Source organism: Pelodiscus sinensis, chromosome 21 (genome assembly GCF_049634645.1).
Source record: "Pelodiscus sinensis isolate JC-2024 chromosome 21, ASM4963464v1, whole genome shotgun sequence".
NCBI classification, from domain to species: Eukaryota; Metazoa; Chordata; order Testudines; family Trionychidae; genus Pelodiscus; species Pelodiscus sinensis.
This window is the reverse complement of record NC_134731.1, coordinates 5,826,587-5,970,765: the sequence shown is the minus strand read 5'-3', so window position 1 is coordinate 5,970,765 and position 144,179 is coordinate 5,826,587. Positions and strand designations below refer to the sequence as shown.

Below are 144,179 nucleotides of genomic sequence, written 5' to 3'. Positions count from 1 at the left end.
TGTTCCAATATAACTCCAATTACGCCTGGTATCGTTGCGCCTCTCAAGGCCCAGGCCACGCACCAACCTACCCGGCTGGTTGGGGGAAAGGAGGTCCGGGCCCGCCCTTGCTCTGGACCCCGACCCAGGGCCCTAGAGTCAGGACACCTGTCCTCACTCAAAACGGGGGGGGTCTGGGAACCCTAAACTCCCCCGCTCACGGGTTCCGCGGCCCCACCCTGGGCCGCTTCTTCCCCCTCAGCCAGAGTCTACTTCTAGCCCTGGCCCCCCGGGTTAAACTGCACCCAGGGCCGCCAGTACCTGGTTCCATCCGCCTCCGCCTGGGCCGCTCCTCCCTTCCCCAGGCCTCCCCCATTTCCTGGCCCGGAGTCCATTTTTAATGTCCCCGCCGGGTGCAGGGAGATAACGGGCCGCCCCACGTCATCGGCCGGTGTCCTGCCCCCGGGGCACACTGGTGACGCCATCCCCAATGGGCGCCCGCCCCCCCCGGAGTCCCCGCGTCCGGGTCCAGGTGCCGCTATAGCCCGTCCTGGCTCGGCCGGGGCTTCCTGCCCTGGTACGGCTCCGGCTCTGCACCCGGGTTGCCGCGGGCCCGCGGCGGTTTCTGGGGGTGGTGGGGCTACCCTGCCACACACACCCACTGAATTACCTGCAATTTTCACTAACTTACCCATCTCTAAATTTCATCCTTTTTTTTTTTACCATCTTTTTTAATGAAAATTCTTCCAATACTTTTGGGGCACACGCAAATGACTATCTAAATAACACAATGCATTCTGCTCACAAGCCAAGTAGCCAAAGCTATAGCAGTACAATTATTATAATAGTTCATCTGAAGCATATATCCGGTCATATAAATTGTTGATCGATTTATTCCAACAGTTCCCCTGCCTCCTTGATACAGCCAGGGAATGCTATCATTGCTACAGAATAAATAAGGTGACATCAAGAGGTCACAACACTAGAAACAATGGAAAAGAACTAGTAACAGTACAGATTAAAATTGTAGCAGATTAAAGTTTCCTTTAACATTTTATTAAATATACCCAATGGAAGATTGAGATAAAAGACAACTGTCCAACACAAATAATTGTGCTCAGAAGTATCCTGATGCAGGCTTTGTTCCTAGTGGAATGATAACATGGAAAGTGGCTATGGGACAGCCCCAGTCCCTAGTCCCTCCTCCCTAATTTGTTTTTCTATTAAGTGACTTAAATATTTTCTCGGTAAAACGTATCTTTTGCAGAGTAATAAAAATGCTGTCCTTCTGGAAGAGTTAAGGTTCCGGTAAGAAATGTAAAAGACAACTGAAAAGTAACAATGGTTTAATGAAAAGTATATCATCCCTCTTTATACAGATTGTTTTCTGATTTAGTTTTACTATCTTAAAATATGTTTTGAAATATAAGGGAGAAATTCTACCAATCTAGAGACATTTATAATTGCTGATTGCAGGACTGGGGCCAAACTTTGTAACTTTCTAGTAATCTACAGTTTGCATTATGAATGCCATCACTATTGGCTGGTATTTAATTTCACTTCCAGCTCTCTTCTCATTTTTCTAAGTATTTTATTTTACATTCATTGTATTTGAAACATTGAGCATTTGTAGGATTGGATATACTGCCAGCTAGCTGAGGTACGAGGTGCAGACTGAGCACTAAAATCCCAGCCACAGAGCTGATAATTATTGTAATTGGTCCATTTGAAGCACAATATATCAAGTGGTACAGAGAGTTCAGATTCATGCCAGTCAGTCTCCAGTTGGCACAGGCAGTACTATCTGGAGGACAGAGAGGTCTCAAAAGGATTTGTTATTGGCATCTGCTCAACTGTTCTCTTTTCCAAATAGTTCCAAAGGGGGTTGGTGGGAGGAAAGCTAATTTTTAACAATTTAAGGTACCTAAAATGGATAGATGGCAAAGCCACAAAGTGTACAATAATAATTTCTATCAAGCAATTTACTCAAGAGGGATTAAAATATTATTGATGTAAAGAAATGGCTATCAGGGTTTAACAAATATACCCTACCTACTATAATGTTACCAAACCATTTTCTACGAACAGTACTATAAGTATGTGCAGCACTTCAGAGGACAAGGTACAGGAGAGTGTTTACATAATGTGTGTTCCTCTGTAAACAATTCAATCAAGTTACTTGAATCCTGGCATACTTACTGTATGTACAGTACCAAGAGCCCAGTAAATAGGCTGTGGGAATGAGAGAACAATAATTTACTTAATCATGAAAAAAATAAATGTACAGGAGGTAGGACTGGGGAAGCTGTTTAGGCCCAACTCAATATCTATTCTAAAGCATTTATAGAGCAGTATTTCTCAACCTTTTTTTATAAAGTACCCCTTTAAAAAAAACTGTAAGGCTGCGTCTACACTGGCATGATTTTGCGCAAATACTTTTAATGGAAAAGTTTTTCCGTTAAAAGTATTTGCGCAAGAGAGCGTATATACTGGCATGTGCCTTTGCGCAAAAGATTTGCTTTTTCACAAAAGCATCCATGCCAGTGTAGACGCTCTCTTGCGCAAGAAAGCTCCGATGACCATTTTAGCCATCGGGCTTTCTTGCGCAATAAATTAACGTTGCTTTCTACACTGGCCCTCTTGCGCAAGAATACTTGCGCAAGAGGGCTTATCCCTGAGCGGGAGCGTCAGAGTATTTGTGCAAGAACCACTGATTTTGTACATTACAAAGTCAGTGTTCTTGCGCAAATACTCGCAGCCAGTGTAGACAGGGGGCAAGATTTTGCGCAAAAGCAACTGCTTTTGCGCAAAATCTTGCCAATGTAGACACAGCCTAAGTACCCCCACTACCTACAGTTTTTAGTCACACAAAAAAATTTTCTACCATTGCAACACATTTGTTTAAACAACTTAATCGTAGTCGGGCAGGCGATTAAAATTTTGGGTGTAACAAATACAAAAATAATAAAACGCTGTAAAACTTAAAAACAAAAATTCAGTTTTCTCCAAAGTTCAGTTGTGTCGATGTACCCCCCAGACTTCTCTTGAATATCCCTAGGGTACTCGTGCCACTGGTTGAGAAATATTGTTCTAGAGGACCTACACTGGTATGTGAAGTCATTATACACAGTAATTAATATTTTAATTGAGCCTTTTCCACAATGGACTCTGCTCTTCACCTCACCTATCTTACACTGCTTTTTCATTAATACTTCCTCAGGTTTGGGTATTTATAGGACTACTTTCACAAGATAGTGAAGTTTGTATTGTGATCTAATTTCAATTGGTGGGTCAGCTTTTAGTAGAAGACCCTAATAGACCATGTGGGTACAGTATACTGCAGTGAAAAAGGGAAATCTGAATTCCTGTACAGTTAGGCCCTGATCCTGCAAAGATTTAAATATGCATGTGAGTAGTCCTTTGAAATCCATGGGACTACACTTGTATATAAAGTTACACATGTGCATCAGGGTCTCAATTAGTTCTTTATTGTTTAATGGAAAAAATAAGGAGACCACTCCCGATTTAGGCACAAGTCTTTCGAGCCTCTTTGGTAAGGAATTTCACAATTGGACATTTCTGCACGTCTCAAAAAAGCATTTGTGTTTTCATAGGTCAAAGTATTAAAGGGAAAGAAATGCAAGATCTCAGATTATTGAGGGGGTGAGGATGTTCTGTGAATCTACAGCCAGGAAGAGGAAGTAATGGCTTTGCAAATAATAATACAATTTATCATTATAGGCCTACCCCTGCAGCCTTTACTCACATTAAGATCACAATGACTCCATATGCTGCAGGAATGGGTCCCATATTGCATGTTCTACAGCCCTACCTGCTTATCAGAAGAACCCTTCTGGTAACCACCCAACAGTGCAACTTGAAATATCTTTATTTGCTGCAATGTGACACAGCAAGATTTGTTAGGTTAGGTGTTTCAGCTACAAATCATCTAATTAAAGGAACAATAAATCAAGTTAAAATAAGGCCATTTTAATTCAGAATTGCCTTCATACACAAGACCTGCAGAGTATTACAAGAAAGATTTGGTTTACCAAAAGAAAAAGCTTATGCGGTAACAACACTCGAGTGAGAGAAAAAGCATTGAGGATTTTTTTAAATATTCATACATGTTATCATGTAAATTAAAATTCTCTCAGTAGGCCTGATTTCAGAAATTTACTGTGATGAGTCAGGAGAAAACATTTATATGGCAACAACGGACAGAAGATCCTGTGCTTTGAATAGTAACAAACTACCTTCTGGGCCACATTCACAAGTTACTGAATGTCAGACAAAAAAATTGATTTGTTTGGTGCAATAAATGATGGCAGACCTTTAGATATTTGAGGTGTAACAGATGGTTCTCGAGGAAGAGCACACAGAGTGGCAGACAGTACGCTTCTTTAGAATGGCTTGGACTGTCTTCAGCAATTACACACTGAATGCTTTAGGGGAAAAGAGAACTGTCGTCTCTATGATTCTCTCTGCACAAATAGGGTTCCTTTCCCTGCTCTGATTCTAAAGAATGATATCTTCTCATACAAGCTACTGGCAAAATGAATCAGTAAGCAGGGGGAGCAGGACTAGGGGGCACCTTCAGCCCTTCAATGATTATAGGAAGCAAGGCTCCAGGCTGATGCTCTCCAAAGATAGAGTTATCTGTGGAAGGAGGAACAAAAAGGAAAAATCTTAACATTCAAAAGAAAACAAGTTTTGGCATGTAACTGACAGCTTGCTTTATCTATAGCTTTCTATACTATGGAAATGTTGGAAGTGGGCCACATTCACCCCGACTGAATTGGACTAGTTAACACTGGTCCTCTGCATAGTAATGTAACACTCCCTTCTTTGTATGCCTGTATGTATAGATCCCTGCCAAACTGAAGTTTCCACTTCATGCCTCTGACAAAGTGGGCTCCAGCCCACGAAACATGATACCCAAATAAATTTGTTAGTCTTTAAGGTGCCACAGGACTCCTTGTGTTTTTTTGTTTTATAATGGAAATATAATTTTTGGAAGAGAGAGACATTTAAAAGCAAGCCTTTGGCCTCTTAGGAGCTGGGAACGCTGCTGAGGCAGTGTGCTGAGCCCCTAGGGCAAGCAGTGGAAGGGAAAAGGGAGTAAGTTACTCAACACTAACCCCCCTCTGGTATATTAAGAGGCATCACTGCTGGGCTCTGAAGAGTCCTATTAATCTGGAAGATTACGGCTACAAACCTTGAGGGCATTGTACAGAAAAAAGGAGTCCTTGAGGGGTATAACAGGGATTTCCCATACATACAATAGCTCATTTTATCATGAGGTGTGTATCATTAACACTTCAAAGCCACAGACAAAATAAGAAATAAAATAATAAGAGAAATACTAATATTTGTATTAATTTTTTTTGCCTCTAAAATAGTCGTTTCTGGAATCAAACTGTAACAATCAAATTTCACATTGGATAACATTTTATGCAGCAGAGTACATACTTAACCAAAATATGTCCATTTAACCGATTGTAATTTAAATGTTGAGAAATCATAACTGCATTATTCCCTCTCCAATTAGCAGCAGCTTTCTTTATGTTTACTTATGAAGCATAAACTGTTCACTTGTCATTACAAAGACCTTCTGTAGAGGACTTAAAAAAACAGCAACAGCAATTAAGATGACGACAGCAGAGGTGGATTAGGCACATTATGTCAGAAAATACCCAGCTGTTTCCTTTTCAGCAAAAGACACACCAGGCATATGAAATGCTGTGGCCAAATTTTGTGAGTCCACATAGCAACAGTGTTTATATATTAGGTAAGGTAGGGACTCCCAAGATGGGGATATGCATAAGAGAAACTAAAGAGAATATCACAGAGTTCTTTTTAAAATCATCAACAATCCCTTCTGTCCATACAGAGGTTTTTTGTTTTTTGGTTTTTTTTGTATGTGCCAGGAGTACAGATATCCTGTGTTATAAAATGTATTCTTTGCATGTGAAATTGACTAAATGCAAGGCAAAATGGACTGATCTTTTCATTACCAAACTGAAAAATCCAAAATGTACTGACAGCAGAAAGAGTGAGCAGTAAAATCAGATAATCCAATTCTTTCACTTGGGTATGCTGGAAGGCATTTAAAGGGTTAATTATGACTATAGGACTCAGTACATCTAACCTCTGTTGCAACCATATATGCCTCCCTGTGCTGCTTGCACTTCATCATGTCATTAATAATCTAAGGAATAATTTGTAATACAAGTAAGGAATTCGTTAACTGAATTTTTAAGCAGATATTGTCTGTTTAAGAAAAAAGAAGTCTGAAATATAAATGCTTCAGTTAGGCTGCTTTCAGCTGGATTGAAGGGGCTCAGAACATCTGAAGAAATAAGATAAATTTGATTATTGGTACAGTAAAGGACAATGGCAAATCCTACAAACATGTTGAAGCAAACACTCAGATGAAAAAAACCTCTCTCTTTACAGTCCTCCTAAAAACACATCATTGGAGGAACTGTATGATAACATCAAGAAGATTCCCTTTACCTGTAAGTTATTGTTTCTGATAAAAGGGCAAATATGGCAAGTGGAAATATATATGGAAATTTGTCTCAGAATTAGAGATGTAAAATCCCATTTAATCAATCAACTGTTTAAACATTAAGTTTAACCGGTTAACCAATTAACCGCTCCAGCCCAACCAAGAGGCCTGCTCCAGCTTGGCTGGAGCGCCCCTACCCACAGCGGGCCCTGTGGGGCTGGAGCAGCCTCCTGCCCAGGGTGGGCCATTAAGGGTGATGCTTGTCGGTTAACCGGTTTACCATTCACATTCCTAGTCACAATAATGTAATTATCTATGGCCTCTTATGCAAACCCAGGAATGCAGAAAACATGCCAGCTGTTAAAGGCACATGATGTGGTTACTTAACTCTGCTTTACTTTTAGAAAGAGCTGCAGATGCACATGCTCAATCATTAGATCCTTATCAAATTAATTTTTATTTTTAAGCACAGGATCATCCTATAGCCTTAGGTTTCCTTTCACATCTGGTTTGGGGGAGCAAAGGACCTTCCTAGTGTAGCCACATACACACATACAGCTAACACAGCTATGCAACTCCTCCTATCCCAAAGGGTAGTCAGACTTCACCAAATTCTGTCGTATACTGAACTCAGGATTTTGGGGCAGATTTCAGATGAGATTCTGAACAAGAATAGCACTATCACCACCTCATCTTCACATCCCTGTCAGTTCTAGCTGGCTGCCAGCTGTGGGAAATGGAAAAAAAAAAAGGTTGTGCATCATATAGGCCTCTTATGGCTATATGTTGAGCTGAGAATTTGGCCCTACCCGAAAAAATAATTAAGTATCACTGAATCGTTCACAGGTTTGCAATGTGGCAAAGGATTGAAGAGGTGGCCATTCTGTATTTAACACCTACAGAGTTGCAACAGATAGGAGACCTATGCATCATCCAGCAACTATTCAGGAGGCTACATGACACAGGGAAGCTTAGCTGCAACAATGCTGTCCTAGGTAATTTAATTTTGTTAATATTTCCTAATGGATAAAACAATACAGTACAAAGAGATATTCCTCAGCTGTTGTTGCTGACAGAATAATAGCTGTTGAAAATTAAAGTGCCACATTTATAATCTGGAAAACAATAAAAGTACATTTTGAATCAGCGGTAAATGGAGCAACTTTAATGTAAAAATATAAACAATTTATGCCCCATAGAAGCAGGTAGAAATGCTTTTTGTACAAAAGATTCTTAATTCTATTATTTAAAAAAAATCAGTACGATATCAAATGGAGGCAAAATACACGTCATGTATACTTAGTTTTAGGTAGAGCTTGAAAATATCTTTGATCCAGTTTAAGAATTTGATATTTTTTATGTCAAATATTCTTCACCTTTGATGGGAGAGCTCAAGAAGACCATTCACAGAGGACCATAACCTTCACTTAAGAGGAAATTTTCAGACATGAGTGATTTTCATATTGATTTTGTCCCTTTAATTTTACAAATATGACATCTAATAAATGTCAGTTTTTCTACAACTTTATCACAAAGATTATGAAAGCATCACTGTGTTTATGTCTGAAATATAAAATTGCATTTCTGAAATAGCATGACCAAATTCCAGCTTGACTGTCACATATTAAATACTTTCAAATTAGGCATTGTCCTTCCGTACTAGCATACCCTGGGCAAACACAACTGGAAGAGGTTTCTGGTGGTAACTGAAAAAGCTTCTTTATATGCTAATGTTGCCCTAGTTTAATTAAAGGTGTGATTTTTATTAGGTATGTTAAGAAGCGTGTAATTTATTAATTGTGTAGTTGACAAATTTTGTCTACTACACAATTGATCACTAAGAGTCAGCACTACAAGCACTCAGTCCCAGCTCATGCCACTCCAGGGAGCTACTCCCACTGCAGCTCTTCATAAAAAGTAATTTAGGAGCTGGCGGACTGGTAGCCCAGTTCAGTCCCAGCTCATGTCGGTCTTGAAACTATCCTCTGCTGCAGGTCTTCTTGAAAAGTAATTTAGGAGCCAGGGGGAAGCTCCCAAACCCAGTGTGAGCCAGGATTAAGCCAAGATGCCTGTCTACCTGGCTCCTAAATTACTTTGCATGCAGAGCCACAGCGGAGGTAGCTTCCAGGACCCGGGCTGCTGGCCATCCCTCTAAACAAAAAAAGTACTGCTGGAGCCACGGGGGGGAATGGGGAGAGAATGAGTGTAGTTGGTAGCATTAACTGATAAGTTTTCACTTATCAGTTAATCGTTTAACCAACTACACTATTACATCCCTAATTTTTACACTGATTTAGTTAAACCAATACAAAAGTCATTTTGAATACTCTTATTTTGTTTTAGAAACAGGCTTATTTTTGTCCAGCTTAGGTTGACTGGGAATAGATTTAAGATGAATCAAAACAAAACACACTCAAACCAAAAGAAGTTTCTATGCATGGGCTTGCATCAATTAAAAAAGCATTTTAAATTAAACTGGTGCAATTTTCTTATAAAGCTCAGACCATACACCAAGGACAGGTGTCTAATATTGTTTCTTTCAATCCCCATGTTCGCAGACTGAAAGGACAAAGGCGGCGAGTTATATGGGCTCATGGTGCCCATGCTCCAGGAATATTCAGAGCCGGGGGCCCTGCTCCACCAATATTTGGAGCTGGGTCTCTCCCCCGGCCTTGCCTGGAGTGGGCCCTGGCCCCCACCTGCTGCCCTCCCTCTGCGCCCCCAGCCCCGGAGCGACATGCTGAAATGCTGCGCAACAGCTGAGAGGGGAGATGCCCGGGCATGGTGTGACATCACAGCCCAGGACTCTAAAACTGCTCGACCCAGCTCCAGGCCTGGCAAGCGGTCTGGAGCCCCAGAAGCAGCTGGGGCCTGATCACAGCCTCCAACGCTGCAAACTGGAAGGAAGAAGATGGGGTGGAGGAGGAAGAGGACAAGTCAGGAGAAGAAAGGAGAAGGTACTAAGGGACAGAGTGGAGGAGAGACAAAGGCCAAGCATAGGGTTGCCAGGTAACCCGAGCCCCCTGCCCAAACATGATACCCAAGGGTTTTTGCTTCAGTCCCGGGCTATGGGGCTTGGGTCCTGGACCCCAGGAAGTCTAAGCCAACCTTGGACACTCCATTAAAAAAAAGGGTTGTGATCCTCTCTGGGGTCCCAACCCACAGTTTGAGGGGAAACCCCTCCCCCATCTAGGATATTAAAAGTTATAAAGCTAGTAAGAAGAACCTCCAAGTTATTATTATTATGCTTAGATATCTATTGACAATACTTGAGACATATTGGTAAGGGAGGTTTCAGTTTAACTAGATGAAATGAGAAATCCAGACACCCATGGTTATTGTGGGCAAGTGAGTGGTGAGAGTAAAAATTAGTTTTAAACATCAGTAAAAGCTACTGCACTGTAGGAAGTCAGAAACTGCACAGTTATCTGCTCTTGGCTGTGACCATTCAATTTCAGATGATGGTATTAAGAAGTTTAAGTACTAAAATCAATAACTTTGGAGTTCCAAGGTCACTTTCTCTGGCCTTGGGTAAGTAGCTTTACTCCTCATCTTGTTTCCCTCATCTGTTAAATGGGGGCAATATTTCACATAGATGCCATGTGGGTGGATTAGAAAAGTTTGTAAAGAGCTTTAAACATGACCTGTGACATATAATATGAAGAAAATAAGTAATATTGTTATTCTATGTAATTCTTGATTCTTGCCTTTGAACACTACAATTAAGAGTCAGGAAGAGTATGTTTTTGAGTAACCTAGTCAGAATTTCAAGTGGCTTCCATTCTGATGATTATTCTGTTCTAGATTTTGAGGATTTTCCTCTAAAGAAATTATGGAATTCATGTATGCAACATACAACTCAGCTTCATTACTTTAAGATTAACAGCATAAATAAATGAAGCAAAATGCAGGACAATGTAGCACTTTAAAGACTAACAAGATGGTTTATTAGATGATGAGCTTTCGTGGGCCAGACCCACTTCCTCAGATCAAATAGTGGAAGAAAGTAGTCACAACCATATATACCAAAGGATACAATTTAAAAAAATGAACAAATATGAAAAGGACAAATCACATTGCAGAACAGAAGGGGGATGCGGGGGGGTGGGAAGGGGGAGGAAGGAAGGTAAGTGTCTGTGAATTGCTGATATTAAAGGTAGGGAGAGTGGGATGTTTGTGAGTTAATGGTATTACAGGTGATAATTGGGGAAACTGTCTTGGTAATGGGTGAGAAAGTTCAAAGACTTCATAGAATCATAGAATCATAGAATAATAGGACTGGAAGGGACCTCGAGAGGTCATCGAGTCCAGCCCCCCGCCCTCAAGGCAGGATCAAGCTCCGTCTACACCATCCCTGACAGATGTCTATCTAACCTGTTCTTAAATATCTCCAGAGAGGGAGATTCCACCACCTCCCTTGGCAATTTATTCCAATATTTGACCACCCTGACAGTTAGGAATTTTTTCCTAATGTCCAATCTAAACCTCCCCTGCTGCACTTTAAGCCCATTACTCCTTGTCCTGTCCTCAGAAACCAAGAGGAACAAATTTTCTCCTTGTGACACCCTTTTAGATATTTGAAAACCGCTATCATGTCCCCCCTTAATCTTCTTTTTTCCAAACTAAACAAGCCCAGTTCATGAAGCCTGGCTTCATAGGTCATGTTCTCTAAACCTTTAATCATTCTTGTCGCTCTTCTCTGTACCCTTTCCAATTTCTCCACATCTTTCTTGAAATGTGGTGCCCAGAACTGGACACAGTACTCCAGCTGAGGCCTAACTAGTGCAGAATAGAGCGGCAGAATGACTTCACGAGTTTTGCTTACAACACACCTATTGATACAACCTAGAATCATATTTGCTTTTTTTGCAACAGCATCACACTGTTGACTCATATTCAACTTGTGGTCCACTATGACCCCTAGATCCCTTTCCGCCATGCTCCTTCCTAGACAGTCGCTTCCCATCTTGTATGTATGGAACTGATTGTTCCTTCCTAAGTGGAGCACTTTGCATTTCTCTTTATTAAACCTCATCCTGTTTACCTCTGACCATTTCTCTAACTTGCTAAGGTCATTTTGAATTATGTCCCTTGTTAAGTCCTTGTTGGTAAGTGTCGAATTTTAACATGAATGACAGTTCAGAGGATTCCCTTCCAAGTGCAGATGTAAAAGGTCTTTGTAGCAGAATGCAGGTGGCTAAGTCATTTAGAGAGTGTCCTTTCTGGTTAAAGTGGCAAGAAACTGTTTTCTCTTTGTGATCTTGTCTGATATCTGTTTTGTGGGCATTAATCCTTTGGCGAAGTGTCTGAGATGTTTGTCCAATGTACATAGCAGACGGACACTTTCGGCACATGATAGCGTAGATTATATTTCTGGATGCGCAGGAATATGTGTTCTTGATCTTATAACTCACTTGGTTAGGTCCAATAATGGTATCAGCAGAATGAATATGTGGACAAAGCTGGCAACGGGGTTTGTTGCAAGGGAAGGTACCAGGGTTGGTATTAGTGTGGTATGTCCTGTGGTGGTTGGTAAGAATCATCTTGAGGTTAGGTGGTTGTCTATAGGAGACTATGGGTCTGTCTCCCAGAGCCTCTTTGAGTATGGTATCCTGTTCCAATATAGGCTGTAGTTTATTGATAATGTGTTGGACAGGTTTAAGTTGGGGGTTGTAGGTGATGACAAGTGGTGTTCTATTGTTGGTTTTCTTGGGTCTGTCTTGAAGTAGATGGTTTCTAGGTATTCGTCTGGCTCTTTCGATTTGCTTTTTTGTTTCTCTGGGTGGGTAGTTGAGATTTATAAATGCTTGGTAGAGATCCTGAAGCTTCTGGTCTCTGTCAGTGGGGTTAGAGCAGATGCGGTTGTATCGAAGGGCTTGGCTATAGACGATGGATCGTGTGGTGTGTTCTGGATGGGAGCTGGATGCATGTAGGTAACTGTATGAGTCAGTGGGTTTTCTGTAGAGAGTGGTGTCTAATTTTCCATTGTTGATTTGTACGGTGGTGTCCAGGAAGTGGATCTCTCGTGTAGAATGGTCCAGGATAAATAAATGTGCTTGTAACTGAAACTGACCACAAAATAGATTTTCCACTTCAGTGTAGAACTGCAAAATCTTCCCTCCCTCACAAAAAATTCTGTTTGATGCAATAAACAGAATATAATTGTTTATTATTGAATATAATTATTGAATATAATAGTTTTATCATTTTTAATCAATTGAAACATTTGAATCCAAATATTTTTTTTATTTTGATTCCACCAATTTCAAGTGAATGGATTCTTCAATTACAGACAACTAACCTCAACCCTGAATGTTCAGTTCTCCCCTAGCTTCCCCTGCTTCTGGGCCCATCTGCAATACTAAATATCATTTTGATGAGATAAAGAGCCTGCTTTTATTTTTATATTTGTTGTTAACGGTTCTAAATCCTGCTGGAAAGGGATAACAAGTGGAGTTCCTCAAGGGTCTGTTTTGGGACCCATACTGTTCAATATCTTCATCAATGATGTAGATATTGGGATAGAGAGTACTCTTATTAAGTTTGCAGATGATACCAAACTGGGTGGGGTTGCAACTTCTTTGGAGGATAGGGACATAATTCAAAATGACCTTAGCAAGTTAGAGAAATGGTCAGAGGTAAACAGGATGAGGTTTAATAAAGAGAAATGCAAAGTGCTCCTCTTAGGAAGGAACAATCAGTTCCATACATACAAGATGGGAAGCGACTGTCTAGGAAGGAGCATGGCGGAAAGGGATCTAGGGGTCATAGTGGACCACAAGTTGAATATGAGTCAACAGTGTGATGCTGTTGCAAAAAAAGCAAATATGATTCTAGGTTGTATCAACAGGTGTGTTGTAAGCAAAACTCGTGAAGTCATTCTGCCGCTCTACTCTGCACTAGTTAGGCCTCAGCTGGAGTACTGTGTCCAGTTCTGGGCGCCACATTTCAAGAAAGATGTGGAGAAATTGGAAAGGGTACAGAGAAGAGCGACAAGAATGATTAAAGGTCTAGAGAACATGACCTATGAAGCCAGGCTTCATGAACTGGGCTTGTTTAGTTTGGAAAAAAGAAGATTAAGGGGGGACATGATAGCGGTTTTCAAATATCTAAAAGGGTGTCACAAGGAGGAAGGCGAAAATTTGTTCCTCTTGGTTTCTGAGGACAGGACAAGGAGTAATGGGCTTAAAGTGCAGCAGGGGAGGTTTAGATTGGACATTAGGAAAAAATTCCTAACTGTCAGGGTGGTCAAATATTGGAATAAATTGCCAAGGGAGGTGGTGGAATCTCCCTCTCTGGAGATATTTAAGAACAGTTTAGATAGACATCTGTCAGGGATGGTGTAGACGGAGCTTGATCCTGCCTTGAGGGCGGGGGGCTGGACTCGATGACCTCTCGAGGTCCCTTCCAGTCCTATTATTCTATGATTCTATGATTTTTACACACACACACACACACACACAGAGAGAGAGAAAGAGAGAGAGAGAGTAGATTTTTCTTTCCTTAACTACTCCAAAGACTTTTTGCCTACTACAGCATATCAAGGATTTAAAATTCATTGCTGTTAGGATTTATATGCCAGACAGCAAGAATTCACAGGAATCAAGCTGCAATTCCATGAGCAGCATAATCTCTTAACTTGTCCTCGGGTTTTACAATTACACAACTTCACAAACTGCAATACAGTCCACTCCGTTTAATCTGCGCTTCTCTGTTATTTTAGATGTGTCAGTTTCCCAGGTACATGAGAATCAAAAACAAATTCAACTCTGGTGTAAATGAGCACAACTAAGTGATCAAGATATCACTTCTGTCAAGACTAAATTTGATCCTGAAAGGTTTTCCAAAATAAGAAAAAGAAAAGGGGAAAAGAAAAAAAGGGGCGGTGTGAGAGAGGAAAAAAGGAAGAGTACAGTACTTAGAATCGCTCAACAGTACCCCCTCTAGGTAATTAAGCAGCAGTGATAGAGAAAGATGAGGGATGCTGTGATATTAACTAACAACAATGGGAGGATTCCAAGTACTTCAAAACAGTTTCAGAAGACAAATGCTGGGGGGAGGAGGAGGCAAGTATTACATGATAGAACTCTGTGAAAGATAAAGCCCCACATCTCCACACCAGCCTGAGTTATACTATGGCAGTAAAATAAATAGTTATATACTTTTTTAAAATATAAGTAATACAATATTATGTAAATTAATTTCAGTGATCCACTTATGGCTCTGGGTTTAGAGGGTTCTTAATCAGGCTCTAAGAGGCTAAGAGCAAAGACCTCAGCACTTAGTCTTGTAAAGGCTTTCTACATAATTAATAGATGCCATGGCAAAGTTAGGGCAGTGGTTGGCCACCTTTAGGTTGTAAATGTTGTTCCTTTTCAAGCCAATAGGTATAATTGACCTATCACTGCTTCCTTGCCTCCACTACTGTTCAAAACTTGGCTTTGCTACTGATTGGGGGAACAACAGAATCATAAAAATGTAGGCTGGGAAAGGAAGTTGAGATGTGATCAAGTCCAATCCTCTGCACTGAGGCAGGACTAAGTGTTATCTATTCCGTCCTTTCCAGGTGTTTGTCCCACCTGTTCTTAAAAATCTCCATTGATGGGGATTCCACAACCTCCCTTGGAAACCTATTGCAAGGTGTTAAGTACCCTTATAGTAAGAACATTTTTCCAAATGTCTAACCTACATCTCCCTTGCTGCAATTTAAGCCCATTGCTTTTTGTCCTGTGTTCACTGGCTAATGAATACAATTTATTACCCTCCTCTTTATAACCACCTTTTATGTACTTGAAGACTGTTATCATATGACCATAAGTCTTCTCCTAGTGTGAACAAGCCCAATGTTTTCAGTCTTTCCTCATAGGTCATGTTTTCTGGATCTTTAGTCACTTTTGTTGCTTTCCTCTTGACTTTCTCTAATTTGTCCACATCTCTCCCAAAGCATGGTACCCAGAACTGGACATAAACACTCAATTTGAGGCCTTATCAGTGCTAAGTGGAATGGAAGAATTACTTCTCATGTCTTGCTAACATGTCTGCCAATACATTCCAGATGGTGTCTACTTTTTGCTTAAGTATTACACTGATGATTCATATTTAGTTTGTGATCCACTATAACACTCAGATGCTTTCCTGCAGTATTTTTTCCTAGGCACTCATTGCCAATTTTGTATTTGTGCTATTGATTATTTATTGCTAAGGATAGTAGTTTGCATTTGTCCTTACTGAATGACATCCTATTTATTTCAGATCACTTCTCCAATGTTCCAGGATCATTCTGAATTGTACTCCAATCCTTGAAAGTGTATGGAATCCCTCTGAGATTGGTATCGTTTGCAAACTTTATAAGTGCAATCTCTCTGCCATTAGCCAAATAACTGAAGATATTGACTAGAACTAGGGACAAGACAGATCTCTGCAGGACCCCCCACTTGATAATCCCTTTCAGCTAAGTAGAGAGTTATTGATAATCACTCTGAGTATGGTTTTCACTCACCTTAGAAGATTCATCCAGGCTACATTTCTCCAGTTTGTTTATGAGAAGGTCATGTGGGACAGTATCAAAAGCTTTACTAAATTCAAAATATATCAAAAACTGTCACAGAAGGCTATTAAGTTGGTTTGACAGGATTTTTTTTTCTTGACAAATCTATGTTAACTCTCTTTATTATCTTCTAGGTGCTTACAAATTGATTACTTGATTATTTGCTCTATTACCTTTCTGGGTACTGAAGTGACACTGACTATTCTATCATTCCTTGGGTTGTCCTTATTTCCTTGTTATAGATAGGTATTATATTTTCCTCTTTCCAGTCCTCTGGGATCTTTCTGGTCCTCCACAAGTTCTCAACGATAATTGCTAATGCCTCAAAGATCTCTTCAGAAAGTCCTTTAAGTATTCTAGGAGGTATTTCATTAGGCCCTGACAACTTGAAGATATCTAACCTGTGATTCTTAACTTATTTCCCTGTTTTAGCTGTTCAGATCCTACTCCACTTACACTGATGTACATTAGTTCTCTGATCACTGCCAACCTTTTTTGGGAAAACTATAACAAAAACCAGAGGCATTTAACACTTTGACCACTGCTGAATGATGACAGCCATTTCCTAAGCTCCTGCTTTTTAATTCCCAGGCTTTTATATTCTCTCCAAATGAAACAAGAAACTGATTTAACTTTATAATATTAAATCTCCAGGCAGCATTCTATTCATACAGTTACCCAGATGTCTTTACCCTCTGGAAAACCAAAGTTTAAGAAAAATTGCTTTAACTTTGGGGAACACTTTAAGTCTCAAGCTAACTACATTAAGAAATATAACTTTATTACTTTGTATTTGACATTTTGCTACTATATTGGTAATAGGAAATTACCAAATAATATTGGTATTTTACTTGGTAATTTTTCCTGTGGTTCTTGGCTAATATGAAAGACGGTGATCATCAAATTTATTCAAGTTTTCCTGTCAACAACATCATTAACCAAATCCCTCAATTTCAAAGTAAATAAAAGCATCTGGGTTTCTAGCACAGCAAGACTGACTTGCATATTTAAGCCTCATATATAGATGAATTTCCACTGGACCAGATTTGCATATTAATGAAGGACTAATTGCTCTTTGCAGTCAATTTTATGCAAATTAATTTACTACTCTTTGTACATGTTTCATAATGTTTGAAAAGATCCAAAAAATCCAAAACTTAAAAAAAACCCACACATTTTAAAGAAATAAAGTCACAATTACAGCAGACAGCCTTATAAAAGAGTTATTTTATAATCAATCTTTTATGGTGTTGTTTATTTTAAACTTTATCCTGCAAAGAGACAAACAATTCAGAGAATAACTTCGGCTTTCTACCTGCCTTTGTTTTCAGTCCCTCAAAATGTAACAGCTTGTTACTATCCATTACAACATCTTGTTTCAAGCTGGAATGATGATGAACCAACTCTAATGTGGAATATTTAAAAAATATTTTTAGGTTGTTCTTTTAACCTGCTAAACAGAAATTTACTTCTTTTTCGCCACAGGGCAGTACAAGAATCCAGTCTATGACCTTGAAGAATTCAACAGTATATTTTAGATGCAGCTTTCTCTCCAAGAAAAGTGAAAATAAATACTGAACAAACAGAAAAGGAATAAAGCTAAGCCCTGAAGCATTATACATTATCAAGATGAAGACCTAGCTTCATATATCCCCCATTCAGTTTCTCACTCTTGAAGCTGAAATGCAATACATTGGGAGCCACATGGGGAAAAAGAAAATAGCTGAATAGGGAAAGCTAAAATGGTGAAAGATAGTGGAATATGCAGCAAAAGGGAAAGAAGGAACAAAGACTGGAATAGAAGAGGAATGGAAATGGAGACTGAGGTTGAGGGAGAGGAACATTCAGTGTATACATAGGGTTGCCAGGTGTCCAGTATTGACCTGGACAGTCCAATATTTTCACTTCCTGTCCGGTAAAAAAAATTCAGAAAATACAGGACACCTAAAATGTCCAGTATTTTCTGATTTTTTTCCCTGCCAGGAGGCAAAAATACCAGACACCTGGCAACCCTATGACACACTCAGCAGCTGGTCCCAGCCCCCAGACCCTCCCGAACCTCCGCACCTCCACCTCCGGACCCCCTGCTTACCTGGATCCACAGGGAAACTCCCTTCTGGCTTGACCAAGAAAAAAAGATGGCCACCAGTAAAAAGCCTAAAGACCTGAGAAAGGAGAAGTAATGCCTTCCCTGGGTCTTAGTGCTCAACCTCTCCTCTTCCTATCCCTAGTCTGACTCTGCACGCACTTAAAGGGGCTATGCTGTTTTAATGTTGTTTTATTTTATTTATTTATTTGCTTAATTACTCTTGGGGTCCCTTTTTTTATTATTATTCAACAATTTTGTTCCTCCCCCTTTCCCCCCCCCCCCCCCAACAGAATTTTTTTCCTGGTGGGTTTTTTTTTGGGGGGTGGGGGAAGCGGGGTTGGTATTTTTGGTTAAACCATCTGGCAACCCTATGTGTATGCAGAGCTAGATAAAAGTGAAAAGCTAGAAGTAGAATTTAAGGTGAGAACAGAAATTAAAAAAGGACAAAAAAAATATATAGAACCCCCTGAAAAATTAGAACGAAAAAAGCAAGAAATAAAGTGGGAATGGGATACAGTGTACTTTAAAATGACAGTGATAAGAAAATAAAGGTTGTACATATGTTGTTTTTAATTCTGAAAATGGGTAGAACAGTAGGGAGGGAATGAGGGGAGAGTAACATGCTCTTCTATTCATACATATCCTCCCTCCAGTTATGATGTCCCTATCTTAGTTGTAAAGACGAATTGCCTTAACATTTGTACACATCATAAAAATCACATAAAATGCTTAGTTCTAATCTGCAGAGGATCAAAACTAAAACTTCACTTGACTACAGTCTTTCATTTGCACTAACAGCACAATTCTCATACACACAACTTTCCTTTCTGCATTCTTAATAAATACTGAAGAAGAACAAAAAAGCACCTTCCAAAACTACCATGCCACACATGTGGCTAGTTCTCAACACCATGTTTTGTATTATCAGATGAAATCATCCAGGCTATTTGTCACTTTAAATTTCCAATTAGACAGTGAAAAATTACTAATTCTTGATAACCAAAAGAGCTAAAAATGCCTCCTCACCACTTCATGAAATCACCATTGCTTAGCTAACTCCTGTGAGGCAACTGATTGAGATTTTGACTCTTCTACTTGACAGTTCTCAGCAGTTAAGTGTATGTTAATAGCTATTTCTCTGCAGAACAGATGTTTTTAAATTTCATGGGTATCATAAATATTAAGATCTGTGCAGTGTATTTTAGAAAAGAGTTCTCATTAATTGTTAACATTCAATGAGGGGGATTTGGTCCTCTAGGGAGATTTAGAATATATAGAGAGTTGGAGTTTTCATGTTAGGATTTATCTAACTTCATAGTAAAACACAGTATTGTTCTAATTCTGCTAATTATGATGTGAAAGTTTATCACTATAGCCATAAAATCCTTTTCTGAAGGCCAGTTATTTTTCCCCTCTGTACATTGAAATTTCAAATGCCTTTTCAAATAAGCAATTCAGTGCAAACCAATGTATCCACTACTGATTTATTTTATTCATAAGTAACAATTCACTGGTAAAATTCAATTTAATTAGAAGTTTAATGAACTTAAATAAATCAAGAGGACAATGAAAGCTAACATACCATGATTAAACAATAATAATGTATGTGAAAAAGGCACACAACTTTCAATTCCATTATAGTCCAAATCACAAACTGAACAAAAACAGACTTTTGAATTGTTTTTTAACAAGCTGTATCAATTTTGCTCTTTGTGCTGTCTGAAAGTCCATAAGAGGCGTCAAATTTAACATTTAACTTAACTCTATTTGCAAGCAAAGTTTTTGATTCACATCTGCACTTTTGAGCCTTCTCTTGGCAAATGCCAGGATTGATGACATAGGGCAAGAGCTGGGATGCTAGCAGTCTCAGAATGCCATTGCAGAGATTTTAACTCAGTTTTATTCTAGTTTAGTTTCAGTTTAAAAACCGTTGCTGTTTAATATATTTAAGTTGTATAATTAATCCTTTAAGACCAAGTTGTTAAGAGCCCATTGTAAGCACACAATGCCCAGTGACAACAACGAGTTTCAGCTGGACTGGTTGGTCTAGAATTGTAGAGAAGCTTCACAGGAGCACATCACAACTACTGCGTGCTGTGGAAGCAATTTTCACAGCAGCTCTCTAAAGGGAGAAAATGTATCTCTCTCCTACAAACATGAGTAAGGCCAGTGGATCCATGTAGCTCAAATTCCATAAAATGGGAGCACCACAAACTATCCATTATTCCTGCTCCGTACCTAACAGCAGCTTCTGACCTGGCTCCAAGCTACTGCCATACGAGAGGGCTAGGTAGTCCCCTCTTCCCAGGGAAGCCTAAATGCCTCACCCCCAGCCTAGAGCAATGATTTAAATGAAGAAAAATAAACACGGTTAAGGACCTGAGCAACACCGGGTAAATCTTCTAGTAATATATATTTAGTAAAAGTTACCATAGGGATAATTACTCCAGCCAGGATAAGTTAGGCATTTGAGAACTCACTACTCAAAGAATTAAATGTAAGTGTAAAATAAAAATTATGAAATGTGTAGACCAGTCAAAACTAAGGCTATGTCTACACTGTGGAGCTATTTCAGGATACCGAAAAAGCTATCCTGCATCTTAATGGTGTGCCCGTTATTTTGAAATATAAGAGGCTTGCTATTCCGATGTCCCCCTAAACCTCATTCCACCAGGAGTAAGGGACATTTTGGAATAGCAAGTTATTTTGAAATTATGAAATAAGCTATTTTGAAATGGACTTTACATGAACTATGCAATTTTCTTAGCTCAAATTGTGTAGTTTATTTGGAGCTACGGGTGCAGTGTAGACGCACCCTAAAAGAGCACACTTTGAATGGAAAGAGAGAATCCTTAGACAGCAAGGGCAGGTTTTTCTCTGAGCTCAGACCGGCTTCCGCTCACAGTGTGTCTGTTTCAGGCCCTATCTACACACTGAAAAAAGGTCAAATTTGTTAAGTTCAACTTTTTAGCACCTGATTTTGTAAAGTAATGTAAAGTCGAAGGGCAGCGGGAACTGTGGGATAGCTATCCACAGTGCATTACTATCAAAGTCAACAATAGTGCATCCCCAGTAGGGTGGCTCTCAAACTCATGCTCACACCATGGGGAAATGCACCTTTAACTTTATAAAAAAATCAGATGCTTAAAAAAAAACGACTTCATAAATGCAACCTAATCTTGTAGTGTAGACTGGCCTGAGTGTTCGACTTGAGACTAGGGCTGGAATGACAGAGAAAGTCCCTCTTTGCCCTTTTAGCCCAGGAATGGCACATGTACAGTACAGTCATATGGAAGAGCTGTGAGGGGATGGAATATGCACGATCTGGTCAGCAACAGGAGATAGTAAGGGCTCTACCATGCTCAATGAGGATGGAATCTTCTGAGATTTTAGCTGTTGATCCATTGAGCATTTGCACACTGAAAAAAATCAGACTCTTAAAACAGAAAGGCTACGTCTAGACTGGCATGATTTTCTGCAAATGCTTTTAACGGAAAAGTTTTTCCGTTAGAAGCATTTGCGGAAAAGAGCATCTAGATTGGCATGGACGCTTTTGCGCAAAAGCACTTTTTGTGGAAAAGCGTCCGTGCCAATCTAGATGCGGTTTTGCGCAAGAAAGCCCCGATCGCCATTTTCACCATCGGGGCTTTTTTTGCGCAAAACAGTCCTGAGCTGTCTACACTGGCCCTCTTGCACAAATACATTTGCGCAAGATGGCTTTTTCCCAAACGGGAGCATCATAGTATTTGCGGAAGAACACTGACAATCTTACATCAGATCATCAGTGTTCTTGCGCAAATTCAAGTGGCCAGTGTAGACAGCTGGCAAGTTTTTCCACAAGAGCGGCCGCTTTTGCGGAAAAACTTGCCAGTCTAGACGCAGCCAAAGTGTTTGGCAACCTTAATGACAAGCCAGCCAGAGCATGGGGGAGGGAGGTTTGGTCAGCACACTTCCTTTGGCCAGCTAGAGCATGCTTACTTGGGAGACGAGGGGGGGAGGGTGAGCAGGGGTTTGCACCCTTGCAATCCACATTTATATCCCTCCCCCTCCCCACCCACACACAGAAATTCCTGCGTATGGGCCTGTACAGAGTACTGGAAAGCAGCGTTCAGTTTTAGTGATAAGTGCAGCCCTTACTTAGAGAATACAATTTATTTTAACTAGAAGACTTATCTGGCACTGCCCAGGTCCTTCGGGACAGAGAGCTGGCAGTGTGGGGGAGGATGTTGAGGGGGGCTCAGGATAGGGAATTTGGGGTGTGAAAGTGAGGATTGGGGCTGAGGAGGGGCTCAGAGGAGGCTCACCCCATCCAGCAGGACTTTTTCTCCCCTGGCTGGGGAGACCTTTTCTCCCCAACCTCCCAAACCCCATGGTTAGCAGAGGCCTTCCCCTGTCCTGGCACTGTGGCCAAGGGCCAGAAGGAGAAAGGTTTGGGGCAGGGGGGCTCCTTACTTGGTCAGGTGGCAGGTAGAGAGAGAGAGAGAGAGAGAGAGAGAGTGAGAGAGTGTGTGTGTGGGGGGGGGGGGGTCAGAGGGAGCCCCACCCCCAGGGGGCTGCCCCCATTGGTCACTCTGCATGTATCTCTCCCCTGTGCTCACTGCCTCCAGTGGCCACTCTCAGTACTGCATCCCTCTTCTGATCCCAAAGTACTGCATCCCACTCTCAGTACTGCCCCTCCCTTTCTGTTAGTCCCAAGCTCACATGCATTCAAACTAGGAGACAGGTACATGCTGCAGTGAGTAAATAGCCTGAGTTCCTAATTTAAGTCTCCTGGGCTGTGTCTATACTATGGACATATGGAGGCACAGTTGTACTGCTGCAGCTGGGCCGCTGTACGGAGCAACTATGCCAGCAGAAGATTGCTCTGGCATAATGAATCTACGTCTCAAGTATCAGAGGGGTAGCCGTGTTAGTCTGAATCTGCAAAAGCGGCGAGGAGTCCTGTGGCACCTTATAGACTAACCGAAGTGTTGGAGCATAAGCTTTCGTGGGCAAAGACCCACTTTGTCAGATGCATGCAGGACTCCTCACCGTTTTACCTCTCAAGAGCAGTGATAGCTACATTGGCAGGAGAATGTCTCCTGCTGACAAATTACTGTCCACACTGGCACTTTTGTCAGAGTACCTTAGGTCAGTCAGAGGAGTGTTCTTTTCTCCCCATTTAACCGACAAAAAATTTGCAACAAAAATGCTAGTGCAGGAAAAGCCTTATGGTTTTAATTAGTGTGACATTAATCAAAGCAGGGTTATTTTAAATTCTATCTTGCCCATGAGTCCTTTGGGTAGAGCCCATGAATAATAATACTTCCACATGAAACTACTACTGTGGAGTGCTTCCTAATCAATTAGGAACAATAAGCTGATTAGCTACAAATACGCATATTACTCAATAAAAACAGTATGCCAAATCTGCTCTCAGACACCCATGTGCATATTCCTTTATTACTGGATTCATGGGAGCTGCATGTGAGGGTTTGAAGATAGATTTGGCTCAGTGTTAATAAATGATTAAGGGAGCTTAGGTATATAAAGCAATCCTACTGCATTATGGTTTATAAAACAAATAATAGCAGGAAGAGCATTTGTGAACTAGGTGCCCAATCATTTGTTTTCAGACCTTTCCTTTGTTCTTTGTCAATTAAAAGCATTGCCAACTCTTGTACAAGTTTTGGGAAGCTGTTTTCCTTTTGAAAGTTAGATATCATCTTTAGCTCTGATTTACTGGGCTTAGCATTATTTAAGAAGTTATATCCCATCATGTAACTTGGTGCAGCACTGAAAACTGTAAAAACCACTTGCAAACTACAGGATTCTAGTGTAAACTAATGGGAAGATGAAGGAAAAATTAAAAAGCTGCAATCAGCAAGGATCAACAGGAGCAAATCTTTGTCTGTATTAGGGTGTGGATGGTTAACCACTAAGCATCACTCTCACTGGGTGATTCTTACCAGTTATGGTTAACCAACAGTCCAGCTTGGTTGGGCCTGCTGTGCCACAGACAGGGGGCACTCCAGCCTGGCTGGAGGAACCCCTGCCCATGGCAGGCTTGGCCTGGCTGAAGCAGATTCCTATGCCGCAGACTACTCTAGTCAAGCCTGTCGTGCCACCCCATGGACGGGGGGGCCGCTCCAACTTGGCCAGGCTAGAGTGGCATATAGCCTGCATCCATTTAAGTGGTTATCCTAGTTAAAGATTAGAGCACTTCTAAGGTTCCCACTTCTGATTTAACTCAACTAATTTACCTTACCTTAGTCCTTCCTGTGCTTCTCAGCACATTGGTCTACCCACCTTCTCCTTGCTTGCTTGTCAGCTGCCATGTGACTTAAGCCTCCCATTCAACTTACATTTTTCTATTTCATTGATAATTGTATGCTTCCAAGTCATCCTAGATCTACCCCTCTTTCTTGTTGGATTTTCTGGCTTCCAACTGATAGCCATAAACAGTAGTTGGTTACGATCCATTTGTAACACATGCCTTAGCCATTGATGTCCACACTTACAAATTACTTGTGATAGAGATCTCACTTTAGCCATTTTTCTGATCTCATTGTTCATTTTTCCTTCCTCGTAGCTTACTCCTAGTATTCTCCACGAGCACTTGTGAGGAAATGCATCTAACTTCTGAGCATCTGTTTTCTTAAGTTGCCAGGTTTCACTGCTGTAGGTTGCTATGGCTACGACGATGGCTGAGTAAACACTTCGTTTTGTATGTAAAGATATGGTATTAATTTTCCACATGTTCCTAAGTTTACTGAAGGCTGTGTTCACTTTACCAATCCTTAGTCTTATTTCCTCAGAGCACCCACCATCTTGGCTTATTGTACTTCCAAGATATTTAAATCGATCTACCCTCTTTAGTTCATCATCGATTTTGATGTTTAAATCCATATCTCCAATTACCATGGTTTTATACTGACTCTCAAAGAGGATGGAGAAAGGCTGTTCTCAGTAGCGACAGATGACAGAATGAGGAGCAAATGGTCTCAAGTTTCAGTGAGGGAAGTCTAGCTTGAATATTGGGAAAAACTGTTTAAGTAGGATGGTGGTGAAGCACTAGAATGGGTTTCCTAGGGACGTGGTGGAATCTCTATCCCTAGAGGTTTTTAAGTTCCAGCTTGGCAAAGCCCTGGCTGGGATGATTTAGTTACGGTTGGTCCTGCTTTGGGCAGGGGGTTGGACTCAATGATCTCCTGAGGTCTCTTTCAACCCTATGATTCTAATCGTAGACCTATGTTCTCCATTGTTTAACTTCATATTTTCATGTTTGAAGTCCTTCCACATGAAAAGTTGAAGAGCATTGTCATCAGTGAAGTTAAATCAAAGAATCTCAAATGATTCCACCTTAAGTCATATTGATTATTCTTAGCAAAATGCAGGACAATGTAGCACTTTAAAGACTAACAAGATGGTTTATTAGATGATGAGCTTTCGTGGGCCAGACCCACTTCCTCAGATCAAATAGTGGAAGAAAGTAGTCACAACCATATATACCAAAGGATACAATTAAAAAAAATGAACAAATATGAAAAGGACAAATCACATTGCAGAACAGAAGGGGGATGCGGGGGGGTGGGAAGGGGGAGGAAGGAAGGTAAGTGTCTGTGAATTGCTGATATTAAAGGTAGGGAGAGTGGGATGTTTGTGAGTTAATGGTATTACAGGTGATAATTGGGGAAACTGTCTTGGTAATGGGTGAGAAAGTTCAAAGTCTTGTTAAGTCCTTGGTGATAAGTGTCGAATTTTAACATGAATGACATGTTAAATGACATGCCTCAGCATTTCAAAGCAGCATCGCACAGAGCTGAATCCGGGCTCCATGCGGTGCTGCCCCTTTGAAACGCCACTGTGGCATTTGAATGGGGCAGCGGCGCACAGAGCCCAGGTACAGACTTCATGCGGCACTGCCGCTTGCATTACTCCCTCTTCCCCCCCATTTCCTACGTCTGTTTGATAGAGACAGCAATGGGGCGGGAATTGACTAGTTGACTCGACTATCCGATAAGCATTTGCTTATCCGATAGTCAACTAGTCCTTAACATCCTTAGTTGTAAATCAGCTGAAGTAACAGTAATTGAAAACTTATATTACAGTTGGGAACTAACAGTATCCACATGAATATATTCTATTCTATCAAGCTTTAATTTAGTTTCACGTTGCAATCTTATGCAACTATTATTTCTCCAAAACAAATGTTAGGAATGAGGAAAGCATAACTCTTGATCATTTTGTTATTACCGGTACTCCTTTTCCTCCATTTTCAGCCTATGCCCCAATTCTCTCCTTTTCCAGAACCAAATCTAGGTGTCCCAAACTAATATTTATTATTGCAGTTGCCATCTCCTTCCTGGCAAATTACTCAGTATATAAGTTAATTCTTGTGAGGAACAGTTGTGCCTGACTTCTCAGTTTGGAAAAGAACAAACTCTGATTTTTCTGAAACACTTTTCATATCCAAGTTACCCTCACATGTTGTACAGAGTACTGCGTTTAGGACATAGCAATATAAGGAGTGTATGAGCAAACATGGAAGACATTATGTGTTCAAAATAAATGACAGTTGTGAACATTAGAATCAGCTTTAATGGGAGATACTGCATTGATCAAGATACCAGCATTATCTCCCACACTTGAAAATTAAAAATTCATGAGATCTTGGATTTCTATCTGAACAGCCACCAGAAACAGGCACTGACTGGCTCTTAGTTTAATATCCAGTTAAACTTCTACTTATGACTTATTAGATTGCTATTTAGCTTTTGAAAACTTCGAAATGTCCATCAGCTCTGGTGATCCCTATCCCCACTGTCCATATTTCTAACAAAAACTCTTCTTATTATTGATTAAAATGAGCCCAACTCCCCTTACCTCTTCACTTAATTGTAAGACTTGGTATCAGGGCTGTTCCTCATGCTGGCACTCTGAAGGTACGTATAGACTGGCAGGTTTTTCTGGGATACTTTTGGTATCCCTGAAAAACTCCGCTGTGTCCAGGGAACGTGTTTGCTCTTCCCCTTTTTTTTGTGGAAGAGCAAATGAGCTCTTCTGGGGAGCCCTGTATACCTCGTTCTAAGGTATAAGGGCTCTTCCAGAAAAGGAATCAGAGCACAATTTGCGTAGCTTTTTCCGATAAAAGAGTGTAGTCTAGACCTAGCCTGAGTGCAGAAGGTGGGGGCCCACAAGAGACCTTAAATATCTTGCCTCTAGGCTCTGCATACAAACACTCCCCCAGAGTCACAGATACACTCGCTCTAAGAAATAAACAAAAAGCTGCTACTATCAAATGATTTAAAAAAGGAGGGAACACTTGAATTCCTTCCTCGGGGTGTCATGTTATTGGATTTTAAAGTGAGCAGACAGATCACTGCTGCGCCCACGGGGGGATGTTTGCCCCAAATTCGGTACAAAGTGGACCATGTGAGGTGTCAAATGGAAACTTATGCTCTACTGATTCTATGTATGCTACTCATGTACTTGTATGATGTTTGTATGTGGAGTTACAAATATGGGCTCTGCATTGGTACTGTGAACGTTCTGTCTGAGCAATGGGCCTGGACTGCCTGTTGTAAAGGCAATGCTAATTAGCATAGCTCCAGGGACAATGACTCTCACAGTGGCCAGTACACACCTGAGGAATGCGTCTGGAAATCTGCAAACCAACCAGGGCATAAGGGCTGCTGGCATGCGAAACAGAGATAGGTCACTTGACCATGTGACCCACTCCAGCTTGGGAAACACCAGGAATGAATATAAAATGCCATGAGGTGGTCTCCATCTGGTCTTAAATCTTGCTACTGATCCCAGATTCAGCCTTGCTAGGGACAGAGAGCCGGGAAGGATTGCTGACCCATCCTGACATAGGATGTACACCCAAGACTTCTATGATAGCAGCTTGTAACATCTCTGCTAAGAGCCTACATCAAGAACTTGGTGATTGATGTACGTAATGTATTCTCCTTAACAATTTTTCTCTCAACCTTTTCTTTCTTTTATTAATAAACCTTTAGATTTTAGATTCTAAAGGATTGGCTCAGCGTGCTCTTGTGGGTAAGATCTAAAGTATAAACTGACTGAGAACTGTGGCTGGTTCTCTGGGAGTGGGAGGATCTGTTCAGAGTTGGTGAGATTGGGTTCTATAACTGCTCACCTATGTGTAAGGCCCGAGGCTGATTGTGGCACAGGGAGAGCTGCAGTGTCTGAGGGGTTTTGCTCATGAGGCTTCTGCTGGCCGGATTGGCAGCTGAAGCGCTCTGTGTGACTGGTTTGTGGCCTATTTGGGGGTATGTCTACACTACCCCCCTAGTTCGAACTAGGGGGGTAATGTATGCATACCGAACTTGCTAATGAAGCCCGGGATTTGAATTTCCCGGGCTTCATTAGCATAAAGCCGGCTCCGCCATTTTTAAAAGCCGGCTTGTTCGAACCCCGTGCCGCGCGGCTACACGCGGCACGGGCTAGATAGTTCGAACTATGTAGCCATTCCGATCTATCTGTACACCTCATTCCACGAGGCGTACAGATAGATCGGAATGGCTACATAGTTCGAACTATCTAGCCCGTGCCGTGTGTAGCCGCGCGGCACGGGGTTCGAACAAGCCGGCTTTTAAAAATGGCGGAGCCGGCTTTATGCTAATGAAGCCCGGGAAATTCAAATCCCGGGCTTCATTAGCAAGTTCGGTATGCATACATTACCCCCCTAGTTCGAACTAGGGGGGTAGTGTAGACATACCCTAGGAAAGGTCTCCAGTTGAGGGCTGTAGGTAGCCCTAGTTTTGAGCAATTTGCCCTGAGCGGACGCCCTCAGTGGTGCCCAGACCCGGCCTTGTCCATCACACAGGAATACCCAAGTTCTTTTGCCCCAAAAGAGTTTGAAAAAAGAAGAGAGAAAAAACAAGCTGCAGTCTCTGGTAGCTGACCTCTTAGTCTGAGGCACGCATACACGCACAGAGGGCCCCTGTTCTCTTCCAGGACACAAGAATCAAATAATCACCTTAAAAAAGTGATTTTTTTAACAAAAGATATACTTGATAAGGCATGCTTGATTACTAGGTGTTACACTGCAATTAAGTAAAAACAAATTTAAACACAGAATCTCTGGGAACAACTCTTACATAGTGAATTGGGGAGGAGAGGCATGGATTCACATAAAGCAGTTCAAACCAAACCACAAAAATAAAGCAAAATACCCCAATCACGACTAAATACACATTTCTCTTTGTTTACTCACGATCCCTTCCTGATTTAGTCCACTTTCATGCCCCAAATTCCTTAGAGGCATGGTAATCCTGCCCAGGTTTAAATCATTCTGTGTCTCTCAACTCCTGGCTTAACTTCCTCGCACAAAGAAATTAGGCAAGGTATCTTATACAATGCAAATTTCAGCACTGTTTCCCCATTGGTTCTTCTAGCCCCCTACCAACACCCATACTATCTACCTGAGTTTAACCCCTTAGTCACTAGGTGCTGGCCAGCACTCCTGCTATTCATCACACTTGGTATCATTTCTTACCCTTTGCCAAATTCTTTCCAATTAACAACACTAGTTCTGTGCCACATCTTGCATACATTTTCCAGATGAAAATACAAAAAGTGCATAATGCAGGAGCAATAGTGTCTTTTGCTTTGTATTCTGTCCATCTGCTAATGCAAAGCCAAATACTGATCTCTGTTAAGTCCCCTCACATCAACGGAACTACTTGTGTGCTGGATTTACCAAACAACTTAACATCTTTTTTCCTTTTTTTCACTGCCATTATGTACTGATCTGATAGTTTTGATTTTTCTCACAACACATTCCAAATCTTTCACCTGATCATTGAACTGGAAGGCCCTTGATTACAATTCCCTTGTCTATTTGTATAAATTAAACTATAGTTGCCACATGCTGGCCTGATCACCTAAACGATTCATTCTTTTCAATCCAGTTGCAAAGTATGAGCAGTATTTCTATAAACAGTGGTTTAAGTGCATTTCAATTTAAAATATTTGTCTGTATTAATTTTCTATGCTTTATAAAAGTGTTTATTACTTTATTCTCAGGCTTCTTCTAGTAGTGATTTCCACTGTCCCTAAAAGGTACATTTCAATAGTTTGCGTGTGTTATAAAATAAAACTCTCTGCTCTACACTTGAGAAGACACAAACATCAGAAAGCATACTGAGGAGCAAAGAGAAATGGCATAGGAATGAAAGAGGGCTAGGTAATAATATTTGCTTAACATACCTATTAGAACTAGGTCTCTAGAATCTATATCCACTGTGTGACCTTGCGGAACACCACATGCGTTGATATCCATTATTTCTGGACCATCTCCATTTAAAACCATCCAGTACTTGAATTCTGGATTTTGAGATGTACTATTAAGAAGCAGAAATGTCAGAATATCAAGCAAGCTATGCAGTCCTGAATTCTTGATTTGCCCTGTTACCTAAGAGGAAAAAGTTATTTAAGTGTGCTTTATTATTGTTACTTAATTTTGTTTTATGTACTTTTGGACATAGAAAATTAATTTGGAAATATAGGTATTAGAAGAGGCTTTTTTTTCCATTTGGGAGCTTGGTTTTACTGTACATGCAAAGTACTAAAATATTACCTTAAAGAACTTCTAAAACATCTTTTTGGAAACTTACATTGTAGGTCTTTGGCCCTAATTTTTAAATCACAAAGCCAAATTCTTCCTCTTATGTTTGCAACTTCCATTTACTGGAGCAAGCACTTTGCATGCAAATCTGAGGGCAGATTTTGACTTTGAAACTTTATTTCAGAAAAACCTTATGCACTGCAATTCTTTGAAGTGATTAACATACTAGAATACATGAGCCTCAAGAGTGTGACATGTTGAGGGTGTGCTCAAGACCAAAAAAAAAAAAAAGAGCATAAAATGAAGTAATACCTATACATTAATTAAAAAATGAAGCTACAGTAGTACCAAAGCTTACCTTTTTTTTAATTGTTGCATTATCAGGGATATAGTGGAGTGCATCTACATATAGATCAAATGGACAGTTTAATTATGTAAGATTTGATAATATGGTAGAGGAATTATATGGGATTCAAGATACATACAGAAAGACACTCTTGAAGCCTGATAAATATGAACAAATAGGAATTTATACTAGAATATTAATAACAATAAAATATTATATATTCTTAAGATAAGTTTTTGTTAAAAGGCATTATATTTCTATTTTTGTTAGTAATTACAAACATCAATACAATTAAGAATTTACATTATAAGTAAAATATTATTAGCAAGCAGTTCTTGATATTGGCTTTAAACATTGTCAACAGCTGTAAATTAAAGACATATGAGGATATTTTCAAAAGTAGCCCAGGTACACAGGAGCACAAATCCCATCGACTTTCATTTTTTAAAACTTTCCCCATTAGAGCATAGTATTTGCAAGTCTATAATGTGCATAATTGTGTCTGAGCAAGTTTTTTCATCTACACATTACACTGTAACGCTCTTCACCAACTTATAAGCACTTTTGAACTACTTTTACAAAAATGTGCATTTATCAGAAACAGGTCTAATTGGCTGAATGTAGAGTAGAAGTCAAATCTAGGATACCCTTACATTTAAATGTTTGCTTAAATTGTATGCTAAATTTATGATTGATTTACTTTAATTTTCTTAAAATAAATGGCAGCTAAAGGTGGTTGATACCTTGGAGGAATCAAGCCCTTCAGAGGCTGATTTCACAGCATGATGGGTATAAGCACACAGTTTAATGAACATCAGGGAAGCTCCAAAAGTTAATCCTGTCATGATCCATTTTGGTCCTGATTTAAAGCTCACATAATTCTACAATAGTATTTCCATTAATGTCATTTGGATTTATATCAACAGTCCTGGGATTCACTTCTGGTTTATGTCTTATGCTCCTAAAAGCCCCAGTGGCCAGTTGAAACCCTGAAACGAGGCTAAGAAGGAATTTCCCTCTTCCCCATGATGTATTCTGGGCTGTTTGCCCACCACCACCACTGTCTTCTTCCTGTGAAATAGCAGAGGTGGCCATGTCTGGAGATGGGACTTTAGACAGGGAGGGTCAGGGCTCCTTCTCTCCTAATCTTGTTCTGTGGCACATAATAGTTTATTCTACTGTAAGCTGAAATACTTAAGTCTCATTTTGGTTGTTGGTTTGGCACCTGGTGTTAGTGTCCTGTAATGTACAGGTCATACTACATGACTGGTGGTTTCTTCTGGCCTTAAATCCTATGACTCTCAGATCTGGCATTTAAAATTATGCAAAAAATCCTCTCCCCTCCTCCACCTTTTAACATAACAAATAAAGCCATCCTCAGGAACCTAATGATACATTCTGAAGCCACTGCTCCCTTGCCCCGAAAATACTGAAAACTAGGAAGGCAGCTTCAATACTCTTTTATGTTGACTGAATTATGATTATAGAATGTAAAAACAATTATTCAGATTCTTGGGTGGCTTTCTTCTCTATTTTATTATATTATTTTTATGTTACAAATTGTATAATTTACAGAATCTTTCTCCAAGATATTTTTTCTTGTAACTATCTAAAAATAAAACACATATACAACATAAGCAACTCTCTGGTGACTAATATTTTTGTCAGTTATCGCTTTCATTTGGCCAGTTTATTTGCAGATTTATGATCCATTGACTCTCACTGTTTGAAAATTAATACTAAATCAATACTTTGTATACATTTATTGTGGTTTTATTGTAAATTATTTTGCAATACATTGTTTGACTGAGGTTATGCAAAACTATATTGTATATAAATGAAAACATTAACCAAGCTGCAGGCATAAAAATCAGTTTAACACCCTAATACGGTAGCTTTAGAGTGAGGAAGTGTGTAGCATTTTTATGTAGCATATGGGAAAACTGCAGCATGGGACTTGTGAACATTAATTCTGCAGCTGTACTAAATCTACTGTGTCAGCCTCTGTCTATGAGCAAACCAGATTTACAAAAGTAAATTTTTTACTGCAGCACTGAATGCTGAACATGGATAACTTGGTAAAGTTCAAAAGAGAGAGACCTATTTTTTAAAAAGTAGAGAAGGATTAGATATATCTGTAGAATAATCACAGACAAATAATTCTATATGTAGAAAATTATGAGAAGTATTTAGTGTTTTGCCCATTTTTTTTTTTACCTTTAAGCAATTGTTACAACTATATTTCAGGACAATGTCAATAATCATGCAACAATAAATATAACAGGATCCAAACTATGAATGACATAAAAATATTTCTGTATACCCACGCAGAAAGGAATATACTCAGAAAGTCAAATGCTGTTAAACTATTATATCATTTAGGCTAATTTAATATAATAGCACATTGAAAAATTAATTAAAATTATTAAACAAAACCCTTCTTTAGCAGGCTTGGCTCACTGCATGGCGCCTCCCGATGGCCAGTCCTGGGAATTAGCTCTCACTGCCCAGAAGTGTCCTCTTCCAGTCAGTGTCTCACCTGGTATTGCCTGTCCCCAGCAGGACCAAGAGCCACTATGGCCCTGGAGCAAGGCATGACAAGGGCTGGCTCTGCATCCCCAGAAAGAGCGGGGGGCAGAAGGGGCAGAGCTGACAGCAGTCAGCCCCTAGCACAACTCAGATCATGGCACCCTCAGGGCTACACAGAATGGTGCACTGGCAGCAAGGCAAAGGGGCTTGGGGCTCCAGCCACAGATCCCTTTGAATTTCCAGGCCCCAGGGCAATTGACCCACCCTGGTTGGCAGGCCTGTCTGTCTCTTCACACTCTCCACCATGTTGGGAGGATCCTACATCACTCCCAGCCCACAGTGCCCCTTCCCTTGGATTCTACCCCATAGCAGCACCCACGTTCTAGAGACCCAGTTACTCCTAAGCCCACCAGTTTTCTCAGTGACTCTGCCATTCTTCATCTAGCCCCTTTCCACAGGGGCAAACTGCAGTCTGAACCAGGCACTCATCATTGGCAAGGGGTGAGTGGTCCTGCTGCCTATTCCTTCCCTGGCTGCCCCTCGGCAACCCTAGTATATCCTCAGGCCTCCCTACCAAGCCCTCAGTCTCTCCTGGCTCCCCCACCTCTGTACAAGGTAGTTTGACCTTAAGAGGCAGCTCAGTCCCTCTTCCTCCAAACCTTGGAGAAATACTGAGCTCCCTGGGGCCAGAGGCCTTTTTATTCAGCCCAGCAGGCTCTGACTGGCTGCCTCAAGCCACCCCCTTGTTGGCTGCTGCCATAGCAGTCTCCAAAGGCTGTTTAACCTCTTGTTCACCAGCGCAGGGCAACTGCAAAGGCAGACCTCCTCCTTAGGTACCTGGACGTGGATTTAGTTTAGGCAAACAAGTTTTACAATTTTTATTTTACCATCTATGTCTCATTTGCCACATCTGTAAAATGAGAATATTACTATTGTTGTGTTGGAGGAATAAAATGGAGAAAGTATCAAACCAAAGGAGAGAGTAAGAGAGGCACTTATAGCATGGTCCTTAGGGGAAAGGCAGGCTTGAAACAGTGAGCGAGGAAACTGTCCCATTTTGTTTGATACTCCTGCAAATTACCTTTGTATAATTCTTTGCAGATAAACAGGATCAAATCTCAGAAACATTTTATGAGCGGTAACAACATTTACTTATTTCCTCCTTGTAATGTTATTATCTGTTGGATGTTGGTGTCCATTTCTGCAACAGTTTATGAAACCATATTCAGACCTCAGATGGCAGGCAGAGAAGTTTGTCACACCCTTAGCAATTGCAGGATGGTGGTGGAGTGTGCATGAAGGTTATTTTTGATGTGTAACTGCTGCTTTAAGTATCAAAATGCAGAATTCAGCACTTTTTGTTCAAAAGATATCAGAAAAAGGATGTAATCAATTATTATATATATATATATATATATATATATATATATATATATATATATATATATATATATATATATATATATATATAAAGTGTCAGTGATTGTTTCTGTAGTAACACTTGATCATTTAGAACCCTGATATGTGGAAAGATTGGATGAAAAAAGACACTCATGACCAGAACACTTTCCAAAATATATCAGTATACATCATGCAGTCCACTATTGGCAAGAAGCACACATCTGAATAAAGATCAAACAAGCCTTTGGACTTAAAAGTGATTACTAACACTTAGTGATTATTATTTGTATTTGATTTCTTTTAATAAGCAACACTACATTAAACAAAACTTTTTGCTATGACCAAAATTCCCAGTGATTGCAAATGTGCTTGTGATTTTTTGCAGGATCTGTAAGTTTGCTCAGATAATTTGTGAAATGTCTTTATTGCAAATACCTCTGAACAATTCAGAGTAATAAAATAAAGTCAAGTACTAAAGTAAAATAAAACAGTATGGCTAATTAACAGAAGAGAATGAGAAGGGGTTTGGGAGGCGTGGGGGTTCTGGGCAGGGGGTGGTGGTTGCAGGAGTCAGGGCAGGAGGCTGGATGGGGGCCTCAGGGCAGGGGTTATAGGATTTTGGAAAGTGGGGGGCTCAGGGCAGGGTTTGGAGTGTAAGAGTGAGGGCAGGGGGCTGGGAAGTATGGGGGAGCTCAGGGCAGTGGATGCAGGGCTCAGGGTAGATGGTGGGTAGTGCATGAGTCAGGACAGGGTGTTGGAGGCTCAGAGCAGTGGAAATAGAAATCATAAGGAGTAGCACATTTCACTTCCTTACAAGGAAACAATATTTTAATTTTGATGTATAACATTAATCTCTATTGATCTGTATTATGCATGTAATAAATAGTTTATACATTTTATTTAAACAACTCCATTTTGTTTAGGGTATTAGTCAATCTCAGCAGCTATTGATTGGCTTGTACAGTGTATTACAAAAGAGCATTTTTAAACATTTATTTAACATTAACTTAATAATTGATGTTTAAATTGTGAGCAATATTTGCTGCTTACTTCCGCAAGTAGTTCAACGAATGCTCAGTTTTCAGTAAGATCTTGTTTCTCCTTTGCCCCCAATTTCAATCCAAAATCATGAAGTTAGGGAAAGGTTCACTCTCAGTTTAACAAAAAACTGAAAAATTCCACAATTCTAAAATTATAGTACATTCCGGCAACTAACAGAATGGTTTTAGAAAAGGCCTCCAGACACTTATCTAAAACAAAAACCGTCCTTGAACTACACCATTCTTACATTTTAAAAAGCTGAGTATTTTGGAATAGGGACATTAGAGCCAGATCCTGTAAGATCCTGTACACACTCAATTCTCACTGATGTCAAAGGTAGCTGAAGCTGAGCAGGCCCTACGTATCCAACTATATTTCAGTGTCATTTTAAGACAGAAACTGAATAATAGCTACAAGAGACATTACCTTTTAATAAAGCGTTCTCCCTTTTCTTTATATAGTATGTGCCACCAGCCTCACAAAGGGATGTTGCTGGTTACATTACCTGAGGTTTATGAAAACTGGACTGAAAAGATACTCTGTAACCTTTCACTGAAGCAATCAAAGGGCAAACTGGCTCTGTCTTTCCATTGAAGCCAGTACCAACAGCTGCAGGAGATCACAGCTTTAACTAGATAATTACATGAAAAGAAACCCTCATCTAGAGAATTTTGTAAAGACTGTAAAGATTCTTAGACTCACAAAGTTCAATAATCTTGTCTCTTATCTAAACTGACAAAATTCCCATATTAATTCCCATTTCCTTTACATAAAAGTCTTAGTCCTGTAACTAGTAGGGGTTTAATTGTTTCAGACAGGAACTCTCCTTCCCTTCATGCCTCCATACATGTTCATTAATTCCCTTGAAAACGGGATATTTTAATATAATTGCTCATTTATGAGAGAGACATTTAGCAAGAAATGGTAGGGGAACGGTACCCTCTTTGAAAGGATGGAACCTGGACACGGGGTAGGCTGGAGAGAATTTTTACAGAATCAAAAAGACCAGAAACTATAGAATCCAATGCCACAGAGCATCTAGTGTCTAGGGTATGAGGACTAGATTATGGGGAAGTGTATTTCTTTCTGTGATCTGAGCCCAACAGCTGAAAAAGACTCAGGTTTGTGCACAAGGTGGATGCACAGGGTTAGGATATGCAACAGCACACTCTGGAAGAACAGGAAGGATCACTACCAATGGTGCTAAGGCCATGGTCACCAACCCATCGATCACAAGGCCTCAACCAGTTGATCGCAAGGTGTTTGGGCAACCCACGCCCCATTTTTCCCCTGCCCCCGAGAAGCCCCACTACCTACCTCTAGTGTAGTGCCGGCTTCCCGCGAGGTGGATGGAAGTCCTATCTGAAGCCTGCGTCACTTTCGGGGGTTCCGGAAGTGCGCGGGCTGCTCCCCTCCCACAGCTGCTGGGGAAGGGGGCATCGGCTCTGGAGTAGGAGTGCGGCGGCTTCCCTGCACCAGAGGGGTGAGTCGAGCGCAGGGCTTTCCCTGCGCCACGGGAGCGGGGGTCGGTGCTGGGGTTTGGCCTGGGGCAGGCACCCGTGGGGTTTGGCCGCGCTGCGGGAGGGGAGGAGGTTGGCCAGGCTGCACCGCGGGAGGGGAGGGGGGTTTGGCCCCGGAGCAAGCGCCCGCAGTGGTTGGCCACACTGCAGGAGGAGAAAAGAGGAGAGTGGGGGTTGGCCAGGCTGGGCCGGGCTGCAGGAGGGGGGGATTGGCCCCAGAACAGGCGCCTGCGGGGGTTGGCCGCGCTGTGGGAGGAGGAGAGGGGGTTGGCCGTACCGTGCCGTGGGAGGGAGGTTTGGCCCCAGAGCAGGCGCCCGCAGGGGGTGGCTGTGCTGCGGGAGGGGGTTGGCCGTGCCGCGGGAGAGGGGCTTTGGCCCCGGGGCAGGCTCCTATGGGGGTTTGGCCCCGCCGCGGGGAGGGGGGGTTGGCCCCAGGGCAGGCACACGGAGAGTTTCTCTGCACTGCGGGGGGGAGGGGAAGAGTCAGGCCTGGAGGAGGCATGTGCTGGCTTCCCTCGGAGGGGGGGGGGGGGGAGAGAATCCTGGGAGGAGGCAGATGCAGGGGAGACTCTGGTGCCACTGGCACTCCACCCCCTGTCCGCACTCCCCACTCCCCACTCCTCTGACCAGAGCCACTGAACTCTGTCCCCACTCCCCTGTCCCCAACTACAGAACTCTGTCCCCATTCCCGTCCCCACTCCCCAAACTTTGTCCCCACTCCCGTCCCCAGCTACAGAATTCTGTCCCCACTCCCGTCCCTACTCCCCGAACTCTGTCCCCACTGGCACCCTGTCCCCTGCTGCAGAACCCTGTCCTCTGCCCTCCCAGCACTCTGTTCCCTCTCCTCTGCCCACAGCCGCAGAACTCTGTCCCCACAAAATGTATAATTATAAATGCTTCAATTTTAGATTTAAATAGCATGAATAAAAAACAGACCATTTATTTCATAACCATAAACACGTGATTTTAATTCAATATCTCGCATAATTTAAAAATAAACTGTTTATCAGAGTGTGTAAGTAAGGGCTGGGCATAGCAAGTGATGGACAGGAGGAGAACAGAGAGGGCAGGGCTTCAAGGAAGGGGCGGGGCAGTAGAGCTTCACCTGTTCTGAGATTTAAAAAGTGATCTTGGGTATAAAAAGGTTGGAGACCACTATGCTAGGGCCTTGAAAAAGCTGTGTTCCAAGATGAGGTATTTTAAATCTTCAGCTGCACAGAAAACCAAAGGAAAAACAGAAACAAAAAAATTAAACTGCTGAATTTATTGTTCAGTTCAATGGATAGAGTATTTTAGTCTACCATCGGTTGCTATGCATTCTATCTGTTTTAAAAAGTGATATTTAATATTTTGCAACTCTATTTCATCCTAGCATAAATATTTTAGGTTCAAATATATTTAATAGGTTAAAAAAAAGAGAGAAACTTTCAGTTTATTCATTTATAATAGGCAGGACATTGGGTGGCATGGTTCAGGGCAGGGGGTACAGGATGCTGGGAGGTGTGGGAACTGAGGGCAGAGTAGAAGGTGTAAACTTCAGGGCAGGGGGCTGGGAGGTGTGGGGGAGCTCAGGGCAGGACCCATTCACTGGGCACTCCCATTTCTAAGGGTATGTCTACACTACAGCACTAATTCGAACTAACTTAATTTGAATTAGTTAATTTGAAATAAGCTCATTCGAATTAGTACATCTAGACCTAAAAACTAGTTCGAATTAGTGTTTTGCTAATTTGAAATAGCATGTCCACATTGAGTGGACCCTGAACCAAAGTTAAGGCTGGCCGGAACCAGTGCCGGCAGGGCATCAGGTTAGGAGTTAGAGTGTGGAGCTGCTGCCTCAGGCTAGCCGAGGGCTGTGCTTAAAGGGACCAACCCCCACCCCGGACAGACAGTTCTCAGGGTTCCCCGCTTGTTTGTCTAACTCGATGAGGGACAGCAAAGTGGTCCTGTCTTGGAGTGCCCTGAGAGCCCACATTCGGCACATCACAGCACTCGGCCATCAGCCCAGCTGCACTTGTCACAGGCTGCCATCTGGGGGGGTCAGGATTCAGGAGGCCCTGCAGGAGAGCTTCCGCCCCGAGGAACCCGCAGAGCCACCCCAGTCCTCCCCATCAGGGGCTTGTGCCCCATTCCTCCCTCACCTCCTTCCACTTACCCTTCCCTAGCCCCCCTTCCTGATGTAAAAAATAAAGGACACTTGTTCAAAAATAGAAATTCTCTTTATTTAACAAAACTGGGGGGGGAGGGGGGGATTAACCTCTGGGGAGACTGGGAAAAGGAGGTGGGAGAGGGGAAAAGAGAAGGTGAGAGAGAGGAGGTGGAAACCTGGGAGAAGGGAGCTGGAAGGGGGAAGCCAGGGGAAGAAGGAGGAGGGGAAGTATAAAACTATGGTATGCCATATCTGTACAGTACTGTGTACAGATGTGGTCTCCTCACCTCAAAAAAGACATTTTGGCCTTGGAAAGGGTTCAGAAAAGTACAATGATTAGGGGTTTGGAACAGGTCCCATATGAAGAGAGGCTAAAGAGACTGGGACTTTTCAGCTTAGAAAAGAGGAGACGGAGGGGGGATATGATAGAGGTCTATAAAAGTATGAGTGGTGTGGGGAGGGTGAATAAAGAAAAGTTCTTCATTAGTTCCCATAATAGAAGAACTACAGGACACCAAATGAAATGAATGGGTAGCAGGTTTAAAACTAATGAGCGAAAGTTCTTCACACAGCACATAGTCAACCTGTGGAACTCCTTGCCACAGGAGACTGTGAAGGCTAGAACTATAACAGAGTTTAAAGAGAAGTTAGATAAATTCATGGAGGTTGGGTCCATGGAGTGCTATTAGCCAGGGGGTAGGAACAGTGTCCCTGGCCTCTGTTTGTAGAAGGCTGGAGATGGATGGCACGAGACACATCACTTGAGTCATTGTCTTCGGTCCATCCCCTCCGGGGTACCTAGTGTTGGCTGCTGTCGGCAGACAGGCTACTGGGCTAGATGGACCTTTGGTCTGACCCAGTATGGCCATTCTTATGTTCTAAGCTCAGGGTCGGGGGGTCTCACTGGACCAACTTGATTTTCATGCAAATCTGTGCCTGGGTTCGCATGTGGCCTTTGGTGGCCAGGCTGGCAGCTATCCTGCCTTAGACGGCTGCATTCCTGTGCCTAGTGCGGAGGTCGTGGAAGCCTCCCCCCAAACTTCGATGAGGTCCACGATCTCCGCACTAGACCAGGCGGGTGCCCGCCTCTTGCAGCCCCGGGCAGGCTCCTGTGAGCCGCCAGCCTGGTCCTGGGAAGAGGCGGAGGGCTGGGTCATGCTGTGCCAGGTGCAGGGTCTGCTTGCTGGGTGCTGGTAAGCTTGCAACTGGCACGAGCACTGTAGCCAGACCGTGCCCCTTTAAGGGCTCTGGGGCCGGGAGGGGGACAGAAAAGTTTCCCTGGTTTGGCCCAGAGTGGCCACCAGGGCAACCTGGGAAGGGCTAGCCTCCAACTAGTTCGATTTAAGTGGCTACACAGCCCTTATTTCAAACTACTTAATTCGAACTAGGCATTAGTCCTCGTAGAATGAGGTTTACCTAGTTCGAATTAAGCGCTCCGCTAGTTCGAATTAAGTTCGAACTAGCAGTTTATATGTATAGACACTATGAAAGTTAATTCGAACTAACGGCTGTTAGTTCAAAATAACTTTGTAGTGTAGACATACCCCATCACCCTTCTTTCCTGGTGCAATGCCTGGAGCTGGGCATGCTAATAGAAAGGGAAGATTTTCAACTATCAGAAAGGAGAAAACACGACAGAGCTGTTTTTCTTAGAATAAAATGTTGAGGCCACAGTTACCAATGTTTATATTTGGTTTTGAATATGTCTGATGGGAAACAAATGGATGTGTCTGAAGTTCCAAAGGAACTATTCCACTCTGACCCCCGTATAAGGCAGATGAATGATAACGCAGGTTGTCTGACTGTGGGGCAGCTGAGCTCATAGCAGAGAGCAGCCGGACTCCTGGCAAGAAGCTACACATGGAGCTGAGAGTTTGGGCTCTCAGCCCTTCACGTTGTCCCTCTTAAATCAGTAGAAGTAGTCTTGGTGAGGATGCTCACCATCGACAGAAGGAGGGTAAGTGTGGACATGAATCACTGAAGTAATAATGTAGGCTGACGAATTTGTAATATAGGCTTGCCCACAGATAGTGCAAAGGGTTTGAAGGACAACAAGGGTTCCAGACAGCAGTGCTATTTTGGGATTCTTCTGGTATCCTGAAATAGCTATTCCGTATCTTTTAAGCAAGCCCATTATTTCAAAATAGCTTTAAATATAACAGGCTCACTATCCTGATGTCCCTGTAAACCTCGTCCCACCGGGATTAAGCAACGTTTTGGAATAGCAGTTTATTTCAAAATACACTCAGAATGAGTCATGCAATTTACTCAAATTGCGTGGTTTATTTCAAGCTATTGGTGCAGTGTAGATGCAACACAAGTTAACCTTCATTCATCAGGGGATGACACATTTTAAATAAGACTTATGTTGAAAACACTGAAGGGTAGTGAGGACCCAAATGATGACATCCTACAAAGGGAACCTATTTTGGTTCACCATGAATAAATTGTAAGTTTATCTCTTTTTAAAAAAAAATTCTATGAAATACATTTGAATCTAAAATATTTATGCTAGGATCAGAGTTGCAAAATATTAAAAATCCTTTTACAAACCAAATAGAATGCATAGCAACAGATGGTAGAGTAAAATATTCATACCATTGAACCAAACAGTAAATTCAATGGTTTCATTTTTTTTTTCCTTTCTGTTTTTCCTCACGTTTTCTATAAACATGAGAGTTTAAAAGAACTAGTCTTGGAACACAGCTTTTCAAGGCCATAAAATACTGAAACTGTTAACTCCACAGCAAGTGGGCCAAACTCTTTCAAAAAAGTTTCCTTTACCAAAATTAAATGAATAAAACAAAAAAAATTACTTTGCAACATCATCACTGTGAGAACTCAGTGCAGGGACCAACACTCTGTTCTGGAATTTTTCTATAATTCTTTTCAGAAAAATGACCCACTTTTCCAATTCACATGAAACCCACACGCCTGCTGATTTTGTGGGAACTTGTGATGTGTAAAGAATTAAGTGTTTGAGGGAAGAATTTTCTCAAGATGTATGAAGAATTTGTCCAGTTCTCTTTCAGTCTGGTAATTCAAACCGGTATATATATATATATATATGTATATATATAAATATATATATTTTTATATATATATAAAATATATATATTTTTATATATATATAAAAATAAGGTTAGATCACCAACTGATATGCAACCTGAGGATCTGGCCATGAATATTTTTATGGGGTTTGTCATTTCAGTTCCATAGAACTCAGAGAAGATGCTACCTTAAAATGTCAACAAGGTATAATACCTGCTTTATGGGTTTATACAATTATTGCTTAATTCAGTACCAAATCTACTCAATTTACCCATTTTTCTAATTTAAATTTTTTTGTGCTTATAAACTTCTGTGCTCATAATCCTGTTACTTTATTAGGAAGTGTTTTCCACAAATGGAGCGATTTGTCCAGCATATAATAAATGTAACATACATCTGTTTAATTTATTGTGGAAAAGGGTTTGCTTTAAGACTCCAAGCTGCTAGAAATACAGAACTGAGTACATTGTCAAAGCACTAAAAATAGTAAGTAAATATTGATTTTTGTTAAGATGAAAAATAAACTTTATTAACTAGAGAGGTAAATATTGATTTGGAGTGAAGCAAATATACAATATGTACTGAAGTTCATGGATCAAATCCTTCTCAGATTTGGCCCAATGTGTGATTTATTACTTATTTTCTGAAAGTGTTAATCAGAAACAGCTGGAAAATCTCTCCATAATGGTAATGCATTTCAATGATGTAACAGTTTTTCCTTAGAAGCTAAAAAACAGACGCAGTCACAGGACCAGAAAAAAAATTATCCTCTTACAAGGTAAAATAATAGCTTTCAATTAATTTTCTTCAGCCTGTCACGGAAGTGGTCTGACTGGATAACTGGAAAAAACCTCAAATGTATTAACTTCTGAAGAGGTAAACAACAGTAACTTACTGAGGCTTCATATGACAATTTTCAACCAATCACAATCTAAGGTTTTTCTTTTGTACGTAGCATTATTAATGACAGAGTGCTCTTTATCTGTTGATTTGTTTAGGTCTTTGTTCAGTCAAAAGCATTCTTGATGACAAATAGTCTCAATAAAGAGCACTAACACTTTTTCTTTTGTAAAGAAAAGATTAGTACAATTTTGACTGTCAGAACATACAAGATACAATTAAATTACCACGTACAGTGTGTGATAGCTCAACCTGAGGTAATGGTAAAACTAGATTCAGTAAACCATCCTTCACTCCAGCTGGCAAGATGTCCTGGAAGCCAAGAGAAAACTTTCCAGCTATCAAAACAAATTACACCAAAGGTAATTAGTCAATGCAATGTTTAAAAAGTTTGATCCTTGATCTTTTATCTATGAAACTAAAGAACAAAAATTGTTTTCTTCTGGCTGTAAGGAAAATCATATTTGATCTATATTTGGTTCTTTATAATTCAACCTCTGTGATTTTTAAGTAACATTTTTAAGTATATGAAGTAACATTTTAATAAGATGAACTTAAATGAATTCCATAAAAAACAGGGCAGACCAATCTTTTCATACAGAATTTTTGGTCAGGATTAAAACCTGATCCAAGCTCCATTAATATTATTGAACTTTCAATTAAGTCTAGTAGCTATTAGATTAGGCCCAGAACCCTGTGGCTACGTCTACACTGGCCCCTTCTTCGGAAGGGGCATGCTAATTTTGAACTTGGGAATAGGGAAATCCGCGGGGGATTTAAATATCCCCCGCGCGATTTAAATAAACATGGCCGCCGCTTTTTTTCCGGCTTGGGGAAAAGCCGGAAAAAAGCATCTAGACTGGCGCGATCCTCCGGAATAAAGCCCTTTTCCAGAGGATCTCTTATTCCTACTTAATAAGAGATCCTCCGGAAAAGGGCTTTATTCCGGAGGATCGCGCCAGTCTAGACGCTTTTTTCCGGCTTTTCCCCAAGCCGGAAAAAAAGTGGCAGCCATGTTTATTTAAATCCCGCGGGGGATATTTAAATCCCCCGCGGATTTCCCTATTCCCAAGTTCAAAATTACCATGCCCCTTCCGAAGAAGGGGCTAGTGTAGACGTAGCCTGTGTGTTTGTGTGTGTGTATCAAAAGATAGGGAAAGAACTCCTAGACACTGCCAAATTCTGTATAATAACTCTGTCTCGTAACATGAAAGAGTTTACAGACTTAGGCCCTCACACAGACTGAAAGAATTTTTGTTACTGAAAAACTTGAAAGAAAAATTTGACTGTACATTCACTAAATTATTTTTAAAACATGCCCATTAGAGAACTCTAATGTCTTACATAGTGTGCGGTCATTATGGTACATCATGTGAACAAGATACATTTCTATGCATCTCTCATAGTGCACTCCAGCTGGTGCCGGGCTCTGTGCGGCGGTAGTACTGCCACTGGGTTCAGGTGCCTCAATTATAGAAGCCTCAGACCAATTTTTAGATATGATGAGTCCTCGTATCTCAAACTGAAATCAACAGAAACTGTGGGGGGTTCAGAAACTGTAAGAATCAGGACTTACTGATGAAAAGGCTTGAATATAGTAATTGAAAACATCCAAAATTAGAGGCCATTGTTAAAAACCTGGGCTTCCTGGCAAAATTTTGAAGTCCTCATGACAAATTTACACTGAAGATTTTGAATTTTGCACAAAACTTCTACATGGAAGCTACTTTTACATGGAACATTATTTTCTTAGGAATACAACAAAAAAGAAATATGATGAATATCCAGCACTTTTCTACTATTCTGCAAACTTACATGAAAGCAAGTTTAAAGCACACTAGTTAGCTATCTTTTCCACATATATTAAAACATTTATTTCTAAGTTCACCAAAATGTATGCTATTTTCCAGTTTTAAAGAAGAATGATTTCTTCTATACATTCATTTGAAAAATGCATATATTGACGAACTCCAGTATTTATTGGTAGGAACACTATAACAATGATTAATGCCTTAATCCTATAATCTGACTGGCACAAGCAAACCCCTGTGGGGAGCAATGGGGCTGACACCGCAGAAGAGGTGGTGCCTTGGGCAGAACAGGTAGGGCTGGGGGCAAGCAGATCTCAGCACCGCCCAGAGCACGCGCCCAACCCCACCCCACACCTCAAGTCTTCAAAACCCAATGGAGAGGCACTCTGGCAGCAATTCAAAGGGGCCAGGGTTTCAGCTGCTTCTGTACTAGCCATGATGATGGCTGGGAGCTCCGGGCCTCTTTGAACTGCAGGGCCCCGAGGCATCTGCTGCCTTTGCTCCCCCCTGTCAGCAGGCCTGGTTGGGAGCACCATCAGGATGTAGGACTGGGTCTTAAGACATTTTCTTCTAATATTTCTGGCTAGGAAAGAAGGTTTAAATAAATGCCTAGAAATAAGATTTTCTTTTCATTGTATCTGAAATCCTGCCCATTATACAAAAATCATTAGGCTCCAAAGCACACACTTAAATATCAACATAAACACAAACATACAGTTACATACTTTCCACTGAGCTGAGCCTCAGAGACAGATCAACAAGCAGCCTGCACATACAAACATCGCTAATATGTATGTTTCCATAATTTCAGTGCATACAAGCAAATCAACAATCTGAATTAATGAGAAACAGTATTTAAAATGAGAATTTAAAGTATTTTGTTCACTGGTAAAAAAAGAAACAAAACAATACAACCATCCATTTCTATTAAAAATGTTTCACATACCATATAGAAAGCATTTCCAGATATAAAATATTCATTATAAATGACAGATTTAGCATTGCCTTCTCCAATTTATGAGTCAATTAAGATACTGTTTCATATAGCACTTCAACATCCAAATGTTATGAGGAAGATCCCATGAGTGAAGAAATATGGGAAGAAGTAACACATGTAGGGATAAGTCAACATTATAACATGAATTGTTTCTCTGAATCAGGGGTGGGCAATAATTTTTAAAAGGGGGGCCACTTCATCAATTTCTGAAGTGGCCTTGGCCTGCTCCGGAAGGGGCAGGGCCAGGAGACTCCTCATGCTCTCCCCCCCACAGACCCTGATTGGCCTGGGGTGGGGGAGCGCATGAAGTCTCCCCTTCTCCTGCCCCTGGTGCCTAGAGAGAATCGCCAGCTCTTTTAAAACAGCTGGCAGTTCCCTCTAGGTGCATCAATGGGAGGAAACCTTGCATGCTCCCTCTGCCCCCAGACCAATCAAGGTCTGAGGGCAGGGGAAGCGCACAAAGTGTCCCGTCTCCTGCCCCCGCCCTGCCAGGGGCACATGGCAGCTAGAGAGAATCAATGGATCTCTTAAAACAGCCTGTGTTTCTCTCTAGCTGTCATGTGCCCTTGGCGGGGGGGAGGTGATTTTACATGCTTCCCCGTCCACAGGTTTCAATTTGCTTGCGAACGGGGAGCGGCAGGGTGGCTGCGGGCTGGATCCACTGGCTTGGCGGGCTGGATCCGGCCCACGGAGGCCCCTTTGCCCACCCCTACTTTGAAGTATATAGGTATGCCTGGTGAATCTGACAGCCATGTCGACACTATCACTCATGTCAGCGTGAAAAACACACACACACACACACACACACACACACACACACACCCCTCAGTGACATAAGTTTCACGGACATAAATGGAAGTGTGCACAGCGCTATGATGACAGGAGAGCTTCTCTCACTGATATAACTACTGCCACTTATTGGATATGGTTTAATTATGTTGACAGGAGAACGCTCTCCCTTTGGCATAGAGCAACCAGTTACACAAGAAATCTTACAGTGTCACAGCAGTGCTGCTGCAAGGTTTTAAGTGTGGATATAGCCTTAGAAGAGCACCTGAAAGCAACATTGCCAAGAATGAAAACAGCATCAAGTCTATGTCTGCCCGACACAAGGTAGGAATGACATGCAAACTTGCAAGTCTCACTACCTCAGAGGGCTTGAGCATTTTTTGAGTGATTGAGAGCATATCTGTGATAGTTATCACTAGGTTTATGTTTTGTTTTCTTTCCAGTAGGTCAGACATGCCCCAGATGGAATGCAGAGGATACTCTCTTTAACCTTTCCTCCCCCATTAAGGCATGCATTGTAGCCACAAATCTCCACTCAAGACAGTCTGGATGAGGTTCCTTTTGAAAGCTATCAATAATGTCCATAAAATTAGATAAGAGTAGTCACAGCAGATCCCTTATTCTCATCCATCCCCAACACAAAGAGAGGTTTGCTCTATCTTAACACAGTGTATACAATTTCCTTTGATCTGTGGTAGAAAAGAACACATTTCTTGTGTGGTGGCTCAGAATGCTAATGACAGGTCATTTTATCTACCTAGGTACTTAGATACTCACATTAGTATGTGCCTTTAGCTACATTTAACTTCTGTAACATGAATATTACCAAGTCTACTGAATATATATGGCAGGTTAACAATCTAAGCCCGGGTTCAGCAGTATACTCAAGTACTTGCCTAACTGGTAAGTACATGATTAGTTCAACTGACTACAAAAGGGGTACTAATTTGCTTAAAGTAAAGCATGTACTTTTAGCGCACTGCTGAACTGGGCCTTACCAAACACCTACAAAATGTTCAGTATTGTTTTGCAGATATTTGTTGTTTGTTTAAAAGGCAGCCCTTTAATTTCAGCAACATGTTTCCAATCATACATCCTTGTATCTGTAAAGCAAGGGAAGTTCTGTACCTTTGAGTCTGCCTGCTAAGCCCAAGGATGTCAGCAGGTAAACCACCTAGCTGCAGGTGAATCCAGGCACTTGGAATATCAACTGTAAGAAGATGACAACCATGGAACAAAAACACCTGAAAGGAAAAAAAATAAAATTTTCACTATTGTACATGAAACAAACATGTTGCTATTTTATGGATTCTAAGATTGTTTCCTTGATGGAAGTGAAGTTGTTTCGTTAAACATGTTTAAGTATGCACTATAATCACAGAAAACGGTCTTGATTTTACTTCCTACACTCATTATTTTGCCAACAGTCTACATTGTAATAATTCAAAAAAGCTTTATTTTTCTTTTCTAATGAAAACTCAACAATTCTCATTTACTCTAGTACTTTCTTAATTTTTAGTAGGAATGTCAAGATATTTTACCTTTTCAAAGGAGTGCCTAATTAGCTGAAGACCTAAAAAAACTCAGTTGAGCCTTTTACTCTGGGCTAGTAGTCCCTTAGGGTATGTTTACTCAGCAAAGTTATTTCAAAATAACAGCCGTTATTTCGAAATAACTTTAGCCGTTATTTCAAAATAACTTTACCAGCATCTAGACAGCCAAACTGCTATTTCTAAATTAAATTGAAATAGCGGAGGGCTTATTTTGAAATTGGTAAACCTCATTCCACGAGGAATAGTGCCAATTTCAAAATTTCTATTTTGAAATAAGCACTGTGTAGATGCTTATTTCGAAATAGGGGACCTCCAGCCCTTCCCAGGGTGCCCTGGTTGCCACTTTGAGCACAACCAAGAAAACTCTCTTCCTCTCTCCCTCCCTCCCTCCCCGGAGCCCTTAAAGGAGTAGACTCTGGCCACAGTGCCTGTGCCAGCTCCAAGCCTGCCAGCCCAGAGCCAGCAGTCGCTGTACCTGACCCAGTGGCCCCAGCATGAGCGAGGCAGCCAGTGCCAGCCAGCCCTCCACCGCTCCCCAGGACGAGTCTGCCAGCTCCCAGGAGCCTGCTAGGGGCTGGAAAAGGCGGGCATCTGCCTGGTCCAGTGTGGTGATCAGGGACCTAATTCAGGTTTGGGAGGATGCCGCCAACGTCCATGATCTCTGCACTAAGCGGAGGAATGCAACCGTCTACAGGCATATGGCTGTCAGCCTGGCCACCAAAGGCCACATGTGAATCCAGGAACAGGTTTGCATGAAAATAAAGGAGTTGTGGCAGGCGTATGCCAGGGCCACAGGGGGCAGCTCCCAAACAGGGGCAGACGCAGATCCCCGCCACTATTTTGATGATGTGGACCGCATCCTGAGGGGCAGGACGGTCCGTGCCCCCCCAGGTGGTCATCGACCCCGGGGCAGAGCTTGCTGCCTTCTGCTGCTCCAGATCCTGCTGCCTCCCCAGCTACTGCTCCTCCTCCCACTCCTTCTCCCCCTCCTGCTTCTTCCTCCGCACTCTCCCCACACCCTCAGGGACTCTGAGGGCCCCCCATACCCACAGTGCTGGGAGACAGTTTGGCCAGCGAGAACCCCAACCCTGAGCTTCTCCTCCCTCTTCCTCCTCTTGCCTCCCCCTGCCAGCTTCCTCCTCCCAGGTTTCCCCCTCCCCTCTCCTACCCTCCTTCCTCCCCTCTCCCACCTTCTTTCCCCAGTCTCACCTCAATTTCATTCCCTCCCACCCCAGTTTTGTTCAATAAAGAGGCTTTGTTGTAATGAACACGTGTCTTTTATTGTACAGTAGGAAGGCAGCTTAGGGAGGAGTAAGTGGAAGGTTGTGGGGAAGGAATGAGGCACAAGCCCCCAGTGGGGCACACCAGGGAGACTGTTACTGCTTGCAGAACGTGCTGCCAGGCTTGCAGCAATACGTCCAAGAGAAGCACCAGAGTGCCCAGGGGCGGCTCCAGCTCCATGCTGCAGAGTGCTGTGGTGTCCTGAGTGAGGGCAACCAGAGCACGCAGAGAAAACAATGCTTTGCTGTCCCTCAGCGAGGTAGGCAAGCGAGCAGGGAAACCTTAGAACTGGCTGTCCACCGGGGGTCCCTTTAAGCACAGGTCTCAGAAACCTTGTGTGCCTGCTGCCTGAGACTAACTCCTGACCTGATGCCCTGCCAGAACCGGTTCTGGCCGGTCTTAAATGCAATTCAGTGTCCTATCAGTGTGGACACGCTATTTTGAAATACATTTTGTGTCTAGATGCGTTATTTCGAAATAAGCTTGTGTTTAAGTCCTTCTTAAGTAAAATTACACTTACACCAACTCTAACGGTATGTCTACACTACAGCATTCTTTCGGAATATCTTATTTTGAAATAGTTATTTAGCTTAAGTGCTTTGCTCATTTAGGGGTAGATATCAGCATGGCTGTGTCTAGTCTGGCATGATTTTCCGGAAATGCTTTTAACGGAAAAGTTTTCTGTTAAAAGCATTTTCGGAAAAGAGTGTCTAGATTGGCCCGGACACTTTTCCGCAAAAGCAGTTTTTGCAGAAAAGCATCCGTGCCAATCTAGACGCGCTTTTCCGCAAAAAAGCCCCGATCGCCATTTTCCGCAAGAATGTATAGTATTTCCGCAAGAAGCACTGATTTCTTACAGTAGGAAGTCAGTGCTTTTGCGGAAATTCAAGTGGCCAGTGTAGACAGCTGGCAAGTTTTTCCGGAAAAGCGACTGATTTTCGGGAAAAACTGGCCAGTCTAGACACAGCCCATGTGTTTAAAGCCAAACCTGTGTTAAATGCTTTGAAGTAGGGGTTTAATGAGAAATATTTTGGTGCAGTTGCTGATGCTAACAAATATTGCAGGGTGTATTTTCCATGTTCTGCATATGCAGTATTCCCATTAATGCTAAATGGAAATTCAGCATGTAATTCAAGGGAAGTACAGGTTGAACCTCTCTCAACCGGAACTTCATGGTCCATTCACAGATTTTCCTGGCCCAGAGAGACTCAGTGAAGGACCAAAGGCAGGAGCCCTGTGGGGACGGGGAACCCAGCCAAACTAGCTGCAGGGAGACCAGAAGCTGGAAGCCCTGCCATGGGAGCCCATGATGGAGTGGCTGGAATGCCAGCAGGCTCAGGTGGGGCAGGGCTGGTGGGGCCACGAGCCCCGGCAGCAGAGCTGGTGCTGCCATGGTAGAGCTGGCAAGGCCAGGAGCACCAGCAGCGGGACAGTAGTTTGCCGTGGCGAAGCTGAGAGCCCCAGCAGCGGGACCATGGGCTGCAGTGGCAGGGCAGCAGAGCTGGTTGCATGTGAGGAGCCTGCCGGGAAGTCAGGCAAGGAGTGAAGCCAGGCTGGGGGGGCGAATGGGAGGGGGGCAAAAATAAATTCCCCTGGTCCAGCAACATTCCTCCTTCACGACTACTCTGGTCCCGAGGGTGCTGGACTAGAGAGATCCAACCTGTACCGACACCCCCACCCTCAGGGCTAGAGTAATACATTTTAGACAACATTTGGTTCTCAGTTATGGCTATGCAGTTCCACTGAAATAAGGAAGATTGCATAGGTGAAACAAAAGACAGTTTTGCTAATCTCAAAAAAATATATAAATAAAAATGCGCATAATAAGGGAATGCCAATGAAATGTTCTGCTTTGAAGAAACCAAATGTTCTTGAAAAATATTTTTTTAAACAATCTTTAAATAAAAACATATCTTTGGTTATTTTTTTTGGTGATTCTTTTCTTATTAATACCAGTTTAACACTATCTGGTTTAATAGTCACTCCTGATTTACAATATTAGCCCTGGGGGAACTCTGCAATTTTACTACGTCTGCAAATGCCAACAACTGCCAAATTCCCCCGGGACTAAACAGTGTATGTGAGACAAGAATCAATCTTTGTATTTGTTTTTTTAAATTCATTCACGTACATTAAGATTTCTTACCTCACCCATCCACTTTCTGAGGAAAGTGACTGAACTTGCCAGTGATTCCTTGGTTAGATGCTTGTTTTGCTCACATTTGTCTGTGGCTCTGTACCTTTCTTAAGCTTTCTCTCTTTCTCAAGCTATTAACTGCACCAGGAATTCCTGCAAAGAAAAAAAAAAGAAAGTATTAGATAGGATATATTATAATATGGAAAAAACCAGAAACATTATCCACAGAGATAAAAAAGCTACCAATATATATTTAAAGGTCATTTAATAATTTTACTGGATCATATTTAAAAGTACTTTATTCCATATATTGACTTTTACTACAACAAACATTTTATTTTAAACTTCTGCAAATAGTGTAAATATAAAAGAGTCTAGAGTTTAAAAAATAATAGATCATAGTTTTGGATCAACTGCAACATTCTTTCTGAAACACTGTTGAAAATGAGTAAAGAATTCAGTGTCCTCTGTCTCCAGTAAGCTGATAATCCACTCAGCTATTTCAAAGGGAATAAGTTTTGATGTAGGAAATGTAGGTACATAGGCAATTCATAGGGATATTCAGCTAAAAATGAAAATATGAATTAGTTTATAGAATAGTGAAAATCTCTGTCAAAGCCCTGAGGATCCTTGATCAACAATTATCCCCAACTTAAGCCCTGCACCCTTTGACAGATCATATCCTGCCCATTATCATTTTGAAGAGGGGATTTTTCAAATCCCATTTATTATTTACATAGTGTGTCACTTTTTAATGTATTTGTCATGTTTACTATGTAGTGCCTGAGGCTAAACACGGCCTCTTTGTACTGGGAACCATCCAAATCAGGGTTTCCCAAACTATGAGTTGGGACCCAAATATGGGTTGCCATTACATTTCAAAAGGGTCTCCAGGTGTCTCCCCCAGTGGCTCTTAAGGAGCCATTCACACATTTTTTGAATTGCCCTGGGTCACCAAGTCTTCCTGAATTGTCAAAATGGGTCCCCATCTGGACAAGGTTAGGAACCGCTGATCCAAACAAAAAATCAGGGACAGTCTCTGCCCCCAAAGAGTTTACAATCTGAACAGGCTTACTTGGAGGATCCGTGATGTCATCGATGCAGATAATCTTTTCTACATCATCCTGTTCTGCGTGATTCTTGTCCATGTCCTTCCATGAATCTTCCAGAAAGGATCCACCCAATGTGCTGGAGGCTTTCCTCTTGTTCTTGTCACGTCTTGTGGATACCAATGGAATATACGCACTGTCCATCAGTTGTGTCTCAGTCTCACTACATGGCCAGCCCATCTCCTTTTCCAGTCATATATAAGTTGGATGATATTGACACCATTTCTTGCGCGCAAATCGTCAATAGTAACATGCTGTAACCATATGTCTTTCCATTGCTCTTTGGGTTGTTTGCTGCTTTGATTCTTCAGTAAGTGTCATATTCCAAGTTTTGCAGCCATTTAGCATTACCGGAAGTATGCGAATATTAAAGAGATGGGCTTCTGTGGCAGCGAGAAGTTTAGAATAAGCAAAAACACTGCGCAGATTCCCATCCCAACCCAACCTCCTCCTCCTGCTCTACTCTGGGCCCAACTCATTGTCCATCTACAATGCTTGTCCAAAATATATTGATATATATTGATCCACCAGCTTGACGGACTGTCCATCTAGCTGCATGATGTACTCTGAACAATATGCGTTTTTCATCCACTTCATTTTTCCAGTATGGATAATCAGGCCAATCTCCTTTGCATTCTTACCAATGTCACTGAGGAGGATTTGCAATGTTTCAGATTTCAACACAATTAGAATGATGTCATCTACAAAAAGAAGCATTTGAAGAACCTTGCCATCAATCGGAAATCCATCTTTCACTTTGATCCTCCGCAGGTCATCTCCCAGGACACTGGCAAACAAACATTCCCTGCTTTATGCCTCACTTAACTTCAATAATCAAGGGATCATCAAAAAGTGTGAGTTCTGTAGCTGCGTCCATCATGGAGTATTGTATGATTCTAACATACACAGGGGAAATGCTATGCGAAAGGAGAGCATGTAGAGCTGCATTTTTAAAATTAATGAACAACAAGCATAATTGGATCTTGTATTTTCTACTACGCCTTTCAGTTGTCTGCGTCACCACAAAAATGTGGTCCACAGGAGAATTCTCTAGGAAAGCCTGCTTGTTCTCTTATGTTTTCTTCAAGGACACCCTCAACATTGGCATAAATCATTCTCATAAAGACCTTATAAAGCTGAGAAAGCAGACAGATGGGTCGATAGTTGCAAATGTTTTGTCAATTGCCTTTTTTCGGCAGAAGAACAGTTCATGATCTCTTCCAATCTTTCGGAATTCTCCCCTCTTTAATGTATCTTGAGATTCTGAACAGACAAGACAGGCAAAAGGCAGGGAAATAGGATCTACTCTGGAACCAGAATGAATATTGCAAAAGTGACAAATGTAATTTTAATTCCAGATTGTGTTGGTTTTATTATTTGAGTTCAGTTGGTTTAGTTATAACAGGAGGGGATTAACTAGATGGAAAGACAAAGGAAAGGATGGGTCTAGAGATGGTGAAAGAGGAGGCGGAATGGATTGGCACAGAGAGCCAAACAGCACAGGGGAAAAAATGTTCAGCATGAAAACTGTAGAAAGCAGTACAATGACATCAGCGTCTATTGGGTCTTTCCTTGAACTGCTCTCTGCAGCTGCTTCTATAACCAATTCTGAGTGAACATTTGTGAAGTCATTAATGAATATACAAGAATATAATATATGAGTCAGAGGTAAATTTGGGTCTTAAATTAAAGACCTTTTCCTTTGTAATTAGGCAAACCTGACAGCTGTACATTAATTGCCATTAAACTTGATTCTGATCTCACACAGGTGTAAGCTCCCAATCCTACAAATTTATATGCACATGCTTAACTCCACAAATGCATATATATATATATATATATATATACACACACACACTTCCATATACTTCAGTTGAATTACTCATTAAATTATAGTTACCTGTGTGTTTGTAAATGTTTGTAGGATTGGAACCACCAAAATTGGGCTTAACTCATTCAAAGTAGTGTATCAGTGTAAAATGGTTTAAATGAGATTAGTATCAGATCCTAAGAAAAGTGATATAGGTATACAGCAATAGTCTGTGTTTTAATTTAGTTGCCTGTCGGCATTATTTGCTTTCATGCCATTTGCGAAGGAAAAAGTCAATAGATTAGGTAGGATTCATATGTGCCATTGAAAACGTAGAGCATATTTAAGGTTTTGCTGGTCTCTGAAATCATTTGTAGGAAAAGAGTGCGTGTAGGGTGTATTTTCACATTTCTGTTGGGTGGAAGGAAAGAAATATGTGAACATATTTTTAAATTAAAAAGCTGTTTTAAGGAATAAAATTAATTAAGTAAATTCATTTCATCACCAAGAGAATAGTCTGTTGCAGCAGGAGTCTGGTACCAATACGGAGAATTGATTCCTGGCTGTCATATATTCCTGAGAAGTCAATGATATTGATAGCATCAGTGCCACAGTTACTGGTATACCTCATGCAATGAAATCAATGGCATTGGTGTCAGAGCCACCAACACTGGAGTTTTTGACCACACATCAGGTACTCACATTACTGATACCAATGTGGTTGGCACCAGACTTAATGGTACCACTATTACACACATCAACTCATATGGTACCAAAAAGTGGCACTCTGGAGCTCTCAGTACTGAACAATTGATATGGACTTTATCAAATGAAGTATGGCAAGTAGAGTCCGTGTGTATGCTGGAGGAGCCCTTCTTGGTTCTCAATGCAGGTTTGCTCTCCAGATGACTAGCAATTTGGGCCAGATGTCCCCAGATATAGAGAATTATGTCTCTGCTCTCTGGAGGTTACAGGGGTTTTCTTCCTCTGTGAGCCAACGGGTCAACCAGAGCACTCCTGGTAAAGGGTTACTCAGCTTGTTCAGTTCAAGAATGGCCTGGATCAGAGGCAGGATAAATAGATTATTCCATAAGGTACACCCTTGGACATTCCTCCTGAGGTTTTTCCATGAAGAACTTACTGACATTTGTCCCTTACATGTCCTGCACCTAGACAAATAAAGCATGTAGTATGCTCTTCAGTAATGGCCAAAACGGAATCACAAGAAAGGCAATTTTTTAAACCTGGGGGATTTTATGAATATCTGTTCCAGTTACTGGCATACCATCACAGGAGTAAATACAAATAAAAGTAGTTCTATCAGGGGGAAACAAAAAACACACACACACACTTCAAAAGGGAACACTAATAAACTAATCTATCTACAGTAATGCTAAGCTAATAATTCTAAGCCTATTTAACTGAAAAGGGTTCTCACCAGCACTAGAAAGACAGAGAACTCAAGGCATCAATGTGAGCTTCAGGCAGTGGGAATGCCTCTGTTAGAGGCATTAGGACACACAGGGTACATGCATCACCCCTGTGGGAACCCCTGTCTACAAAAGTCTCTGGATCTACTGCACTGAGCACATACGCACATCTGAAATGGAATATATAGAGAGAGCTCTGCATGGATACAAAATTTTGTATCCACATCCCCATCTGTAAGTGCAAAAATGAGTCACCGGTATCTGCATCCATATCTGTGGATTTGCAGGGATAGATCTATATACTGTAAATGCAATAACACTTAGAGATGGAAACACTGTTATGACTTTGGTGAAATGTATTATTTTGCAAAATGCTACATATTCTGCTATAAATTGATCTATTTTAGTTAGTGGGGTAGTTACCGCAGCTGATCTTCTGCACAAATATTTTAAGCCTGAATGTATAAATGACGATACTCTACATCAGCTCAAAAACCTCTATTAACTCTTATGTCTATGTAAAGGAGCACTTTTGTGTGCCTGAAGTGGAGGACCTTTTTATGTTTTAATAAAGGAGAAAAATCACACTCTTCAAAAAGGATTTGGCACTCTTGACTGGCTGAGAAAGCACAAGCAAAGCAGTTACACCGTGTTCACAAATTACCTCAGAATTACTGACACTAGCACTTTCAAAAGTTCTTAACCTATCATATACATGTTTGTTTTTCAACATGATGATGGTAGTTGTAAGATTTAAATGAGGGCTACTCAACATGCGGCCCGGCCCATTTGTTTGCAGTCAGTGGTGTAGTTTGAGTTTACACAGGGCTCAACACCCAGCCCACGGGTGGGATCCTTTGAACATGGTAAGGCGTCTCCCAGGCAGGGTAAGCATTGAAAGACACAAGCAGACGGGCTGGCTGGAACAGACGGGTACAGGGTGTCTGCATTTCTAGCCCCAAGGAGGAGCTGGGAGTGCATTGTGGGAAGTGGAAAGTGCTTTGTATTAATGCCCCTCAGTGTGAAAGAAGCTATTTGCATATATATTTGCATGTATCTGCAACCACACTTAAGTTGCAGCCCTTGGCATGTGCTATGTGTAGTCTTGCATTGAGAATCCCAAGCATTGTTACAGGCTGGGGACTGACTGGCTAAGTAGCAGTTCTGCAGAAAAGTACTTGGGGATTACAGTGGATTATAGTGTGTCCTTGTAGCCTAGAAGGCTAATGGCATATTAGGTTGCTTTAGGAGGAGCATTGCCAGCAAATCTATAGAAGTGATTATTCCCCTTTATTCGGCTCTGGTGAGGCCACATCTGGAGTATTGTGTCCAGTTCTGGGCCTCCCACCATAGAAAGGATGTGGACGCATTGGAGAGAGTCCAGTGGAAGGCGACCAAAATGATTAGGGGGCTGGAGCACATAACTTATGAGTAGAGGCTGAGGGATTTGGGTTTGTTTAGTCTGCAGAAGACAAGAGTGAGGGGGGATTTGATAGCAGCCTTCAACTTCCTGAAGGGAGGTTCCAGAGAGGATAGAGAAAGGATGTTCTCAGTAGTGACGGATGGCAGAACAAGGAGCAAAGGGCTCAAGTTACAGTGGGGGAGGTCTAGGTCAGATATTAGGAAAAACTATTTCACTAGGACAGTGATCTCTAACCTTTTTACACCTAAGATCACTTTTTAAATGTCAGGACAAGCCAAGATCTATCCCATCCATTCCCCAAGACGCCACCCCTTCCTTAAGGCCCCACCTTCTCTGTTCCCCTTCTCGCCATCACTTGCTATCCCCAGCCCTTATACACCCGTCTAGATTGGGCCAAATATCAGAAAAAACCCTTCTTTTGGAAGCCCCCTTATTCCTCGTGGAACAAGGGGCTCAGGTGCAGGAGTTTGTGGATGTGAGAAGCTCAGGACAGGGAGTTCCAGTGTATGATAGGCTCTGATTTGAGGTAAGGGTGGGCGGTACAGGAGTATTATAATGCTGTGGCCAGATGAGGGCTTGGCCCCAGTTGGGGGCTTGTTGACCAGACTTCATTTTTAAATAAAATATTATGTCAAACACAAAAGGTTTCAGCATTGTCTTTATTTATGAGAGGGGTGGGGAACCTGTTTTGAGTCAGAAGTCACTGACTCACAGAAAAGTCAGTTGGGGCCACACAAGTGAGGTATCAAAACACAACCCCTGCAAACTCCTCAAGCCTCACTAATGTGGCCCCAACTGTGCTGGTGGGGGTTGAAGACAGGGTGCTGTAGCAGTAGACAGGGTGCTTGTGGGTGCTGGGGTAGGGGACAAGGTGTCAGTGGGTGCCGGGGCAGGGGCCTAGGGCAGGGGACAGGCTGCTGGGCCAGGGGACAGGGTGCCAGTGGGTGCCGGCGCAGGGGATAGGGTGCTGGGGCAGGTACCAATGGGTGCCAGTGGGTGCTAGGGCAGGGGACAAGGTACTTGTGGGGGTCTGGGCAGGGGGAGGGGACAGGGACTGGTATCTGGGGATCCTGCAGCTGCACACCAAGGCCCAGGAAGTGCGCAGGCTGCTCCGACCTCCTCCAAACAGCGGTGCGGTACCTGAAACGCTGGTCTGATACATGCCTGCTGCCTTCCTGCACAGGGGACGGGGAGTCCCAGACCCCGCCAGCTCCAACCATTCCCCAAGGCAGTGTGCACTGCCTGAGCAGTTGGAGCTGGCGCAATCCCAGACTCCCACTCCCTCCCTCTTGCTTCCCCTGCAGGCAGGAAGGCAGCAGGGGAACAAAGTCCCCAGCGTGTGACGAACCGGCATTTTAGGTACTGCGTCGGCTGTTTGGGGAGCCTCACAATCGACTGGTCAAGCTCCCAAGATCGACCAGTTGATCATGATCGATGGGTTGGTGACCACAGCACTAGAAGGATGGTGAAGTACTGGAATGGGTTACCTAGGGAGGTGGTGGAATCTCCATCCCTCAAGGTTTTTAAGTCTCGGCTTGACAAAGCCCTGGCTGGGTTGATTTAGTTGGGATTGGTCCTGCTTTGGGCAGGGGGCTGGACTTGATGACCTTCTGAGGTCTCTTCCAGTTCTATGATTGTAGAATTGTGGCCCCCGGGGCTTCCAAAGTTAAGTAGCTCTGATTTAAATAATGTTAACACTCTTGTAAACCCCAATATTAAAAGAGAGAGAGAGAGAGAGAGAGAGAGAGGGGCCTGATTCTAAATCTTGGATCAAAATTTGGAAGATTTCAGAATGCAAACTTGAATTTAGATCTAGATATCACAGATACTCCTATGTTTATAACAGGTTGAACCAGAACCTGGAGCCAAACATCTTGATATTTTGGAGACTCCAGATATCAACACTTTCTCTTCTCTTGAACCAAAGTCTTAGAATTCCATTCCCATGGAGGTAGATCCTTATGTGAATCTTAATGCATGTAAATGCAAAATGTAATATAAATAGGATTCTAGTCACAAACAATTTACAATTTTGGATGTCTATCAGTGTATCTTTAATTTAGACGTTAATGTTGATTCAAAGTAACCTAGCATATAAATGAGGGGATAAAAGTTACCTGGATAGTCTTTACCTAATAATATTTGAAAGAAGAAACTACCTTTTCCCACGCTTCATGTTTAGCCAGTAACAATTCCATCTCTGTTGTTACTCTGTTGTAAGGTATCATTAAGAAAATGTACCATTTCAGGAGCCAGTCTGTCAGAATTATCTAAAGTGTGGAAAATAAAATTTAATTGATTTAAAAAGTAATTTACAAGTGCAATTCTTGAGTGCTCTGTATTGTACACACCCAAACACAATTAAAGCAATACAGTGTTGGGCTCAAAGGACCTGATCCTCCATTTCCCTGTAAAGAAGCTTATATCTGTGCAAAGTAAATGTAGATTGGTACAAAATATTACCATTAGTGTAAATGAGTGGAGATTTCTGACTGGTTTTGTCATTACCCCACTTTACACTTTTCACATTGCAGATGAATACACAAGTTTGAGAGCAAAAAATAAGACCCAAAAGGCCTTGAAAAGCCCCAAAGTTTAAACTGCATTTTCCAACATTAAGGTACCTAAGAATGACTCCTAACCCTGAGCAGAAAACTGGAATTCCAATTAAGTGCAATTAATATTTGTAAAGCACTTTTAAAAGTATTTTCAAGAGACCAAAGTCAAGTTATTATTATTGAAGGGAATCTATTTTTAATTGTAACTTAACAAAAAAAACCTTGCTTAATTCAATCACTTACATGAACACTAAAAAAAATATATATATATAATTTTCACATGCAAACTAATTTATTCAAGAGCACATACTGAAATAAGGACTCCTGTAGCTGTTTCATTTCTAGCTTCAGGTAGGAAATACAGCAACACTACACATGACAACATTTTTTAGATTTCTTAAGATAAAAAGTTAATTTGATAAAAGAATAAAAGATAAAAAGCAGACTATTCCTGTGCTAAATCATAATTACTGCTTAGCTGAAGTTGGTGTGATATTGCTATATATATTTCCCTTTCATTTATTTTTATCTTATTTTCTTAGACATATTTCAGCTGATTTTTTGTTTATAAAAAAACACCTCACAACATAATAAGCAAGAAAAGACAATAAGCAGAATGGACTCAGTCCTCTTATGAGATCTGCATAGGCTGACCCCTAAACAGAATCCTACTGACTTCAGCAGGTCTCCAGATAGGTACAGAGGTCTTCTGCCTGCAGAGAACTCATTGTAGGATCCGGCTCTATACCAGGAAATAAAAGAATACTGGAATACAATGACTTCTACAATTTCATAGGTGAAAACATATTAATGAAATTGATCAATGTTTCTATGGCAGGCATGGAGCTTCTAGGTAATCTGAGCATACTGATATACAATAATTGTATGTGGCCTGATCAGTGAGATAAAGTTACTATATAGTTATAATGGGTTATTAGACTTCCTGCATGGATGTACTGGCCTATCTTAATAGTGGACTGTAAGAAAAACAAGCAGAAAAGCAATACAATTGCTCTATGGAAGCAACTACAAGATAATGGCTTACTTCCAGACCCCAACCTAAAGTTATGCATCTGTTTTGCCAAGAATGGAAGTCTAGGGAGATGAAAAGGGACACTAAAAGGTTAAAGGTGACAATTTCTGTGAAGAAGTGTTCAAAATAGCTTTTACAAACAGAAAACTCCCTGCAACAGACATCAAGAACTAGTTTGTGATTTAAGGGAAGGAGTCATCGCTTAAAGCTGGTAGACTAGAGGAAGCTTAGGACTACCAAGATCCTCATCTGGAAGACAGATAGACACATAGGTTAGCTAAACATGAATACTGTTTGTTTTAAGATTTTTTTAAAAATAAATACTTTTCTTGAAGAAGGCTGTCTGGTCACTGGATACCACTGTCATAGCTCCTGGAGGAAACAGAACTGCGGGAACTTATAAATCAGACTTGGTCTGAGAGTGGGAGAATTGTGTGATTCCACCCCAAGACACTGACAGCTCAAGACATGAGATCTAAGAGGGGGTGAGAACTTAGAGATCAGGGCTACGTCTACACTGGCCCCTCTTCCGGAAGGGGCATGTAAATTTCACGAGTCGTCGTAGGGAAATCCGCGGGGGATTTAAATATCCCCCGCGGCATTTAAATAAAAATGTCCGCCGCTTTTTTCCGGCTTTTAAAAAAGCCGGAAAAGAGCGTCTAGACTGGCCCCGATCCTCCGGAAAAAGTGCCCTTTTCCGGAGGGTCTTATTCCTACTTCAAAGTAGGAATAAGACCCTCCGGAAAAGGGCACTTTTTCCGGAGGATCGGGGCCAGTGTAGACGCTCTTTTCCGGCTTTTTTAAAAGCCGGAAAAAAGCGGCGGACATTTTTATTTAAATGCCGCGGGGGATATTTAAATCCCCCGCGGATTTCCCTACGACGACTCGTGAAATTTACATGCCCCTTCCGGAAGAGGGGCCAGTGTAGACGTAGCCCAGGAGAGAATCAGAAGTGCAGTTAGCCTGGTAACAGTGACAGTTATGTGAGAGACATCTACAGAAACAAATTTAAGGACAAGCCAAACTGATCCATATTAACTCACCAACTTCAGTAGAATGATATCAGAGATAAATTTGTGCCGTTTACCTCACATCCTTCCATTTGGCAAATCTGTATTTGGTGCAAGATTAAAGGAGGTGCAAAGACCATTTCCTTTGGTGGCATTTTATCTGAAAAGATGAGGATAATGATACTGCCTTTGTCAAGTGCTTTGAGATCTATGAAAATAAGCACAATGAAGAACTTTTTACAATTCATCATTATAATCTCTAGATCCTGGTCCAACCAAGGACTGGGCTATTCCTCAGCATAAAATTAGAACTGATAAATGACCACTCTAGCTTACATCCAGCAACAAACTGACCAGAGAAGCCACTCTCTCTTATGTGTGGCATAAGAGATGCTACAGTCATGCCTTACCTCCCAAGGATTTTCAAACGTAGGAGACTCCTCAGGCAGCCAGATCTGCTTGGTTTTTAGCTATTTTGCTCAAACAAAATGGTGAAAAAGCAGCCAAAGAAGGAACCAGAACCTGACCCATTATTTCTGTGGCGCAATCACATTCCTGTTTATTCATAAAAAGAGTGGGTGATAGAATCTGAGCCTTTCAAAACTTCCTGTTTAATACTTTTGTAGACAAAAATTCAGCTTTAATATTTGCAGATAGTGGCAGTTGCTTTCATTGTCCAATCTGGCTATTTGGCTGATTGAGTGTGGCTATAATGGCTACTCCTTCAGAAGTGGTTAGAGACCACGTTCATGGATACTACATCTTAACTCACCAAGTCCGAACTGATAGCTAATACATTCTACAGCTTTTAAGCCTTATTGCTTCATCCAAATCTTTGTATCTTCTTCCAACTTCTGATCTACCTCACCCAAGTTTGTGGAAGACTAGGTGCAGAAGGTTTGGGTTATCACAAGAATATAACATCTTTTAAAAAGTTTTTGTCATTTTTTGCTGCTAGGGCCAAGACTGCTGATTATCACATTAAGGAAGGACATTTTAGCAGAGAAATTTGCCAGTGAGCAATGCCTTATGTCAGTCACTGAAAGGAAGGACTGGTGCCAGTAAATACAGAGGGAAATCTTCACTCCCAAGAATTTCTTAGCCCTCAGTAAAATTATTTTGAACCAAACTTATTCTTAAATAACTTTATCTTGGAGGAAAGTTTACTCAAAGGAATCTCTTATTTTTCAGAAAGAATATCCAGAGACATGTTTACTTCTCAGTACCTTTATGCCTGAGATTAAGTTCCTTTGCTATAGGACACACTTCTTCACATACCAGTCTTACTTTGCTTTATTCTCAAATGCTAAATCCAGGGCTAGATAATCTCCACCAACAGAAAAAGGTGTAGGAGGTGAAAAGTAATGCAGGCAGCTCTGAATTACAATTGGTGGAGTTCCTGAAGCATCTTTCCAGGTTGCGATTTGTAGGAGCATGGAAAGGAGAACCCATGAACAAGATGGATGTCCTGAGATGTGTCAGAATGTTTTATGGATCCCAGGGCACTCACACAGAGCTCTGACCCCTACATTACTTCCTACATCAGCGTTTCTTAAACTTTTTAAGACCGAGGAACATCAAACAATAATTTTTTATAGGGAACACCAAGGATTTTTTGTTGAGCAAAAAAAAAAAAAAAAGGGAGGGAGGGTGGGGGGGTTATTGAGAATTGGGGGAAGTTATTGAGCAAAAGAAAAAAGTCACCTGCCCCTTTAAGGGCAGCCATTTTGAATTCTGTTCTCCATGGCACACTGGTGTGCTATGGAACACAGTTTAAAAAACACTGTCCTACATCCTCTCTTCTTTTGGTAGCTTAACTTACAGTGTATCTTATTGAAATCAATAGGACAATTCACAGTTTAAAGTTAAGAGTGAGTCAGAAGGACTGGGGAGGGGAGCTACTGAATTAGGATTCTGTCTTTAAGTTGTCCTGACATAATTTCAGGATTTTTATAACTTTTGCATAAAAAAGTCCCCTTGGGCTGAAAACTGAGATACATGTTCTCGGATCCAAAAGCATTTTCTCTATAGATTTTGCATATAAAACCAATATATTATTTTATACTATTTTGCCCTTTTGCAACTGAGAAACATTTATTTTTAAAATAGGGATTTCACATCCTTAATTCCGAATAATGGCAACAGATAACCAGTTGATGCTTACCGGATAGTCATAACCGGTACCTGGGACCAGCCCCACCAAGCCCCCCGAGCAGGGCTGACAGTTCCCAGCCCAGCACGGGGCCAGTGTAACATCAGAAACAGTTGCCTTCCATACATCGGGCGTACTGAGCATGCACACTGCAACTGAGCATCTATCACAGTGAACCCCATCTATCAGAACTGGCTTCCCTCTGGACCAGGGGATGTGAAAAGCCCCTCTGGATCAGTATCAGGCACACAGACAGCCAAATGTGACACTGTGAACCTCCATCTATCAGAATCGGCTTCCCTGCTAATCGTGCATAGATGGGTAGCTAAAACTAATACTAAACTGGTCAGATTTGGCTTCTATGTAAAAAACAGCTACTGGAAGCCAATTGTGATCCTAGCTGTTTGTGACGTTACACCTGAAACCAGCAGCCCCAGTTGGAGCCAGAAGCAGCCAGGTTGCAGCCTCTCAGTTGTGATCTTAACCTACACCTCACTCTCAGAGCCATCCCGTCTATAAGATGAACTGGGGCAGCCACTCGAGGTGCTGTGCTTCTGGGGAGAAGCAGGGCACAGCGGGCAGGGAGAGAGCAGCTTGATGGGGCAGAGCAGACTGCCAGATTGTTCTGGCTTCTGCCCCCTCTATGATGAGGCTACATTGCTCGGGGAAGGGATAAGGGAGCAGGCTGGGGCCTGCATTGGGTGTGGAGAGTGGGGAGCGGGGGGGGGGGGGGAGGGCGGGATTGCCCCAGGTCCCATGCCTGGGGCACTGTGGGGAGGTGGTCCAGGCCCTGTGCCACCGTTGAACGACCCTGCTCACTCCCCACATAATTTCTGTCATAACTCTCCCAACATGCTTCCTTAAGTTCACCCTCTGCTGTCTCACCTATTGCATCCCGTTGCCACTTTCACCTACCATATCAACTTCTATCAAAATCCACATCCTAACACTTTCAACTCACTGTTACCTGCACAAGGACATCCTTAGGATTCATGGGGCCCTGCACAGTATTATTAAACTAGTGCCCCGGTACCCAATGGCAACTCGGGAGGTGGGGAGGGATAACAATTGTTTAGAGATGTGATTTTATAATCTTCAGCAACACATTAATTTTAAACTAAGGTCCTGTTGACTAACAGTCAATTCAGACACTGACAATGTATACCTGGGATTCGCAAATGCCTGTTAAATGACTTCATTACCACCTGAATGGCTCTTTCATAGGTTCAGTTTCTGCTAATAGGTCTGGCAGGCTTTTCCACTTTTATGTTAACTAGATACTCTATGGAGGAAACAGAACCACAGAGCAGGCATAAAAAGAAGCATCTGAGTGAACATTTAGACTAGGGATGTGAAAGGTTAACTGGTTACCCCAGTAAGCATCACCCAAAACAGGTAATGCTTACTAGTTCCAGTTAACCAGTAAGTGGTGGGGGCCTGGAGTGTGACCCACCTACCAAGGGTAGGGGGCTACTCCAGCCCCAAAGGGGCCTGCTGTGGACAGGGGCTGCTCTCTGGGCACAGCGTAGGCAGGGGCTGCTCCCACATCCAGAGCAGCCTCTGTGCATGGTAAGCATGGACCCGCTGTGGACAGAGGCTGCTCTGTTGGGGACTGGGAGCCAGTGGCAGCCCTGGCAACCAGTCCCAATTCAGGGCTAAGGGCTGCTCCAGCTGGGATTAGGCAGTCCCCAGCCTGGATCCCGCTTAGCTGGTTAACCATTAGGTCAACCTAGCAGTTAACCGATTGACTAGGATTTTACATCCCTAATTAAGACCCAGTGGTGCCTCAAATTTTCGGGTGCCCTACCCTGCGGCGTATTCTGCGTCTGGGAAAGGAGGGTGCTGCACCTGCATGCTCAGCACCACGGGCGGCAGGCATGCCGGGCAGGGGAAGGCACAGCTTTCCCAAACTGCCAGCCTGGCCCTATCCATACCCCGCACCCCCCCGAATGCCTATTATAGGCGTATTGGAGGGGGCGTGTTGCTGCCCCCCCAAGCTCCTGCCCTCCCTGTGCTCCGGGCTGGGGCCATGCACTGCCTGCCCTCCCCGTGCTAAGGGGCTGGAGAAGCTGGGGCCACCGGCTGCCTCACCTCCCCGTGATGTGGGGGAGCCATGTCTGGGCAGAGGGGGTGGGGTTGGGGGCTGGCCTGCCCCACCCCTAACTTCGCCCATGCTCAGTCAGCACCGTCTAAGTCCCGGCTCCCCGCCTACCTCCATGTCTCCCCTCACCCCCCTCCCTGCTCACCGGCGCTGGCACTGGAGGGGGGCGGTGCCGCCGCTTGACGTGGCTTCCATTATGTCCAGGGTTGACAGTCGGGTTCAGTGACCCCCACCGCCTGAACCCCAGATCTTCCTCCCCCCCCCGTCCCCCTCACGCGCCGACTGCCCCGCTCAGCCCAGTCACCCCCCCCCCCGCGAGCTCGGCGCCCCAGGCCCTCCCCGGCCGCCGGGCCTACGCCTCGTTGCTATGGCGACAAACACCTCCGGGCCTTCTCTCTCCTCCGCCCCAGCTCCTCCTCTTCCCACAGCCGGTAGTTGCTGCTTCTTCCCCCGCCCCCAATTTAGCCCAGGCGTCAGCGATGGAGGCCCGGGGAGGCCGCGGCCCGGGCAGCAGGGCTGGGCACGGGGCCTCGGCCGCGTGATGAGGGGTAAGACTGGGGGGTGATTTGCCCCGCTGGCTCCGCCCCCTACCTGCGCTGGAGGGGGATTTGCCCCCGGCGGGATCGGGCCCCTGCTGCCCCGCGCCTGGGTGGAAATGGGGGGGGGTTGTCCCTCATTCTTTATTACCCCCCCACCACCTTCGCTGCTTGAACGGGGGGCAAAGGGAAGTGGAGGGAATTTGCCTCTCTGTGTCTGCCCTCGCCTCAGCCCCCCCCCGCGTGCAAATGGAAAGGGGGGGGCACTTGCCCCCTCCTCGTCTCCCCTTCAGTCCCCGTGCTAGGCGTGAGAGGGGGAAGGGGGAATTAGCCCCTTTGTCTGCCCCGCTCCCTCCCCTGGGTAGAGATGAACGGGGGCATGTGCCTCTCCCTGGCTGGGGTTGCTCGCCTAGTTTGGCGTGGGAGAGAGGGTGCGAGTCACCCCCGCTTTAAAAGTGGGAACTGGCGCTCAACGGGGTGCTCGTTTCTTTGCAACAGAATCTGCCTGGCAGCGAGGATTAGCGGGGTCAGCCTGTTAGTCTGTGCCTGCGAAGACAACAAGGAATTTGATGGCACCTTAAAGACTAACGGATTTATTTGGACAGAAACTTTCGTGGGCAAAGACCCACTTGGTCAGATGCATCGTTAAGGTGCCACAAGGACGCCTTGTTGTTTTTACCTGACACCAGGGCCTTTACCATATGGAGGAACTGTGTTTGGTGTCGTCCCAAAGCAGCAGGGTGATAGTCTGATGGGATCGAATCAGGGCAGGATGCCATGTTGTGTTAGGTCATCACTGCACTGTGACAAAGAGATGTTTTGCAAGCCAGACCAGTGTCCTCAGAACCAGTTGTTTGATATCTACCATGTTGAGAAACCTGGGTGCATCCCATAAACTGAGTATGTTTTGGTCAGTGTTCAGAGAGTAGATCTGAGATCTATTGATTAAAATACAAAATTTGTGTTAATAACATTATGGTGCCTATTAAATATTTAACTTAGGAAGTGAAAAGAATTCTCATAGTGACTTTAACTTACCAGTATTATGCATTGTGTGTTTTTATAATATGGTTTAATAATACATGAGCAGTTAATTTGAAAGTTCTCAGAACAGGTAAACAGCTATGGGCTGATTCTGTAAAGCCTTACTACTAAGTGTAGAGCTCTGTTAAGACAATGGAATTATTTATACCATAAACTACTCATGCTGGTAGTATTTGCAGGCCATGAACCGCCAATCAGGAATGCTAATTAAATTAATTGGTTTTAGCAACATAAATATTAAGGGCCTGATCCTGCAAACACATACATGAGTAATTTTATTAATCTAAGTGGTCCTATTGACTTCAACTCATTGGATTACTCACATTAAATCCAGTACATGAGGGGTGTTTTTTTTGCAAGACTGAGGCCTACAATATGATTTATGGGTAACAGATAATAAATATCATTAATAACTCTGAATATTAGAGAAGTTTTGCTGTGGATGTAGTTTTTCTGAAATACTAATAACTTTTTAAACACAAATTAGCAGCATCTAGTTTTGTTTCTAATGTAGATGTATTTTTTTCTTGCTGGCATAACTGAAAAATAGGTCAACAGATTTTACTTAAACTTCCCTATATGTCCAACAAAAAAAAGCATCTGAGAAAACTGAGCAACTGAAAAGCGTTTATAATGAAAATCCCAGCAGAACCTCAAAAGTAGTATTTGTTATGAGACAACTACTGTAAAAATGCTTTGTAGTTCTGTGATTTCTTAATCTGGTAATCTCAAAATACTTTCAAAAGACTACTGTCTAATGAACCAGTATACCATTCCTGGAAAGTATATGAGAACTTTTATATCCGTTTGACAGATGGGGAAACTGAGGCACAGAAGTGAAATGAATTGCCAAGGGACACAGTGAGTAAATGACAATTCTGGCAATAAAACTCAGGTCTCTTGCTCTAACCATTAGGCAACTCTACTATCTGCATTTTCCTTTAGGCCTAGATTCTCTACCAGCTATAACCCAGTTCCATATACTTGCTTTTTATTTCCTGTTTTCTTCTCCATCCCTAGATTACATTGCCTATGCAAAGCTCCCATATGGTCCAGGCTCTTCCAAGTGTCTTTTAAGAAGTGAACAAATCTGGTTCCACTTGCTTCCCCAGACAGGATAATATCTTTTGATAATCCCATAATGGCACTCAGTGTTTCAATACTCTCTGGATTTTGATTAGACTTGTCTATGTCTAAATTCATGCCACTTTATGGATGCTTACATGTGCAGTCACTGCCCCCAATTTTATTATTTCCATCTTTAATCTCATGATGGTATGCAGCCTTTTTTCTGTAAGCTTATAGATCACATTAAAACCTCTGCTACACAAGCTATTGCCTGTCTCCTTATATTCAGCTGGGTGCTTTCTAATCTTCAGTGGAGCTTTGGCTGTTCCAGACTGTATGTGTGGCAGCCCATTGAGGGGTTACAGCATGCATCATTAAATGAAAATAAGTCAGTGTTTGCTCTGAGCAACTCACACAGAGGCTTCTTATTAAGGTAGAGGGCAGGAGTATCAAAAACAAGCCTCCAGAGCTTAAAAAAACCCAGTGTTTGTATATCTATTAGTTACTGTACCACTGGTCTATGTACCTAGATTAGGATGGCCAAATGGTTCTGTATTTCAGGCAGACAAATCTCTTTTCATAGGTAAATGGATCACTGCTCCTTTAAATATGGCTTTTTCCCTCCCTTTAGGAGACATAGCATTGAAACAAAAGAATCTGGACCAGAGAAAGATCAATTCAACGCCATGCAATCAAATTGCAGTAATCTCCACCATGCCCCAGGAAGTGGTGATGTTCCCTCATCCTCTCAGAGTGCCCTTGCAGCAGGGCTGCAAGGAGAAGGCTCTTGCCACCGTAGTGGAGATGTTCACATCCAGCTAAGCTCTGCCTTGGGAGAAGCTGGGGAAAACCCCAGTTTCAGGCACATAAGGTCAGGTTCCCAGAGTCGTTCACATGGCCACTCCCACAATGAAGCGAGGGGGCCCGAAGATTCCACCTTAGATTCAGAGGAACACAGTGGCAGCTCCATCTCTGAGCTCAGATATCTCTTCCAGTGGCTGCACAAAAGTCTTCCGTACATCTTGATTCTGTGTATCAAACTGACCATGCAGCATATAATCGGTAGAGTATAACAGAGTGTGATACAAGGGGCCAGGCCTTTTTTCCTGCATGTAATCCTGCTCATGGGAGTGCTTAAAGTACAATTTGATTTGTTTTCAGATTCATTTTAATTTGATTTCTTCAATGGAAGGAGAAATTTCCTAACAGAGATTTCAATCACCTATGTGTTTTTCTTTTGTTAACATATTCAGTGTAGCATAATTATTTTAGCTTGATTGCCTGAGCTGTTAAAATTATATTATGTTCTTACAAGTTCTTATTAGTGCATTCATTTTGCTCTTATTTTATTTTAATCCAGTTTCTTATTTTTCTGCATATAACTGACCCATTTTTCCTAATAGGCATTTCTCTTGGAATTGGGCTGCTAACAACTTTTATGTATGCAAACAAAAGCATTGTAAATCAGGTTTTTCTAAGAGTAAGTATTGCCCACTGCAATGAAGTTGAAGTGCTTTTATATTAACTGTTACCAAAGACTTTCAGGCATCAGTTTGAGAGAAATGTGAAATGATCTTTTATTAATTTAGTAATCAAAACAGATAAATATCATAGGATTTGAAATGTAAATGTTTTAGCGATCAATAAAAATTTCACACTTCTGAGCCTGACTTAGCACTTGTCAGAGAAACATACTTTGCAAATTTAAAATAAAATATTGGTACAGTCTTTTTTTCTGATTTTTCCATATCAAAATGCCTGACAGTGCTTCTGCCATTGAGACAGAAATTCTTAACTGTCTTTTAAAAACTGTTACACTGCATATGAAATGATAGTCTTATCTGTTATGGGAGCATAGGAGTTACTGAAAATTTTGTTACTCCAGAAAAGTGGTTGAGGAGATATAAAAATAACATTCACCCCATTAAAGTGCATTGAGATCTGTGTGAGCACAGTGATCTGCCTTTGCACTTCTTCATGGCCTAAAGTAACATAGCAGCATCTTGTACTGGAGACTGTATTTAAATGTTGCAATTCTAGTTTTGAGTGTGAAATTAACTTGAGGCTTTAAAAAAAAAAAATCAAAATAACTATTACATTTTTAATGTGTATCTTACAGGAAAGGTGCTCCAAGTTGCAATGTGCGTGGGTACTGATATTCCTAACTGGATCATCTCTCCTCTTGTATTATACCTTCCACCCTCAGTCACTTTATTACAGGTAATTAGAGGAACATCTGTTATATTAGTCACTTTTAAATGAAATGTAATTTCTTGTGGAAAAATCTTACTTGTGCTCCTGGCATTTTTTAAGAGAATCAAGAGGTTGGTTTGTCTTAACACAAGTTGGGCTATGTCTACACTAGCCCCCCAGTTGGAACTAGGGAGGCTAATGTAGGCATTCAAAGTTGCAAATGAAGCCCGGAACTTAAATATCCCGGGCTTTATTTGCATCTTCCCGTCCGGGCGCCATTTTTAAATCCCCTTAGTCCGAACTAACTGCCCGCGGCTACACGCGGCAGTCAAACATTAACTCGAACTAAGTCCTTGTGGAATGAGGTGTAACAGTTAACTCGAACTAAGGACTAAGTCCGAGTTAACGTTTGACTGCCATGTGTAGCTGCGGGCAGTTAGTTCGGACTAAGGGGATTTAAAAATGGCGTCCGGACGGGAAGATGCAAATAAAGCCTGGGATATTTAAATCTCAGGCTTCATTTGCAACTTCGAATGCCTACATTAGCCTCCCTAGTTCAAACTGGGAGGCTAGTATAGACATACACTTGGAGGGGAGGATGATGGACTCGGTCCCAGAATGCTTTACTGCAAAACACTCGTGATTAACGTTTTCAAGATTAGGCCCTGTATTTGGGGGGTCACTGATGCAACTTAGGTTTAATTCTGAGCCCTGTCACTAACTTGATGTGGGAGTACTAAGGATGTACTGCCATGAGACTGTAGCAGGGCATGTCTCACTTTCTTCTGTCACTAGTTTACAATAACCTTGCTAGCTGATTGGGGGGGTAACATTGGCAGACTAGGAAAGGGAGCAAGTACTTGGGTGGCAGGATGAAGATTTAAGATGCAGATGTAGTAAAGTGGATTTGAAATGTGGAACAAGATGGACGACACGATCTCCCCCATTCCTTTTAGAGGAAAACATTACGCTATTTAACATTATTTTTAAAATAACGAATAATTTAAATGAAAGCATACACAAATATCCATTCATGATGTGTACCTCTGGTAAGTCCACTCTCATAACATTAGGTTTTTTTGGTTTTGTTTTGTAGCTTAATCTTTTTAAAACCTACTGTGGATTTTACAAATTTCTGGGAGGTACTTTGGATCGTGGGAATCACAGACTTTATTCTGAAATTCCTCTTCATGGGCTTCAAATGCTTTATTCTCTTAGTGCCTTCTTTTATGATGTCTTTTAAGTCCAAGGTAAGAAAATCTACACTTAGCTTCAGCATGAAGACCTTTTTAGAATACAATCAGCCAGTCATGAATTCCATCTAGAGGCACTTTTTTTAAATTAAAGCTCTACACATGATCTGTCAGTGATGCAGGGAGAGGGAGAAAACATTGCCAACTTTGAGTATGGTCTTTCAGCTAGTTGTGCACCCATTTTATAGTAATTTAATCTAGACGCATTTCCCTAGTTTGCTTATAACAATGTCATGTGAGAGTGTGTCAAAAGCCCTACTAAAATGAAGATATGTCACATCTGCTTTCCCTCATCCACCAGAGCAGTAACTCTTTTAGAGAAAGAAATTGGATTAGTTTGGCAAGTTTTGTAGTATTATATGATCTTCTAGGTGCTTATAACTTGATTTCCAGACTGTTTTAAAGGGGAAGCCATGGACCTTTTAAATAATACAGAGTAAATTTGTGGGGGATGGAAATGGAATTCTGTTTACATCAGTGTTTTTGAAAGTGTTCCGTGAAATCACTTTCAGAAACACATTAACTGGCTGCCCCAGTTTGTTTATTTACTGGCACCATGGTGCAGAGCCTCATGGCTCCCATTGGCTCGGTTTCGTCTTTTGCAGCCATGGGGAGCTGCAGGAAGCGGTGACCCGGCCCACGCCATTTCCTGCGGCTCCCCTTGGCTACAAAGGACAAAACAGAGCCAATAGGAGCTGCGAGGTTCTGTGGCACCAACAAACCGAGGCAGCCAGTTAATGTGTTTCTGAAAGTGATTTCGCGGAACACTTTCAAAAACACTGGTTTATATGTTTTTGAAAAGAAAAGGCCTTTTCTTAATCCCAGTTTTTCCTCAATAAATTAATACACAGAAAATTGATCTAAGTGCTCTTTTATGTTTGTATTTTTCTTGTAACTTTTTCCTTTTTTAATGCTTATGAAAGCAAGACTGATAAGTAGGTAGGCACTCTGCAAAGGCATCCTTATTCTAATAATATGTAACCTGTCTTTTCTGAACTTCTCTTGAGCAGAGTCTGCCAGTTGTGCAGTTGTTTTATGATATGGACAAATGTCAACGAAGGATTTTCCAAAGATCATCAGTTTAGTTTTGTCTGTCTTGACATCTGACTCTCTGATTGGTGAAGTGTTAGTGAATTAAACAATAAAACATCTTGTAAAATCATGATCTTGGCCCCATTTTTAAAGAGTGGAATGTAACAGGGTGCTGTTTTGTAACTTATATGTTTGGAGATTTAATGACAAAAGTTTCCAAACTGTATTTCAGATCTGTTGAGACACAGGTATCTATCCATATATGAATCTCATAGAGCTAGAAGGGACCTTGAGAGGTCATCAAGTTCAGTCCCGTTGTCACGGCAGGACCAATTACCATTCCTGATAGATTTGCCCCAGATCCCTAAATAGCCCTCTCAAGGATTGAACTTACAACCCTAGGTTTAGCAGGCCAGTGCTCAAACCACTGAGCTATCCCTAGTTAACATATAATGGATAAATATTACTATATAGAAAAAGTGCATTAACTTTAAGTTATCTGTGTTTTAGCTGTATTTTAAAATATTCCTCTTGTTGTTTCTAGGGCTACTGGTATATGCTGTTAGAAGAATTCTGCCAGTATTACCGTTCGTTCATCCCCATACCAGTATGGTTTCGTTATCTTATTGGCTATAGAGAGATGGACAATATATTGGGGTGGAGTCTTGGAGTATTGCTGGGTCTGCTGTACTTCATCCTAAAAGTATGTAAATGTTCTCTTTCCTCTGTATTTTAATGTATTAAAATGATAGAATCATAGAATATTAGAAGTGGAAGGGAACTTGAGAGGTCATCGAGTCCAGTCCCCTGCCCTCACGGCAGGACCAAGCACCATCTAGACCATCCATGATAGATGTCTGTCTAACCTGCTCTTAAATATCTCCAGAGATGAAGATTCTACATGATCCCTAGGCAATTTATTCCAGAGTTTAACCACCCTGACAGGAAGTTTTCCTAATGTCCAACCTAAACCTTCTTTGCTGCAGTTTAAGCCCATTGCTTCTTGTCCTATCCTCAGAGGCCAATGAGAACAATTTTTCTCTCTCCTCCTTGTGACACCCCTTTAGATGCTTGAAAACCACTATCATATCCCCTCTCGGTCTTCTCCTTTCCAAATTAAACAAGCCTTTCCTCATAGCTCATGTTCTCTAGACCGTTACTCATTCTTGTGGCTCTTCCCTGGACCTTCTCCAATTTCGCCACATCTTTCTTGAAATGTGGTGCCCAGAACTGGACACAATACTCCAACTGAAGCCTAATCAGTGCAGAGTAGAGGAGAAGAACTACTTCCTGTGTCTTGCTCACAACACTCCTGTTAATGCATCCCAGAATCATGTTTGCTTTATTTTCAGTAGTGTCACACTGTTGACTCATATTTAGCTTGTGGTCCACTATGACCCCTAGATCCCTTTCTGCAGTACTCCTTCCTAGACAGTCGCTTCCCATTCTGTAGGTGTGAAACTGATTGCTCCTTCCTAAGTGAGACACTTTGCATTTGTCCTTATTAAACTTCATCCTATTTACCTTACACCATTTCTCTGGTTTGTCCAGATCAGTGGTTCCAAATCTTTTTGATACTGGGGACAAGTAAACCCATTCACAAGCTTTTGGAGAACTGGTAACATTTATTTGCATATTCATTAAGCGAATGATGAATATGCAAATAAATTGTGTCGCTGGCCCTATCTGTTGGGCGGGTTGTTCCCCCCCGCCCCCCGCGCTCGGCAGTGTGGGGTGCTGCTACCCCGTCACACAAATTAATAGGATCGTTCGCGATAATTTTTCTAAGGACTGGTTGTTGTTGTTTTTTTCTGAGGATCGGTACTAGGCCACGGACCACACTTTGGGCAACACTGATCCAGATCATTTTGAATTATGACCCTATCCTCCAATGCAGTTGCAACCTCTCCCAGCTTGGTATCATCTGCAAAAACGCGTACTCTCTGTGCCAATATCTAAATCATTGAGGAAGATATTGAACAAAACTGGTCCCAAAACAGACCCCTGCGGAATCCCACTTATGTCCTTTCAGCAGGATTGTGAACCATTAATAACTACTCTCTGAAAATGGTTATCCAGCCAGTTATGCACCCACCTTAGAATGGCCCCATCTAAGTTGTATTTCCCTAGTTTATTGATAAGAAGATCATGCGAGACTGTAGCAAATGCCTTACTAAAGTCTAAGTATACCACATCCACCGCTTTTTCCTTATCCTCAAGACTTTGTTATCCTATCAAAGAAAGCTATCAGATTGGGTTGACATGATTTGTTCTTTACAAATCCATGCTGGCTGTAACCTATCACCTTATTTTCTTCCAGATAGTTGCAGATGAATTCCTTAATTACTTGCTCCATTATCTTTCTGGGCATAGAAGTTAAACTGATTGGTCTGTAGTTTCCTGGGTTGTTCTTATTTCCCTTTTTCTAGATGGGCACTAGATTTGCCCTTTTCTAGTCTCCGACTTCCATGATTTTTCAAAGATGATTGCTAACGGCTAAGATACCTCCTCTATCAGCTCCTGCAGTAATTACCATAAAAGAGATGTAGATGTACAAATATATTCTGAAATATTCTCCAGAGTTTGAGCTGATTTGCTGGTTTAATAAAGCCTTCCAAAATCAATATTAATTGCCTAGGTCAGGTACCAAATCTATTCACCCTCCCTTTAAAGGATGATTAGAAAACTAAGGTTTTACACAGTCCAAAAATTGCTTGCTGCACTTGAGTGTGCGAGTAGGAATTTTGCCTAAACTAGTTGTTAATATCAGGATGTTTTGGGTCCTTCAAGCTTATAGTCACTGGGTTGCTCTCTCTGTTGGCAAGTTCAAGTTCTGAATTTCACTTTAACACAGCAAGCACTCTCTCACTTGTACTTACACTAGACATAGCAGCTGTGTTCTGTTGTTTACTATTTACACACAAAATCAAAAGATCATTGTAATCTTAATAAAGTTTTAACAAAGTCAAGTACTCACAAATTAAGTAATGCCTATGCCACCTTAATTTGCCCCCCTAGTGTGTATGGGGTATGGTACAGTCTTTAATTTCATGATCATATTCTATATTTTTCCAGTGAGAACAAACTCTTCTGAGATATTAGCAGTTGAAATCTGCAAATTCTCTACTAAGCATACACAAACAATAATTTTAAAGGTATATAGCTTAACCAAATATGGATGAATTTTCATGGGGATGGCAGAAGGCACATCTTTGATGAAATTTGGCAGCGAGCTGCTTTTGTAAGTCCCTCATCCAAAACGTGGGGGTGCTAAAGCATCTAAAATAAAAGGTTACCAGAAGTTTTGTAACACAGACAAAAATATTACAATTTACTCTAGTCTTACTTTTGGAATAGCTGCACCATTTTGGTAGAAATTATCCACTAGAGGTCAGCCTGAGGCAAACAGACAACATGGACAATTTCAGAGTTAAAGTTGAAATTTGCAAAGTTTGTAAACAACCAAAAGCATGGTTTTAAAAAGAAGTGTTGGGGAGTTCAGTAATACGTAGAGTTACCAGCCCCACTTACAATGAAACAATTACTAGACTAAAAGTAAAACATTGAAGGCCAAGTGTGCAAAGTTTTGCATAGAATTTTAGCACTCGTGCTCTTAATTTCAAAACCTGCACAAAGTTTAAAAATCTAGCCCTTGGAAATCAATATTAAGCATAATTTTATTTTTCTTTTCTCAATTTCAGCTTTTAAGCTTTTTTGGACATCTGAGAAACTTTAGACAGGTTTTGCGGATCTTTTGTACACGACCAGTGAGTATTGAATTCTCTGTAATAACAAAATGACTAATGTTGCTTCCACAAAATGATTCTTCTTGGTATATAGCTTTTTAGTGTGTTATTCTTCATCATATTATGTTCTCTTATTTACGTAGAGTTTAACTTTCAAAGTAATCACTATATATATTCCCTTCTTACAATTTCGTGCACAGTAAGATTTAATTTCTCAGCTTTATGATTATGGACTGACCTAAAATCTCTTTAAAAGTGATCAGGTTTTTTTTTATTGTGTGAGCAGCATTTTGAGGTGAATTTATTTGAATACAATGTAAATAAAGTATAGCCAAAAGAATATATTTTAAAATTGGGCTGCTTTGTTTTACTCGCCTTTGCTTACTCATCTCTTGCAAACCTTTACACATTAGCACCTAACTGAAATATACATGAATAAGACCCAGATCTTAGCAAAATAACTGAAATATGAAATGGGTTTTACCCTCGAAAGCTCATGATCTAATGCATTTGTTAAGATGCCACAGGACCATTCGTTGTTTTTAAAGTAGCAGACTAACACGACTACCCTCTCAGAAGTATAAACACTTATTCCATTTAGAATTGAAAAAAATTTTTTTTTTTATAATATTGGATAGTCAGTAAAATGTATTTAATGTAGAGCCTGCACCAAAATATATATGTAGATTTTTAACATTTAATTATATTAATACTAAAATATCTTATACTATGTAAGTGATGTGTTTTCATTCTGGTCAGTGTGTATCAGCTTATGCCAGAACTTTGCTGCAGGAGGGCCACTGTTGTAGAGCATGAATTTAAAAGTTCCCAGGTAGTGCGCTCAATAGATGATAACCAAGTACCATCTTGCTCTGAAGCATGTATGTGTCAGTGTAGCACCCGAAGCATTAAAACACTTCATATTCTGCTGCCCCAGAGATATGTTTCCCATCTAGCCACCTCCTTTCAGTCCTAGTTTCTTCCTTATCCTTTCCTATATGTTAACATTTGCTACAAAACCTCTTCTTTAACAGCACTATGGAGTGACAGCTAGCAAGCGGCAGTGTTCAGAAGCAGATGATATTTGTTCAATATGCCAAGCTGAATTTCAAAAGCCTATTCTTCTCATCTGCCAGGTAATTCTAACGAAATTTTGAATTGGAGAATTGCAATGTGGGGAGGCTCCTGTTCTAAAACGTTGTGAATCAAGCTTATGTTGACAGTGTCAGTTGAAAACCAGCAGCTTTGTGGAAAGCACTTGTAGATGCTTATGAATAGAAAACTCCCTTCTGGTGGAAAAGCCTGGCTAACTTGTGTATATTTGCCTGAAAGTTTTTGTTTGCAATGTTTGAAATTTCATATTGAATACTAAATATAGCAGCTGTCAGTAATAATATATATTGGAACAGTTGTTGAATACTAGTGGCCAAAAACTTAGCAAGTATTCAACAAGGGATCGGGCGCTTATATGGATAAAAGAATATACAGAGTTGATGCTAACACATTTTGGAAGAGTTTTCAAACTTCACGCATCAAAGACTAAAGAAATACCTAACTGCTTTAAATTAGGAGGTTTCTTGCATCTTCCCCAAAAGCATTTAGAGCTAGCTGCAGTCAGACACAACATACTGGACTAGATGGACCATGAGTCTGATTTAATATGGCAGTTCCTGTGTTTTTAATAAGATGTGAAGACAGTATACACTTGGAGTTGAAAAAGCATATAAACTTGTATACATTAGGGATGTTAGATATTGTGTAATTGAATAGTTGCGTAACCACATAAAATATTCTGTTATGTGACTATTCGATAATCCCCAGGGGCAGAGCTGGCAGCCAGTGCGCTCTGGCCCCAATCCGGGGAGCCCCCTGCTACCTGCGCTGCTGCCTTTCTATCAAAGGCAGCAGTGTGGGGTGTCAGACGGGAGCTGGTCCTCAAGGGAGCCAGTTTAAAAAACAGCTACCCTCACAGACTAGCTGCCTGTTGCTCCACGTTACTACCTTTGATACAGAGGCAGCAGTGCGGGGTAGCAGCAACCCTTGTCTTCAGAGGAGGGTGTCCGAGCTCCCCATGGACAGGGGCTGCTGCCGTGAAGCAGCCTTTCCCCATGGTGGGCCCAGGCTTGCCTAAGACAGGCTGCTCTGTGGGATGTGGAGCAGCCTCTGTCTGGGGGGAGCTCGGACCCCCACAGACAGAGGCTGCTTTGTGGCAGCCTCCCGTCCTCCCTCAGTACTGGCTCCTGCCTGCTCCCCCTTGATGCCTCTGTAGGAGGCAGCAAGGGGAGGCAGGTGGATCTGTGGGAACCAATATACATGGGTAGCAGGCTTGAAACAGCTGATGGAGAGGGGGAAGTGCGCGTAGTCGATAAGATTAACCAATAAGCCCAGGCTTAATTAATCATTTACTCCATTATATGCTAACATCCCTAGTATTCAAATTGTCTGCTTTGTCTATGCCAGTGGTGGGCAATAATTTTTGGCTCGGGGGGGGGGACGGGACGGGACATCAAAAAGTGGCCCCCAGCCAGAAGGGGGGCCTAATCTGGAAGGGGTGGGGCCAGAATGCTTCTGGGCTTCCCCACCCCCAGACTATTATTGGTCTGGGGGCAGGGGAGTGCCGTACACTCCTTGCCTCGCAGGGCCGGGACAGGGCAAAGGGAGCTTCGCTCAGCTCCCCCACCCCCAGGCCCTGATTGTGCACTCCCCCTATCTGCAGGCCAAAGTCTCCTCCTGCCCTGCAAGGCTCACATGGCGTTCCCCTGCCCCCAGGCCAATTGGGGCCTGGGGGAGCACACGAAGCTTTCTCCTGCCCTGTGAGCAGCACCCACCGCTTTGAAGCGCCGGGTGCTGCTCGCAGGGCGGGAGGAGACGTCATGCTCTCCCCCGACCCCAAGCCTTGATTGGCCTGGGGGCAGGAGGAGTGTTCAAAGTTTTCTCATCCCCGCCCTGCAAGTTGTGCACAGCACTTCAAAGTTCACACCGCTCCCCCACCTCCCAGGCCAATTAGGCTTGGGGGCAGGGGAGCACTTCAAAGCGCTGCTTGCTGCTCGCAGGGTGGGAGGAAGCTTTGCATGCTCCCCTGCCCTCTGGCCCCAATTGGCCTGGGGGCGAGGGAGTGGCAGGGTCTCCGTGAGCCGGCTCAACCTGCCTGGCAAGCTGGATCCGGCCCTTGGAGGCCCTTTTGCCCACCCCTGGTCTATGCAGTAGTTAACTCCTGTCCATTTACTTCTGAAAATCTGTGTAAGGCTTCTTACTGCTGACGCTTTGCAAAGTGTGCTTGGTTGGTTTGTTGTTTTTTTTAAATGAAGTAATTGCTCTTACTACAAATAGGAGCTGGTAGCACCATGTATTGTTAAGGTTACCAACATTTCCCATTACATGACCCAGTTTTCAGTTGTTCATAACTGGCAAAACTTTCGACCGTTTTGAATGACATTTTCCGTGTTGTGTGTGTCTGGCTTGGTTTTTGTTTGTTTTTAAATTTTGGGGACATTTCAGCCCAAATAGTCCAGCTGCTTCTGAGAATAAAGCAAGAGAAAACAATATTGTTTTCCCCTATGTTAAATAAATGTTGGGGAAATTTCAGCCAAAATAATCCAGCTGCTTCTGAGAACGAGGAGAGAGAAAACAACATTGTTTTCCGCAGGTTAAAAAAAATTATGGTGTCTTTGCTGCCTAGCTCCCTTGTGCTTTAGAGACAGGGATGTAATTTTCGCTGTCACTGTGAAAATCTACCCAGAACTCAGGACTTTTTCCTGCAATTACAGCTCTGGACTGCTGCAGTCAGGGCTGCGCCTGGGCACCAGAAGTGAGTTCAAGGCGCCTGTCTTTCCTGTGCTTTTAGTGACCTCCTTTCTGGGTCTAGACAGTGTGGAGGATAAAACCATCTAACTGGAGTGTGGACTGCCCCCTCTTGCACAAGAGAATATGCAAATGAGGCAAAGTAATGAATATTGCCGTACCTCATTTGCATACTTAGTGAGCTGCCATTTTTGCGCAATGGGCTTTTGCGCAAAACCCCCCTCTTGCACAAAAGCCGTTCTGCTGCTTTTTTCCAGGAAGAACGGATCTTGTGCAAGAGGGAGGTTTTGTGCAAAATGGCAGCTCATTAAGTATGCAAATGAGGTGTGGCAATATTCGCCACTTTGCCTCATTTACATATTCTCTTCTACAAGAGGGGGCAGTCTAGATCTAGCCTGTGTGTATGGGAAAGAAGAGCTTGATCTGTAAGGGGAGTAGATAGGGACAAGGAACATAAGGGTAGGAAACAGAGAACTGAAACTGGGAGTTCAGTGTGGGAAGATAGACTGGGACCCTGGATTAGCAGAGGGAGAGGGAAATTTGGTCTGTGTACGTAGGTAGAGGGAGACTGGAACTGAACCAGGGGTGCAGGAGAGAGAGGAGAGCAGGAGGGGAAGACAAATCTGAGAAGTCCGTGTGGGGGTCAGAACCACGACTGTTTGAATCAAAGAGTGGAGGGATGTTAAGAATGGGGCTGGTTTAGGGCTGTGTATGTAGGGAGGCACAGATTGGATTAGGAGCTAGGGTACGAATGCGGTAGGAACGACTGGGCAAGGAGAGTGGGAATAGGATGAAATGCCTGAGAAAAGCACTTGGGCTGGGTAGCAAGGAGGACAAGACTGGTTGAGGTGTGCCAGCCGTGGAAGTAGGCAGGGACTGGGACCACAAGGAGTGGATGCGTTAAAAGAGATCGTACTTGGTCGGGAATTAACCCTAAAATCACAGTTCCTTTTGTCTCAGCAAATAATTGTGAAACACACTTGCACAGGATGTCTCATTGCCTCTAGTGGCGGCTCATGTAGAGAATGACAAGCTACTATTGCTATCCTGTTTTGTGAGGTGGACCTGAAGGGTTTCGATCTGATGAACCATATAGGTGGTGTGTGCTACGGGAGGAAATTTGGAGGGGAGGGTTCAGACTTTTGTAACAAATCAGAACGATACTACATTAAAGCATACTGTGAAGGTTGTAAAGTCAAATGTTCAATTCTAGGAAATACCACAATGTCTGTGCAACCTGAATGTGACCCCCTTATGTGTAAGCAGCGTGATACTGTTGAACTGTATGATTACATACTTTTCCACAAGGCCTCTGCCTCATTCAGTGCACAGGATGCACCTGCTCTGGGGATGAATCAGGGCTGTGTAGTTACGTTTTTGGATTTTTTTTAATCTGTAGAATTCTGCATTGTTTGTTTCATAAGTACAACTGAGGCAGGGGGTTGCAGGAATAGAAACCAAAACAATGGGCTCGTGGTAAAACAGTTGAATTCTACCCATGAGAATTTGATTTGGTCTTTTCCTTGGCCACAGAGATCCTATGTGTCACTAATCAAATCAGTTAAACCAAACATTTCAAATGTGGTCACTAGCTGTGTGTGTTCCTTCTTGTCTGGGTACCTGACTTGAGACTGTTGGGTCTGATCTGCAGAAGTTCTGAACTCTCACAGTTCCAAATAAAGTCAATGGGAGTTTTGCTTTGAACAGATGAAGTGCTATATAATGCTAAGGAGTCTTAAATCACATCCTGGAAGTCTCAAATGGGGCACCCAAATTAATGGACACTTTATACCTACCCATGAGAAAATTAATAGTTCTGTTTTCAGAGCCCAGGTCAAATACAGGTTGAAGCTCTCTAGTCCAGCAGCCTCTTGTCTGGTAACATCTGTAGTCCGACATGATTTTAGTTAGCTACACCCATGATAAGCAGAGAACTGACTAAGATTCCCGCAGTCCCATAAAGTTTGTTTACAGCCACCAGTCCCGGCTCTCAGTGTTCTGTGCTGTTATTTAGCTCTAAATAACCCCTAAATGTCTTCTAAGAGACCAGCAAGCAGCAGAAGTGTTGATAATGCTGGCGACTGCGTGTGTGTGTGAGTGAGTGAGTGAGTGAGTGAGTGAGAGAGAGAGAGAGACTTTATCTGTTTATCTCCTTGTGCCAATACAGTAAAATTGTGTAATACTAACGCTGTTATGAAGAGAGCTATAAGCATTGTCTACGTGTAGTCTTATATAGGGTGTATCACTACAGACATACGTTATTAAGCAGCATTGCAAGCGCAGTTCATTTATTCACCTTGGTGAAATGAAAAAAATAGAGACCCACTTACTACAATACTGACTTCTGTGGTTTGGCACCAGTCAGGCCTTGAGGGTGCTGGATTAGAGAGTGCACAAAATGGAGGGTGCACACTTGATGAATATTTAGTTTTCTTGTAAGAATCCTCTGCGGGGGGGGGGGGGGGGGAAGAGTATTATCATGTCATTACACACACAGGGGCTGAATCAGCATTGCAGAGGTAACCTCCTGGCATTTTGTAAGGTCTGAATGCTTAAGTTTGCAATTTTAATTTTTGTAGCCTGGTTTTATGTAAAATTATCTAAGTAGAATAGTTTAGCAGAACTATTAATAATTAAGAGTAACTTCAAATATTCTACATAGATTTGAAAATCAGGTAATAGATCATTTGTGCTCTTGCAGTTTAAAAAAAAAAAGTCAAGTGCTTATCATTCTTCTCATTACAGCACATATTTTGTGAAGAATGCATCTCTTTATGGTTCAATAGAGAGAGAACGTGTCCACTCTGCAGAACTGTTATTTCAGACCACATTAACAAATGGAAGGATGGAGCAACTTCTATGCATCTACAGATTTATTAAAACATGTTAGATCCTTTTAATTTTTTTTTACCATGTACATTCATTTGAATTAAGGTTTTGCAGTTTAATATTGATACTACTGTGGATAGTAAAGGGACTGTGTTTAAGATTAGCAAAGGAATATTTAAGATCCTCAACTACTTCTATCAAATGTTCTACAATTTGAGTATTAAAACAGCATATATTGAGATCTGCCTTTTCAGAATTGAAGATTTTTAATGTTCAATATCTAGCATTTTGATTTTTCTTCATTATGCTTGAGGGAAATGGTCAAATATTTGAAAATGCTGCACTATTTGTTATAGCAACTGCTTTACTTATTGTTTACCAGGAACATCTACAATAGTTTGCAGTGTTCCAGTAAATTGCATTTATTCCTGTATGACCTTGCCAAACCCAGCAGATAGAGATGTGGGCAATGATCTTGGGATGCTGACTACCCACAACTCCTGTGGACTTGAGTGGCAGTTGCAGAGCTACACATTGCATTCAAGGAGGGCCTTTAATAGTGCAGAGAAATGAGCTCTTTTCCCGTGTGTTAGACCTACATCATTAGCTGGTTTTCATTACATTTTGAGGAAAATCATGAGAAAAGAATTGTCCCCTCTTAGATTCCTATAGCTTTGCAGTGGACCTCTCTCTTACATAAATTACCCAACTACTGCTGGAAGATTTTTTTACTTAATATTTTATAAAGTTTGTATTTTTCAAAACAAATCATTAATGCTATATTTTTGTCAACTGTCTGGTAACCAGATTTTCTTAAAGGAGAGAATCTATTTTATATTTACAGTTTGTAGTGTGCATAGAATAGAGAAGAAATGCAGTTTAAATTCTTTGGTGCATGTTGTATAAACATACAGGATTTGCTACTATTCCTTTGAGGACAGCAACTTCTAAATATGTATAACACATGAAAGATCACTGTTTGCCCCATTAAACTAGATAACTTTTTCAAAAACCAATGTTCTGGTGATTAGTCTTTACACCAATTGTGCAATCAAGTCATTCTCTTCCCTCGGCTTCCTTGTCTCTCCTCACCTCTCCCATTCAGATATAAATGTGCACAAACTAGCTTGCGAATGGAATTACAGCAGGTCTGAATTTAGTTCATGGTGGTTCTGCTATTTACTCAGTTGAACCCTTAAAGAAACCGTCAGTTTGAGAGGTGCTGAGTTTGTTTGCAAGAGAATGTGCTGCTACCTTAGAGATGAGCAAAGGCAATTACAGATTAAAAGGAATTAAAATGTTTGCTTACTTACAAGCCAGTAGTAGTAATCCCCTGCAGTTGTCAGACAATGATGATTATAGAGCTGCCGCTGGCTCTCCCCACCAGATTTAGAGAGGCAGCCATCAGGAGAGCATGCTGGGAAAACTTTCTAAAAAGGCAAATTCCAATTGGGGAGTTCAGTAATGATCTGCTAATTAACTACTTTGAAGGAATAGGCAATTAATTGATTACTGAGTTTGAGGAATCTGAGCCTGAGATTTCCAGAACTGAAGCCTAGGAATTAATAGCATCAACAGTTTATCCTTTGTTTTGCTATATACCATACTGATATAATAACCAGATACTATTTGATTATTATAGTAATACTCCAATTGTCCGGTATCCAGTGGTCTGGCACTCCCAATAGTCCGGCACCAACTGGAACCCGGAAGTGCTCTGGCCAGCCAGACAATTGGAGCTGCTGGCAGGGAACAGCAAGGAGAGCAGCGAACCCTCTGCCGTTTTGCAGGAAGGCGGGGGAAGCCCCGTGCCGGCGCCGAGAGTTTCCAGGAGGGGAGCGGGGCTCCCCACCCCCCAGACTGCAGGAGTTATTGCCGCTGCTGAAACTGACAAGCAGTGGACAAGCGGCGGAGCAGAGCAGCTGGGGTGCTGCCGGGTTGGTCCCGCAGCGCCGCCCCTCGCCCCCCTGCTCGGCGATAACTCCTGCAATCTGGGGGGGTGGGGAGCCCGCTCCCCTCCCAGAAACTCAGCACCAGCACGGGGCTTCCCCCGCCTTCCTGGAAAACGGTGGAAGGTTCGCTCCGCGCCGTTCCCCCCCCTTCTCTGGACGCAATGCGGATCCTGGCAGCCCCGTCACAGCCCCCCGCCGGAGTACCTCCCAGTGCTCTGGCATATCCAATAATCCGGCACCATCTACGTCCCAAAGGTGCTGGATTATCGGAAGTCTACTGTATGTGGTTTTTGCTTGAGGTTTGCCTCCAATTCAGCAAAGTAAACAGAGCAGGATATTCTTATGCTTATATGATAAAAGTAGAGGACAGAGGGATACGAATTTAGTGCAAAGGCGGCAACTGAAGAAACCTAATAAAATTATAGCTAAAACTTGCAGGCAGAAGATAGGATCCTTCTGAAGACTTTTGCTCTAGGATAGGCAATAATTTGAGGGGGGGGGGTCTGCATTTTTCTATGGAGGGTTTGTGAGGTCTGGGACAGATAAGGTGCATAAGTGAGTTTGGGGTAGGGGATTAGGGTGCAGAAGAGGATGTGGGAGTCTGAGAGGAAGTTTGGGTGTAGGAGGGGGTTGACCTGGGGCAGGGGTAGGGAAGGGTTGAGTGCTGGACAAGATTCTGGCCTGCGGGAGGGGTATAAGAGGTAGGGACGTCAATGTGTACAGTTAACCCCCCTGTATCAGGGGAAGCCAGGAGCCTGTGTGTGTGGAGAGCCAGTTTCACACATGTGCTGGGTCCTGCAGAGCTGGCTCCCTACAAGCACCAGCTTCTGTCTGCCCCCTGCATGTGAAAGTGTAACTGCTGAAAAGAAAAATGTTAACATCCCTAATAGCAGAAGTCGGGGGGCAGGATACAGAGCGTTTGGGTAGTGACCTGGGGCATGAGGTGGGGTGCCAGACACAGGGTCTGGGAAGGCGTTGTGACCTGGGGGGTATGCAGAGGGCTTGGGTGGTGAGCAGTGGCAGGGAGTTGAGGTATGGGAGAGGGTGGGGTGCCAGATGCAGGTTCTGGCTAGGAGGGGCTTACTTAGGTGGCTCCCAGCTAGTAGCTCAGCAGGACCCTCGGGGAGGCTTCTTGCATGCTGCAGCTATTGCTCCATGTGCCTCTGCTCCACATTCAGGGGGAGGAGGGGAATTCACACGCTACCCCCAGCACAATCTGGCCAATGGGAGCTGCAATGATTGTGCAGAGGGTTTGGGCAGCATGCAAAATCCCTTCCCCCACCACCGTGTGGTGCAGAGGGGCACATGGAGCATCCAGCTGCTTTGAGGGGCCTGGCGCTGTGGCAAGCTGGGAGCCTGCCTGAGGGGCCTAGTGGAGCAGGCCACAGGCTGGATCCAACGGCTTGCTGGGCAATGTGTTGCCTTACCCTGATTGTGCTAATGCCAGAAGGGCAGATTTTTTTTGGAAAAAAAGCAGTTCAGATTGCACCTTTATGGGTAGGGGGTAGAGGATAGACCTGCACCTTGTGCTGGAGTCTAACATGCTTATTGCATATAAACAGGCATTTTAGTCCTAGTCCTGTACAGCAAATATGGGAAAACAAGCCACTTACGATTTCTTTATAACAAACTCACCATGCTGTAGTTTACCTTAAGGGTGATGAAAAGCTGATTCTTTGTGTGTGGAACGACCACTGCAACACTCCATTTCAGGTGCCCCAGGCAGCATTCGCTCTGATTTGAAAAATCAGTCGAGGGGTTACTGCAATGATCAAAGCAGAATCTTCCCTGCATTACCCACTCAAACATTCATGGTACTTGAGTTTCAGTCCATCCATTCGTGGCCAACAGCTAGCTTGTTTGAATTTAAAGCCCTAATTAAGCTGGAGCCTTTGGTCAGGGCAGGGGCAAACCTTGGGGCAAACAGCTGTAAAGACACACCCTAAAGCAATGAGATGAGTTTAACTTTGTGCTGATGGCAACATACTAAAATCATGTTGCTCCCCGCCTTCTGACTGGTGGCAGATTCGTTATTCTAAAGGTGGTCCAGTGTGCTTTCTATAGAAAGATGAATCTTGAATAAAAGATGTGTAATTTGGGCTAACTAAGCAAATGCCCAGCAGCAAAACTATTTTATGATTAAGTGAAATACATGTCTAAAACCTACATCGTGGAGTAACTTAAGGGACAAATTAGTCTGAACTGCAGTGGCCAGCTAAAATTAATTACCTTTGCTAGAACACTGGGTAGAAAAATGTAGCTTAATCTCATTATTTATCTCTCTCAAATTGCTCATGTTAAGTGACTTAACTCATTTTGAACTAAACTGATAACTTTCTCCCCCTTCCAATGAAAATAGGAAGCTTATTAAGGACTGCAGTATTTTAAGAGCAGGTGAGACAAACATCTGTCAAGAATGAGCTACATAAGGGAGCACCCTCTGAGTTCGATTTAGCGACTCTTAACTACACCTTGCTAAATCAAACTCCAGATGAACGATCGTAGCAGCATAAAGCTTCTGTTTAGCAAAGATGTGGCCTGACTGGAGCGTGGCTTTTAGGTAGAGATGTTTGGTAATCTAGATGGAACAGCAGTTGAATTACATGCTAGCTATGCCTATGATGTTAGCATGAGGGCCTAGTACCTACAAACATTTGTTGGGAATTCCTTCCATAATAATTAAGTGGAACAATTAAAAGTAATTTTACTGAAAAGTGTAAAATTGTACTTGGTAATTCATATCCCTGTATTTTTGCTTTGCTTTCTATGACAGTTTTATTTTTAACTCCACATAGTAACATCTATGGAAGAGCACTTTAAATTTTTTAAAATGCATCAATTAAATTTCTGTGCAAACATTTCAAACTAGGATTGCAAAAGTGTCAATTGGCCTAATTTAGCTATGCACCCTTTTACTGAAGGGCTGTGTCTAGACTGGCCATTTTTTCCGCAAAAGCATTCCTCCTCTGAAATGTACAAAAGTCCCCCCAGAGGCTCTTGCACATTTTAGAGGAGAAATACAGAAGTGCCTGTCGAGTACTCCATCAACTACTTGATATAACATTGTTATTGTAGAAACACTTTGAGATGGTTTGACAGATATTAAACAAAGTCTTAATCTTCACTTTTGGGGTCTGAAGCATTTTTTCACCTGTTCATAGAGTTCCCATTTCTGATTAAGATCTTGAATTTTGAATAGTTGCAGGTGGTACCATAAAACAAACACTTCAAGGCAATTTGTTTCAAAACAGAACCCCCATCAAGATTAATTAGAAACAGGTGTCTTTCATGTCTGTGGGACCACAAAAGTGCATTTCCTATTTGTTGATGCTATGTAGTGAATTAGTCCCATAAGTCATTCAGCTAGGTAGGGTATACACTATATTTTTTCTGAACAGGCCTTTCTGGTCCACATAAAGAGCATCAGCCAACATGGAAAATTTTAATTTTGTGGGGGAGTGGGGATAGAACAGCTAGTAGCATTTTAAAGGACTTGGAATCAATAAGATTCAGTGTGTGTGCAAATCTAAAACGCTCTGCTTTTAGATTTACCCACAGGGAGAATGGGAGCAATGGCACTAACCCCATTACTTGTGTTTTAGCAAGAAGTCATGTTTTTGAAAAGTTTAATCAAAGTTAGGTAATGGAAGCAATAGCATTTTTTTAAAAAGGTTTTAACTAAGTAAACACTTCAAAAATTAAAATTCCATGAAGAGTTTGTTACATTAAAGCATTCCCCTACAGCACAGACTGCTGGTTGGGAACCCAAAGTGGGTCTCAGCCCCATTTTAATGAGGTTGCCAGGGCTGCTGCTGGACTTGTTGGGGCTAAAACGGGAGCGCTTTTGTCCTGGGAGGCTGGGCTCAAATTACAGGTCCCCCTGCCCAGGGTTGAAGCCATTGGGGCTTCCCAGGTGGCCAAGTTGCCCACCTGGGACTGTGGGGCTCAGGCTTTGCCCCTCTCCCCTCCCTTTAGGTGCAGGCAGCTTTGGTACCCCTTCTTGTGTGTCTAATACTTGTTGTCAGAAAGGGGTTGTGGTGCAACAAACTTTGAGAACCCCCATCCCCTCTCTCTGTGGATTATGGAAGTTGTTTATTTGGTGAGAACTGAGTAAAAGTTATCCAAACCCAGCAATTTTTTTTAAGTTTATTACAAAAACAAAATAAGGAACTAAACCAAAAGCTTGAACCTTCTCAGCAGTGAGAAATGTATTTCAGCTTCACTGTAAAAGAAAAGTGAGACATTTGTATCCCTTGAATACCATCCTCTCACCTGCCTGTCAGCTGCATGCTTATCTAAGGCCAGAAGTATCTTCCTTAGCTTTCCGAACCACTGCCTTCTGCTGTGCACACGTACACCCCTCTGTCCCTGCAAGAGGCAGATCACTGGTGAATGGGTAACTAATGGCAAATTCATGACCACTTTCTAAAGACTTCAGGACCTACAGTGAGGTAGCACTATTAATAAACCCGGTTACTTGGGTGTATCTAGCTTCACTTAGGTCACTTCTTAAAACTTCTCCATTTCATGAGGTATAAATTATGAAGATCCAAACTGTTATGATTGGTGGTTATCTTATTTAAATAAAAAATAAGCCACTTGTACTAGCATATGTTCATTCAAATTTGCATTTAATTGCTATTTACATCCATTCAGAAATCAAGTATATTTTATTACAGTAAACTAAATACAAAATGAAAAGCAGAACGGGGATTACCCTCATACCACTCCTAATAAGGCAGCTGAAGAGTTTTACAGATACAAAGTCAATTTGATATAGCAGAAAAGAACAGTTTGTAAAAATATACTACGAACCACAACACCCAGCCCCCAAGAATCTACACATATAGCATAGAAATGTCTTATTTCCTTGAGACAATACTTGTGCTGTTCATGATAAGGACAGACTCTTGATTTACAGGAATTTCTCCCACGTAGATTGTAGCAGTTCATCCATCTACACCTGGAACAATGGAACACACAGTATCTTGCTTTGTGAACTCAGATTACTCGAGACTATTGCTGTAGAGACAAGGCAACAAATGCTTAGGTTTTCTGATATTAAAGAGTTGCAGTCTCCCACCTGATCTGAATATGCGCTCTTCCATGACTTAACTCAGAAATTACTCATTTATTAACAAGACAAACCCAAATAAACCAACATCTCTAGAATTATAGTGGACACAAACATTCAATGTCTGTTCTCCATAAATTTTGCTCTTGTAGGAATACACTCTTAAAAAAAGAGATTCAAGACAACAAGTGACTTTTTATTACCAGCTAATACCAGGATGACATTCAAATGTCAGATGGCACAATTAAGACAAAGTTTAGTATGTTAATGGAATCTAATGTATGTATGCATCACTCCTCCTATAGAAAAAGTGTTGAAAACATTCCACATCAAATGGGAAAGAAAATAAATGCTGGTAACATAGTCAACCTAAGTTCATAGTTTCTAGAATGAAATGCAGAACAAAATAGCCCTCTAATTTAATATCTAGTAAAAAAAATCCAATCTAGTTCAAGTTTAAGATTTAATACTTTTACGTACATGGTTAGCCACAGCAGATATTAACCTCAGTTTTACTATATTTTTGTAATGCTACAAAAACCCTATAAAAGTCAAATGATAGCAAAATTTTCAGTGATTATAATTAAAAAAGCACAGCTTGTAAAAAATAGAAATAAGATTCTATACTCTAAAGAAAAATGTAAGAATTTTTTAAATGAACAAAAAAAGCACTTGTTAAGCTCTCCAATATTCAATGCATTTTGAATTCTAGCATTTGTATGAAGCAGCTATACAGGAGCTAGAATAGAACTCCATTCCCATTAAAAGTTCATGACTGTTCATATCGACACTAATATATATATACACACATATATATATATATAGATAGACAGAAGGTCTATGTCTGATTTTTACAAATAAATACAGGATAAACCATATTGCATAGTGTGTGCTTGCTGTCCGAGTCTCTCACTGAAAGTTTCACAGTTATGGTAGGGTATTGGATTTATGTCCATGGGATGAAACATTTGTAATAAAATATGAAATTTACTTTTTAAAAATAATAAACTGGATATGTAATTAAGCAATGAGCTCTGACAAACAGATCTTGCCATTCTTGCCAGCCATACTAATCAACTCTATTGGATGATCATATCCAGCCAGCCAGAGCACAACTGCTACTTGTAAATAGGAGCAAGAGATAATTGTTTGGCTTTAAAAAAAAAAATCACTGATTCTGGTCTTTCATATCACTTCTGCTATACTCAAGTAAAATCAAGGTTTAGAGACCTTTATAACAAGTGGCTGGCACAAAGCAGATACTGCTTAAAGTGATGCCGGTTGCAAACGTGCTTTATAGGTATAGAGTGTGAGAGTTACAATCTCAGTTCTACCATGTGTCCCCATGGCCCTGTAAAAAAAATGAAAATGGCACTCTTCTTCCAGTACAGTGCGTGTGCTGACTGCTGGCAAACTTACCATAATTTTATAAAAATGAAAACAGACCTCCACAAAAGGCTCCTCAAAGAAAAATGCCAATTGTATTTTTGCTAATCATTAAGAAGTCAAGCACTGATATTCATATTTTATGGGGGATTAATCTGATTTCATTTAAGCCTCCTGACCTCTAATTTGTAGAAAGTGTTGCCTCTCTGACTGGATTCAACATGTTTAGAGAGTTTTATGGCTTGGTTCCTATGGCTCAAGAAGATTCACTATACACAGAGCAAGCAGAATTAAAGAAATCACCCTTGTTGTGAAACACCAGAAGTAGACTTTGCAGTCAGACTGAAGATAATGCAATATGAGGCAAGCAAAAAAGTGACGGGACTTGTATGTAGTTGCATGATCATTTACACACACACACACGCACGCACTAGGGTAAAGCTCTGCAAATATTAATCCTTTCACCAGCTGTGTTCATGGAAATGCTTTCTTTAAGGCAGGAAGTATTTAAGTAAGGTAAAGTTACCTTTATTTTATTCTTTGTACCTGTAAGTCATTTGTACAGATTTCATGACAATTTCAAGAACATAAATAGTATCTTTAGAACATGTTTTCTAAATTAAGTTCTGACCCACTGTGGAAGACATTCATTGAAAGGCCATCTAATACTTTTCTCTCTCTCTCTTTTTAAATACAATCAGCAAACTTGCTGCCCCAACACAGGGAAGTTATTTTAATGTGTGTGGAAATATGAGACAAAATCCATACAAAAATCCCTCTAATTCTTACCCATTAGTTGAAAAAAATTATGCGTTTATGACTTGAACTTTTAGATGTTCATTGTGGCAATGCATTCCCTACTGTTGACCCTTGCCTTCTGATGGACCTGTTTAGATAGATAAGAATCTGACCATGTTCAGTTGTCTTGAACCAAATGACTGGCATACAAATGAAAGGCATTTTTTCCTGTGAAATGTCTGCCAAAGATAATGATGAAATATGCAGGATGTGTGTATAGCTCATGGCTTCCAGTTAAGCATAGAACATAGCAGCATTGCCATTTTTAAGTTGTTTCTCTTAAGTGATACAGATAATACAGCTATTCTAGCTGGGTAAGCAAATAAGACGATTCTCTCCTTTTTCTTACCTTCAGCAGCCATGTACGTAATTAATAATGATTCCTTTATCAATGTACTTGTTTCATCAGTAGAAGAAAAAGAACTAAGTGAGTCTACCTTTTCTTCACACCAACAAATAATTGTTTTAAATTTTGGGATACTTTACATAATGAGCTGAATCAAAAAATCTATTTGAAAAATATATATTTATATAAAAAAAATTAAGTTGTTTGCACATGAAACATCAATTGTTAAGTTTATCTTTCATCTTTGATTCCACACCATTGTAGGAAACAGCTGGACCAAGCTTGCATGCTAATTAATCCTCAGACGCAAGTATTATAGGCATTTCACCCTGTGCCTAGTGAAAGGGCTAACCCTTCTTGACACAATCATGACTAGACAGTGATTCTGGAGCAACATCCTACCCTTAATACTGTCAGTTTTCAAGCTATCAACCTGAAAAATCCTTGATAAGGCGAGACGATGTCACTGGGAATCAGTTAGCTGACGTGCCTAGAGTTCTGCAATACCATTTTGCTTAAGTTTTTTTTATGCACCATTGATTAATAGAAAAAAAATCCATGTTTGTTTTTTCTTTTCTCTCCAAGTCGTTCTGTGCAATTACTCTGATACTGTCACTTTTTAAAAGTAAACCATATGAGCCCTCACATTTTAACTGGCAGGGGGCTTATGTCCATTCTGTTTTTCCACCTTTACAGGTTTAAAAAAAAGCTTGTTGTCGTCATAGATTCATGCGCAAGTGCTCTGGCCGTTTGGAAATCATGGGAAAGGCTTGTTTTTTATATGGCCCAGAGTTTGGTTGTCGTATTGGAAGTGGTGCCGATGCCTCTCCGCAAACTGTCACATCCATTTGTTCTATTCCACTTGTCTCCATTGGATATTCCACAGGTGTCTGTGAATTTGATGCACTGGCTGAAGCACCTCTTGCCCAGAAACCCCCGGGGGAGAACTTTACAGGGCTTTAAGACAAAAAAATATAAGGCACTTAGAATTGAGGATACATGCAATGCTAAGACTTTTCCTTCACCCTGCAAGAAGTGGGTTCTCTGAAGTATTTAGTTTTTATCTTCCACTTCTCTGGCTTGAGAGAATCAAACATCTGTGCTAGTTCTTAGCAGCCACTATAAACTAGACACATTGCTGACACTAGGTATTTTTCAGTTGGCATTCATCGTATAACATGATTGTAGGAGTGTAGAAGAGAAATTTTGCACTAACATTTCTCTTATCTTGAGCAGCACAGGAATATAGATGATCTAGCAGCAGTTATAGAGTATAGTGCAGGGGCGGCCAACCCATTAAAGGCAAAGAGCCACAATAGTTGGGGAATACAGTACAAAGGGCTGAGGGAAAAAAGTTGTTGAGCAAAAACCCCGGGGGGCTCCCATTGGCCTGTACCACCTTGTTGGCTACACTGTGCCGGACGGTGAACACAGGGAACCGGGGACCATTTTTAGAGGCGCAGGGGTGGCTTCGCGAGCCGCAATTTGGGGAGGGAGAAAGGGAGGAGAAGAGCTGCATGCGGCTTAATCCGCGGGTTGGCCAGCCCTGGTATAGTGTATTGAGGTCACCAGAATGGTGGGTGTAGCAGGCAGAGATCAGTGTTTCCTGTGCTGGCAAATATAAATCTGCCTGCAGTGAAGCTGCTTGTAAAATGTGCAAAGAGCATGTTTTTAAAAATAAGTATCCTAGTTCCAGAAATTAAAACCTTTAAGAATCTGACCAGTGAGAATTTTCAATTGTTCACTGAAAAGTAAATTGCTAAAAAATACCTGACTGGTGTCCTAGGGCTGCCAATGAATCTGCGAGGTGATCGAATTTTTGGTTCAAAAGAAAACTTCTCTTTTACACTTTCAAGTACGGATGGAGCCACATATGTAAAACCCTGAAACATAGGAAAAATGTCATGTCATTGAGAGGAAAGGTTTATTTTTATAACCATGGAATCACAGAAATATAGTATTGGAAGGGACCGCAAAAAAAAAATAATCTAATCCAGCCTTCTGTGTTGATGTTGGCCAAGTACACACAGACCATCCCTGTTAGTTGTTTCTCCAACCTCCTCTTAAAAATCTCCAACAGTGGAGATTTCACAACCTCCCGTGGAATCCTATTACAAGGCTCAACGATTGTGAGAGCTAGAAATTTGTTTCCAAACCTAAACATCCTAACCTAAGAGTCCTTTGATGTAGATTAAAAATATGGACATGAACAACTGATCACCATCCTCTCTAATAGCTCTTAGTCATAGAATCATAAGATACTAGAACCGGAAGGGATCATCAAGTCCAATCCCCTGCTCTCATGGCAGGACAAAGCACTGTCTTGATCATCCCTGATAGATGTCTGTTTAATCTCTTAAATTTATCTTCAGTAGTGGAGATTCCACAACCTCCCTAGGCAATTTATTCCAGTGTTTAACCACCTTGACAGATAGGAAGCTTTTCCTAATATCCAACCTAAACTTCTCTTGCTGCAATTGAAGCCCCTTGCTTCTTGTCCTATCATTAGAGGCCAATGAGAACAATTTTTCTCCCTCCTTGTAACACTGTTTTAGATATCTGAAAGCTGCTATCATGTCCCCTCTCAGTCTTCTCTTTTCCAAACTAAACAAAACCAATTTTCAGTTTTTCCTCATAGGTTATGTTTTCAAGAACTAAAATCCTTTTTGTTGCTCTTCTTGGGACACTCCAATTTCTTCACGCCTTTCTTGAAACGTGGTGCCCAGAACTGGACACAATAGTCCAACTGAAGTCTAATTAGTGCCGAGTTGAGCAGCAGAATGACTTCTTGTGTCTTGCTCACAACACTACTGTAAATGCATCCCAGAATCATGTCTGCTTTTTTGCAACAGTGCCACACTATTGACTCATGTTTAACTTGTGGTCCACTATGGCCTTGGTCCCTTTCTGTAGAACTCGTTCCTAGACAGTCGCTTCCCATATATGTGTGTGTGTGTGTGTGTGTGTGTGTACGTACGCGCGCGTGTGTGTGTGTGTGAATGTGTGCGCCAGATGCAGTACCAGCACCTTCAGTCAGAGCTCAATAACTTCCCCTGCAGTACTGGCACTTTTTTTTTTTTTAAACACAAAAAAAAGCAGTGTGTGTGGGGTGTGTGTGTGTGTAGATAGAGAGAGAATAACTGACTGGTCCTTCCTAAGTGGAATACTTTGCATTTGTCCTTATAAACTTCATCCTATTTACCTCAGACCATTTCTCCAATTTATCCAGATCATTTTGAATTATGACCCTTTCCTCCAAAGCACTTGCAACCCCTCCCACTTTGGTATCATCTGCAAGCTTTATAACCATACTATGCCATTATCTAAATCATTGATTAAGATATTCAACACAATCAGTCCCAAAACTGACCCCTGAGGAATCCCACTTGTTATGCCCTTCCAGAATGACTGAGAACCATTAATAAGTACTCTCTTACAACAATTATCCAGCTAGTTATGCACCCACCTTATAGTAGCTCCATCTAGGCTGTATTTCCATCGTTTATTAATAAGGTCACGTGAGACCATTATCAAATACTTTAAAGTCTAGATATACCACAACTACGGCTTCTCCCTTATCCATAAGCCTTGTTATCCTATCAAATATCTGTTTCTGTCATCAAATTACCCCAAAGTCTTCTTTTCTCAAACCTGGCCAGTTTCAACTTTTCCACACAGGTCAGGTTTTCTAAACCTTTTATCGTTACTGTTACTGTCCTCTGGACTCTCTCCAATATGTCCACATCTTTCTTAAAGTGTAACATCCAGATCTGGACACAATACTCCACCTGAGTCCTTACCCTCGCTGAGCAGAGCAGAACAATTACCTGCAGAGGTTTATACACATACAACACACCTGTCAATATACACCAAAATGCTATTAAGGCTTTTGCAAAACTGTATCACACTGACCAAACTCAATTTGCAATCCACTAGAACTCCCACACCTTTTCCAGCAATACTTCTATTTTTTCCCAATCTGGTAGCCATTCATTGGATTTTTCCTTCATGAGTCTAATACTTTAGGGTATGTCTACATTACCCTCCTAGTTCGAACTAGGAGGGTAATGTAGGCATACCGCACTTGCAAATGAAGCCCGGGATTTGAATTTCCCGGGCTTCATTTGCATAAGCGGGGAGCCGCCATTTTTAAAACCCCGCTGGTTCGAACCCCGTGCAGCGCGGCTACACGGGGTTCGAACCAGCGGGGTTTTAAAAATGGCGGCTCCCCGCTTATGCAAATGAAGCCCGGGAAATTCAAATCCCGGGCTTCATTTGCAAGTGCGGTATGCCTACATTACCCCGCTAGTTCGAACTAGGAGGGTAGTGTAGACATACCCTCACTGATTTTCAACTTGTTGAATTCAGGCCAATTCTCCAATTGGTCAAGGTCATTTTGAATTCTAATCCTGTCCTGTCAAGCACTTTAGGATGACCTGAGGGATAGCTGGTACTGACACTCCCTGTTTCTTTAGATTGTTGGGCTCAATGGGTAGTGACCAATGGCTCGATGTCTGGTCGGCTTCCAGTGGAGTACCCCAAGGATCAGTTCTAGGGCTGGTTTTGTTCAACATCTTTATTAATGACCTGGATGAGGAGATGGATTGCACCCTCAGCAAGTTTGCAGATGACACTAAGCTAGGGGGAGAGGTAGATACATCGGAGGGTAGGGATAGGGTTCGGAGTGACCTAGACAAATTGGAGGATTGGGCCAAAAGCAATCTGATGAGGTTCAACAAGGACGAGTGCAGTGTCCTGCACTTATGGAAGAATCCTAAGCACTATTACAGACTGGGGACCAACTGGCTAAGTAGCAGTTCAGGAGAAAAGGACCTGGGGATTACAGTGGATGAGAAGCTGGAGATGAGTCAACCGTGTGCCCTTGTAGCCAAGAAAACTAATGGCATATTAGTATTCATTAGCAGGAGCATTGCCAGCAGATTTAGAGAAGGGATTATTCCCCTTTATTCAGCACTCCTGAGGCCACATCCATTCTATTCTGGACACCCGCCCCGCCCCCCCCCCATTATAGAAACAATGTTGATACGTTGGAGAAAGTCCAGTGGAGGGCAACCAAAATGATTAGGGGACTGGAACACATGACCTATGAGGAGAGGCTGAGGGATTTGTGTTTATTTAGTCTGCAGAAGAGAAGAGTGAGGGGGGATATGATATCAGCCTTCAACTTTCTGAAGGGAAATTCCAAAGAGGATGGAGAGAGGCTGTTCTCAGTGATGGCAGATAGTGGAACAAGGAGCAATGGTCTCAAGTTGCAGTGAGAGAGGTCTAGGTTGGATATTAGGAAAAATATTTCCCTAAGAGGGTGATGAAGCACTGGGCTGGGTTCCCTAGGGAGGTGGTAGAATCTCCATCCCTAGAGGTTTTTAAGTCCTGGATTGAAAAAGTCCTGGCTGGGATGATTAAGTTGGGGTTGGTCCTGCTTTGGGCAGGAGGCTGGACTTGACCTCCTGAGATCTCTTCCAGCTCTGTGATTAGGTGGGGAATGCAAATGTAATCCTCCTGCATAGATATCGACAAGATGTTTGCGCAGCCCAGTCATTGCTGTTCAGATTATAGATCCATATAGGCAATGCTCAAAGACAACACTTTTGGTCTACACTATATCCTCTTCAAACATAGTTTTCTCTGCATTCCTATTTAAGTACAGTAAAACTCCAATTGTCTGTCATCCAGTGGTCCGGCACTCCCTATAGTTTGGCACCCACTGGAAGCCGGTAGTGCTCCGGCAGCTGTTTCAAGAAGTTGTAAGTCAATCACAGTACTGCCAGCTGGATCCACAGGTGACAGGCTCACAATTTATTTTTCCTCTACTGTCTCCAGTGGAGGTGCGGGGGGAGGAGGGGGTGGGAGCTCGGTGGGGAACGGCGTGACGAGGGTCGAACCCTCTGCCGTTTTGCAGGGAGGCAAAGCCTGCAAGCGGCGGTGGCAGCGAGGGGGCAAGAGGCAGGCAGCTGCTTCAAGAAGTTGTTAGTCAATTACAGTACTGCTGGGTGGATCCGCAGGTGACAGGCTCGCAATTTGTCTTTCCTCTACTGCCTCTGAATTCTGAATTTGCATCTGAATTCCTCAATAAGAGGAAATTGTGAACCTGTCACCTGCGGATCCACCCAGCAGTACTGTAATTGACTAACAACTTCTTGAAGCACTTGCCTGCCTCTCGCCACTTGCAGGCTTTGCCTCCCTGCAAAACGGTGGAGGGTTCGTCCCTCACCGCACAGTTCCCCGCCAAGCCCCCACCGGATGCAGTGCGGGTCCCAGCAGATCAGTCACAGCCCCCCACCCGAGTACCTCCCGATAGTCCGGCATATCCGATAATCCGGCACCACCTGGGTCCCAAAGGTGCCGGATTATCAGAAGTCTACTGTAATATGCTATTTCACTGTTACTGCAATTCAAAATGTGTCTATTTTACTTTTAAAATGTAGACTCTTACTGTCCAATGTATAAATGAAGCTGTAACCAAGCCTAAGAAACTATTTATTAAAGGTTACAAGGCAAAATGATTAAAGAGATGCTACCCTTCTGCAATGAATAATATATTTAAAATTTTGAGGTCTCGGAACTAGCTTGACAAACAGTTGTCATTCTTGTAAGTGGTAAAATGTAATGTTTTCTTTCTGGATTTGGAAGGAATTCACTTGAAATGAGCTATACCATTTCCTAACAAGAACACAATGTACCTTTCCAAAGTCAACACCCATACATCCCTGGCTCACTTACCAGAAAGACCTGGTTGGCACTTTCACTGAGAGTTGAGTCATCTGGGCTATCAACAGGTGTCTGACGTGTAAACTTTGAATCAAACTGGCTCACATCCTCTTCAGATTGCTTTGCAAAAACAAAATGATTAAGGGTTTATAATACAGATATCAACCAAATGGCTTAGCGGTGATCAGTGAAGCCTCTGGATGGAGTTGATTCCATAGGTTTTTGGCAGAGCTCTGCTGTAGTAAAACCTTGGAGAGGAGTCGGAATCCTGCCGTTGCCAGTGGGAGGTCACTATGGACACTGACACTGAGAAATAAAGGCAAGGGGGAGGAGCAAGAATTATGGATCAAAAAGGAACACAAATTAAAAAGATGCCTTGAAAATAAACCTCAAGTTACAATAGAAACAAATGCCACTTTCTTGTGAGAAGTTACACCAGTTAGTCTACTGTAGTTTCACATACCAAATACACTTTTTTCATAGAAGCAAAAATACTTGTATTGCTAAGGACAGAAAACAGCAGTGGAATAAATGACTACCAAGTGACTGTCTACTGTTCAAATGAGGAATTTTACCAATTACTCCAAAGGCAGCTCTTCCAATTTATGCTTTCTCCCAGATCCCTGCCTGTGATTGTTAATTTTAGCTTCATAATTGTACAGAGATTTTGCCTAACTTTAGGAATCTGGTTAGTATAACTGATTAGCACACTACAGAATTTGCTGAAGTTATAAGATGCAAGTTTAGCCATCTTGTACAGGCGACATTTTCATAAATATCGGCCTCTTTTTTAGACTGCAGTCCAATAGATTTGAGGCTTGGGCCTTATTCACAACATTGCCACTTTGAAGTTAAATGATGCTTGTAAAATTATACGCAGGATAAATTGAGCGAGGTAACACTCAAGATGCTGAATAAAGTGACTTGATTCATATTTTACTGAGAGACTACTGAAAATTTCAGTTTTTGCCAAGTATTGACAGAATGTTAGAGTCTTAGAAACAAATTCAGGAAAACAGCACCTTTGAGCTTATATAGCCAGGTTATAAATGGGAGAATGTAAAATTGAAATCAACTGCTCCACAATCAGTGATTAAAGGAAAACAAGTAAAACTAAGAAGGAAAAGTCTACTCTGATTCTGTGCTGGGTTTCCTGCCCCATGTCTATTTAAAAAAGCAAGCTCCGACCCCGAGGATAGAACAGAGTAGCAGAAGTGGGCGTAACACAGTAATGCTATCCAGTATCCTTTGTACAATGGTAAGTGTCTGTAGAAGAATAATCATAAGGCCTTTTAATTCTTGAGTGTATATACTGGCATCAGTTCCCAAAAGAATCTTATGGAAAGCTCTAAGATGGATAGTTTCTTCTAGCCCAGTGGTCTCCAACCTTTTTACACTCAAGATCACTTTTGAAATCTCAGAACAAGTGAACATCTACCGCCCCGCCCCTTCCTTGAAGCCCCGCCCTCTCTATTCTCCTCCTGCCCATCACTTGCTATCCCCAGCCCTTACTTACACACTCTGATAAAGTTTATTTTTAAATTATGTGAGATATTAAATTAAAATCACATGTTTATAGTTATGAAATAAATGGTCTTTTTTATTCGTGCTATTTAAATCTAAAATGAAGTATTTATAATTATACATTTTGTGGGGACAGAGTTCTGCAGCTGGGGGCAGGGGAGAGGGAACAGGGTTCTGGCAGGGGAGAGGGAACAGGGTTCTGCAGCAGGGGACAGAGTGCCAGTAGGGACAGGAATAGGGACAGAGTTCTGTGGCTGGGGACAGGGGAGTGGGGGCAGGGTGCCAGTAGAGGCAGAGAGTCCCCTGCATCTGCCTCCTCCCAGGATTTCGCCCCCCCCAGAGGGAAGCCAGCACATGCCTCCTCCGGGCCCGACTCCTCCGCGGCGCAGGGAAACCCCGTGCAGACCTCCCCACCCTGCTGCCCGCAGCACACAGAAGCCCCGCGCATGCCTGCTCCGGGGCCGACCCACCCGGCGCAGGAAAACCCCGCGCGCGCCTGCCCCAGGGCCGACCCCCCCCCCCCCCGGTGCAGGGAAACCCCACACGTGCCTGTCCCGGGGCCGACACCCCTGCCACCCCCCGCTGCGCAGGGAAACCCCACACGCTCCTGTTCCGGGGCTGACTCACCCCTCCTGTGCGGTGCAGGGAGCCAATGCTCCCTCCCGCAGTACACCCGGCAGAACAGCTAGAGCACTTCCGGAATCACCGGAAGTGGCGCTAAGCTGCGGGACTTCTGCCCATCCCGGGAAGCCGACACTACCTCCATTTTCACTTAAGGTAGGTAGTGGGGCTTCCCGGGGGTGGGAGGGAAATGGGGGTGGGGCGGACATGATGCCTTGCGATTGACTGGTTGAGGCCTCGCCATTGACTGGTTGAGGCCTCGCCATTGACCAGTCGATCGCGATCGACCTGTTGGTGACCAAGGTTCTAGCCCTAGCTCTGCTAGCAATGCTGAGTACAAGTTAAGTTATTTCAATTAAGTGTGCAGCTTTTACAGTTTTATGAACAGGGTTCTTAAGCTGCAACATACGGGTCAGTTTATCAGAGTATAAAGCCATTATAACCAAGCAAAGTTACAAAGATAGCATAGCAGATACTTTTGAGTTTTAGATCCAATAAGGTAGGTCAAAGTTTGAGAAAAATGCCATTAAAGGCATGCAAGGAACAAACAATTTATTGGATTCCAGGTACGTACCAATAATGGTTTAAAGGGAGGTTCCACTTTCCGAGCTAGCAGATCTTCCCAGTTAATGTGTCTGAAGAAAGGATGAGCCTAAGAAAATTCAAAAGAATGAAAAGCTATAATTGATCTTCCTGGCAGAAGTTAAGATCCTTATTGACCTTGGAGATGGAAAATATAGCTCATTTTCCTATTGTTCATAAAGCTGGCTAAGATGAGACTGACTGATGAAAAACTATGTCTTTTTATATCTCAATTTAGGGCTCCTTTCCTTCCAAAATTGTGTGTACTTCAAATATAGCATCTATTATATATCCTACAGTGCTTCATTAGAACACCCAAGCATAGTTTAAAATAGGGATGTAATAGTGTAGTCAATTAACTGATAAGTAAAAGCTTATAAGGTTAATGCTATATAGACTACATGCATTCCCTCCCCCCGCCAGTAAATTTTTTAGCAGGCTGGCCAGCAACCCGTCTTAATCCTGACTTGCGCCGGGTCTGGGACCTACTCCTTTGGTGGCCTTGCATTTAAAGTGTATTAGGAGCCGGGCAGGCAGGCAGCCTGACTCAGTTCCGCGCTGGGTCTGGGAGCTCAGGTCCTCCCCAGACATGGGCTGCTGCCACCCTGCTGCCTCTCTATCAGAGGCAACAGCGCAGGGAGTCAGGCAGCCGGTCCGCAAGGAAATCTGGTTTTAAAACTGGCACCAAAGGCAGAGCACTGAGTGGCAGGTGGCTCCTCGTGACTGGGGCCAGAGCGCACTGGCTGCCAGCCCCACCCCATCCCTGGGGACTACAGAATAGCTGAGTAACTGATAAGAATTCATGAGGTTAATCAACTGTTCAGTTAACCAATATTTAACATCCCTAGTTTAAAGTGGATGTTGAAAATTTTTTAAATATAAACTTTCAGAAAAAATGTGCAATGGTATCAGGATTTTGTCATGAGACCTCCACAAGCTAGCAAAATTAAGTTCTAAATTCACAGCTCTTCACTGTGTACATTTGTCACCAGAAGTGAAATAGTGGATTAAAAAAAACCAGTCGGAGGTTAATGAAACGTAAACTGGAAATTTCATTTGCCTATGTCATTCTATTGACTGCATCTCTACATTTTGAGTAATACCACAGTCACTCAACTGATTATAAGAATGTAAGAACAGCCATACTGGGAGAGATCAATGGTCCATCCAGCCCAGTGTCCTGTCTGCTGACAGTGGCCAATACCAGATGCCCCAGAGAGAGGGGACACAACAGGTAATCCTCACGTGATTCCTCCCCTGTCACCCACCTCCAGAGAAACAGAGGCTAGGGACACCAATCCTACCCATCCTGGTGAATTGCCACTGATGGAACTAACCTCTATAAATCTATCTAGCTCTTTTTTTGAACCCTGTTAAAATCCTAGCCTTCACCACATCCTCTGGCAAGGAGTTCCATAGATTGACTGCGTGCTGAGAGAAGAAAAGTTTCCTTCTGTTTGTTTTAAACCTACTGCCTATTAATTTCATTTAGTGACCTCTAGTTCTTATAATGTGGGAATATGTAAATAACTTTTCCTTATTCGCTTTTTCCACACCAGTCATGATTTTATAGACCTCTATTGGACTAAGAGGAGACTAAGGTGAAAAGTCCAAGTCTTTTTAATCTTTCTTCATATGAGACCCGTTCCAAACCCCTCATCATTTTTGTTGCCCTTTTCTGAACCTTTTTCAATGTCAATATATCTTTTCTAAGATGAGGCGATCACATCTATATACAGTATTCAAGATGTGGGCATACCATGGTTTTATATAGAGGCGTTAAGATATTTTCTGTCTTATTCTCTATCCCTTTTTTAATGATTCCTAACATTCTATTTGCTTTTTTGACTGCCGTTGCACACTGAGGCTACGTCTACACTGGCACCCTTTTCCGGAAATGCTTAAAACGGAACAGTTTTCCGTTATAAGTATTTCCAGAAAAAGAGCGTCTACATTGGCAGGATGCTTTTCCGGAAAAGCACTTTTTCCGGAAAAGTGTCCATGCCAATGTAGACGCACTTTTCTGCAAAAAAGCCCCGATCGTCATTTTCGCGAACAGGGCTTTTTTGCGGAAAAGAAATCTGTGCTGTCTACACTGGCCCTTTTCTGGAACAGTTTTCCGGAAAAGGACTTTTGCCCGAATAGGAGCAGCATAGTTTTTCCCGGAAAAGCACTGATGATTTTACAGTAGATCGTCAGTGCTTTTCCAGAAATTCAAGGGGCCAGTGTAGACAGCTGGCAAGTTATTCCGGAAAAGCAGCTGATTTTCCGGAATAAGTGGCCAGTATAGACACAGCCTGAGTGGATGTTCTCAGAGAACTATCCACAATAAGTCCAAGATCTCTCTTGAGTAGTTGTAGCTAAATTAGTACCCATTACATTATACGTATAGCTGGGATTTTTTTCTCCACTGTGTATTACTTTACACTTATCAACATAAAATTTCATTTTCCATTTTGTTGCCCAGTCACTTAGTTTGGTGAGATCTTTTTGAAGCTCTTCACAGTCTGCTTTGGTCTTAACTATCTTGAGCAGTTTGGTGGTATCTGCACATTTTGCCACTTCACTATTTACCCCTTTCTCTAGATCATTTATAAATAAGTTGAATAGGAATGGTCTCAGGACAGACTCTTGGAAGACCCCACTAGTTACCTCTCTCCATTCAGAAAATTGACCATTTATTTCTACCCTTTGTTTCCTGTCTTTTAACCAGTTATCAATCCATGAAAGGAGCTTCTCTCTTATCCCATAACAACTTACTTTGCTTAAGAGCTTTTGGTGAGGAACCTTGTCAAAGACTTTCTGGAAATCTAAGTGTACTATATCCACTGGATCCCCCTTGTCCACGTTTGTTGACCTGCTCAAAGAACTCTAGCAGATTAGTAAGGCATGATTTCCCTTTACAGAAAACATGTTGACTTTCCCCCCAAAAATTATTTTCATTGACGTGTCTGACAATTTTATTCTTTACTATGGTTTCAACTAATTTGCCTAGTACTGATGTTAGACTTACTGGTCTGTAATTGTCAGGATCACTTCTAGAGCCCCTTTTAAATATTGGCATCACATTAGCTATCTTCCAGTCATTAGGTACGGAAGCTGATTTAAAGGATAGGTTACAAACCATAGTGGAGGCCATGTTCAAAGAATCCCACGTGTGGGCCTCGTGTTGAGTCCTGTGTAAACCCAAACCGCACCGCAGGCTGCAAACAAATAGGCTATGAGCCCGCAGGCCGCATGAGTAGCCCTGACATAGAGCATCTCTATTAATAGACCCTCCTCTAAGAGATGTCACTTTCCGATCCATGTGCTCCTCTGCACCTTCGGCTTTTCCCCAGCCCTTAGTTTAAAAACCGCTCTACAACATTTTTAATGTTAAGTGCCAGCAGTCTGATTCCATTTTGGTTTAGGTGGAGCCCATCCTTCCTATTTAGGCTTCCCCTATCGTCTCCATCCACGCATTGAGACTCTGAAGTTCTGACTACCTACCTGACTCTGCGCGTGGAACTGGAAGCATTTCAGAGAACACTACCCTACAGGTCCTGGATTTCAATCTCTTTCTCCTTCCCTTCCCTATGACATTGGTACCTACATGTACCACAACCACCTGCTCCTCCCCAGCACTACACAAGTCTAGCTAGATGTCTCAAGAGATCTGCAATCTTTGCACCAGACATAATTTCAATGTGATAGCATAAGTTGACCCTCTCTAGTCTGACTGGTGCAGAACCAGAGAATTTGCCAAACTATGGGAGGTCAATATTGTCTAGCAGCATTACCAACACTTCCACTATTTACTGGACTCATAGAAGACATCTGGGGTAAATTAGAGCTAAACAACAGCACAGAACACAGAGCCAGGTCTGGTGGCTGTAAACAAACTTTATGGGACCATGGGAAATTTAGCCACACCCACGGTAAGTGGACATCCAGCTAACTAAAATCATGTCGGACCAGGAAGTGCCAGATTAAGGAGGTTCAACCTATACATAAAAACGTCTAAGGGATATTGCATGCCGAATTTATTTAACTTCACAGATGCAAAAATCAACTACCATCATCAACAAAAAGGCTGGTCTATGTTTGGCAGATGTATTGACTTTTTAGAAAGTGACATTTTCTAAATACATACATTTAGGGAAATTTACCATCATTTAGAACATAAGGATGACAGCTAATGATTGGTGAGAGCTTCTCAGTACAGGCAGTCCCCAAGTTACACAGATCCGACTTATGTTACGAACCGGGTTTTTCTCACCCTGGAGGACGGGAGCCGCGGGACGCCCAGATGCACCGCGGTCCCGCCACCCACGTCCTCCGGGGCGAGAAAAGCTGGTCCGCGTCTCCCTGGTCTGCTGGGGGGGGAGCCCCCCCAGCAGACCAGGGAGACGCGGAGCAAAGCTGCGGAGGACCCGGGCGGCGGGACCGCGGTGCGTCTCGGTCCGCCGCCCGCGTCTCCCTGGTCTGCTGGGGGGGGAGGGGGGAGGCCCATAGCTAGTGCTTCCCCCCCCCCCCCCCCCCGCAGACCAGGCTTTTCTCCGGACGCCTGCGGTAGAGCAGCTGGGGCGCTGCCGGTTGGTCCTGCAGTGCCGCTCTGGGTGCTACTGGACCAACCCGGCAGCACCCCAGCTGCTCTGCCCCAGGCGTCCTGATTCAGCCGCTGCTGGTCAGTTTCAGCAGCGGCTGAATCAGGACGCCTGGGGCAGAGCAGCTTGGGTGCTGCTGGGTTGGTCCAGTAGCGCCGAGGAGCGGCACTACTGGAGCAACCCAGCAGCACCCTAGCTGCTCTGCTCCAGGCATCCCCAAGTCAGCCGCTGCAGAAACTGACCAGCGCTGACTACAGGAAGTCCGAGGCAGAGTTGCTCTGCCCCGGGCTTCCTGGACTCAGCCGCTGATCAGTTTCAGCAGCAGCTGACTTGGGGACGCCTGGGGTTCTTAAGTTGAATCTGTATGTAAGTCGGAACTGGCGTCCAGATTCAGCCTGTTGAAACTGATCAGCGGCTGATTCCAGGAAGCCTGGGGCAGAGCAACTCTGCCTTGGGCTTCCTGTAGTCAGCCGCTGGTCAGTTTCAGCAGCGGCTGAATCTGGACGCCATTTCCGACTTACACACAGATTCAACTTAAGAACAAACCTACAGTCCCTATCTTGTACGTAACCTGGGGACTGCCTGTACTTGACATCTTCTAATATAATTTGCTGGGAATGGCAGAATATTACTATTCTGCACATTATGCCTATTGTCTCTTTTAGGCATATGTAGGCTTTGGTTCTGTTTATTATTCTCGTAATTTGAACAGATCAGAAATTAAAACAGAAAAAATAACCTAGATTGGAAGCATGGGGTTAACGTGCCATTGCATATATACATCTCTCAAAAAATATTTATTTCTAACAGCAATGTCATAAAACTGGCAATTAACTATAACACTATAAAAATATGGAATGATGTGAGGTGTACAGGTGAAGTTAAATACAGTCAGAAAACCCAACCTGTATAGGCTGGGGAAAAGCATTCAATAATTTTGTAGAGGTAAGAACTGAGTTATGTCTGTTTCGTATGATGAGTGCAAGCAACAATAATCTTTCCTGAATGACACTCAACCCCAAATGTAATAATGTGTGAGTTATTCACCAACCCACTAGAATACCACAATGCATCAACTTGTTCAGTGAGTCATAAAGGAAGGGGGAGAGGAGATGTAGGAAAACTTAAAAAAAAAAAAAGTGAATGGGAGAGGAGAGAAAAAAAATCTTTAGCACTCCATCTTTACCCCACTAGCTATTTCCTTGAGCCCTTTATTATTTAAACATCTATCTAGTCCTTTCTTAAATTCCCCAGAGGAAACATTTAACCACTTGTATAAATCCATGCCTCTGCTCTCACTATGCTTAGAAAATTACATGTTCCAGGTCTATTCTTCTTGGGTAGTCCTTGTATCTTGTTTCTCAATAAAATAATCAAGAGATATTCAACAAAATCTACCTGAACTTCTGCAGCATCTCCAGAACCAGCTCCTAGACGTGAGGCAGCATTTCTTTTTAGCAGCTTAGAGGAGAAAAACACCAAGGAAACTATTTATTGAAATGGTTAAATCAATTTTTATAACAAGTATTTCTTCTAATTATCATTAATAGAAATATTTTACATCTGTGTTAAAATATTATTTGGTCTAACCGCTTCGTAGTTATACAGTGAAATTACAAACAACTTTAATAATTACCATTATTTTGGCCCCAGGATACTAGACACAAGGTGGGTGAGTTATATTTTATTGGACCAACTTCTGTTGGAGAAAGAATCTTTTGAGCTTATATAGAAATGCTCTGCATAAGCTCACAAGCTTCTCTTTCCCTCCAACAAAAGTTTGTTCAGTAAGATATTATCTCACCTACCTTGTCTCTAAACAACGTTAAGACAGGTCTCAGAACTTCAGAAAGGTGTTTTCAAACAAAGCATTATTTTCTGCCTCATGCAACTTGAAGACTGAACCAAGCTCCATTAAAAGATTAAGTTGATTGAAATATAGCAGCACTATGATTCACCTGGAAAAAAAGCAGCATAGCAATTTTGATCAATATGTTTCTAACATTTGCATATATGTGTAGGATTAACAATTAAAACTACCTTTTTAAGCAGATCTCTGGCTTCTTGCGTGAGGTAGGGAGGCAAGTTGAGTTTACATTTGAGAATCTTGTCAATGGTTTTCTTTCGGTTCTCCCCAGTGAACGGGGGCTGAAAAAACATAATTGCAGTGTGATGAAAAACACAACATGTGACAAACTATAACACAGTTGCTCTCTATCACTGCACTGCAACCCCTCTCCCAACAACAAACATTACATGACCCCAGTGCCTTAAGTGACCCCATAAAAAAGAACTCACGATCCATAGCTTGAGAACCACTGCCATTAACAAAAACCTATTCTGTTCTCTTCATTTGCATACTTGGTACAGGGCTAGTTTCAGCCACTTGTGAAACAGGGATAACTGATTCACATGTGACTAAGTATTTCTTGGGCTATTACAGAACAGCACAAGACCATGATTTAGCCATTTTTAATTGGGTTTCGCACCAGCAGTTGATAAGTACACACACACACACATCTATCTACACCTACACCTGAATGATCAGTCATGTAGAATAAAATGCATGCAGTTTTTAACTGTGCACCTACTGCGCCAGTCAGCATGTCATACATCAATGCCCCCAAACTCCACCAGTCCACAGCACGATTATGCCCACTTCTCATCAAGATTTCAGGAGCCCTAAAGTGAGAAAAATTAGAAATAGGAAAGTATTTTATTAAACATTTAATTATGGTTCAGGTTTCAAGTTTTTAAACATAATCCACATTCATAATCTGAAAGTTCCATAACTGAACATATTGAACCATCAGTTAAAAAAGGTAAAATTTAGCCATTACCCCCAGACCAGAGTAATACTTTTCTGTTTCATCATGCAGCTCACATGTATTCTATTGTTCCACAGAAAGTGTGTGTGACTGTTCCATCATGAATAGACTCTTTACATAGTCCGAAGTCTGTTAGTTTAACATGACCTGAAATAAAAGAAAATATCTAATTCTAAAACCACTCTGAATTCTGACAACACAATCACATGGATATCAGCAACTCAACATAAATGTCATTTATAAAATGGAGAATATAAATATGTCTTTCCTTGTCTATAAGGAAACAGAACATTTCCCAGGAGGCAGAGTCCACATCTGTTGATATGACAAGATTGAAAAATTACTTTATTTAAAAAAAAAATCTTAAAATATAGTCTGTAAAGGTACAGGCTTATCTTTGCCTGAAGAAATGTTGACATTGTGTGTACGTATATTAGATAGACCATCACTGATGATGAGGCCATTCTCATATGCCCTCACAGTCCAAATCCTGATGCACAGAGTTATCCATAAGTCATCAATATTTGATGATGCATCTCTGTGTCTTTTTCATTGCACCCTGCTCAAACTTGTCACATGCTGATTTTACAAGAGACCGCCAACGAGTCCTGTTTTGAGCCATTTGGTCAAGTTCTTTGGGATTGATACCAACTCACTAGAGACTGCTCTTCAGACTATCTTTGAAGTGATTATAAAAGGCTGACCCTTCCTTTATTTGCAGACTCAGCTTCCCATACAAGATTTATTTTGGGAGATGGGCATCTTCCATTCAGATGGCATATTAGGTCACCTAAATTGTGCTGTCAATAACATTTCCTCAATGCTGGCTGTGTTTTTTCTCTCAAGGACCTTAATATCAGTCACTCTGTCCTGCCAGCAAATGCTAATTATTGAGAAGAGAGTGTATGTGAAATTGCTCAAGCTGTTTATAGCGATGTCTATAAAGAGTCCATGTTTCAGATCCATTCAGAAGAGAAAATTAGCATCGCTGAACTGTAGCTCTTCAATTTGGGGAAATGACAGATGTGCTGGCTAAGAATTTTTGTTCAAAGTCAGCCAAGGACCTCACTGGCTTTAGTAATTCTGGAGAGTAAGTTATCAAAGGAGGCATCACTTGAGAGAGTACTGCCCAAATACTTGAAATGATCACATTTTCCAACTGTCTCTCTTGGATGAAAACGTCTGGCATTGAGACACTGGAATGTAGTGTTGTTAGGAACAAGTCCTTTGTCTTTCCAAGACTGACAGTGAAGCCGAAGCACTGAGATGATTTAAAAAAAAAAAAAAATCTATCGATGATGACCTGAAGGTTGTCTTGATTGCGCCTTGATGGCTCATAGACATCTGCAAAAAGTGCCTCAAAGAGAAGACTCTCCAGTATCTGGTCTTAGCACTGAGCCTTCAAAGTCCAAAGAAAGAGCCATCAAGTTGGTAGCAGATGTATATCCCCTGATCCAAGCCCCATGTTGCATGGCTGAAAACACAAGCAAACAAGCTGAACAGCACTAGAACAAGGGCATATCCTTGCTTCACTCCATTTGAGATTTCAAATGCATTGAAAAAGTCACCACTGCCAAGTACTTGCACTGTCATGTGGTCATGGAACAGATGAATTTGTATGAACCTTCTTGGGCAGCCCAGGTTATTTAGAAAAAACTACAGATCCCCTCTGTTGACTCTATCAAAAGCTTTGGTCAAATGGGTGAAAACTACATACAGGTCCAGTGAAGAGGAACATAAACATAGCAAAGCCACCAAGACAATCTTAAACCAATAGAAAAAGTGTCTTCATGTTTTGTTTTCATTTCTTAGACCTGTAGTAACTCTCAATGAACGAGATGCTCACATCTTATTGCAACCCTTCTACTAGTTAGGCACTAAGAAACAAATACATCTAAGCAGCAGCTTCCAGACTCTCTTTATATGAGCTTATTCCCAGTCATACAGAATCAAGTTGTTAATTATTTGGCACCATGATTTTTTTTTATTATTCATATACAAAGTTTTTACATATAAGAAAACAATATGTCTACAAAAGACTCCACTGCTGCCCAGATGAAATCAAGTCATTTAGTCTTATGCTTAATCCAGACTTTGGAAACCAGCTTACTTAAAAGTAGTCTTTTAAGCCCTTTAATGCCAGAATTTGCTGAAACTGATCAATAGTGCTGCAGGCATTAGGGTTTAAACACACACAGAGCTTTGGACTTGCTGCCATGATCAAATGACAGGGTTTTAAAACTTGTTAGCATAGTTATTTGTAAACACAAAAAATACAGAACAGGTTTGAATTCAAATATCATGGATAGGTGACTCAGTCACTTGTGACTATCACACTATGGAATGCAAAAGTCTTCAGTGGGCTTACCCTAAAAGTCTCTTGCAACTTCTTGACCTATTTGTTCTGCCACCTCCAGTACTAATGTACTGTAACTAGTAGGGTTGTAATAGTAGAGTCGATTAACCGATAAGCAAAAGCTTATAGGTTAATGCTATAGACTACACGCATTTCCCCCCCACACACGTCCCTTTGCCAGTAAATTTTTTAGCAGGCTGGCCAGCAGCCCAGCTTGCACTGGGTACTGGGCCTACCCCTGCTGCGGCTCTGCATTTAAAGTGTATTAGGAACCAGGCGGGCCAGCAGCCCGGCTGTTCCAGTTTATGCTGGGCCCGGGAGCTCAGACCCCTCCCCCTAGACAGGGGCTGCCCAGGGACAATAGAATAGTCAACTAACTGATAAGAATTCATGAGGTTAATTGACTATTCAATTAACCAATATTTAACATCCCTAGTAACTACTACAATGAACTGTATGCCATGACTAGAGCATAGCCAATGACAGCTACTTGTTTGGATATAGCAGGAAGAAAGGAAAACAGTAATAACAGTTTTCTGAGGTAATTTTATATTGTTCTGTGACCTTTGAGAAAGGATTTTGAGAGAATTATTGGCTACATAATTGTTTATTATATTTCCACCTTGATGATTTAGCATGATATTTTCCGGCTTCAGATCTCGATAGATGATTCCTTTTTGATGTAAGTGCCCCAAAGCCATTGAGATCTCTGCCAAGTAAAAGCTGAAACAAGAGATTTGATACAATTAAACTCGTTCATCCACACAAAGCATCTTAAGCACTAAAACAATTACACTTGTTAGAACACACCAATGATTCCTTGAAAGTGTCATTAGAATAATTATGCTATTGAGGTTTCTTTGCCAAAGGGTATAGGGACACAATGCAATAACACAATTACACCATCAGCTTTAGGTTCATTTTAGTTACTCTGTCTTTAATATTTTTTGCTGTGATCTGAATTTGCCCGTCATTAAGTCTTACTTTAAACTGATCCCCTGTTCTGGGAAAGGAAGTGGGAAGCTATGCCCTGCAGTGCTGTCTATAGCATAAAGCTGCAATGCTATATATACAAATCTGAGCTGTTCCAAAACACTCACACAGACTATTGTGGGAAGGCAGAGCTTTCATCCCCTCTTGCGTGCTGTGTAAAGCTTAATTGAGAAAGTACACTTCATTTACTTATGTCATGCGTGAAATATAGCTATTGAAAAGGTTCTCTTAGCAGAATGATCTTTAAATAAAACTTCAGCTCTTTCTTCACGTGCTCTCAAAAAGTGGGATAAATACACCAATCACATCACTTCTTAAATTGAACTGCAGCAACCAGAAGCTATAAACTTTCACACTTTTGTGCACCAAAAGCAAGATTTTGAACATTTCTTTCATGCAGAAGGCTCCTAGAAAGGCAGATATAGGCTGCTGTTCCCCACCAACTCAAGTGCATCCCCTCTGCAATCATATGCCTAAAGTTCCAATACAACACAGCAATACCCACCCTTCAATAGGGTGGGCAGTGAAATCTCTCAGACAAAAGGTGGGAAGTAATTACTGAAAAAGGGGGGGGCCCTTAGGCGGAAGGGGAAGGGCCAGGAGACTTCTCGTGCTCCCCTACCCACAGACCCTGACTGACCTGGGGTTGGGGAGTGCATGAAATCTTTGCCCTCTGCCTCTTAGAGAGAGCTGCCAGCTGTTTCAAACAGCTGGCAATTCCCCTCTAAGCGCCACACACAGTGAGAGGAGACTTCGCATGCTTCCCCCATCCCCAGGCAAATCAAGGTCTGGAGGCATGGGAGCGAATGAAGTCTCTCACCCCTGTCCCTGCCCCTGCCCTGCCTGGGGCATGTGGTGCCTAGAGAGAACTGCCAGCTGTTCTGAACAGTTGGTGGTTCCCTATGATGCCCCGTGCCCCTGGTGTGTGTGTGTGGGGGGGGGGGGAGGGAGGAGATTTCGCACACTCCCCCATCCCCAGGTCTTGAATGATGTGAGGACAGGAGAGTGGCAAGACAGCTGCGGGCTGGATCAACTGGCTTGGCGGGCCGCATGCAGCCTGCGGAGGCTGTCTTGCCCACCCCCATCTCAGACTGTGATGCCATTCCATTTCAGCTGGTCAGAAATGTAACAGTGTAAGAATGAAACAGACAATCATCCCCTCCTCCAACAACATTGTACCTCTTAACTCACTAGATTAATATATAGTTGTGCGTTTTAAGTCATAAAATGAATCACTTAAGTATTCCTCTCAAATTCTACTGAGCCCCAAAAGTGCCAATTTTGTTTCACATACCAGGCTGTGTCTTCCATAAAAATTCCCTCTCTCTCTAACTGCATAAATAGTTCTCCTCCTACAAGGGGAAAAGTAAGATGTTAGAAGAATCCATATTTCTGTTGCTTTGCTATTGAAAATACATTTTTTATTTCTCACCATTACTAGAAAGCTACCTTCACTTATCAAAGGACAGAAGATGAAATTATGCTCTGCAGAAAGCTGTTTTAATCCAGGGCTGTTAATGTGTGAAAAATGATGAACAGTCACTTAGTTCAGGAAGTATCAACTAGGAGTCAGAACAGGAATTTAGTCTCCAGGGTCCTGCTATCTGTGCATCCCCGTTACTTCCCTAAAGATATTCTTAATATCAGTTTTGATATGCTGTTTATATAAACTGAGTTATGGGTTTCGCATTAATAATGAAAATGTGCAGAATAATTTAAGTCAACTACGAGCATTCAGCAGGGATTTTAGGAATAGGAACTTTTCAGATTCTAGATTAAAATAAGGGATACTGAAAAGGTCCTGTGTAGCAAAACTGAATACACTTACCACTGAGATACTCAAGGATGAGGTAGAGTTTTCCACCAGTCTGAAAGGCATAAATTAAATCTACAATGAAGGGATGCTTCACTTCTTCCAAGATATTACGCTCAGCCTTTGTATGTGCTGTATCTTTTGCATTCCTTACAATCATTGCCTAAAGAACAAAGAAAAGTGATGAGAGTGAAAAATACAGGATTCCTAAATGAGGAGAAATACTATGTAGAGCCCCACTCCCAATTTATAAAATCTAGACATTTTATGCATATTGTCACAATCATACTTTGAGTCAGCAACATGATAAACTGCTTAGTTTTTCTTGCATTGTTAAATATGAAGTCACATGTTAAAACTAAAAAAGTGATCAATTGTCTAGAAACACAAATGTTATAGAAAATGTGATAAATATATATTCCAATTTTAAATTAATATAAAGATTAGTTTTAATAAATTAATGACAAACGCTCAATCTTGGCACATTAGAACAAATATTATATAGTATATTGCAAAGGGGACAACCCTCCTTTTTGGATTTAGAAAGAAGTCAAATGAAGGCCAAGTTACCTTTTTAAGAACTTTCATGGCAAAAATTTTTCCAGTATTTGCTCCTGTTACTTTTCGTACTTGAAAAACCTGTAGAACACAAGGTAAATAAGTTCCTTAAAAGTCACAGTGGCAGTTAGAATTCTAATATAGTCTTTAAATTATTTTATTGTCAAATGGTGGCAAAGCTATGAAACGGATTACAGTCACTAAATATAGTTCTGATCAAATGCTTTGTCAATAAAAAAGAATTGTGATTCATATTGAACACCTGTCTACATCTGCATTGGCAGAATTTTTCTGGGAACAGAATATAAGCGTTGGGCTATGTAACAAGCAGCCAGCAAGAAAACCCTTTAATTTCCTCCAGTGTAATGGGATAATAGATTTTCCAAGATGAAGATTTCATACCTTTCCATAACCACCTTTGCCAAGTACACGTAGTAACTCAAAGCATTCTGGTCGGATTTTTTCTGGACCTCTGTTTACACTAGTTTCCGAAATTTCAAATTTCTCACAATGTTCCATGCCGCTGAATAAGACAAAACAGTGTATCACAAAATTAACTCAAGTTAAAGAAAGAATAATTATGCACATTTCCCTGCATTAAGTCATGCAAAGGAAAAACTGATAGTCTGCATAGGAGGTGACCAGAATTATAACACAAGGAATTCTATTAATATGTATGTATAGTGATGAATGGTAGCTTGCATAACGCAGAAAGTTCTTAGGATTCACAGTGCCATGCATTTCCTGAAATGACATTTTATAAAAGTGTACATTTTCTGTAGACTGAAACAGACACTCTTGGCAATTCAGTTAATTGAGGAGCACTGCTGCTACCCTTAAGATAAAAATTAGGTTAATAAATTCCATTAAAAGTTATAGGACTCCCAGGTGTGATTTGTAGGGTCATATTTACAGGACGAAAGTCTTACTATCTTGAAAAAATACCTCCGACACAGTAACTTTAAACTAAAATATAGGTCAATATTGCCAAAGCAGAAGATGTTTCTACATTACACTTTGCAGGGCTGTAGCGTAAAGTCAGTAACACAGCTTGTTCCTATCCACGCTGACAAATCTGAACTGTGTTTTAGCTGTGTCACTAGCATGTTCTCATTGAGTCTTCCAACATGATGCATTTACAGACTTGGCCCTGAAGCAACCAAGATAATTTTAATTAGACTTAACAGCAGCAATGTTGTCTAAACAACTCTGAAGTCAGAACTTCTGAATTCTATTCCCTTATCTGCCTTTGGTTTGCCCTGTGAACTTACAAACACCGGAATCTCTCCATCATTGTCAGACTCTTCTGTAAAATTGATAATATATACCACTTCACAGGGGCTGCAAAATTTTATATATAATTAAATTATTCAAACCCGAATGGAGTTTTTCCAACCCTTCGTCCCCCCCGCCCCCTGACAGGTAATAAATTGATGTATAATAAAATGGAGTCTATGATTCTTGTTAGGAAAGCATGTCATAAAATTAATGCTTTTGGGTAAAGCCATGTTTAAATGTGTATTCAGGAACTTAAGGCATGTAAAGTCATTTGTGATCTCTGAATTAACTTTTATAAAAGTGCACTATATTATTAACATTTAATACGTCTGAATGAGCCTGATCACAAATAGTATTCCAATAAAGTAAAAAGTGTAGGGAAAAGTAACATAAAAATGTAAGATACCAGCAGATTGTTATCAATTTCTTCATGGAATTCTTTTGTTAAGATATACCTATTAAAAATCCAATAAACTTTTCTATTGAATTAGGAAAAAGGAAAAAAGCATTTGTAGTTAGCATGAATAATATAGAAATGTTTTCTAAGAGAAACTTACATTTCATATTGGCCAACTCCTCCATGATCCATGCTTTCACTTAATTGACCCTGGGTACAGGGGGAGAATGTTTAAGAGAGTCACTACAATAACAGCATAACTATAAACAAAAAGTGGGTAAAGAAGAATGGTATTTTTTATTTAAAAACAAAACCATGTCACGGTTAACTAATTTAGCTCTAAAATCTGCTACGCTGGCCAAGAAGTCAAACGCAATAAATTATGATAGGTTTTCATAAAGCTTTCACAAAGCTTTCACAGAGTTCTGAAAGAAAGCTACAAAATTCCCAAAGATGACACAACAAAAGCCATGCGATCCACTACTTTTTAGCTAACTGCAGCTATCCGATTATGTTTATACTTGCAGCACTGAATCCAACTCCAGAAAGCCCTTGTAACTATGCAGTGGTGTTGTAATTTTTGTTTTTACATCCATGTAAGAATTTTGGTGAACAAGACTCATAATATAATTATTTCTATTCTGTACAAAACTTCTCTCTAAAGATTCTGACTTGTGGAACCAAATGACTAAGAGGACTAGAAACAAACAACAGTGAATTAACTATGACATTTCTGAAGACTTAGAGAAGGAAAGTCATACACAGGTGTGAAAGTTACAATTTTCATTTTTATATTGCAAAATATTCAAGAAGCAAGGCCCTACTTAATTCATGATATTGCAGATCCTTCACTATTAGGCTTCCACTGCAATTCTGATTTTAATTGGCATACTTTGTACAGTCCATATTTTGAGGCTCACAACACACTTTTTACTAGTTAGTACAGTAGAACTCCATTTATCCAAGCTGACAACAGTGGGGCTCTTGCTGTCAGCCCTGCACATTAAAGACTGTAATATAGTTGCAGCAAAGTATCTGGTTATCAAAAAAAAACACCACACAGGTTGAATGTTAATGCTGTTACAGCAAATTTTTCTTAAACAAATAAGCCTTCTCTGGTTTTTCCAAATTATCACAATTAATAAAGATCTATTATTACAGGTTGAATCTCTCTAGTCCAGCATCCTCGGGACATGACCAGTGTTCAACAAGATAATTTCATTCAAGGAATTTCATTTCCTAGACTAGCAGTATCTGTAGGCACAGCTGTAACAGCACTTACTCTTGCTGCTGCTAGGATAGCTCTTTGGAGTGAAAACTTTCCAACTGCAAGATTACCTAGTCTAATGCAGCTTTCACATTCAGTTAGATGTCTTTATGTTCCTCAATGTTACATATTATGCCACCTAGAGGCAGTTTTCAGTAAAGCCCATGCTTTCCTGTTGATCCTCCCACCTCCAATCATTTCCTCTTGTATTTTTATGTTTTGCTTTAACTATATTAAGTCTACAGTGTTACTACTTTTATTTACTGTTCAAAAGTCTTATTTTGCTTCCCCTCCCCCCGTGTTACTAACATTAAAAATGTCAAACTGAATCTGATTGCCTCCCAGAACTACAAGTTTGTTCATCCTCGCTGCAAGCTAAGTTTGCTGTTAATAGGCATTAACACCACTGGAAACTGTGCTGCAAATATACCCACATTTATTAGATAGTACAGTCCTAATAGTTGATGAACCAGGATTCTCTAACTCTTAGTTCCTATGGTTAAACTTTTGGGACCTCTAGGACCGCAATTTGCTCACTCTCATGGACTGTCAGAGATTGCTAACAGCCTTCAAGGTGTGAAATAAGGAACATTTATAGCCAGCTATTTTTTCGGTTCAAGACCGGACCCTGGGAGCAACATCAGTAAAGTGAGAAATTATATTGGCTACAGTTAGCCAGAGGAATTCTTTATATTGACAAACAAGCTGTGTAAAAATACTGTAAGCAACTGTTTTCAGACTATAGTGGTATCAAGAGCAATATGGTATTGTCAAAGTAATAGAGGCCTGACTTAAGATGAGACACACAGTTTATTTTGGAGAGGCTGTAGCAATCATCGCTCTTCTGTACCTAGTAGTCACTATCAACTAACCTGTGCACTTCTCACAGGCTTGATAATTCCCTGGGAAAATGTAGTTTGGCCACAGGAACAGTAAATACCATCTTATATCAGAAATCTGGGAAAAATAATTGTATTGGTATCCAGCAAATTTCTAGATACACCATTCAAAAATGGAGAAATAGTCTCTGTCTATTCACTACATCAAAGTTAATTTTCTTCCATAGAATGCTAGATTGCCAAATGGACCTGAAGGGTAGTCTGAAATGCTGTATACTTCTGATTGCTTAATGCTTCAAGCCCACACCTCTGCATTGTTGCTGTTTTCATATAATCAAATGTGTATTACTTCTGTCTACACACTATTGAAACATGAAATAAACCATAACATGTATGACATCCTTGAGAAAATACTAAATCAAAATGTATACATTCAGATAAATGTTCAGTGTTATAATTGCATAGTTACCTTTACAACCACTAATTTTACTTTTAATTTGTAAATACTAATCTATGAATATACTGTCCAATATAACCACAATTTGAAAATATAAACTAAGTGTAATATGGTACACATTAACAAAATAGTTTTTAAGGGCAGAAAATGCCATAAACTAGGACTCATTCATTTTTCCCAGGAAAGTAAAAGCTACCTCTGGTAAATACCATGCCATCTCTGAGTATGAAGGTTAGCACAGAAGCAAGAGTTACAGATATAGAATAGCATTTACAATACAGAATTGCATTTCTGGGCTAGTGTAATGTGTGGGACACTTCAAACTATTTTGATCCAAAACCAAGTAGTTCTGTTTTTTTAATTATATACTAAGAAGGGTAAAACAACCCTTTCATTCATTTTCATATTTAGTATGGCATATTATGGCCAGTCAGCTATTATGTAATCACTGATCATTCTTCGCTCAAGAAATCTATGCTTCGAAAAAGAAACCATGATTGAGCTACTTAAGACTTGGTCCAATTCAAAGGTATTTTCTTTACTACAGGATTGAGTTCTACCCCTGACATAAATGTCCCGCAGCAGCAGCGGGCAGGTCTGAGCCGTCCCCTTAAAAAGCTGGGAGCGGGAGGAAACCCCCCCGCTTGAGGAGGGGGAAAGGAGCGTGTCACCTGAGCGGGGCACCTCGGCGGTGAAACGAGCGGCCACCCGAGCGGCAATGGCCTAGAGTTGCCGCCAGGTGACGCGTCGCCGGCGAGCCCCTGCGGCTGCACCCCCGGCGCGGCAACCCCGCCATGGGCGGCGCAGCCGTTGCCACAGAAGCGCGCAGCAGCTCAGCCAGACGGGACCCTCCGCTCCCGCCCGCTAGGCCGGCCCCTGTCAGTCTCCTCTGCGCCCCTCACTGCGGCGGGCCCTTCCCGCAAGCCCGTCGCCGGCCCGGCCCGGCCCGCGCCTCAGCTCCCCGTCGCCAGGTGCTGCCGCGGGGCCCCCCCGGCGAGGCCCTCTCCCTGCAGCCCCTGGCCGGCTCCGGCTCCCCCCGCCCGCCATAGCCCCTGGCCGGCTCCCCCCTCACCCCATCCTCCAGCTCCTCGTCCGAAACCGCGTCCTCGGGCTGGTCCAGGTCGATGTCGAACACGCCCGCCATGGCCTGGGTGCGAGCAGCGCCCCCGGCCGCCCCTTCCTCGCTCTGCTGAGTCTGCGGGGCCTGGGCCGCCTCATGGGCCCGCAGCCCCTAACGCCGCCACGGCCGCCATCGCCGGCTGCCAGGCTTCAGCGCGGCTGCGCCCCCACCCCGTCTCCGGCGACGGCGCAGGCGCACGACCCAGCCCGGTGACCGCAAGGGACCACACGGAGCAGGCGCAGAACGCACCCGGGCGTGCGGCCTGAGGAGCGGTTCGTTCTGAGCCTGCGCAAGAACTCACTCGGCCGCCGTAGGTAGTGGCCGGGAGCATGCGCAGGCTGCAGTGTGAAGCCTCTCGGCTCGCTGCCCGTGGGTGAGGCCCACTGAAGCTTCCAATACGGAGAGCGCGTTGGCGCATTCTGAGGCCCTCTCCACCCTCTGCTCGCTCAGCGCATGCGCAAACGGTCTGGGTGGTGGGGGGGGCGTGTTAAGGCGGCTCTGCCTGTACAGGTGCCGGAGGGGAAAGGGCTTGTTGCGATGGTAACCCTGCGCGCGCTCGTTGCTGGAGCAGAATCGAGGGGCAAGACTCAGGTAACGGGCGGGGAGGCGCTCGGGGCTGGGCTGCGCGCCCTGTGACAGGGGTCGTGGGGGCTGCATTGGAAGGCGGGAAAGGGGGGGCGACGCTTTCCACGTGGGAGCAGGGTGGGGGAGTGCCACCTAAAACGGGGCTTGGGACGGGGGGAGCCTCGTGTGTGGCTGGATTGAGGGGGGAGGGATCGGGGTGCCTCGTATATGAGGGGGGCAGGAACCAGCGGCTGGAATTGTGGGGAGCCATGTACGTGACTGGATGGGGGGGAGCCATGTGTGGGGCTGGAGATTGGGGTACCTCATACGTGAGTGGGGGCTGGGACATGGGGTATTTTGTATGTGTCTGGATGACCTGGGATTGGAGAGGGCCATGTGGAGGAGGGGGGCCTAGGATTGGGGGTGCTAGCCCCCTTCTGCCCACTTTACCCCCTTCCCTTGCAAGGGTAGGATACACTCATTCTTAATAGATAGGTTGGGTATTGAACTGGAATTTGTGGGAGTAATGAGTGGTCCGTGGTTGGCTGATTTATCAGAATTCAGTACCAACAATGTACTTGCAATTGGATGGATTATGTAAATTTAGATTTTGAGAGAAATTCTTCTCATTCATCTATCTTAATTTGTGCGTTCAAGAATTTAACCTTTCACATTTGACATTAGATCCTGTGACCTTGTAGATCTGTCAGCAGCAGGTGTCTCTTAACATTTGCAAGGAAGAGACTATTAGAAGGTTGGGTAGGTATGTCAGGTCTGCTCTAGGCAGCGTCAGGAAAGATTTTGCTTTACTTAAAGGAGACTACGAGGCTATAATCTGACCTTGGTTGTATCTTGAACTAGCCTAAGATTTCCCACTGTTGCTACCTTCAGTTGGAACATTAATATAAACCAGCATTTTAACTAGGGATGTAAACGACTAGTTAACTTGTTGACTATTTGATAGGCAAAAGCTTATTGGATAGTCGAGGAACTAGTCAACTAGTCACTCCTCACCCCCTCTTGCTGCCTCTATTAGAGGCAGCAAGGAGTGGGAGCAGGAGCTGGCACTGAGGGGAGCCATCTTAAAAGCCGGTTCCCCCCAGCATCGTGTCTGCGAGAGGTAGAGGGGACCAGGTAAGTGCCAGCTGGGAATCAGCTGATTCCTGGCTCACGCCTAGTCCCAGATGCACCTCTGCTTTTTAAATGTATTTGGGGCCAACAGGAGCGACCCAGCGTGAGACGGGACAGCTGATTCCCGGCTTGTGCAGGGTCCCCCTGCTGTGCATCAGCCTTTTAAATAGATTAAGAGCCATTTAAGTGGATGGAATTTACATCAATCATTTGATTAGTTGATAAGGACGCCTCTGCCTTTGAAATGTAGCTAGAGCTGGCAGGGCTGTTGTACATTTCAAAAGCAAAGCACGTGGGGAGCATGGGGCCAGTGAGGGACTCAAGCAGTACTTCTCTGGCCCTGTGCTCCCTGCTTTTGAAATGTATAAGAGCTCTGCAGGCTCTTGCACGTTTCAAAGGTGGAAGCGCCGAGGGGACCACAGGGCCAGTGCAGGATACAAGCAGTCCCCCACTTTTCCCGTGCTCCTGCAAATGTACAAGAGCCCCAATCTTGCTATATTTCAAAGGTGGAAGTGCCGCCAGTTCCCTGTTGCACCCCAGCTCCCTCCCATGGAGACAGTGTTAAGGGGAACTGGTTTTTAAGCTGGCTCCCCCCAGCATGGGCTCCTGCTCCCCCCCCTTGCTGCTTCTCTCTGATAGAGACCCAAGGGGAGGAAACAATTAGTTGAGTTACTAGTTGGCTATCCAAGAGGCATGTGCTTATCAGATAGTCAACTAGTTGCTTACATCCCTACCCCACAGTAGCCACTGTCAGTACCAAATGATGGTCACAGACCCTTCAGAGGAGTTCCAGCCACTAACTCCACATAGCTGCAGGGCTTAACTAGTCTGGAAAACCACATGGTTGCTCTCTGTACAAGGGTAAATTTCACTGCCCAAGTATGCTTTTCATGGGTTATGAAACTGGTCCAAAGCCTTCCATTCTGACTCACTTAATCTACCGCTATAAAAAGCACAATTGTATATTATTTTTCTTTTTAGGATTTAATCCATAGTGAAGGAGAATGTCAATAGTCACAGTACAGCTTGGTCAATGTGGTAACCAAATTGGTTACGAGGTGTTTAATGCTATCTGCAGTGACTTCCACAGCGCACATGGACTGTGCTCCAAGAAGGAGAATGAATCCTACCAGGAAGCTTCCAAGGAACGTTTCTTCAGCGAGGAGAAAACAGGGGGTACAATTTTTAAGGATTTTTTCCACAACCATTGGGGCTGGAACTCAGCCTGTTAGAAATATATGTAATAATAAATAGTACTTTGCATTTCTATTAAAGGATGTGCTTTAAAGGTATGTTCATGAATTCACCCTCTCAGCTCCATATCCCATGTGAATTGTCATCAGCATGTAACCAATGGTAAAGTAGACACTGAGCAGGAAAGTGACTTTTCTAGTCAGTGGCAGAGCTGGAACAGAACTCTGCTGTCCTGAACCTGCCTTAATACCAAGCCAACCTCTCTTTTTCTTCCAGTAACCAAATTATTTGTTTTTCTCATTAGATGCCTTTTGATTGCCATCATATGTTCAGGAGAACTAACAAAGGCCTTTTCCAGATGTGAAATGTTTTGTTTTTTTCCTTTCATGCATAAGAAAAGTGTAATATTGCTCTTAGGATTTCTCTTAGGCTATGTCTACGCTGGCAGGTTTTTGTGCAAGAACTCTTGTGCAGGAACACTTCCACACTGCCATGGATGCTTTTGTGCAAGAGCATCCATGGCAGTGTGGACGCTGTCTTGTGCAAGAAAGTTCTAATGGCCATTTTAGACATTGAGCTTTCTTGCGCAAGAAACCCCTGCCGTGCGTCCACACTGCCCTCTTGTGCAAGAGGGCTTACACTTGTTAGAAAAGAGCGTAGCTCTTGTGCTAGAAGCCCTCTCTTCCGACGCCGTACTGTAAATCTTCTTGTGCAAGAGCAGGCAGGCAGTGTGGACGCTCTGTGGGTTCTTGTGCAAGAAAGGCTGTTCTTATGCAAGAACCCATCAGTGTAGACATAGCCGTGGTGTTTTATACCTAGTATCTGAACAGTGTTTTGTTAAAAGGCTTAAGTATGATGCATTCTTCTTGATTTCTGCATTTTTTTTCCTCTCTCTCCAGTACCTGTTGCCCGGGCTGTACTTGTTGACATGGAACCTAAAGTAATCAGTCAGACCCTATCAATGGCTGCTAAGTCTGGCCACTGGAAATATGACCATCAGTCACACTTCTGTCAGAAACAGGGGTCTGGAAACAACTGGGCAAATGGGTATGAATGATCACCACTGTTTTTGCTAATAATACTAAGAAACTGACTAGATTCACAGCCATCCTCCCTTAGAAGCAGAACCATTGCAACTGTGAAGTAATATACTGCATTCATAACTTTATCCTGATATTATTGCCATTGTGGTCTGCTTCTCTTTTTGCAAGGAACGGAGATTGGTAGTTACAGTGAAGACTTACAACCCCATTACAAAACAGTGAAAAATGAACAAAATGTCACCAAAACTACTTGATTTGTGGGTGCAGAATGGCAGGCTAATTTGATCAGGCCCTTAATGCAAAATAAACGGCACAGCGGAGGAACTGAGGATTGTTCACTAGAAGCAGAACTGGTGATAGGAAGGGTTATAGAAATGGATGGGCATTTTTAAAAGAAGGAAATAGCTTTGTATGTTTGTGTAGTTGATTTTATTGCTTTTGTTTTGCCATAAGGTAAGAGTTCTTTCCACTTTCTCTCTCATGCTGTAGTTACTCTGTTCATGGGCCCAGGTACAGAGAAGTTATCATGAACCTCGTGCAGAAGGAAGCAGAGAAGTGTGACCGACTCAGTGGATTTTTCACAGTCATGAGCCTGGCTGGTGGTACAGGATCAGGCATGGGAGCCTTTGTAACCCAGTGCTTAAGAGATGCTTTCCCAACTTCATTTATACTCAACCAGGTCATCTGGCCATACGGAACTGGTGAGGTGAATGTCCAAGCTCTATGAGAGTTCTGCAAAATTTTCAATCTAAATTAAAGAACAGTCTATTTATAAAGCAAACCAAAAAAAAGCATCCTAGACTTGATGACAAATTACACCTAAAATGCCTATAACTGAAAGATACTGGAGAAAGGGAGACAGTTGTCTCTATTTACAGTTTATTTACTTTGTGTATGTGGTATCACTTTATGTATAGTAGTTTCATTGTTCGGCTGTAGTCAGTTGCTGTGGGACTTTCAAATGTGTTTGTAAAGCTACAAGCCCTGACTGTCAACTATGAGATTTATTTTACTAGCACCTGAGGCTATCTTAGTACTTGTAAGGCCCCTTTTGCCATAGTATGAGAGCACATCACAATTCTTCTCGATGTATTCAGTTACACCTTAGTGAAATACAGAGGTACCATTATACCTATTTTACAGATGAAAACTGAGGCACAGAGAAACTGTGGGCTAGCAGGTACTAGAATGGCTTTATCAATTCAACTGTAATGGAGACACTGTCATACCAGTATAATGAGATCTTTTGTCAGTATAGTTAAACCACCTCTATACATGGCATCAGCTATGCAGACAAAAGGCCCTAGGGGAAGGGTCAGGGGAAAGAGATGTTTTCTGGCATAGCTATGTCAGATCAGGGGATGTGAATTTTTCCCCCATATCTTGTATTGATATAGCTATGTCAGCAAAACGTTGTAGGGGAGAGCTGCCTTAAGTGACCTGCCCTAGGTCACATGGGAAATCTGTGGTACATCAGGGAATTAAAACAAAGATCCAATTCATTACATGGCAAGTATAATAAAAGAGGATGATCATACAGTTTTGTTCTCAGTGTCTTGCTAGGAATGCAGCTGTGGATGATAAGATCAAGACAGGCTTTGTTCACTGTCCAAGTGGAGGTTAAAATGGTTTCTGAATTGGGTGCAGGAGCTTGGTAAAGGGTGAACTCAGCCACTCCCTGAAGAATATCAGAAGAGATGAAGTTCCGGGGTGAGGGTTAAGTTACGTAGACAACAATTCTTTATTGTTAATTCACCCTTGCTGATGTGCATTTTCACTTCCAGGTGATTGTTCAAAACTACAACTCAGTTCTGACCCTCTCACACCTGTACCAGTCGTCAGACGCTCTCCTTGTTCATGAAAATGATGCCATCCACAAGATCTGTGCTCAGCTAATGAATATTAAAAAGATCTCCTTCAGGGACGTAAATCAAGTAATTGCACATCAGCTGGGAAGTGTGTTCCAGCCCACTTATTCCTCAGGAGGCGCCTCCCGGTATAGCAGAAGCCCACTAGGTATCTAATTATAATAGTGCTTTGTGCCTGCTAATGCTTTCAGTTCAAGGATCTCAGAGCACTCTTCAAACAACATCAGCCCCCTCTGTGAGTTGGGTATTAGGCCCTGTTACGGGGTCCACAGGCCCACCCCGCCCTGGGCAGTCACACTACCACGGTTGCCGCACTGGAAGGTCCCAGTCTCCGTGACGCGGTGCCGGGTCGGCCCTCCCGGCAGTTGCCCAGAAGGTCCCACGAGCGAGGAGGTGAGGGGGGTCCAGGCCCTCCCTCTCTCCAGACCCCAGCCCAGGGCCCTAAGGCGGGGGAGATGCTCTTCTCTCCCCCGACCTGGCTGATGGGGCACAGAGCCGCAACGCATCAACCCTCGGGCTCTAGTACACCCACCCTGGGCTGCTTCCTCACGCCCTTGCTCGTCCGCTTACCAGCCGGCTGGTCCCGCTACCTCCTCGTGTCTCTCAGTCTCTTCCTCCAGCATCCTCCACCTCGTCCTCCCCTCTGCTTCTGCTTCTACTGACTTTATACCTGGGGAAGGTGCCGCCCCCGCCCCTCCAGAGCACCCACACCTGTGCTTGTCCATGGCTCCAGCTTCTCCTCCCCAGCTGTTCCCCCTCACCCCCAGCGTCCTCCCTATCTCCCGCAGCTGTGGGGCATAGGGCTGGCTGGGGCGTCCGCGGGGCTGCCCACCCCGAGGCTGGTGGGGTGCCGTTCCTGCCCTGTTGTCCCTACTAACCTTGCCGCGGGGGGGGTCCTTCCCCCGCGATGTCCCGGGCTGCGTCCCTGGAGCCGCCAGCCAGGCAGCGTGTCCCGGCTGCCCCGCTGCCTGCGTCCCCGGCGGCGGCGGGTCCAGCCGCAGCGCTTCTTTCTGCCCCGCTGGGGGGGGGGCACCCTCGGTGCAGGGTTGCCTCACCCCGTCACCGCCCTCCCCCATGTTGCTCGGGGTCCTGCCAGCTCGACCGCCTGCCGAACGGCGCGTCCCGGTTACCCCACCGGACGCGTCCTCGGCGGCGGCGAGACAAGCCGCGCTGCTTTCCCCTGCCTCGCTGGGGGGGGCCCCTCTAGTGCGGGGTTGCCTCACCCCGTCACAGGCCCCCTTTTAAAGCTGATGAAACTGATTCAGATTATGTGACTTGTACATCAGTTTTATAGCACAGTTAAGAGCAGAGCTTCTAACACTCAGTCTCATCCTTTACCTCATAGTGATGCTTCCTCTTTCCAAGTGGCTAGTGTCAGCCTGGGACTAATTTACATTTTAGGTGAAACCATGTGCGAGTTAGTGGTTTTGTTTCCAGTTTTGGGGTTAGTTTTAGAATTATTTGCAAACTGAAAACAGAAAAAAAGCTTGCATAAAACTGTGCAACTCAAAATCAGCATGTTATGCAGTTTTTGATAGTGGTAAGACAGGCCTGTGCTGTGTGATCCTGAAATGAAAAATTAATGGTGCCAAGATTTGTGGTTGCTAATTCAAATTTCCACTTTGGTATTCACTGGTCTCTGCAACAATAGACTTCAAGTGCAGCCAGACAAATACAGAGCAGGGTTTATTATTTTCTGTACTCCACATCAGACAGAAATGCATCTCTGTATATATGTGTCTGTGTCCCTAGAGGTGTTAAGGAACACGGGGTTATTCCCTCTGTTGCTTTGCAATTGTGGTGCATCTCACGTAGTTTTACCCTTCTGCTACACACCCTTTACTGTGAAGGAGGAGAAAGCAATTTTCAGTGGTCTAATCAAACATGATTAATGCTATTGTTTGACTTAAATGTCATAAGACCATTAGAATTGCCATCTTGGTTCAGAATAGTGGTCTGCCACATTCAGTATCTTTCCATCAACTGTGGTCATTATCTGATGCTTTTAGATTTAGAGGGAGGCACAAGGAACACCCTAGTGGGCAACTATGGTATAACCTGCTCCTAGGAGAAATTTCCTTCTAATCCACTGCATGTAGAATAGTGATAGAAATGTAGCCGTGTTAGTCTGGGGTAGCTGAAGCAAAATGCAGGACAATGTAGCACTTTAAAGACTAACAAGATGGTTTATTAGATGATGAGCTTTCGTGGGCCAGACCTACTTCCTCAGATCAACTATTCCTCAGACCCACTATTTGATCTGAGGAAGTGGGTCTGGCCCACGAAAGCTCATCATCTAATAAACCATCTTGTTAGTCTTTAAAGTGCTACATTGTCCTGCATTTTGCTTCTTCTAATCCACATCACTCTGTAGCAGGCATTAGCCCTGACTCAGGAGTGTTTACATCCCCTCTGACTAATCCTGTTTTCTCTTTCTCTCTCTCTCCCAATGAATTCTTGCCAGTGAGTTTTATAGGGTGCTTGTGTGTCTCATATAAACACTGCTTTTTATTTTCAATTTTGTCTATGTCAGTGTCAGATCATAGCATCATGTTCTTGTATTATGATAGAGTAAATAGGAGCATTTAGTTTACCTTGTCTGCTATTGGTTATTTATCTCTTTTTGAGATCCATTCACTGGAACTGATTTATACTTTGACCTAACGAGCTGTTTTCCATCCCATTCTTTATCTGTTTCAACATATTTGCTTTTTTTGACCACCGCTGAACAAGAACTAGATTTTTTTTCCAGTGATTTTTGTCTGTGACACCCCCATAGCGCTAATCAGGGGTGTAAAAAGTCATTTTAAAAGGTAACCATGTGACCATTAAAAATCATAGCGGTTACATGCCCTGCAGGCTCTGCTCACAGAGAAGCTTTACTGTGGGCTCTGCAGCTGGCTCCCCAGGAGCTGGGCAGTAGCCTCTGCTGGCCCCACTCCCACGGAGCCGGCTTCTGGGACCTGGTGTGTGCTGGGACAGAACCAAGTTACATAGAAGAGCCCACAATGGAGGCAGCCAGCTCCTTTGGAGCAGAGCCAACTGCTGGAACCCAGCGCATGCTGGGACAGGGCCTGCCAGCTCCTAAACTGCAGAGCACGCAGTGGGGGCAACCAGTTCCCTGGGAGTGGGACTGGCTGCCAGGACTCAGCGCATGCCGGGATGGAGCCTACCTGCTCCAAGTTAAACGGCAGAGCTGACAGTGGGGGGCAGCCGACTCCCCAGGTGAGCAGAGTTTGACTAATAACTTTAACCAATAAGCATTAGCTTATTGGTTAATCTCTACTGTCCCTAGAGCTAACATGCTAACATAGAACCCAGCAATGTGTATAAGTTGTTTGTATTGTTCACTGTGACGTGTATGACTTGCACTTGTAAACTACATCCATGGTTTCCAACACGCTAGCCACATGTGACTAGTTGGCCAGTTGAGTGTGGCTAATTTGCTTCAGAATTGGTTGGACACCATGGCTCTACATGTTGCTCATTCAGCTTGTGTCATTACGTCCTCATGAAATTCCTCACTATCTTCTCTCCTAGACTAGCATAAATATTATTTTGGCAATCATGGTAGCTGTTTTTTTGATTCCAGGAGACTTAATGGAATCTTTAGTTCCCCATCCTGAATTCAAGATGTTGGGTCTTCGTAACATACCTCAGATGTCAGAGAACTCCCTGGCATACAGCACATTTACTTGGCCTGGGCTCATCAAACATCTAAGACAGATGCTAATTGCTAATGCTAAGATGGAAGAAGGTAAGGTGTGAGCACGCCCTTTAGCTCAGATACTCTTTCAACATACATTTCCTCATGTGGTCTAAAGTTAATTGCATGTGGGAACTCACTAGATAACCGTAACCAACTCAGAAGTCTCAACCAAAGCCAGCCCCTGTCTAGGGGGTGCCAGGGCCTACTACAGGCAGGCTGCTCCAGCCCAGCCAAAGTAGCCCTTGTCTGTGGTGGGCCCCTTGGGGGGCTGGAGTAGTCCCATTCATACCCCTATCTAGAATACTGCACATTTGTGGATATCTGCTTTGGCAGATATGGATGCAGATATCTGCAGCTCCTTTTTGTGGATACAGATGTAGATACAAACTTTGTATCTGTGTAGGGCTCTAGCCACAGGAGCATCCATTTCATCCCTGCTTTAACCCATAGACTGCTGTAGGAGTCCTTGTTTGGTCCTGAGTCCCTGCCCAGTGCTCGGGCCTGTACGTCCTAGCCCAGCGGTCCCTTTAAGACCAGGGCTGGAAGGCGGGCCAACAAACAAACAATTCCCCACAGTCAGAATGGCGGCCTGGGCCCTAGCTCAGGGCAAGGCAGACAAACGAACAGTCTCGGCAGTCTAATGGCATCCCAGGCCCTGGTTCAGGGCGAGGCAGGCAAGCAAACAATTTCTGTAGCATAAGTGGAAAGGGGGAAACTGCCACCCAAATGTGGAGGTGGCAGCGGGGACATGGGCCCAACCCTGCTCCACCATGTCACGGCCCAGGGCCCTAGTGGTGGCAGCCTCGCAGCCACTGGGGTCAGCAGGGGATACACCAAAGCCTGCTGACCCAGCTTAAAGGGTGATCAGATCTGCCTGATCATCTGTTGTTTCCCCTGGGCCACTTCCAGACTCCCCCTCTGGTTGTACCTATTCCCCTGGTCGGGGCAGGACCCCAGGGTCTGTATGGTCCCAGTCTAGATATAGGGAGAAAAGGGTCGTCTTCTCCAGGTGAGGGCCTGGTGGCCCAGGCCAGTCGTCTGCCTCAGCCAGCTCCAGCCTTCTCAGGGTTGGCCTCCGCTCCCTCCAACAGCCGGCCCCCTACTGAGCCTCTGGGCCTAGCTTTTATACTTCCTGCCTCTCCCGCAGGCTGCTGAGGACTTAAAGGGGCAGGCTCCAGCTCAGCCCATCCATGCTCAGAGAGGGGTTCTCCCTCCTTAGGGTCAGTGAGCGGCCATCCCTGCTCACTACAACTGCTCAATTTCCTGGTAAGACTAAGAGTCCCATGACTGCTGTTGGATCAGAGAGTGGAGCCCGTGTACTCTAGCACACTCACAGTGCTAGCGACTGAATATCAAGAGTACTAGACTGTTTCCAAGTAGCCTGCAGTACCTCTCTTTGAGTGTATCTGTATTTCATGTCAGGAAGCTAGTACCCGAAAAATTAATTAAGCACAGCATGATGGAAATATGGATTTTAGTTTGCTTCAAAAACTTCTGTTTGTAGGTATCGATTGGCAGGTGCGACCACCCCTACCAGGGAATCCTGTCCCCCCCAAAGCCTCTCCAAATAAGGCACTACATTTTAACACTTCCATTGCCAACCTGGTTGTTCTGCGAGGAAAAGATGTGCAAAGCGTGGATCTAGGTGAGGAAAGAAATGGACAGGACGTTAGTTATTTCCCCTTCCATATTCCACTGTTCTCTCTGCAAACACATTCTAAGGTCTATGGACATGTTCTGTAGTCATGAAAGGCTTGATTTGTTTACATAGGTGGACAATACACTGGAAGTATCTATCAGGGTTTCCTAAAGCACCTTACAGGAACAGGTGCTATCATAGGCTACATCTACACTGCAGGACTATTTTATCCCGCAATAGTTATTCCGCATCCTTTGAGTGCGCCCGTTATTTCGAAATGTAACAGCTCACTATTCCGACATCCCTGTAAACCTCATGCCATGGGTAGTAAGGGACGTTTCGGAATAGCAGTTTATTTCGAAATAAGTGCTGTGTAGACGGTGCCAAATTTCAAAATAAGCTCTGTCAAAATTAACTTGAAATAAACTATGCAATTTGGATAACTTACTGTAGCTGTTTTTTCTTTCACATCATGGTCTTGCGAGATCTCTCGCCTCATTCTACACCACTTCCAAAGCCCTAGCTTTTAATTATGAACTCAGATGCAGAAGCCATGAGTGCAAATTGCAGCTTTCCCGTCTATTTATATTGGTTTGTGAGACTGAATGGGCAGTGTCTGCAACAGCTTCTTGCTGCCCTGACAGGCACAGGACCAATCATAAACTATCCTTTTTCAGGATCGCTTTTTTAGTCTGTGTGTTCAGGTTGAACCTTTCTGGTAGAGCCCTCTCTCATCTGGCAACATCTGTGATCCAGCATGACCACAGATTTTAGTTTGGTTTCCACTTATCATGGGAGTGGCCAAGTTTCCCACAGTCTCATGAAGTTTGTTTACAGCCACCAGTCCTGGCGCTCAGTGTTCTGTGCTGTTATTTAACTCTAATTTACCCCTAAATGTCTTCTAAGAGCCCAGTAAACAGTGGAAGTGTTGGTAATGCTTTTTGACAGTAGTGACAACTAGATAATATTGACCTCCCATGGCTCAGCAAATTCTCTGGTTCAGCGCCAGTCAGGTCCCAAGGGTGCCAGACTGGAGAGGTTCAACCTGTAGCTTGAAAGCAGAGCTGAAGAGTTCTAGTGTACAATATACTCAGTGTAACATTCTGATTATAGGTTCCACTAGACTTTTCTAAAGAAAGTCATGTTGATAAAACTGTTCCTTCATCAGAAAAGACTGTCACATTCCCATTGCAGGAGGTTTCAAAGATCCAGCTTTGTACACATCATGGCTAAGCCCTCAAGATGCCTTTAACGTGTGGAAAATGCCAAGGGCCTTTAACAAGTATGAAAAATCGGCTACTTTGGTCAGCAACAGCCAGTTCCTGCTGAAACTTATGGACAACATTGTGGGGAAAGCCTGGAATATGTTTGCTTCCAAGTAAGTGAAAATAAGAATGTTAGTTTAGCATTTAGACTTTTCACAGTGTTTGCACTGGAAGTAAATAGTTGCAAATGTCTCGGTTTAAAATGCTTCATAGATCATTCTGGTTTTGGATTAAAAAGGTTTCCCTTAAAGCCACAGTAAAAGAAACCACAATACCTGCTCCATTACGGAATATGCGTCACTGTGTTGGTAGTTTTCCAAATAATGTTCTTGGGGGATTTGGGCAGAGAAGCCCTCAGTGTCACAGGTTCAAATCCAAGCCAGACTGGTAGTGGCTGCAAGTTACTACAAAGTACAAGTGCAATAAATACTTAGAGGAGTACATTCATTCCTACAAAGAGGAGGAACAAAGTTCCCACTGATTAAACCACGTAAGAGGAACCAGTTCTACGTGGCTTATTTCCTAGAACATTCAAACAAATTCATTTTAGAGAAACTTGCCAGAACAGAGTTTTTTTTTGTAGGGCACTTGAAAACAGTAAAACAAAATCCATTAGCTATTCCCTTACCTTTGTCAAATGGTTTGAGGCCTTGAATCATTTTTCCATGGCACAATTGTCCTTTTTTTTCCCCCAGCAGTCACTGCAGAGAAACTTGGATGATCATGGAGATTTATCTCAGTTCTGGAGGTACCACCTCTAAGATTGAGGTACTGTGGCAGAGCATTGTCTGTCTGGTAGCTTGCTCTGCCTGTGTTCTATCATTTGGATAAATAGGATGAGTTTCCAGTGAGGTCAAGTTACCACTTTCACCACCACTAAAAAAAACCCAAAAGATACTTGCACATTCCAGAATAGCTATTCTAAAATTAGTGCATACAAACTCTTTTACTGATCTCACAGTTTCTAGCTTGTACACAGACTTGCTGCTCATTCCAGGAAACAGTAAGATTCCTGGCTTGTCTCAAAAAATATTTTGGGAGTTTCTATGTTTATAAAGGCTCTGACCCTTGAGGTTTACTTTTCCTTAAAACCGGACTTAACAAATAATTGCCGCTTTTATCATATGAGGCCAAGATTATTGGGTGTCAGGTGGCAAGTGTCTAGTAAATGAGGGGGTTAGCCACACAAGCTGTGTGACTAAGATCCGAATAGTTTTGTTCCAAAATTTACCATCTCTGGCCGCCACTGGCCCTGCTTCCACCAGGGATCTCCCTCGCCCCCACTGCCGCTGCTGGCCTGCTTCCACCAGGGATCTCCCTCACCCCCACTGCCGCTGCTAGCCTGCTTCCACCAGAGATCTCCCTCGCCCCCACTGCCGCTGCTGGCCTGCTTCCACCAGGGATTTCCCTCGCCCCCACTGCCCCTGCTGGCCTGCTTCCACCAGAGATCTCCCTCGCCCCCACTGCCGCTGCTGGCCTGCTTCCACCAGAGATCTCCCTCGCCCCCACTGCCGCTGCTGGCCTGCTTCCACCAGAGATCTCCCTCGCCCCCACTGCCGCTGCTGGCCTGCTTCCACCAGAGATCTCCCTCGCCCCCACTGCCGCTGCTGGCCTGCTTCCACCAGATATCTCCCTCGCCCCCACTGCCGCTGCTGGCCCACTTCCACTGGTATTCCCGGCTGGGGATTTCCCCACACCAACCACCAGCTCAGCTGCCACCTGAGTCCCAGCCAGGGCTGGGGATTCCTCTTAGCCGCCACAGGTGCTCCCTGGCCTGGTTGCTCTCCAGGGCTGGACTCCCAACCTACTGCAGGACCAGCTGGGGCTCCCCAGCACCCCGGGACTCCCAGCTAGCTTGTGCTCTTCACCTTTGGGGCGCTTTTGCCCAGCAACATCCGTGATCCTTCCTTCCAGACCACCAATGTTGCCCGACCAGTGTCAGCCGTTGAGGGCATGCTGATTTGTAATGTTTTGCTGTTGTTTACTCCAAATCTTTGCCCCTTCAGAGCTTATGTTCACCAATACACTAAGTTTGGGATTGAAGAGGAGGACTTCCTGGACTGCTTCACAACTCTGGAACAGGTCATCTCTAGTTATGCCAGCCTTTGATTTTGAACTGCTCACCAATAAGAGTTTGTCAGAGAGAGTACACGCTGAAAAGCCTCCTGTTTCAACGCTGCCCCAACCGGAAGTAGCTAAGGACGGTATTGGAGTGTACAGAGTGAGGTTTGGTTTTTTGGGAGTTTTTTGGTGATGAAATAGTAATCTGCATCAGGACTGAATACATTTCTTGTCTGCCATATGTATTGTGTATATAATGAATTTATACATTAAATATTTAATAAACATTTTTCAGTACATTCTCCTTAATTTGAAGCCCTCTAACTTTTTCTCCTTCTCCCTCAGCTGTGCATATTTTTCCTGAAGAATTTCCATAGCCTGAACAGTTTTTTTCAGGTTGAAATCTAGCCTCTAAGCTAATATTAGCTATCCTACTATAGTAGGACTGAAGGATGCTGTTAGTTACAATTGTGATACAATCTGATCTTTAGTTTTTTTTAAAACTTTACATTCTAATACTTAGCCCTGAAAATATTTTCCCAATAGCCCCCAAAATATCCATGATCAAAGTAGTAGTAATAAAAATACAGAAGCATAATTTACCTTATTTGCTCAGAGTCACTACTTTATTATGGAATATAAATAAGGCCCCATATGTTGTGCAGAAAGCTGGTGTTATATTTTGTGGTAAGGTCCCTGAACTCTAACATTCCAGTATGACAGATTCTGCAGCATCTTAAACCTGTTGGAATGAACATGAGCAACACAAGTCAAAGAACAAGCGAAGAACAAACAAAATGTAGGTAACATTTTTTCTTAATTAATATGAAAGTGATTTATAAAGTTACACTTACGGATACTGTGTTGATTATGGTAAATTCAATTTATTTTCTGCTCTCTCTCCATTTTTCAATGTGCCACATTTAGGTTGTCAGTATTTATGGTTCAGAATTAATAATCTATTGGGAAGAACAAAGCAGTTCATCTGTTTTAGCTACTGTTGCAAACTGTCCTGCAGATTCTGGGATTCACCTCAACCATTTATATTTGTTCTAGGTTTATAATTATTTTTCCACAGTGAGGGCAGATGCAGCTTTTATAAATGAAATATTCTAGAAAATCCTGCCTAAGATTCCAAAGACACAGGACCCTGAATGTTAAAAATTCTCCTTTTTCCACAACCACAAGGTGGTGCCATTGTCAAATGACAAACTCCAAATGTTCACCATGTGAAGTAATTCAGTAGGAAAGCTTCTGCAATCCCATGCAGGATACAGCATCAGTACATACACTGGGAATAGGACAGATGCATGACCTTTCTGGTTGTTTATTGCTTTGGGTTTTGTTGTTGCACAAGACAAGAGGCAGAAGGTTTTCATATGGTAAACTATTACACTGGAAAAAATAAATGTATTTAGTTTGTACCAAATCATGCATAACTTCTTCCTCCCTTGCTGACTGGAGCCTTTTTCGTTTTATATTGTTTCATTTGTATTTCTTCTCCTTCAGTTTTAGTTTTTCTATCTATATACCCCAGATTCTTCATTGCAAATAACTCTTCTTTTAGTGGTAACACCATAAATCTCGAGGACTGTTCCCTTAATATAGCTCAGGAGATATGTACAATAAAATTTCCCTTAGGTTCTGATTACCTTGTAGTCCAATTAAAATGTGAGCAAGCACTTACTATAGTTGTAAGTGGTTTAACTCACAGCACAGATCCTTTTCTTATATAATTTTCGCACACACCTATGCTGTGACTAAATCACTGACTATTGAGTTTAAGCATAGAAAGTCTGACCTCTTTTTGACACACACTTGAACTCTCTCTTCCCTCTCTCCCTACAGATATATTTTGGTTTGTCAGTATGATGAAGTTATTTTAGGTCCAAAAATATCTTTCAAATGACGTCTAACTTAGTGGCAGTCCCAGATGCAGAAGTGATCTTGTGACTCAGCTGGGGCATTGATTAACTTGCCAAGTGCCTCCTGTCATCCCATTTTCCCCTTACTACCTTTGCTAGTTTAGTCACCTCTGCGTTTCTTCACATTAGGCCCAGAACAGTAGCATTAAGATCCTCTGGGAGCAGCTGTTCTCATGGTATCTCTGGGCTGTCAGGAAGGAGGAACTGGTAGAACGTATGAGTCTTTTTGCTGAGGGTTGAATAAGCGTGTTACTTACTGAGCCAGGACTGAGGTTAAATTCACGATAGCTATCCTGATGCACTCAAGCAAACGGCTGAACCAGCGTTAGCAGTTTCAGGACAAACCCCACTTCTGGCAAACATGGAATTAGCTACTGGAGCAGTGAAGTTGAACTCCGAGACAGACACGTCTTTCTCTCCCTGGCCCCTTCCCAGTAAAAGAGAAGATTCAGCTGGCTGTTGGCAATAGGACGATGATTAGGCCTAACCCTTATTTTGTGTGTGCTAGGACTCAATTCAGAGACAGATATTAATTCCTTCCTGTTGTGCACTAAAACTAGCTCAGTAAACAATATCCATGCTAGGGTTTCACAGCTGGATTTAGGAGATTTTATAGCTAAAGGCTTAACATTTCATGGGATGGCAGTCTAGTCATTCGTTGTTGTAGTTAACCTCTTGCTACTGTTCTCACACAAACCCACTTAATGTATTTTTGATGTCACAACATCGCATCATCACATTTTTTCCTCCAGAGACCTAGCAAGCAATCCAATCCAATCCAATATATCCTCTCTCATTTGCTTTTTCTCAGCCAGTCTTCACTTATCCATGCTGGTTCCTGATTTAAGGCTCATTCAACTCCCCCTGAAGTTGGCAGGGAAAGAAAGAGCTAATATTTGTTTTATACTTATTTTTCCAAGTTGTTTTGGGGATTTTTAATGTGGAATCTCTTGGTACAGAAACAAACTTAAAAAACAAATAGTCCTGTAGCACCTCAGCAACTATCAGAAAATGTAGATGGGATCATGAGTTTTCGTGGGCACAACCTGCTACGGTAATGATACCGTCTACATTTGTTAGTCTCTGAGGCTTTATCTACACTGCCAGTTTTGCTGGCAGTGAGTATGCAAATGAAGTGCAGATTAGCATATGTTTGTGCAGGGGGCGGTGGGGGAAGTAGTGTGGATGGGTTTTTTTTTTTTTGCACAAAACCTTTGTTTTGCACAAGATCCTTATACCTCTTGGGGAGGCATACTTCCATCCACACTACTTCCCCCTCCTCCCCCTGCACAAACGTATGCTAATCTGCACCTCATTTGCATACTCACTGCCGGCAAAACCGGCAGTGTAGGCAAAGTTACAGACTAACATGGCTATCCCTCTGAAACTCTGGTACAGAAAACTACTTCTCTATAAAAATCACTGCTGTTTCCTAGCTGCTGGGTCACTAACTTGAATAAAAAGGTTGGTGTGGTGTGGTGCAGTGGTGTTGTTTTTAAGCCCTTCTTGGAAGTCTCCAACTTGCTTATTTTTACTCAAGAGACTGGACGTTCTTCAGAAGGAAAGATTGCACAAGAGCTTTAGATAAACATACAAACTGTCCAAGGAACCAAAGGGTCAGGGAACGATACTATGGAGAGGTGAATTTCCCCCCCTCTGGTTGTTCGCAACATAGCAGGAATTCTTTGCCTCAGTGTTTTCAAAGAGCATTGCTAAGTATCAGAAGTAGTAGTAGTTCCCATATCTGAGCTGACAATAGGTAACCAAGAAATTGATGACTAAAGACTGATTAAGTTCCAGGAACATATGACCTAACCTAAAGTTCTAGAGTACATGGCAAAACAAGATATCGTTAGCAGATAAACCGCCTTGGAATCAGAGAAGGTAGCATTGAGGTTTGTTAATGCTACATCAGCAAGTAAGCAGATATTCTTTACTGCATGACTATCCTTCCTTTGTTTCTCTTATGTATGCCTATTATTCCGAGCATGGCCATAACAGATCCATTTTGCCTGTGGGATGGTGTATTTGACTTGACAATTTTTTCAGTTTCAGAATTAAAGAGATGGCTGTTCAATTTCCTGATTCTAACAACACTCTAAAGTGTGATCTTGGTGGTAGGAAAAAAACCTCAGGCAATTCCAAATACAGATGGGAAATTTTGCGGCAATTGCCGCGAATCAGCCATGACTGGAAAACAGAGGACAGATTCAGTGGCTCAAAGGCAGAGCAGGAGCCACCTTTTAATCTTTGCTTTATGGGGATGCCTCTTTGCTCACAAACAGGATTTGGGGCACAATATTGCTAATTCCAGCAAGGAACAGAGCTCTTTGCAGCCACATGAGGGGATGGCAGCTAGGGACCAAAACAATGAATTTTCACAAAAGTTGCAGCCAGCAAAAATGGCCTTCAGGCAGTGAGGAAGATGTGAGGGGAGAAGGGAAGTGTAGCTTTTTCACTAGCAGTCTCAATTGCTTAGCACCAGCCAGTTGGTAATTGGTAGGGGTCTTGTTTCTCAGGGTGTTCTTTATCAGAGAGGGTGACTTTGGATTTGGTTCCCTCACTCCGCTCCAAACCGGAGACTTTCTGCCATGCCATGTAGCCCTTGTGTGTTCCTAGGAACTTGGGGAAGAGCGTGTGAGTGGGGACAGAGCTGTGGTTCTGACTCTTGTTTGAGATTATTTGTTTAGCAGCCTCCCTTTTTATTTTACTGTGAAAATTAATTATGCAGGGCAAGCAGAACCTTGGAGAGGGACCTTTCACTTTTTAATAAAAGTAATTAAATCAAATAAGTGGCTTGACTCAGCAGTACCCACAAGCTGGTTAACTCTCCTAGTCTGGGACAAGTAGCCAAAGCTGAAGAACTACCGGAGATGACCTCTGTTACAATTAGGGGTGTAAAATTATGTTTTAACTAGTTAACCAGTATATTTAACCAGTTAACCAAGTAAACAGGGCAGGCCTGGAGCTGTTGGCACCCCCTCCTCCCCATTGCGAACAGGAATGCTCAGGCTGGGCTGGAGTGCCCCACCCCCATTGCAGGCCCTGTGTGTGTGGAGCAACCCCCTGGGTGGGGTGAGCAGAGTGACTGCTCCAGCCCTCACCGGTGACCTGTAACCACTAAGCCTCACCAGTTAAGGGTTCCTAGTTAACCAGCTAAACATTCCCATCCCTAAATACAATTGGTCTATTGGAAAGAGGCCAAGGAATGGAGCATAATGCCGTCTCTGCTCTTGCGTGCTCAGTTGCCTCCAGTAGCTGCTGCTGGGGCTGAGTGTTGCTGACAAGTTTGGTGAATACAGGAACTTTACTTCAGTCTCCCTAGTCTGGTGCTTTTCAGAAGTCCCAGTGCCTTCCCTGCTCCATGCCAGGATGAAATAATGGAAATGTTCAAGGAAGGGACAAAGCCACGAGTGGCTCTGGATACACGCTACCTGGAGAGCCGCATCCTGTCAGCCACAAAAGAACCAGTGTGGTGAAGCATTGCGGCAGATTTTGTCAGCACAGCTTAAACAGATAAAGAACTGGGTTGGGCCTTGAATGCAGGGGCTGATTTAGTGATTAAGGAGAGTAAGCAGTTAACCAGGAAGAAGGAAGTGATGTGCTGCAGCCAGCTAATGAAACGCTGATACAAGGCACCTGAGTGTTGATGGGGGCATCTTATGAAATCAAGGAGCGCACACCTGCAAGTCAGCGGCTGCGTTCTGGAGACCTTAGCTAGTGGGGGAGGCCACTTTAAAAATGGGCTGTCTGAAGATAACACCAAATCATTTGGTATCCATAGGTTTGAAGAGTAAAACCCGCTCATGACGCAATATAGTATAAAAACCCCATTTGAAATATGAGCCCTGGGACTTATTTTTGATGGTAAAGAAATTGAGCTGGTGCCTTCCCCAAACTGCTCTCCAAAGCACAGGCCCTAGCCAGCCATAGCAACACAAGGATCAGCGTAAGCCCCCTTTGTGGATTTGGCTGGGCCTAGAATTCTGACTCTGCCTCCCCTCCATGGCTCATTCCAGCCCTTCTGCCTGAGAGTCTCCTGCTTTTTAGGTCAGATTAGATTATCACACTAGCCCCTTGTGGGTTTATAAGCCTCTCCCTCTAGACAGCCATTTCCCTTATAGCCGGGTGGGGTAATGAGTCACCTGGCTCAGTGAGTCAGCACAGCCCTACTTAACCCTTTCCACAGGACTGAAGAGCTGCAAACGAGATGGGGGTTCAAGGGAGCCCAGGCAGCCTGTTACAGCGGTGCCATTGATGGAGGTCTCGGGGAGTCGTGGGCCACCCCCTAAAGTTTGAACCCCTGGAATTCAGACTTGAGGCCTGCTTGAAGTGCATGCCCTAGCTCCAACGGCAGCTGTGAACTGCAAGAGCCTGCTTCCAGCTTTGCCTTTGGGGGCAGGGAGTTTGTTTAGACGCAGAGGGAGGCAGCGTGCTTAAGACAACAGAAGGCTGGCCACTCAAATAAGTGATGGCTTCTAAGCCCGTGAAACCATTGTGGATACTCTACTTAAAAGAGAAGGCGGTGGGGAGAGGGGAGAGTACTAAATAGTGCAGTGCTGCAGGGATCTGCAGTTGGATCACTGGTGGTCAACTGTTCTTGAGAAAGGGGTAAAGAGGGAGGGGGCAACAGTTGCATCTGATTCAGAATAATGAAGTCCAAAGTTGCCCACCAAGAGTTACAAGGGAGAGTCTCAAAACTGCATGGTTGGGCCACACAAGCGCAGCTGGAATCCAGTGTGATAAATGAAAACGAGAGGAGACCCTGATGATTTGCAGAATCATTATTCATGAATTTGTGGGTCTCGCCCATCCTGCCCCTCCCCCTCCCCCTCCCCCACCACTTCAGCCCATCCACAGGCCTGGGAGGGGGGCTCAGGGAGAGCCTGTTGTGGGATGGCAAACAACCTCAACCCCAAACTCACAGCAGCAGCCCACCCTATTTGTGGATTTTGCCATTCATCGTGGTGCCAGGCACACATCCACCACAACTGGAGAGCATTTACTGTAATGCACATGGAAAAATACAATCCCAACAATATGTACAAAAACAGGGCTAAAATAGCTGTTGCCACTCAAGAAAGCATTGTGGATAGTTCCCTCAAAACATCTGTTCAATGTGCAGTGGCCATCTAAAAAGCTAAAAGAATATTGGGATTCATTAGGAAAGGAATAGATAAGACAGAAATTACCATATTGCCTCCATATAACACCCACATCTTGAATATTGCATGCAGGGCTGGTCACCTCATCCAAAAATATAGATATTGGATTTAAAAAAAGTACAGAAAGGGGAGAAATGATTAGGAGTAAGGAACAGCTTCCATATGAGGCAAGATTAACAAGACGGGGACTTTTCCGTTTGGAAAAGAAATGACTAATGGATGAGGAGATATGCTAGAGGCCTAGAAAATCATGACTGGTAGGGAAAATATTTATTTATTTCTTCCTTCACTAACATAACAGAAGAAGCTCACCCAATGAAATGTGCTCAATACCTTTAAAATAAATTATTTTCTTATAGGCAGCCTGGAACTCTGCCAGGAGACTGGCATGATTTTACAGAAATACTTAACGGAAAAAGAGCGTCTAGATTGGCACAGATGCTTTTGCGCAAAAGCATCCATGCCCAGTATAGACGCACTTTTGCGCAAGAAAGCTCCGATGGCCCTCTTACACAAGTATTCTTGCACAAGAAGCACTGATCCCTGTGCGGGAGCGTCAAAGTATTTGCGCAAGAAGCACTGAATTCTTACATTAGAACGTCAGTGCTTTTGCGCAAATTCAAGTGGCCAGTGTAGACAGCTGGCAAGTTTTTGCTTTTGTGCAAAATCTTGCCAGTCTAAACACACCCACAGCTTCTTGCGCAAGAACAGCTGTTCTTGCGCAAAAGCTTGCCTGCTGTCTACACTGCACTCGTGTTCTTACGCAAGTAAA

General features: G+C 42.7%; 3 protein-coding genes across 8 annotated transcripts; 2 read left to right on the top strand and 1 right to left on the bottom strand.

Moving 5' to 3' along the window:
• Window positions 1–67,232: 67,232 nt before the first annotated feature.
• RNFT1 (ring finger protein, transmembrane 1) lies at window positions 67,233–85,351 on the top strand. Its single transcript, XM_075904710.1, has 10 exons — window positions 67,233–67,385; window positions 69,232–69,278; window positions 70,117–70,547; window positions 70,889–70,965; window positions 71,605–71,705; window positions 72,775–72,928; window positions 74,508–74,666; window positions 77,665–77,730; window positions 78,744–78,845; window positions 84,256–85,351. Exons 2-10 carry the CDS (start codon window positions 69,232–69,234, stop codon window positions 84,388–84,390), a joined length of 1,272 nt encoding a protein of 423 aa, XP_075760825.1. The 5' UTR covers window positions 67,233–67,385; the 3' UTR covers window positions 84,391–85,351.
• Window positions 85,352–90,905: 5,554 nt separating this feature from the next.
• On the bottom strand, window positions 90,906–122,019 carry RPS6KB1 (ribosomal protein S6 kinase B1). 2 transcript variants are annotated; one of them, XR_012897049.1, is made up of 16 exons: window positions 121,796–122,019; window positions 118,321–118,370; window positions 116,888–117,008; window positions 116,498–116,566; window positions 115,943–116,090; window positions 115,409–115,466; window positions 113,744–113,844; window positions 110,822–110,912; window positions 110,529–110,619; window positions 109,978–110,085; window positions 109,336–109,398; window positions 103,344–103,421; window positions 100,637–100,744; window positions 95,666–95,778; window positions 93,899–94,852; window positions 90,906–91,313 (listed from the first exon to the last, which is right to left on the bottom strand). XR_012897049.1 is itself a non-coding variant. In XM_006138647.4 (15 exons), exons 1-15 carry the CDS (start codon window positions 121,865–121,867, stop codon window positions 94,615–94,617), a joined length of 1,509 nt encoding a protein of 502 aa, XP_006138709.2. In that variant the 5' UTR covers window positions 121,868–122,019; the 3' UTR covers window positions 90,906–94,614. The 2 variants fall into 2 exon arrangements, 1 of the variants encoding a protein (XP_006138709.2); XM_006138647.4 differs by having other exon boundaries at window positions 90,906–94,852.
• Window positions 122,020–122,041: 22 nt separating this feature from the next.
• TUBD1 (tubulin delta 1) lies at window positions 122,042–136,621 on the top strand. 5 transcript variants are annotated; one of them, XM_075904698.1, is made up of 9 exons: window positions 122,152–122,434; window positions 124,520–124,714; window positions 125,632–125,779; window positions 126,265–126,481; window positions 127,560–127,791; window positions 131,236–131,400; window positions 132,857–132,997; window positions 134,186–134,369; window positions 136,263–136,621. In XM_075904698.1, the coding sequence occupies exons 2-9, from the start codon at window positions 124,543–124,545 to the stop codon at window positions 136,363–136,365; spliced, it is 1,362 nt and encodes a 453-aa protein (XP_075760813.1). In that variant the 5' UTR covers window positions 122,152–122,434; window positions 124,520–124,542; the 3' UTR covers window positions 136,366–136,621. The 5 variants fall into 5 exon arrangements, with proteins under 5 accessions (XP_075760814.1, XP_075760813.1, XP_075760816.1 ...); XM_075904701.1 differs by having other exon boundaries at window positions 122,157–122,434; window positions 124,617–124,714; XM_075904700.1 differs by having other exon boundaries at window positions 122,157–122,434; window positions 124,617–124,827.
• Window positions 136,622–144,179: the final 7,558 nt, after the last annotated feature.

What these genes read in the sequence shown, in the direction of transcription:
- RNFT1 (XM_075904710.1), top strand. Translation starts at nt 69,232, where the DNA reads ATGGGGAAACTGAGGCACAGAAGTGAAATGAATTGCCAAGGGACACA. An exon ending in GGATCTTTTGTACACGACCA is followed by an intron (nt 77,731 to 78,743) that starts GTGAGTATTGAA and finishes CTTCTTTAACAG; the next exon opens with CACTATGGAGTGACAGCTAG. An exon ending in CTATTCTTCTCATCTGCCAG is followed by an intron (nt 78,846 to 84,255) that starts GTAATTCTAACG and finishes TTCTCATTACAG; the next exon opens with CACATATTTTGTGAAGAATG.
- RPS6KB1 (XM_006138647.4), bottom strand. Translation starts at nt 121,867, where the DNA reads ATGGCGGGCGTGTTCGACATCGACCTGGACCAGCCCGAGGACGCGGTT. An exon ending in TGTGGAACAATAGAATACAT is followed by an intron (nt 110,620 to 110,821) that starts GTGAGCTGCATG and finishes TTCTCACTTTAG; the next exon opens with GGCTCCTGAAATCTTGATGA. An exon ending in CTCCCTTTAAACCATTATTG is followed by an intron (nt 100,745 to 103,343) that starts GTACGTACCTGG and finishes GTTTTTGCAAAG; the next exon opens with CAATCTGAAGAGGATGTGAG.
- TUBD1 (XM_075904698.1), top strand. Translation starts at nt 124,543, where the DNA reads ATGTCAATAGTCACAGTACAGCTTGGTCAATGTGGTAACCAAATTGGT. An exon ending in GTATAGCAGAAGCCCACTAG is followed by an intron (nt 127,792 to 131,235) that starts GTATCTAATTAT and finishes TTTTGATTCCAG; the next exon opens with GAGACTTAATGGAATCTTTA. An exon ending in TAATGCTAAGATGGAAGAAG is followed by an intron (nt 131,401 to 132,856) that starts GTAAGGTGTGAG and finishes TTCTGTTTGTAG; the next exon opens with GTATCGATTGGCAGGTGCGA.